General features: G+C 43.6%; 3 protein-coding genes and 1 pseudogene across 3 annotated transcripts; 2 read left to right on the top strand and 2 right to left on the bottom strand.

Moving 5' to 3' along the window:
• Positions 1-39,258: 39,258 nt before the first annotated feature.
• On the top strand, positions 39,259-44,762 carry LOC115134409 (interleukin-1 receptor-associated kinase 4). The gene is made up of 12 exons (XM_029668342.2): positions 39,259-39,366; positions 39,463-39,624; positions 39,781-39,926; positions 40,074-40,259; positions 40,592-40,752; positions 40,886-40,950; positions 41,299-41,413; positions 41,546-41,655; positions 41,791-41,977; positions 43,780-43,842; positions 44,218-44,376; positions 44,565-44,762. Exons 2-12 carry the CDS (start codon positions 39,464-39,466, stop codon positions 44,634-44,636), a joined length of 1,425 nt encoding a protein of 474 aa, XP_029524202.1. The 5' UTR covers positions 39,259-39,366; position 39,463; the 3' UTR covers positions 44,637-44,762.
• An 83-nt stretch (positions 44,763-44,845) lies between these two features.
• Positions 44,846-56,659, bottom strand: LOC115134410 (twinfilin-1-like). Its single transcript, XM_029668343.2, has 9 exons — positions 56,550-56,659; positions 55,105-55,185; positions 54,712-54,890; positions 49,987-50,082; positions 49,565-49,669; positions 47,144-47,269; positions 46,602-46,752; positions 46,279-46,400; positions 44,846-45,972 (listed from the first exon to the last, which is right to left on the bottom strand). The coding sequence occupies exons 1-9, from the start codon at positions 56,572-56,574 to the stop codon at positions 45,808-45,810; spliced, it is 1,050 nt and encodes a 349-aa protein (XP_029524203.1). The 5' UTR covers positions 56,575-56,659; the 3' UTR covers positions 44,846-45,807.
• An 847-nt stretch (positions 56,660-57,506) lies between these two features.
• On the top strand, positions 57,507-120,427 carry LOC115134408 (transmembrane protein 117-like). Its single transcript, XM_029668340.2, has 8 exons — positions 57,507-57,898; positions 59,354-59,660; positions 85,102-85,234; positions 97,233-97,332; positions 98,491-98,588; positions 102,247-102,406; positions 112,251-112,380; positions 116,873-120,427. Exons 2-8 carry the CDS (start codon positions 59,381-59,383, stop codon positions 117,547-117,549), a joined length of 1,578 nt encoding a protein of 525 aa, XP_029524200.1. The 5' UTR covers positions 57,507-57,898; positions 59,354-59,380; the 3' UTR covers positions 117,550-120,427.
• Positions 75,560-76,596, bottom strand: LOC135573434 (P2Y purinoceptor 1-like; annotated as a pseudogene).
• Positions 120,428-128,913: the final 8,486 nt, after the last annotated feature.

The following is a 128,913-nucleotide window of genomic DNA, read 5'->3' on the forward strand; positions in this document are numbered from 1 at the left end:
GGAGACAGGTTAAAGAAGGATTTTTAAGCCTTGAAACAATTGAGACATTGATTGTGTATGTGTGCCATTCAGAAAGTGAATGGGTAAGACAAAAGATTAAAGTGCCTTTGAACGGGGTATGGTAGTAGGTGCCAGGCTCACCGGTTTGTGTCAAGAATTGCAATGCTGCTGGGTTTTTCACACTCAACAGTTTCCTGTGTGTATCAAGAATGGTCCACCACCCAAGGGATATCCAGTCAACTTGACAACTGTGGGAAGTATTAGAGTCAACGTGGGCCAGCATCCCCTGTGGTACTCTAAGAAAACCAATGGTCCAGACTTCATGTCCCTATCATAATCTGTTGAAATGTTATTGGAGTTTGTACCCTTGTAGGATAGCCAATATTAGGGTGACTAAATCAATGGAGGCAAGAGAAAAAAAGGAAAATTGCACAGCATTGCTTCAGCTAGGCTGGATGCTGTGTGAGAGTGAAGGACGCCTGACAGGCTCACTTTCCCGTTGAACTCATTATCTTTCTTCTCGAATCATTAAACAATATATTAAAATCAGATCCAATAACAACATTAGAGGATTAGAAATCCAAGGCTTAAAAACAAAGGTGTCCATGTATGCCGATGACTGAAGTTTTATGTTAAGTCTGCAAGATTGATCCCTGCAATGTCTCATTGAAGATCTAGATAACTTTTCTGTACTCTCTGGACTGAAACCTAATTATGAAAAGTGTACAATATTACGTATTGGATCCTTAAAAAATACAACTTTTACATTACCCTGCAGTTTACCTATAAAATGGTCTGATGGTGAAGTAGACGTACTCGGTATTCATATCACAAAAGATATAAATAAGCTCTCCACAATGAATTTCAATAGAAAACTTGTAAAAATAGACTGCAACCATGGAGAGGTAAATACCTGTCTATTTATGGAAAAATTGCCCTGATTAACTCCTTAGTCATATCTCAGTTTACTCACTTACTTATGGCGCTGCTACTCCTGATGATTCATTTTTTCAAATCATATGAGCCAAAAAAGATGTAGCTTTATCTGGGACGCTAAACCACACAAAATAAAACGTGCTTATCTATATAATGAGTATGAATTGGGTGGGTTGAGATGATTAAATATAAAAGCACTAAACCTCTAAAAGCTTCACTCATTCAAAAGTTTTATTTGAACCCTAAATGGTTCTCAAGTAGATTACTAAGAAAAGCTCATCCATTGTTTAAAAATGGCCTTTTTGCCTTTGTGCAGATTGCCATGTCTCATTTTCGATTAATTGAAAATGATACTTTTTTCAAAGTGTCTGTCTTTTTCAAACAAGCATTGCAGAGCTGGCTACAATTTCAATTTCATCCCCCAGAAAAGATAGAACAAATATTACAACAAATATTATGGCTGAACTCAAATGTGCTGGTTGATAAAATACCTGTATTTATGGGAAAGATGTTTGAAAAGGGTATTTTGTTCTTAAAAATTGTAATGGTAGAGTTATGTCCTTCATGGAGTTCAGAATTGTACGGTAAAGTCTGCTCAATCCAAGAGTACAACCAATTGATTACAGCTTTGCCCCAAAAATGGAGGAGGCGGGTGGCAGCAGGAGGAGGTCGGGAACTGGTCTGTCTGCCCAATATAAAGGATCAAAACTAGTGGAGGGATAAAAATAGCATAAATAGGAAAGTATACCAGTTTCATTTGAGGACCAGGATGTTGACAATTGTGCCATACAGATTGCAAAATAGTTGGGAAGAGATTTCTGATGTACCGATTCCATGGTACAGGGTGTACGAGTTGATATATAAAACAAAGCAAGATTCAAGACTTTGTGCTATTCAGCTAAAATTATATAGAATTCTTGCCACCAACAAAATGTTGAATATTTGGGGCATAAAATCATAAAAGCTCTGCAGATTTTGTTGTGAGGATACAGAATCAATAGACCATTTATTTTGGTATTGCCCTCAGGTAGCCTGTTTCTGGTCTCAGGTTCAGGAATGATCTAAAATAGACCCTAGAAATAGTACTGTTAGGAGATCTGGAGAGACCGGGTTAGTCAATTACTAATATACTAATACTCTTAGTAAAAGTATTTATCTTCAACACGCAATCTGTAGATTCTATTCGATTAGATTGATTGAAATTGTACGTTAAACATCATAGCATAGTTGACAGATACAGTACGTGTTGCGTAGAAACACAAAGTGGGTGGCCAGCAGAGATGGATGGGATGGGCTGAGGGAAGCTGAGGGTTGGGATGGGCTGAGGGAAGCTGAGGGTTGGTATGGGATGGGCTGAGGGTTGGTATGGGATGGGCTGAGGGAAGCTGAGGGTTGGTATGGGATGGGCTGAGGGTTGGTATGGGATGGGCTGAGGGAAGCTGAGGGTTGGGATGGGATGGGCTGAGGGAAGCTGAGGGTTGGGATGGGATGGGCTGAGGGTTGGTATGGGATGGGCTGAGGGAAGCTGAGGGAAGCTGAGGGTTGGTATGGGATGGGCTGAGGGTTGGTATGGGATGGGCTGGGCTGAGGGAAGCTGAGGGTTGGGATGGGATGGGCTGAGGGAAGCTGAGGGTTGGGATGGGATGGGCTGAGGGTTGGTATGGGATGGGCTGAGGGAAGCTGAGGGGGAAGCTGAGGGAAGTTGGGGTTGGGATGGGATGGGCTGAGGGTTGGTATGGGATGGGCTTTGGGAAGTTGAGGGTTGGGATGGGATGGGCTGAGGGTTGGGATGGGCTGAGGGTTGGGATGGGATGGGCTGAGGGAAGTTGAGGGTTGGGATGGGATGGGATGGGCTGAGGGTTGGGATGGGCTGAGGGTTGGGATGGGCTGAGGGTTGGGATGGGCTGAGGGATGGGATGGGCTGAGGGAAGCTGAGGGTTGGGATGGGATGGGCTGAGGGAAGCTGAGGGGGATTGGGCTGAGGGTTGGGATGGGATGGGCTGAGGGAAGCTTGGGATGGGATGGGCTGAGGGAATGCTGAGGGAAGCTGAGGGTTGGTATGGGATGGGCTGAGGGTTGGTATGGGATGGGCTTTGGGAAGTTGAGGGTTGGGATGGGATGGGCTGAGGGTTGGGATGGGCTGAGGGTTGGGATGGGATGGGCTGAGGGAAGTTGAGGGTTGGGATGGGATGGGCTGAGGGTTGGTTGGGATGGGCTGAGGGAAGTTGAGGGTTGGGATGGGCTGAGGGAAGTTGGGATGGGCTGAGGGATGGGATGGGCTGAGGGTTGGGATGGGCTGAGGGTTGGGATGGGATTGGGATGAGAGGATGGGATGGGCTGAGGGCTGAGGGTTGGGATGGGATGGGCTGAGGGTTGGGATGGGATGGGCTGAGGGAAGCTGAGGGTTGGGAAGGATGGGCTGAGGGAAGCTGAGGGTTGGTATGTGGAATTGGAGTCAAGTGGGAGTGGAGTTGCTGTGTGAGAGAGAGAATGATGGTCAAAAGATAAAAGAAAACAAAAGTCAAAATAAAACATAATAAAAGTACATTTGAATGACACTAAGTGGCAGTGTTTTTACAACTAATGCCGGTTTGCCTGAGGCTGATGCCGTGCAGGTGTTTGTACACATGCATATACACACACACTCTCATTCAAATAAACACATACAAGAACACACACATACATGTAATAGTGCCAGACATGAACACAAACATATACAGTTGGCATTGCTGTTATGATTTCAGTTGTCCTTGATGTCCTTTGTTTTAAATGTATTTATTATTATTTATTTTTTGACATTGTTGTTTGCTGTTTTCTTCTGTCTTTTCCTTTTTTTCTCTTTAGTTCATTCTCTTGGTTGTTGCATTGGGGGGTTCTTGGGGGAATGGAATTCATTGTATTTTTCTTTTTTTTCTTCGGGGGGGGGGACTGTGGGAGGGGTCTCGAATGGTTGAGGGACAGCTATTGGGGAACTGTGGGGGGGATCTTGGAGGGTTCGGGATTCACAAGATTGTGATCATGAAAAAGGAAACTATGACATATATTTTATGTCACTATCATGAACACGCACCCTCACACACAAGGATGTCTCTGTTGCGGAAAGACTGATACATGTTTGATAGTGTCTTGATGCTGTATTGTTTGTCCTTCATGTTCTAATACTTGAATGTTACCCCTTGTGTTTTTTGTAATAAATAATGAAACAAGTAATAAAAAAACGATATAAAGGTAAGACATTTTCCTATTTTAGTATCCGCTCTTCATATGAGTTTTTTTTACAATCTCTTCCACACTTAAAGTGGTACTTGAGGCACTCTCAGTCAAACCATTAACTCATGTACCTCATCTTTAGACCAAGTCTGCGAACTGCAAGCATATTATCTGCTTTACACTCAGTTTACAATTGTAAAACACACTTATCGCAAAACAATAAACACAGTTCTCTACATTAGACACATCATTCAAAACTAACAGGTCTTGTGTTTCATTTGGAAAACACTGCCATTCAAAATGCCTCACTCATTTACTGATTACCTAAACCCAGTGCTCACGTGGGAAAACACTTATAGCTCATTTCTTCACTTAGCAATCAGAGCTTGAGCACTATAAATAGGCTTCAGGTTGGCTTTCTGGACAACAATGGAGGCCAATTTTGGAGATAGAGGAAGAGGAGTGAGAGTAAGAGGGGGACGAGGAGGAGGAGGGGGAAGAGGATGAGGACAAGGATGAGGATGAAAAGTGGGACAAGGAAGAGGAGGACGGAGAACAGTCACAGATGAGATCCGGGCCACTTTGATTGACCATTTGGTCAACCTTGATTTGAGTTTCAGGGAGGCTGGGCAGAGGGTCCAGCCTAACTTGAGCCGCTACACTGCAGCAAGTGGCATCCAGACATTTCAAAATGAGATCAGGTAAGTAAACCTACCCTCCATACCATACTACTGTACATACAGCACTACAGCACTACAGTAACATTTCATACTGAAAGAAATCTTGCACCTTAACCATTCACATGTTTTTGCAGAATTGCTAGATGACCCTTCAATAGAGGAAGAAACCAGCTGTTCACAGCAGAGCAGGAACAACACATAGTGAATATGGTCATTTCAAACAACATCATATGTTTACGACAACTGCAACACCACATAATGACTGACAACACAACATTCAGTAACATAAATAGGGTGAGTTTATCCACACTAGGCCGTCTCCTGAAACGCCATCAGATTCGTATGCAGCAGCTCTACAGAGTACCATTTGAGCCAAATTCTGACCGAGTGAAACAACTGCGCTATGAATACATACAAGTAAGCTATACTATTCTGTCATTGGTACTGTATTCCAGTGTATTGTGCTACATATTGAATGCTATATGTCTATTCATACTGTCACGCAATAATGTTTTGTCTTGCAGAGCATCATGATTTTGTCTATGTTGATGAGGTCGGCTTTAACCTAGCCAAAACAAGACGCAGGGGGAAGAAACCTCATAGGACACCGCGCCATTGTCAATGTCCCTGGACAGCATGGTGGCAACATCACAATGTGTGCAGCCATTAGTCAGAACGGTGTCCTTCATCATGCCACTCTTGGTTCTTACAATACTGCCCACATTATCACCTTCCTTGACACCCTGCCTAATATCCTTATTCCCAATGACCAGAGGAATGGGCCAGAGCAGTCCAGGTTTGTTGTCATCTGGGACAACGTAAGTTTCCAGCGGGCTGCTCTCGTCTGCAATTGGTTCATTGACCATCCGCAAGTTTTGATGCTCAACCTGCCACCATATTCTCCATTTCTAAACCCAATAGAAGAGTTATTTTCGGCATGGCGTTGGAAGGTATTCGATCAGCAACCCCACCAATGCATACCCCTTCTCCAGACGATGGAGGAGGCCTGTGGTGACATACATGAGGGTGCGTGCCAGAGCTGGATACACCACTCCAGACGCTACTTCCCCCGCTGTTAAACCAGAGAACATCACTTGTCAAGCTTTTCATTTTCAAAGCCTTTCACATTTAATTCAGGTCGTGTTCATGCTAATTTATCTTTGTGATCCGTGGAAACAACTCTGAATATGACCACCATAACATGTAAAATCCTCAAGTTGCAGCGAGAAAGCTGCACCACCCTGTCAACAGAGCTCAGTGCTTATTATCAGATGTATTAGGTTATGAAAAATCCCACTTTTTATATATACTATTACGGTAATGTTAGAGAAAATCCCCACCGAAGATGATTCAGAAATGTCATCACCGAAGACTATTCAGAAATGGCATCACCGAAGACGACTCAGAAATGGCATCACCGAAGACGATTCAGAAATGGCATCACCGAAGACGATTCAGAAATGGCATCACCGAAGACGATTCAGAAATTGGCATCACCGAAGACGATTCAGAAATGGCATCACCGAAGACGACTCAGAAATGGCATCACCGAAGCGTGTTTTCACCCATTCTGGGCAGAGTGGGGAAAACACATATCCCATATATCTTGAGTAATACATCAACCAGTAGATTCTCCCTAGGAGCTGATTCGGTAACTGACTGTACAGCATACATAAACTATGGCCTAACCCAGTTTCATGTGTGCCGTGCGCCCTTTCCCATCAAACCAAAACAATTCCCAGGTCTGTTTCAAATCCCAAACTGTGTAAATCTGATGGCATGAGGTGTCATAGGGGATGGTGTCGGGGGAATTAGCCCTGTTCCAGGTGGTCATCGTTTAGATCCCCTCCCCCCTCCATCTGGAGGAGGGGTGCTTGGCTGCATGCTGCAGCATCACAGCTCCACCTGGCCTGTGCACCCAGTACAACCGTGGCTTCATTTCCCCATTCACTCTCCACCTGCCCTTGAGAGTTAGGAGTACAGTGTGCTGTCTGTGAATTGATGCCTGACTGTACAGTACAGTACTTTAGTTTCATAGCATCCTCTAGTCATTAGGCTACTTCAGGGACTGATACTGGCATGCATATGATGATGCTGAGGATGATTTTGAACTTTTATTTTGTGTCCTGCGTTAACATGTTTAAATTCACTGCAAATAAAATAAGCTTTCCCACATGCAATCCCAATCTCACCCCTCCCTTTGCACACCCCTTTTAGTTGGGGGAATCCAGGTATTGTGGAGTCCAGTTGTGTAAACACCTCTAAATGGCAGAGGAGCTGAAGAAGATCTGAGCCTGAGAGTGATTAAAGCCTGCTTACCTGCAGCCGGTGTCAGGATCTTTGTGTGTGTGTGTGTGTGTGCTCTGCAGTGGGATGATGACAGACAAGGATCTCTGCTCTGTGACACCTCCCAGGGGCCATGGGGCCCCGGGGCCCACTGCATCCTGATTGTTTCCACAACACAAAACCAGGGAGCAGGCAGGGAGACAGGCTCCACCAGAACCAGGCCCTGGCCTGAACACCGCACCCAGGAACACAATTCTTCACGAGGATCTCCATCAGACTCAGGAGACCAGACCACCATGATGGAGGTTGTGATAGAGCCACATAAGCTAACTTAAACAAGATTCCATGACTGGCAAGAACTTTAGGCGTAAGTGCGATATATTTCTCATGTTATTTTACATTTTTGTAATTCAGCAGACACTCTTATCCAGAGCAACTTAAAATGAGTGCATTCATCATCTAACCACATATCACAGTCATAGCGCTGCAGGATTCATTTAAGATACTCTTTGAAGAGGTAGGGTTTCAGATATTTTCGGAAGACGTGTAGGGACTCTTCTGTCCTAGCTTCAGGGGGTGCCAGGTCAGAGAAGAGCTTTGACTGGGCTGAGTGGGAGCTGACCCCCCATAGGGTTGGGAGGGCCAAAAGACCAAAGGTGGCAGAGTGGAGTGCTCAGGTTGGGGTGTAGGGTTTGAGCATAGCCTGAAGGTAGGGAGGGGCAGTTCCCCTTGCTGCTCTGTAGGCTAGAACCATGGTCTTGTTGAGGATGCGTTCTTCGACTGGAAGCCAGTGGAGTGTGCGGAGGAGCGGGGTGACATGGGAGAACTTGGGAAGGTTGAACACCAGGAGGGCTGCAGCGTTTTGGATAGGTTGCAAGGGTTTGATGGCACAAGCATGGAGCCCAGCCAACAGTGAGTTGCAGCCGTCTAGATGGGAGATGATAAGAGCCTGGATTAGGATGCGCGCCGCTTCCTGTGTGAGGAAGGGTCATACTCTACGGATGTTGTAGAGCATGAACCTGCATAAATGAGTCACTGCGTTGATGATTGCAGAGATTGACAGGGTGTTGTCCAGGGTCACGCCAAGGTTTTTGCACAAGGAGGGGGACACTGCAGAGTTGTCAACCGTGATGGAATGGTCTTGGAGTGGACAGGCCTTCCCCGGGAGGAAGAGCAGCTCTGTCTTCTAAAGGCTTTGTGGATATTTGTATCATCAAGACACATTTTTCTTGATAGATCAAACAAACATAGAGAGAGACTCTCTAGGAAAACGTTTCTGCTCAGAGAGAGAGAAAGAGGGGTGGCTTTACAAATCAGACTACAAAGAGCGAAGGCAAAGTGAAAGTGTTTTCAGGAAGTCTAGAACTAAGAAATTTCAACGGATTATTGTCTTGGGTGACATTGCTTGAGAAAGAGAGAGTTCATTTGGCTGTGCTACTGCCATACAGCAGTCCATTCCTGACATCCAGAGACCACCCATTAGTCCTTTCTGACTAGATGCCTATTCAGGCTTCACGCCTATTCACAGACCTGTCTGTCTGTCTCTGCTCTGCTCTGCTCTGGTCGGTAGGGTGGAGGGCTTTGTGTTGTGCTGTGCTGTGGGGGTCTGGGCTGGGGATTGAGGAAAGCTGAGCTGGCTGTCCGCTGCGGGCTGCCTGTTCTCAGGCCAGAGCAGGCTGGAGTCAGGGGGGGACTCCTGCAGAGAGAGAGTAGGCCTTTGGTTCACCACTCCACTCCACGGCCGTGTAACAGAACAATCACTGGAGGAACGGGAGACAGCCTCAGTGAGAAGAGAGGAGAGGAGGGCCTGAGGTGGGCTTGGCCTGGATGGGAACACGCATGAAGGTGATGGTGACATTAACATTGATGTGGGGACAATGGCAGGGGCTGCAGTATCGATGTAGGATGGTAATTTGAGCCAGTTTGCTACAGCAGGTAAGTAATCCTGTAGCAACAAGAAATGTGAATTATTATGTGTTTTATAATTAAGGGACATTTTTAAAGTGTTATATTTTTTTGTTTTTTCAAGTCTGACATTTCAAAGTGCAAATGACCAACTTTAGAAGTCTTTTAAAACCTTGAAGTTACAAGTTTGCATTTCCTGCTGTGCAGGAACATCCTCAGCATAAAAAGTGACACAATTAAGATCCTACACCTGTATGTGGGGTTGTGAGGTGACAGAGGGGTATGTCGGGGAGACGGCACTCATGAGGTTCTCTGGTTCTCTGTGGGGCAAGTCCAAGGGTGACTTGAATCAGGAGGACAAGCCTAATTTGTGTGGTTGAGACTGGAGCGATAATTATTTGTGGGAGGTGGGTGGGGAGACTGGGCTACATTTGTGAGGAGGTGGCAGCAAGTTTGAGTGCAGGGTGAGCATATGAGGATTGCGGGTGACAATGAGTGCCTACGTGTATATTACTGACAATGGGACAAACGCATCTCTCAAAGTGTTTATTTTGAGTGTGGGTGAATACATGATAGGGCTGAGAGAGTTTGTTCTCAACGACAGATGTTGTGCATTCAGATTTGCGACATGAGTGCATTGTATGATTGACCGTTATGTGTGGGAGTGGGGAGCCTAGCCTGGGCCCTCGTGGCCCTTCCAGATGGGAGCAGGGCCCACCTGAGAGGAGCTTCACGTGTCTGCTTCAAATCACTGCTCAAAATGGCTGCCAATGTGGCTCACATTACATGAAACGTGCTGCAGCTAGATTGGACATTGATTCAGATAGTGTGCATCGAGGAGGATGACCTAATTACATGGACATCCGCCTGTGACAGCACCCTCCACCACCACCCTAACCCCCCCCCCCCCCCCCCCCCCCCGATCTAAAAAGTATTTGCAAATACACCCTTAATTATTTCATTACATTTTATGGGGTGATCCCTCAAAACAAATTCATTTCCTCCCTCGGATTAAAGGCCTTTGTGATGTTTCCTGCAGTACCTGACATCAAGCCAGGGAGTTACAGAGAGTCCTGTATGACGGGTTCATGTTTCAGTGCAACTTCAACTCAAGGTGAAGCAGACGAAGCAGAACAGACCATCAAATCAGTCAGTCATAGAAGCTAACTCTAATGTCTAATGCTCCTCCAGAAACAGCCCTTCAGTTACTACAGTTACTGTAGAAGTAGTCTTCAGTTTAAGATGACATTAGCAGAGTCCAGATGCAACAATGACAATCATGTTCAGGAAGGAAGGGTAAACTTGAAAACGGTCAGCATGTATTGCTTGGAACCATTTCAACATCCTGTAACAGTCTTGCAGGAAGATTTTGCTGGCCGTTCTTCCTCGCTCTCCATTCCATTGCATGCATCCATACTAGAAAGACAGTGATGCGTCTTGTTGTGAACGACCTGTATGGACTGTCTGTAGAAGGCAATAAACAGGTTCATGTTCACTCAGTAGTCATTGTTTCTGTAGTTTATGTTGATCCTTTTCATGTAACACTTTGAATCACAACAGTGATGGATATTTGGTGTGTCATTGTGCCGTGAGAAAGACTGAATGAAGAAGAGGCTGTCCTTTCCTTCTGTGGACAGACCAAGGGTAAGAAGAGTGACCCAGATCTTATCTGGAATAACCGGAAGGCGGAACGAACAAAGCATTGCCTACAGTAATAACATTTACTATTGGCCCCGAATACACAGACACAAACCTAGACACACAGGAAGGAAGGAAGAACGCATTCATGCAATCTCACACACACACACACACACATACAGTGCATTCAGAAAGTATTCAGACCCCTTGACTTTTTCCACATTTTGTTACGTTACAGCCTTACTCTAAAATGGATTAAATTGTTTGCCCCTCATCAATCTACACACAATACCCCAATCATGAAAGTAAAAACAAGATTTTAGAAATTTTTGCAAATGTATTAAAAATACTAAACTTAAATATCATATTTACATAAGTATTCAGACCCTTTACTCAGTACTTTGTTGAAGCACCTTTGGTAGCGATTACAGCCTCGTGTTCTTGGGTATGACGTTACAAGCTTGGCACATCTGTATTTGGGGAGTTTCTCCTATTCTTCTCTGCAGATCCTCTAAAGCTCTGTTAGGTTGGAAGGGAGTGTCACTGCACAGCTATTTTCATGTCTCGCCTGAGATGTTAGATCGGGTTCAAGTCCGGGCTCTGGCTGGGCCACTCAAGGACATTCAGAGACTTGTCCCGAAGCCACTCATGCATTGTCTTGGCTGTGTGCTTAGTGTTGTTGTCCTGTTGAAAGGTGAACCTTCACCCCAGTCTGAGGTCTTGAGCGTTCTGGAGTTGGTTTTCATTAAGTATCTCTCTGTACTTTGCTCTGTTCATCTTTCCCTCGATCTTGACTAGTCTGCCAGTTCCTAACGCTGAAAAACATCCCCACAGCATGATACTGCCACCACCTTGCTTCACTGTAGGGATGGTGCCAGGTTTCCTCCAGATGTGACACTTGGCATTCAGGCCAAAGAGTTCAATCTTGGTTTCATCAGACCAGAGAATCTTATTTCCCATTTTTATTTTTATTTTTTTATTTCACCTTTATTTAACCAGGTAGGCTAGTTGAGAACAAGTTCTCATTTGCAACTGCGACCTGGCCAAGATAAAGCATAGCAGTGTGAACAGACAACACAGAGTTACACATGGAATAAACAATTAACAAGTCAATAACACAGTAGAAAAAAATGGGCAGTCTATATACAATGTGTGCAAAAGGCATGAGGAGGTAGGCGAATAATACAATTTTGCAGATTAACACTGGGGTGATAAATGATCAGATGGTCATGTACAGGTAGAGATATTGGTGTGCAAAAGAGCAGAAAAGTAAATAAATAAATAAAAAAAACAGTATAAAAACAGTATGGGAATGAGGTAGGTGAAAATGGGTGGACTATTTACCAATAGACTATGTACAGCTGCAGCGATCGGTTAGCTGCTCGGATAGCTGATGTTTGAAGTTGGTGAGGGAGATAAAAGTCTCCAACTTCAGCGATTTTGCAGTTCGTTCCAGTCACAGGCAGCAGAGTACTGGAACGAAAGGCGGCCAAATGAGGTGTTGGCTTTAGGGATGATCAGTGAGATACACCTGCTGGAGCGTGTGCTACGGATGGGTGTTGCCATCGTGACCAGTGAACTGAGATAAGGCGGAGCTTTACCTAGCATGGACTTGTAGATGACCTGGAGCCAATGGGTCTGGCGACGAATATGTAGCGAGGGCCAGCCGACTAGAGCATACAAGTCGCAGTGGTGGGTGGTATAAGGTGCTTTGGTGACAAAACGGATGGCACTATGATAGACTGCATCCAGTTTGCTGAGTAGAGTGTTGGAAGCCATTTTGTAGATGACATCGCCGAAATCGAGGATCGGTAGGATAGTCAGTTTTACTAGGGTAAGCTTGGCGGCGTGAGTGAAGGAGGCTTTGTTGCGGAATAGAAAGCCGACTCTTGATTTGATTTTCGATTGGAGATGTTTGATGTGAGTCTGGAAGGAGAGTTTGCAGTCTAGCCAGACACCTAGGTACTTATAGATGTCCACATATTCAAGGTCGGAACCATCCAGGCCATGACTCCCATGACCTTAAGAGTCTTTTAGGTGCCTTCTGGCAAACTCCAAGTGGGCATTCATGTGCCTTTTACTGAGGAGTGGCTTCCATCTGGCCACTACCATAAATGCCTGATTGGTGGACTGCTGCAGAGATGGTTGTCCTTCTGGAAGGTTCTCCCATCTCCACAGAGGAACTTTGGAGCTCTGTCAAAGTGACTATCTGGTTCTTGGTCACCTCCCTGACCAAGGCCCTTCTCCCCCGATTGCTCATTTTGGCCGGGCGGCCAGCTCTAGAAAGAGTCTTGGTGTTTCCAAACTTCATCCATTTAAGAGTGATGGAGGCCACTCTGTTCTTGGGGACCTTCAATGCTACAGAAATTCACTGTCAACTGTGGGACCTTATAAAGACAGGTGTGTGCCTTTCCAAATCATGTCCAATCAATTGAATTTACCACAGGTGGACTCCAATCAAGTTGTAGAAGCATCTCAAGGATGATCAATGGAAACAGGATGCACCTGATCACACTGACTGGACCAGGCAAGTAAGTGATTCCTTCCAAGGTGCACCACAGAGCAAAGACATGCTAAGTCAGTGGAGGAGGAGAGAGAGTGTCTGCTGGTTATGGGCAGGAAACGTTTATGTAGTTAGCTTTAGCTAACCAGCTTGATAGGTTCCCAATCTTCCAACCTCATATAACCAAGCCATTTGAGGATGTCAATCAAGTTAGAGTATCTTGTCTAACTGTCTTAGCTGGCACGCCTCTTGGCAAAAGTGCTATACTTTTCTAAATACTAAAATGCTTTCATTCTTAGGTTATAATATACCAGTGTGGCAGTCGTGCTAAACTCCTATGGCATAAAAGTCTTTAAAGAATCAATGTGCTTCATTAATTAAAGAGGTATGCTTAGACAACCTATGCATAGACATAGAATTAGGAATAATGACTATGGCTCCAGATTCAGGGGTTTGAAAAATGGTCACACAAAAATGCAAGCCCCCCTGCAGACCACCCTCCATCCTCACGTCCTTCGTGCCCCCTCTAAAATAATGGGTGCATGATGCCCCTGAAGGAGTGCATGTGAATTTTGTCCAGTGTGGCGTGTCTAAGCCATACTTAGGCAGGGACACTATACACATTTGCACCAGAAATACAATCTTTAAAAAAGCCTGTCGCTCAGTCCCACCCCAGGAGAGAGAGACCCCCCAAAACAGCTAGCTACCCTCTCTCTCCCTGAGCCTCTTTTAATGGGCCTGGCTCAGTCCGGGAGAAACTACCCGCAGAATGCTGATAAGTCCACCATTCAACCCGGTTGGTTCATATTTATGTGGAGGGTCCATTGACTTTCTCCTAGTCAGGTTCACTTTAATCCGTGTGTCTGTGTCCGCGGTGGCTCTCCACAGAAGACCTATTATTCAGGGACTTATTACTGCGCCCCTCGCGGCTTATCTCCTTCCTGGTGACAGTCTTTTCAAGCCCTTTTCCTAATGACCTGGGGAAGTTCACATGCTCAACTTCCCAGGGCTGCGGGGCCCTGGTGATGTCAGAGGGGGCGGCCCCTGCGCCGGGGCTCCTGGGGTAAGAAAGGAAAGAGGCACGGAGGGGTCCCGCAGCGTCACACGTTCACACATTCCACCCTTCTCTCTCTCTCTCTCTCTCTCCCTCTCTCTCTCTCTCTCTCTCCCCCTCTCCCTCTCCCTCTCCCTTGCTCTTCATAAAGGCAAGGACCGGGAATGGTGCTGCCGAGTCGACCAAGGCTCAGGGGAACAGGTCACATTATGATTCAAATGAGCCCAGAGATTCAACTCCTCCAAGGTGGCTGGGTTGTCACGTGACGTGGGTAAATGTATTTCCATGGTTTGGTGTTCACTCATGGAATGGAAAGGAGTCCAGTGTGTTAGTTACCACTATAATATTTGAACTGTTATTCAACATTGCTCATACTGTCCTCGTTTAACTCCCTGATAAATTAAATAAGGTAATTCCTTAAAGGTTACATTGAAATTCTGGAGCTTTCCGTGATGCACGTAGTATCTTTATGTGTCGATCAAGTCTCTCAGCAATCCATCTATCTTAGTTTGTATGAGTGAACGCTTTTCATTTTAATTACATGGAATTCTGTGTTCCAGTAAATGAAAAGAACAGTAGATTACTCCCTTGAACAACTCAGTACACGACACTCCATTACTAATAGCCTCTACTTCAAATGCTTTGACGTTACCAGTGAATAACTGGCAACTGTCTTTACCCATTTGATATTATTGGTTGTATATTCAATTACATGATCAAAGATGAATCAGTGAACGGGAACAAAAGGTGATTCAATGTTGATTGTGAGTTTTTAACACGAGCTCCAACGGGTGCTTGTTGTGCTCTTACTCATTATCATCACAATCTCCCAGTCAGCTACCTCGCTGCCAGGGGCCATACAGGGTTTGGGTTGAGCAGAGCTCCTCTATTATCCACTCACTCTGGGCTGGGCCCCTGGAGAACATACTTACAGACCTGTGTTCAGACCTGTGTTTAGGACATACTGACAGACCTGTGTTTAGACAATCATGGCCTGGGCAAGCCACCGCTAGCAGCTTCTCCACAGGAACCTAATGTGGTGTCTGTCTCTGTCTCTCTCTTTCTCTCTCTCTCTCTCTCTCTCTCTCTCTGCAGGTGTCTGTCTCTGTCTCTCTCTCTCTCTTTCTCTCTCTCTCTCTCTCTCTCTCTCTGTCTCTCTCTCTCTCTCTCTCTCTCTCTCGCTCTCTCTCTCTCTCTTTCTCTCCTCTCTTCTACACTCGTAGAAAAAAACTATGTAGAACTTAAAAGGGTTCTTCGGTTGTCGTTTGAAGAACCCTTTTGGTTCCAGGTAGAACCCTTTTGGGTTCCATGTAGAACCCATTCCACAGAGGGAACTACCAGGAACCAAAAATGGTTCTCCTATGGGGACAGCCAAAGAACCCTTTGGAACCCTTTTATCTAAGAGTGTATCTCTCTCTCTCTCTCTCTCTCTCTCTCTCTCTCTCTGTCTCTCTCTCTCTGTCTCTCTCTCAGATGGCACACAGACCCAGTACCTCCCTAATGGTGACTAAAACACACTGTACCGTAGTGCTACTCTACTGTACTGTAAAAACATACAGGGGGAGAATAAAGGACGATAGCAAATATAAATTTCTCACTCTTAGCTGACAAAAGCCAAGGTTATTTGATTTTGTTACGTTTGGAAGGTTGCTAGGGAGCTTTTCTATAGCTAGGGGAAAGCAAGTAATATATGTTGCTGGAGAATACTGAGACATGAGCCTGTAAGTAAGTACATTATATATACAAAAGTTAGTGGATTTGGCTATTTCAGCCACACCTGTTGCTGACAGGTGTATAATATGACATTCTTAGACCATTCTGTGTTTTTACCTTTGTGGCAACAGTTTGGGGAAGGCCCTTTCCTGTTTCAGCATGACAATGCCCCCGTGCATAAAGCGAGTCCATACAGAAATGGTTTGTCGAGATTGGTGTGGAAGAACTTGACTGGTTTGCACAGATGAATGGGATGAATTGGAACATCGACTGGGAGCCCGGCCTAATCCCCCAACATCAGTGCCTGACCCCACTAATGCTCGTGTCTGAATGGAAGCAAGTCCCCACAGCAATGTTTCAACATCTAGTGGAAAGCCTTCCCAGGAGAGTGGAGGCTGTTATAGCAGCAAAGGGGGACCAACTCTATATTAATGCCCATGACTTTGGAAGGAGATGTTCGACGAGCTGGTGTTCCACTCTTAATTACCCCCAAACACTGACCTCTCCATCAGCAAGGGTGCCGATGGGACAAAAGAATGCTTCGCTACAAAATGGTAATGTCCACACCAGATCTGAGTGTGACTAGAACTAACCCATCGTTTGAACCCCAATCAATGGTGGCTGAAACCACACACCCAAGACCTCAAGAAAACACCTTGACATTAGCGAAAAGAGAAGGATTATGCTTAAAAAGTACTAATAGGCTATTTGAATTTGGTGACACTCCATTACTGGTGGGAATCATTGGGGCCTTGTACAAACAAGTAACTTCTCTTAGAATTGGTAAGTGCCACATTTACTATTAGTTCAGCCATGTGCATCACTGACTGTACTTAAAAGAGGCACAAGACAGTTAAAGACTTAAATGTTGAATTAGCTCTCTAAAGCCTGAGGGGATTTCCCACCACTTAGAATGACAGTTTGCTTCGCATTTATTACAAAAACAAGGTTCTCATCACAAAAATACAACATAACCCCTCATAAGTTATAGCATGGGCTTAGGTTCGTTTACTTATGTTTGTTTCTTTCACAGTCACTGCGTTGCATATTTTCAAGCTCCTTACAGAGCGCAATCGCTCTACATATCACTCAGTAATTCACAACGGATTTCTTGGCACGTTTAACCAACGTGGCAAATAATCTGCCTCTGAAACACTTGATTATGCATTAATTAAACGTACATACGGTACACAGTTACAGAAATATGACCAAGTAAGCAATCTATCCCGAGATCAGAGACATTTTGGTCTATCCCTTGGGTTGGATTTAACAGCTATGGTTATGAATCAAGTGAGTTTAGCTAACAGAGGCCTCGGGAGTGTGTTCCTGCACTGAGTAATCAAACAAAAGGGGGTGAGAAGAATGGAAACTGTTTCCACATCCAGGTTGTAATTATTGTATTTAGATAAGAGGGGAATTCCATCCGGTGTGAGCTAAAACAAACAAAACAGGGGATTGCATTTGATTCCACAGACAGAAGTCCGTCCCCCCCCCACCCTCTAGCCTCTAGCCAGGGATGTTACATGTTAAGATTACATCATGTACCAACGTGGTCTCAAGGAAATTCGTATTATTCTCTACGTAAATCTGTGACTCTCCATTTAGTGTGATATATTACGTTATGTTAGGTTACATTATGAATGGAAGAGTGGTTGTGCAATGTCATACAAATTATAGGACGTATAATTATAGTATCATGCGTCGTACTCCAGTCGTACAATATCCCATCACACTAAAAAACAATGGAAACTTGCATGTACATCCTTGTAGTCTGTCTGAAAGGTCAGCAATAGAAGACGAGATAAGCTCTCAGATATGTCCTACACGAGTGAAATACATCTCTAATATGCAAGAGTAACTTTTACAACAGTAGGTCTAGTTTGGACCAGCACCTCTGAGATGTTTGTGAGTGAACAAGACGCTGTACTTTTTTTTTTTGCCTGTCTGGCTGTGCCCTTCCCTTCCCTGCAGTACTGTCTTTTTGATACCCAACCAACTCTGACTCATCTTATTCCATATCCTCCACCCATTATGTGTTCTCTAATTAAGAATCTTAGATCGAAAATATTAAACAGCAACGTATCATTATCGACCTGTGAGCCATTTGTCTATTTTCACATAACTTTCAGAGGTGGAGACAAACGTGCCCGCCCCCCGCAGAGAAATAACTACAGAGCTGTGTTTAGTATTGACAGAAACCTCATCTAAATCAGAGCCATGCATTTATCTACAGTTGAAGTCGGAAGTTTACATACACTTAGGTTGGAGTCATTAAAACTCGTTTTTTCAACCACTCCACAAATTTCTTGTTAACAAACTATTGGTTTTGGCAATTCGGTTAGGACATCTACTTTGTGCATGACACAAGTAATTTTTCTAACAATTGTTTACAGACAGATTATTTCACTTATAATTCACTGTATCACAATTCCAGGGGATCAGAAGTTTACATACAATAAGTTGACTGTGCCTTTAAACAGCTTGGAAAATTCCAGAAAATGAGTCAATTGGAGGTGTACCTGTGGGTGTATTTCAAGGCCTACCTTCAAACTCAGTGCCTCTTTGTTTGACATCATGGAAAATCAAAAGAAATCAACCAATTCCTTAGAAAAAAAATGGTAAACCTCCACAATTCTGGTTCATCCTCGGGAGCCAATTCCAAACGAAGGTACCACGTTAATCTGTATAAACAATAGTATGCAAGTATAAACCCCATAGGACCACGCAGCCGTCATATCGCTCAGGAAGGAGACGCTTTCTGTCTCCTAGAGATGAACGTACTTTGGTGCGAAATTGGCAAATCAATCCCAGAACAACAGTAAAGGACATTGTGAAGATGCAGGAGGAAACAGGTACAAAAGTATCTATATACACAGTAAAACGAGTCCTATATCAACATAACCTGAAAGGCCACTCAGCAAGGAAGAAGCCACTGCTCCAAAACCGCCATAAAAAAAGCCAGACTATGGATTGCAACTGCACATGGGGACAAATATCGTACTTTTTGGAGAAATGGTCTGATGAAACAAAAATATAACTGTTTGGCCATAATGACCATTGTTATGTTTGGAGGAAAAAGGGGCTTGCAAGCCAAAGAACACCATCCCAACCGTGAAGCACGGGGGTGGCAGCATCATGTTGTGGGGGTGCTTTGCTGCAGGGGGACTGGTGCACTTCACAAAATAGATGGCTTCATGAGGAAGGAAAATTATGTGGATATATTGAAGCAACATCTCAAGACATCAGTCAGGAAGTTAAAGCTTGGTCGCAAACGGGTCTTCCAAATGGACCCTGGGGCGGCAGGGTAGCCTAGTGGTTAGAGCGTTGGACTAGTAACCGGAAGGTTGCAAGTTCAAGTCCCCGAGCTGACAAGGTACAAATCTGTCTTTCTGCCCCTGAACAGGCAGTTAACCCACTGTTCCTAGGCTGTCATTGAAAATAAGAATTTGTTCTTAACTGACTTGCCTAGTTAAATAACGGTAAAAAAATAAATAATAAATGACCCCAAGCATACTTCCAAAGTTGTGGCAAAATGGCTTAAGGACAGCAAAGTCAAGGTATTGGAGTGGCCATCACAAAACCCTGACCTCAATCCTATAAAATACTTGTGGGCAGAACTTAAAAAGTGTCTGCGAGTAAGGAGGCCTACAAACCTGACTCGGTTACACCAGCTCTGTCAGGAGGAATGGGCCAAATGCCACCCAACTTATTGTGGGAAGCTTGTGGAAGGCTACCCGAAACATTTGACCCAAGTTAAACCATTTAAAGGCAATGCTACCAAATACTAATTGAGTGTACGTAAACTTCTGACTCACTTGGAATGTGATGAAAGAAATTAAAGCTGAAATAAATCATTCTCTCTACTATTATTATGACATTTCACATTCTTAAAATAAAGTGTTGATCCTAACTGACCTAAGACGGGGAATGTTTACTCGGATTAAATGTCAGGAATTGTGAAAAACTGAGTTTAAATGTATTTGGTTAAGGTGTATGTAAACTTACGGCTTCAGCTGTATATGGATCTGATCTATTATGTATAAAGAATAAACAACATCATGATAGTCACAATTAATCACGTGCAATCTTGACACCAGACATGAGATATTGCTCTGTTTGATTCTCCTCAGAGTTCACTGAGGTCTAAATGAGGTCAATAACGTTATAAAGAACAAACAATGTGAAACAATGAGAATAACCAAAGTGGCAAGAAACTTGATAGTCATATTATAGTCATAATCAATAATGTAAAGGACTTTGATGTCTCTGTAGGATATCTAGACTGGCCCATTTGTTTTGCACTCAGAGTTCACTGAGGTCTGCATTGCATTACGATTCAGCTCCAGTGCTGGAATGCTCCCTCAAACAAACAAACAAACAGACAGACAGACAGACAGACAGACAGACAGACAGACAGACAGACAGACAGACAGACAGACAGACAGACAGACAGACAGACAGACAGACAGACAGACAGACAGACAGACAGACAGACAGACAGACAGACAGACAGACAGACAGACAGACAAGGCATATGTGACCCAAACAAAGATCTGAGTCACTTAGTAAACAAACACATGCAGGAAGCAGTCTGCAACAGTTTGTTGCCCGAACGCAACAATCCTTAAAGTCTCTGGTCTGTAAATTTAGTTCAAATGTCTTGAACAAATGACTGCTTTTCCTCAAGAATAAGTGGACAACCATCACTGAGAGGTCTGTGTTTGATGCTCTCTCTGCTCTCTCTCACTGAAACTGGGTGATGTCGTTCTCTGTCTGTACTGTCAGGACTGCCTTGTTCTGGCCTGCTATACCTGCTCTCTGCTCTGCTGCTCTGCTGTCTGGGAGAAAATCTGTCCAACTCCAGCCTGTCTAGCAGAGAGAGACAGCACAAAGTGTATACTATATGCCCTCTGACTGACCTCATTGCCCAGCCTGGTCTTATAGACTAGATGTAACATAGTAAATGTAAATCTGGGACACTCAAATTAGTATGACATGTTACATTTGGTATAACCTTAACCCTTTTAGCTAACCTGTCCCCTAACCCTAATCTTAACCCTTTAACCTTACTGCTAAACTTAACCTTAACCTTAACCCTTAGCCTAGCTAACGTTAGCCACCTAGCTAGAATTCATAATATATCATATGTTTTGCTAATTTGTAACATGTTGTACATTTGCACCAAATTCGTAACGTATTGTACGTTTTGCAAATTCGTAACATGAAATAAGAACAAGTTACGAACATACTGTTTGTAACATCATACGAAATGAGTAATGTACATCCACAAATTAATACATACCATACGAAACGTAACATATCGTACTAAATGGAGTGTCTCAGATTTACATACAGAATAATAGGAAATGCTCTGAGACCAGGTTGCATTGCCAACTGAGAGGACATCAGAGGTAATGGGTTAATGACATATTCCCAGCAGACATCAAGAGAGATCGCTTTGTTACCTGCAGACATTACCCTTCACATACTGAATTACATTACAGACTTAAGTCTCCTCGCTCCAACCCACCTTCAGCAACACACATTTGATCAAACACACTGACCCACTCCATCCCTACACCGTGAGGAAGGCACGCAGCATCATCAAAGACCCCACACACCCCAGGCACGAGCTGTTCTGTCCCTTACCATCAGGCAGACGGTATCGGAGCATGAGGTCTGATACCAACAGACTTAGAGATAGTTTCTATCTACAGTCCATCAGCCTGCTGAACACTTGAACTGGACTGACCACCTGTTTATTCTCTGCACCTTAGCACACATGCACTCATGCACGCACACACAGACGCACACACACACACACACACACACACACACACACACACACACACACACACACACACACACACACACACACACACACACACACACACACACACCTCACAACTGCTGCTACCAGACTCTTATTATACTGCTCAGCACTGCCCCTCCTCTCCAATACACGTGTAAATATTGGACTATAGATGGTGCATTCCTGTATTATACTTATGCAACAAAATAATATATATTCTTAAGCCATTTACTTTATGTCGGTATTCTTATCTTTTCTTATTTCTTATCGTTGTTACGTTGTAGAGAAGGGTCCTGCAAGTAAGCATTTCATTGGACAATGTATACCATGCAGTATTCCGTACGTACGACTAATACAACTTTAGACTAGATATACAGTATGACCCTGTGATGCCCTAGTAAGTATCCATGTTAGTTAAAGCACAACTGATACATTACCTCTCTCCAGTCCACAGCACCTCAATTTGTCTTCCTGATCCCTGAGGACAAGTGTAAACCATGTCTCTATAGAGGGGATATGATGTGTTTACAACAGAGAATTATCTGCTTTGCTAGGACTTTAGGGGTGGCAGGTAGCCTAGTGGTTAGAGCGTTGGGCCCGTAACCAAAAGGTTGCTGGATTGAATTCCTGAGCTGACAATGTAAACAGGCTGTAAACCCACTGTTCCCCGGTAGGCCGTCATTGTAAATAAGAATTTGTTCTTAACTGACTTGCCGAGTTAAATAAAGTTTAAAAAATATATTTTTTAAAATTAAATAAATAAATATGTATTTGTCCCTCACCTCTTCTCTGATCGAGGAAGAACAAAGTTTCCTCTGACTTCTGCTGATGGTCCAGAGGCCTGGTTGTAATGTTCTGACACACTCTGTTATCTGGGGGTCAGATCTGGAGCCCTCCCCTGTCTCTAACAGCCAGAAAAGGAGAGGCGTTGTCACGCCCTGACCTTAGAGAGCCTTTTTATTTCTCTATTTGGTTAGGTCGGGGTGTGATTAGGGTGGGCATTCTAGTTTTTCTATTTCTTTGTTGGCCGGGTATGGTTCCCTATCAGAGGCAGCTGTCTATCGTTGTCTCTGATTGGGGATCACACTTAGGCAGCCTTTTGCCACCTTTAGTTTGTGGGATCTTGTTTTTGCATTGTTGCTGTCTAGCCCTGCAGAACTTTTACATTCGTGTTTTGTATTTTGTTGTTTTGTCGGAGTTCAGTATTAAAAATCATGAACACTTTCCACGCTGCGCTCTGGTCTCATTCATCTAACGACGGACGGAACAGGCGTCCAGTGCAGCGGGGAGCAGACAACAAATAAAACCCCTGTCCTGTCCAGCAGTGTGGCGGCAAGACATCCCTGATACTGATAGGATCTGTATACTCTCACAGCCAGGAACAATAAGAGACAGGGTGTGTCCACAAACTCAGACATATCAGAGGGGCTGAAGGACTAACTGGAGGGTCTACAGTCAGACTAGAACAAGACAGTCCACTCAAGGTGATCCGTCTCCAGTCTACTGCTCTGAGGAAAGTGGCCCACCGACCATAACTTACATTTACATGCACTTTGAAGTGGTTGTGAATGGCACCATTGACATGTTTGTGACCACGTGTGTAAACAACCTCTAAGCTTCTGGGAAATGGTAAAACCCAGACCATGGTAGTTTCACGTGATGACCATAAAATATAATGGAGGTGAATCTCCAGTTGATTGCCTCTTGACCATAATGACAGGAACGGAGACACACAGATGTACAGATAAACTCAGATGTTCTTTTTTTGGGGACGAAATCTTTATTCATATTGGCATTTTCAGTCGTATGTAAAGGGAAAAAACAACAAAAATAATTGAGCCTCCACCTCCCACCCTATTCCCCCAACCTTACCCATCCAACCACCCACCTCCATTAATCATATTCATGAAACTGGAGCTAAGTCCCATGTTTTCCAAAACTGACCAAAGATACAGTAAGACCATACTAGTCTAACAAAAGCTTCTGAGACAGTTTATCTGAGGATAATAGTTTTTAACAAACCCGCGTTGGTCCAGATGTACCAATTTGAGTGTGTATGTTTTCGAGAAGGGACAACATCATTTTCCGAAAATAGTGTAATATCTATTCATCAAACATAGTGAGAACACTGGGTGACGCTTTTGTAGAAATATATACTGTATACAGTGCATTCGGAAAGTGTATTGTTTTTCAAACTACACACAATACCCCCAAAATGAAAAGCAAAAACAGGTTTGTAGAATTTTTGGCTGAAATATCATATTTAGCTAATAAGCATTCAGACCCTTTACTCAGTACTTTGTTGAAGCACCTTTGGCAGCAATTACTGCCTTGAGTCTTCTTGGGTATGACACTGCAAGCTTGGCACACCTGTATTTGGGGAGTTTCTCCCATTCTTCTCTGCAGATCCTCTCAAGCTCTGTCAGGTTGGAAGGGAGCGTCGCTGCACAGCTATTTTCAGGTCTCTCCAGAGATGTTTGATCGGATTCAAGTCCGTGCTCTGGCTGGGCCACTCAAGGACATTCAGAGACTTGTCCAGAAGCCACTCCTGCATTGTCTTGGCTGTGTGCTTAGGGTTGTGGTCCTGTTGGAGGGTGAACCTTCGCCCCAGTCTGAGTTCCTGAGTGCTCTGGAGCTGGTTTTACATCAAGGATCTCTCTGTACATTGCTCCATTTATCTTTCCCTTGATCCTGACTAATCTCTCAGTCCCTGCTGCTGAAAAACATCCACACAACATGATGCTGCCACCACCATGCTTCACCGTAGGGACGGTGCCAGGTTTCCTCCAGATGTGACGCTTAGCATTCAGGACAAAGAGTTCAATCTTGGTTATATCAGACCAGAGAATCTTATTTTTCATGGTCTGAGGGTCCTTTAAGTGCCTTTTGGCAAACTCCAAGCGGGTTGTCATGGAGCTTTTACTGAAGAGTGGCTTCCGTCTGGCCACTCTACCATAAAGGCCTGATTAGTGGAGTGCTGCAGAGATGGTTGTCCTTCTGGAAGGTTCTCCCATTTCCACAGAGGAGCTCTGGAGCTCTGTCAAAGTGACCATCCAGTCTTGGTTACCTCCCTGACCAAGGCCATTATTGCTCAGTTTGGCCGGCTCTAGGAAGAATCTTGGTGTTTCCAAACTTCTTCCATTTAACAATTATGGAGGACATTCAATGCTCCAGAAATGTTTTGGTACCCTTCCCAAGATCTGTGCCTCCACACAATCCTGTCTCGGAGCTCTACGGACAATTTCTTCGACCTCATTGGCTTGGATTTTGCTCCAATCAAGTTGCAGAAAAATCTCCAGGATGATCAATGGAAACAAGATTCACCTGAGCTCAATTTCGAGTCTCATAGCAAAGGGTCTGAATATTCATGTAAATAAGGTATTTCTGTATTTTTTTTTGTTGTTGTTGTAAAAATGTCTAAAAAACATTTTTTTCTTTGTCATTATGAGGTATTGTGTGTAGATTGATGAGGATTTAAAAAAAAATGTTTTTAGAACAAGGCTGTAACGTAACAAAATGTGGAAAAAGGGAGTTAAGTTCCCTTTTGAGTTCATGGAGAGAGATTTGGGCTCCTAGGAAGACGGCTTTCTCAGTTAAAGAGAAGAGGAGGTCTTATATCTTTTAAAAAGGACTCAGTCTGCCCTGGTGTGGATTTACGATCAGAGGTGTACAATTCTTTATAGAAACGGGAGAATCTTTAGCTGATTAATCTGGGTTCTGATAGTAATTCACCGGATTCAGATTCAATAGTTGCAATATACTGTACGCTAATTGATCATTACTGCGAAGCTTATAGTAATGGTTGACTTAACTTAATGGATGGCAAATTCTGCTCTCTGTTTTATCAATAGATTTAGTTCTGTTTTGACTTTGGAGAGTAGTCGCTACCTAGTATGAAAAGAGTGTGTGTTGAATAGGATTTTCTGAAGACATTCACAACATACCTTTAGTCCTCCCAGAGGTTTTCTCCTAACACTTCTACAGATTGGCCCCGGTTAGAGGAGGATTTGATTCCCATTCAGCTACAGTAGCAATGATAATCTGAGGCCTATAATCTCCTGAACACAGGTACGTTCCTCAGCAGTGCTTCCTGTGTACAGGGCTGGCTGACACTTCTGGGACCACTGCTATCTGTGCTTTTGATCTACTCCTCAATCATCTTTCCATGCCAACGATGGTGATTGAAGTTAAAAGGATCCACACGGATAAATTAGCAGCACACTATGCTATTTGAAAACATCTTGCCTGTAAACTCTTGTGTTTTGGTTATTTCTCTGAAGTATAAGAGGAACATTATACTACAGCTTTACAGAATGGATCAAATGGGCAGAAGAAGTGTACAAAGCCGCAGGATAACAGTCCAAAAATAAAGGTACAAAGCGATCAAGTACGTTCCAGTCCAACACCCAGGGTGTGCCTCAAAACATGGGAAGATTCAACCGCAGTCAATACATGTTAGAAGCACATTTGGCAGCGATTACAGCTGTGAGTCTTATTGGGTGAGTCTCTAAGAGTTTTGCACACCTGGATTGTGCAATATTTGCCCATTATTCTTTTCTTCAAGTTCTGTCAAGGTGTTGGTGATCATGCCTAGGCAGCGATGTTCAAGTATTGCCATAGATTTTTAAGTCAAAATTGTAACTAGGCCACTCAGAAACATTCACTGTCTTCTTGGTAAGCAACTTCAATCTGGATTTGGCCTTGTGTTGTAGGTTAGGAAGGGAAGGGAAAGGGGATACCTAGTCAGTTGTGCAACCGATTGCATTCAACTGAAATGTGTCTTCTGCATTTACCCCAGCCCCTCTGAATCAGAGAGGTGCTGGGGGGGGGCTGCCTTAATCGACAACCACGTCTGCGGTGCCCGCTTATTGTCCTGCTGAAAGGTGAATTCCTCTTCCAGTGTCTGGTGTAAAGCAGACTGAAGCAGGTTTTCCTCTAGGATTTTGCCTGTGCTTAGATCCATCCCATTACTTTTTATCCTGAAAAACTATGTCAAGCATAACCACAACACGGCCATCACAGCATCACAGCCATCACCATGCTTGAAAATAAAGAGTTAGTTACTCAGTGCTATGTTGTGTTGGATTTGCCACAACCCTTACAGAAAAAACACCAGTCTCAACGTCAACAGTGAAGAGGCGACAACAGGATGCTGGCCTTCTAGGCAAAGTTGCAGAGAAAAATTCAGGCTGTCCAATAAAAAGTCTTGGGCTGTCCAATAAAAAGAAAACATTAAGATGGGCAAAAGAACATAGACACTGGACAGAGGAACCATGCCTAGAAGGACAGTATCCCGGAGTCGCCTCTTCACTGTTGACGTTGAGACTGGTGTTTTGCGGGTACTGTTTAAGGAAGCTGCCAGTTGAGGATTGTGAGGCGTCTGTTTCTCAAACTAGACACTCTAATGTACTTGTCCTCTTGCTCAGTTGAGCACCGGGGCCTCCCACTCCTCTTTCTATTCTGGTTAGAGTCAGTTTCCACTGTTCTGTGAAGGGAGTAGTACACAGCGTTATACGAGATCTTCAGTTTCTTGGCAATTTCTCGTACATAGAAAGTCATGCCACATGTTGGCCTAGAGTTTCAGGCCTGCATGGCTGTAGTCCTATGACATCTTTTGGATTTGCCAAAAGAAAATCTTGAGAAAATGTAAATCATGTGATTTATGTTGCTCTACATGAGTTTGACATTAGTTCAGTGCGCTTCTCTACATCTGTGTCAAGTATCTTTTAAACATGAACAATACACGAGACAAGAACATTTGACAGAGAAATGCCGAACTCTATAAACTCTATGACGTTTCAACACAATATTTTATGTGAAACAATTTTTCTTCAGGAAACTCAGTTACGGATCATTGGAATTATTGTTTAGAAACAGGATATCCATGGGCAAAACACATTAATAACGTTCAACCAATTCATTCTACCTATATTTTTAAGGTGTTCAAAGAGACCATTAACTAAGCTAAATCCATTTACAGGTTCTGACAAGTTTTCAAGGGAAAGTAAGGATATTACGATACATTGTTTTACAGTTTGTGCCTCTCTTTTGTCTGTAAGCCCGTCATATTCCTAAGACTGGGGGGATTCTTCTGCTTTGAAGTCTCAGTCAGAGCCCTATACGCTAATGGAGGGTAAGCAGTGCAATTCTCCCAGGGATATTTACTCAAGGAAAGAGAAGTAACCATCTCCTTTCAAAATGCTACAACTGAGGTGACAATGAAAAGGATGGTGAACCGCAGGAACAGTTGCTGCAAGGGTAATGTCAACAAAAGAGAAAGATAGCAATTTATGCTTTAGCTAGTTGTTTGGACGAAGCGGAAATGTATTTCAAAACCTGAAAATGTATTTCTACACCACATTATATACTGAACTTCATTTCAACTCTCCTGGCTCATTGTGCAACAGGGAGATGGAGAAACCAACTCAGACATCACAGACTTGACCCCTGACCTCTAACAGGGCATGGGCGCCCAACCAGAGTGTGGTCTAGTCTTCAGGGAACTAGCTAAATGTTTTCTCTGTGTCTCTTCTCTGCTTAACCAAAACAGTCAGCAACATACTAATTGGGTTTTGAAGTTTCCCCCTTGTGCATGCGCAAGTGTGTGTGTGTGTGTGTGTGTGTGTGTGTGTGTGTGTGTGCGTGTGTGTGTGTGCGTGTGCGCGCATGTGTGTGCATGCATAAGCAAGTGTATGTGTGCATGCATGTATACTAGCCTATGTGCATGTGCATATTTGTTTGGGAATCAATGGGAATGTTGTGTTAGGGTAAATGTATTCCGGTTCCCATTGCGACTGTGATCATGATTAGTATTGATGAGCCCCTGAATTACAGGGTCTCTGTTGAGATATCAAAGGGACACGTAGTCCTGAGGCATGGTCCTAGGACCTGAGACCTAGGACCTGAGACCTAGGACCTGAGACCTGAGACCTAGGACCTGAGACCTAGGACCTGAGACCAAGGACCTGAGACCTGAGACCTAGGACCTGAGACCTAGGACCTGAGACCTAGGACCTGAGACCTAGGACCTGAGACCTAGGACCTGAGACCAAGGACCTGAGACCTGAGACCTAGGACCTGAGACCAAGGACCATGCCTCAAGACTACCTGGCCTGATGACTCCTGGCTGTCCCCAGTCCACCTTGTCATAATGCTGCTCCAGTTTCAACTGTTCTGCCTGCGGCTGTGGAACCCTGACCTGTTCACTGGACGTGTTACCTTGTCCCAGACCTGCTTTTTCGACTCTCTCTCTCTACCGCGCCTGCTGTCTCTAACTCTGAATGATCGGCTATGAAAAGCCAACTGACATTTACTTCTGAGGTGCTGACCTGTTGCACCCTCTACAACCACTGTGATTATTATTATTTGACCCTGCTGGTCATCTATGAACGTTTGTACTGTTATAATCTCCACCCAGCACAGCCAGAAGTAGTCATTCTCTCTTTCTCCCCTTACCCATCTGTTTATCGCCTCCTTTGAATTCCATGCTGTCACAGTTACCAGCCCTTTCAAGCTTAACATCCTTATCATTTATCGCCCTCCAGGTTCCCTCAGAGAGTTCATCAATGAGCTTGATGCCTTGATAAGCTCCTTTCCTGAGGACGGCTCACCTCTCACAGTTCTGGGCGACTTTAACCTCCCCACGTCTACCTTTGACTCATTCCTCTCTGCCTCCTTCTTTCCACTCCTCTCCTCTTTTGACCTCACCCTCTCACCTCCCCCCCCTACTCACAAGGCAGGAAATACGCTCGACCTCATCTTTACTAGATGCTGTTCTTCCACTAACCTCATTGCAACTCCCCTCCAAGTCTCCGACCACTACCTTGTATCCTTTTCCCTCTCGCTCTCATCCAACACTTCCCACACTGCCCCTACTCGGATGGTATCGCGCCGTCCCAACCTTCGCTCTCTCTCCCCCGCTACTCTCTCCTCTTCCATCCTATCATCTCTTCCCTCTGCTCAAACCTTCTCCAACCTATCTCCTGATTCTGCCTCCTCAACCCTCCTCTCCTCCCTTTCTGCATCCTTTGACTCTCTATGTCCCCTATCCTCCAGGCCGGCTCGGTCCTCCCCTCCCGCTCCGTGGCTCGACGACTCATTGCGAGCTCACAGAACAGGGCTCCGGGCAGCCGAGCGGAAATGGAGGAAAACTCGCCTCCCTGCGGACCTGACATCCTTTCACTCCCTCCTCTCTACATTTTCCTCTTCTCTCTCTGCTGCTAAAGCCACTTTCTACCACTCTAAATTCCAAGCATCTGCCTCTAACCCTAGGAAGCTCTTTGCAACCTTCTCCTCCCTCCTGAATCCTCCCCCCTCCTCCCCCTCTCTGCAGATGACTTCGTCAACCATTTTGAAAAGAAGGTCGACGACATCCGATCCTCGTTTGCTAAGTCAAACGACACCGCTGGTTCTGCTCACACTGCCCTACCCTGTGCTCTGACCTCTTTCTCCCCTCTCTCTCCAGATGAAATCTCGCGTCTTGTGACGGCCGGCCGCCCAACAACCTGTCCGCTTGACCCTATCCCCTCCTCTCTTCTCCAGACCATTTCCGGAGACCTTCTCCCTTACCTCACCTCGCTCATCAACTCATCCCTGACCGCTGGCTACGTCCCTTCCGTCTTCAAGAGAGCGAGAGTTGCACCCCTTCTGAAAAAACCTACACTCGATCCCTCCGATGTCAACAACTACAGACCAGTATCCCTTCTTTCTTTTCTCTCCAAAACTCTTGAACGTGCCGTCCTTGGCCAGCTCTCCCGCTATCTCTCTCAGAATGACCTTCTTGATCCAAATCAGTCAGGTTTCAAGACTAGTCATTCAACTGAGACTGCTCTTCTCTGTATCACGGAGGTGCTCCGCACTGCTAAAGCTAACTCTCTCTCCTCTGCTCTCATCCTTCTAGACCTATCGGCTGCCTTCGATACTGTGAACCATCAGATCCTCCTCTCCACCCTCTCCGAGTTGGGCATCTCCGGCGCGGCCCACGCTTGGATTGCGTCCTACCTGACAGGTCGCTCCTACCAGGTGGCGTGGCGAGAATCCGTCTCCTCACCACGTGCTCTCACCACTGGTATCCCCCAGGGCTCTGTTCTAGGCCCTCTCCTATTCTCGCTATACACCAAGTCACTTGGCTCTGTCATAACCTCACATGGTCTCTCCTATCATTGCTATGCAGACGACACACAATTAATCTTCTCCTTTCCCCCTTCTGATGACCAGGTGGCGAATCGCATCTCTGCATGTCTGGCAGACATGTCAGTGTGGATGACGGATCACCACCTCAAGCTGAACCTCGGCAAGACGGAGCTGCTCTTCCTCCCGGGGAAGGACTGCCCGTTCCATGATCTCGCCATCACGGTTGACAACTCCATTGTGTCCTCCTCCCAGAGCGCTAAGAACCTTGGCGTGATCCTGGACAACACCCTGTCGTTCTCAACTAACATCAAGGCGGTGGCCCGTTCCTGTAGGTTCATGCTCTACAACATCCGCAGAGTACGACCCTGCCTCACACAGGAAGCGGCGCAGGTCCTAATCCAGGCACTTGTCATCTCCCGTCTGGATTACTGCAACTCGCTGTTGGCTGGGCTCCCTGCCTGTGCCATTAAACCCCTACAACTCATCCAGAAAGCCGCAGCCCGTCTGGTGTTCAACCTTCCTAAGTTCTCTCACGTCACCCCGCTCCTCCGCTCTCTCCACTGGCTTCCAGTTGAAGCTCGCATCCGCTACAAGACCATGGTGCTTGCCTACGGAGCTGTGAGGGGAATGGCACCTCAGTACCTCCAGGCTCTGATCAGGCCCTACACCCAAACAAGGGCACTGCGTTCATCCACCTCTGGCCTGCTCGCCTCCCTACCACTGAGGAAGTACAGTTCCCGCTCAGCCCAGTCAAAACTGTTCGCTGCTCTGGCCCCCCAATGGTGGAACAAACTCCCTCACGACGCCAGGACAGCGGAGTCAATCACCACCTTCCGGAGACACCTGAAACACCACCTCTTTAAGGAATACCTAGGATAGGATAAAGTAATCCCTCTCACCCCCCTTAAAAGATTTAGATGCACTACTGTTCCACTGGATGTCATAAGGTGAATGCACCAATTTGTAAGTCGCTCTGGATAAGAGCGTCTGCTAAATGACTTAAATGTAAATGTAAGACTGACCACCCCTCAGAGCTTGGTTCCTCTCTAGGTTTCTTCCTAGGTTCCTGCCTTTCTAGGGAGTTGTTCCTAGCCACCGTGCTTCTACACCTGCATTGCTTGGGGTTTTAGGTTTGGGGTTTTAGGCTGGGTTTCTGTATAGCACTTTGTGACATCGGCTGATGTTAAAAGGGCTTTATAAAATTGATTCATTGATTAACGTAGGCTCCTTTCCCCTCCGCCCTCTGGGGAGGAAAGCTCCACTGCCAGGGGTTACGTACGTTATCACCCTTAAAACAAAGATTGCAGTCAGAGTGCAGTATAACTGCAGTTAGAGTGCAATATAATTTCTGTCAGGTCTATTTCCTGTCAGGTCCTCCTAACTACTAATCAGGAGCCCCACAAAAGGACCCCAAACAAATCTGTCCCTCACAATGGCGGTTATAAACTCAACCCCGAAGACCACAATGCACTTCTATGGAGCTGACCGTCAGGAAGTGGGATATTGTGGTGGAACAAAGGGAACTGGCAACTTTCATTGTAAAGTATTTGCAGGAGTATAACTGAAGCCATTGTTCTATCACTTCTTATCTGTAGCTGTTTATGTTGTTGCTCTTGGCCTTTTGACTGATTGACATGAGATAAATACTAAAAGGCCTTGTGTGTCAGTTTCAATTTTTTTCAACCGATTTGCCTAGCCTTCTCTATGGCTAGTTTGTGCCCTCAGAGTAGTGAGGGTGTCAGCCAGGGAGTGTGTTCTTTTTTTCATGGTGACTCGCTTCAATGGACAGCTAATTTGGGATCTGAGCCAGAGGTTTTGGGGGAAATATGAGAGGCCAACCTCCCGCAATCATGCAGTGTCGGTGACCGCTCGACCGCAAGACACCAGCGAGCTGCCATTCAAGACCCGGCTGGCTCAGAGCCATATATTTAGAGAGTTAGGTCAACTTTTTGAATTTTAAATATTGTTTTAATTCAGTTTGTTTAAATATTCCCCATGTAATGTTAATGGGGATCTAACATGGCTGCCATAGAATGTTGTAGTGTCATGTACTATAAATTCATCATAATGCAGAAACTGCATTGGCATTGCATGGGTTTGGGCCGGGTAGATCATTCCTGGGATCATGCTGATGAGGTGTGTGTGTGTGTTTGTGCTTATATTTATCCTATTTCACACATGCACAGGTATGTACTAATATGCATATATGAATTGGAAATGTGTTTTTTGCATATCCCATCTTGTCCTGAGACAAGCCCGGAGAGTGGGGTCACGGCCAATGTCTGCCATTATCAACGGCAACCATGGAGAAATGAGGGTTAAGTGCCTTGCCTTGCACATCAACAGATGTTTTACCTTGTTGGTTCAACCTAGCGACCTTTCGGTTACGTTTTAACCCCTAAGCTACCTGCTCTTTGTCTGTGTGCGTGCGTGCGTGCGTGCGTGCGTGTGTGTTTTACTGTCCTTGTGGGGACCAGAAGTCCTCACAAGGATAGTAAAACATGGACAATTCTGACAAGTGGGTACATTTTGCAGGTCCCCACAAGGAAAAAGGCTATTTTAGGTATAGGGGTTAGGTTTACAATTAGGGTTAGGTTAAGGGTTAAGGGGAAATAGGGTTTTGAATGGGAATCAAACGTTTGGTCCATGCAAGGATAGTAAATCGTATGTATGTATGTATGTATGTATGTATGTGTGTGTGTGTGTGTGTGTGTGTGTGTGTGTGTGTGTGTGTAGCGTAGGGGAGGAGGCACATTCACCGAAACAGCTGTTCCAGATGTTGCCCTGGACATGTCACAATCCAGGGCAGAGGAATGGGCCTGGGCTAGTGAGTTAACTTGTCCCTGCTACCTTCCCAGGTAGTGTTGTGTTTCACAAAAACAGACTAGATGGTCCTTTGGGGTCATGTCAGACCGTGTGCTCAGCCAGTCACAGCCATACAGAAAGGGCTGAGGAACTACACGAGCTGTCAGAACGCTTTGGCTGCTTTGAGCTGGTCAACTATTCCGATGTCATTCTCTGTTCTCTGTCTGCGGATCTAAATATGTGAAGGCCTTGTTCTTTTTGGTCAGCCAATGTTGCAGTACGGGTAGCATTTATGCAGGCCACTACTGCCCTCTATGTTTCCCCTTACTACTACAACAAGTAACACACTGAAGCTCTGCTAATAGGAACACGGCCTGTGTACAGTGTAATAGAATTACCAGTATACAAAATTGACAACAAACTTTGATGGCGCACTAATAAAGCACGTTTTAAAAGCACGGACAGATAAAACAACATTTCAGTACTTAAGACAAGGAAATGTAAAGTTTTCCTAACGGGCTTCCGTGTCCCTTTGCATTAAGAGAGTAGTAAAAGCCACGATCAAAACAAGACAACTGAATGGTCTTCAGGTCATATATGGCAAATCATGTGTGTTACAGTATGTTGGTGCTTGTAGTTGAGACACAGAGAGAGGGAGAGAGAGAGAGCGAAAGAAAGGAGGGAGAGAGAGACACAGAGAAAAGGAGAGCGAGACCAAGAGAGAGCCTGAGAAGCCCCCCTTTACGGAGGACGTGAAATGTCTGTCAGTGGTCTGCCAAGCCGTTCATATAGCCAGACAGTCTTCATACAGACACACTGAGGCTCCTCTGTGGTTCTGACACTGTGCCCTATCCCCTGTTGCTCCCCTGTCCCTCCCCTGTCGCTCCTCTGTTGCTCCCCTGTCCCTCTGTTGCTCCTCTCTCTGAACAAGTGAGTCATCCCATTGAGTTGGCTCGTTTACATTCTAAGATAAAGGACTTCTGATCCAGCCTATTAAACTGTTACATCGCCTGACAAGACTGCTGATTTCCCTACATAAGTAGGCAGCCTATGCAGTATATGAAAGCCGTTCGATTTCTCGTAAATGTATCTTTAAATCCCATGTTCTTAAAGGGATAGTTAGGGATTTTGACAATAAAGCCCTTTATCCAGTTCCCCATAGTCAGTTGATCTCATGTACACCATTTTTTATGTCTCTGCGTCCAGTGTGAAGAAAGTTAGAAGTAGTTTCGCGAGCCAATGCTAACTAGCGCTAGTAGCTATACGACAGAGTAGAGTATTATGGCTCTTCATTATTTTGTTCTATGCACTCTGCATGCTCTGTTCAAAGGGAGTGAGGTACCAGAAAAGGACTGATATCACAAGGTCTGTGTATGTGACAACATGTGTTCTCTAACCGTAACCTAGCAACCCTGGCAATGTGGTCCTGCACTGCCCCGGCACCGCAACAACCCACTTGTTTTCACTCACGGAGGTCCTTCCATCACATGACTTATTATGACCACTTCCTACACCCACTGGGGTTCTCCCTGCTGATTTAACCTGCTCTGGCACTTCTCTCCTCTGCCCTTGTTCCTAATCAGCAGGGGGTTCCCCCAGTCTCTCTCCTCTCTCCCTAGAGTTCCCCTGTCTCCTCCTCAGGCTTTTGGGCACTGTGCATTAGAACCCAGCTCTGGACCGATACTGAGTCCTCCTTCTCCCTCTCTGTTTCTTCCTCTCTCTCGCTCTCTCTCACTCTTGTTTTTCTATTCTTCTCTTTCTCTTTCCCTCTTTCTCCCTCCTTACCTTCCCTGTCTCCCTCTCCCTCTCTCATTCTGCACAAAGGAGAAACCAGAGCTGGCCTTGCTCCCTGCATCTGTGACTCTGCGTGTGAACCGTGTGTGCGGTGGTGAGATCGTCCCAGTGAGTTTGGGGAGGAACGCAGGAGACAATTAGGGACTTCAAAGGAGCCCTGTGTGCAGGTGTGAGGGCCGTCTGACACAGTGCTCTAATCTGAGGGCTGCTTGTCAGTTGCACGCCCCTGTCAAACATGGAACTCCTTTGAAGGTCTCTCAGGCACAATGCAGTATCTTTACGTTACAAACATTGCATATACATGCTTGCAACCCCGGGCATGTGCACACGCAAGCAGGGCATGCAACCAGGCACCCATCTCTGTGCCATAAGAAAACACACATAACTACACAGCAACAAGTGTTTCTTTTTTTCAGGATAGTAAAAAGGGTATTTTTACTGGGGTAAACAAACACAGAACAATGAGCTGATAAACATATATTTTGTCAATGCCTCTATGAAAGAGACCCATATTTTTGTCCGTCGCTGATTAGTTAATGATTCTAGTTATGTTCTTCTTTCTTTTTTTTTTTATAGAAAAGCACATCAGTCTCCACATCGGTCTCCATTGTTAATTCAGTCATCATGTGTGTTATAGTCGGTGGACATAATAAGTGCATTAGTCGTCTCTCTGAGTTGTCATAGAGATACTTATGGCCCCTATGGGAACAGAGACAAATATACAGTGTTTATAACTGAGTGTAAATTGGTCCCTTACGCAGGCTTAGTAAACAGAGCCGAGCTTGCTGGTATTCCTCTGTCCTGGCAGAATGGGTGCATCTCGGTAGCCTAGTGGTTAGAGCGTTTTGCCAGTTCAGTTGAAGGCATCCCCCTTTCCCCTTCCCTTACATATACAGGGTGGACCCTGGGCCTCTCCTTCCCTCTCAACCACACACCCAAACCAACCCACCCACAATCCCAGCCAGCCAGGCCACCAGCAGCATGTGGAACTGATCATAGATCCTCATCAAACACCCAGAGCAAATAGCAACTAGCAGGTCATAAACAGATCAGGTACTGCTTATATATATATATACAGTGGGGAGAACAAGTATTTGATACACTGCCGACTTTGCATGTAGAGGTCTGTAATTCTTATCATAGGTACACTTCAACTGTGGGAGATGGAATCTAAAACAAAAATCCAGAAAATCACATTGTATGATTTTTAAGTAATTAATTTGCATTTTATTGCATGACATACAGTGCCTTGCGAAAGTATTCGGCCCCCTTGAACTTTGCGACCTTTTGCCACATTTCAGGCTTCAAACATAAAGATATAAAACTGTATTTTTGTGTGAAGAATAAACAACAAGTGGGACACAATCATGAAGTGGAACGACATTTATTGGATATTTCAAACTTTTTTCACAAATCAAAAACTGAAAAATTGGGCGTGCAAAATTATTCAGCCCCTTTACTTTCAGTGCAGCAAACTCTCTCCAGAAGTTCAGTGAGGATCTCTGAATGATCCAATGTTGACCTAAATGACTTGATTCTTCACAAAAAAATACAGTTTTATATCTTTATGTTTGAAGCCTGAAATGTGGCAAAAGGTCGCAAAGTTCAAGGGGGCTGAATACTTTCGCAAGGCACTGTAAGTATTTGATCACCTACCAACCAGTAAGAATTCTGGCTCTCACAGACCTGTTAGTTTTTCTTTAAGAAGCCCTCCTGTTCTCCACTCATTACCTGTATTAACTGCACCTGTTTGAACTCGTTACCTGTATAAAAGACACCTGTCCACACACTCAATCAAACAGACTCCAACCTCTCCACAATGGCCAAGACCAGAGAGCCACTTTAAACAATGCTACCTTATATAATGTTACTTACCCTACATTATTCATCTCATATGCATACATATATACTGTACTCTACATCATCGACTGCATCCTTATGTAATACATGTATCACTAGCCACTTTAACTATGCCACTTTGTTTACTTTGTCTACATACTCATCTCATATGTATATACTGTACTCGATACCATCTACTGTATGCTGCTCTGTACCATCACTCATTCATATATCCTTATGTACATATTCTTTATCCCCTTACACTGTGTATAAGACAGTAGTTTTAGAATTGTTAGTTAGATTACTTGTTGGTTATCACTGCATTGTCGGAACTAGAAGCACAAGCATTTCGCTACACTCGCATTAACATCTGCTAACCATGTGTATGTGACAAATAAAATTTGATTTGATTTGATTTGACATCAGGGATAACATTGTAGACCTGCACAAGGCTGGGATGGGCTACAGGACAATAGGCAAGCAGCTTGGTGAGAAGGCAACAACTGTTGGCGCAATTATTAGAAAATGGAAGAGGTTCAAGATGACGGTCAATCACCCTCGGTCTGGGGCTCCATGCAAGATCTCACCTCGTGGGGCATCAATGATCATGAGGAAGGTGAGGGATCAGCCCAGAACTACACGGCAGGACCTGGTCAATGACCTGAAGAGAGCTGGGACCACAGTCTCAAAGAAAACCATCAGTAACACACTACGTCATCATGGATTAAAATCCTACAGTGCACGCAATGTCCCCCTGCTCAAGCCAGCGCATGTCCAGGCCCGTCTGAAGTTTACCAATGACCATCTGGATGAACCAGAAGTGGAATGGGAGAAGGTCATGTGGTCTGACGAGACAAAAATAGAGCCTTTTGGTCTAAACTCCACTCGCCGTGTTTGGAGGAAGAAGAAGGATGAGTACAACCCCAAGAACACCATCCCAACCGTGAAGCATGGAGGTGGAAACATCATTCTTTGGGGATGCTTTTCTGCAAAGGGGACAGGACGACTGCACCATATTAAGGGGAGGATGGATGGGGCCATGTATCGCGAGATCTTGGCCAACAACCTCCTTCCCACAGTAAGAGCATTGAAGATGGGTCGTGGCTGGGTCTTCCAGCATGACAACGACCCGAAACACAGAGCCAGGGCAACTAAGGAGTGGCTCCGTAAGAAGCATCTCCAGACCTGAACCCAATAGAAAATCTTTGGAGGGAGCTGAAAGTCCTTATTGTCCAGCGACAGCCCCGAAACCAGAAGGATCTGGAGAAGGTCTGTATGGAGGAGTGCGCCAAAATCCCCGCTACAGTGTGTGCAAACCTGGTCAAGAACTACAGGGAACGTATGATCTCTGTAATTGCAAACATAGGTTTCTGTTCCAAATATTAAGTTCTGCTTTTCTGATGTATCAAATACTTATGTCATGCAATAAAATGCAAATTAATTACTTAAAAATCATACAATGTGATTTTCTGGATTTTTGTTTTAGATTCCGTCTCTCACAGTTGAAGTGTACCTATGATAAAAATGACAGACCTCTACATGCTTTGTAAGTAGGAAAACCTGCAAAATCGGCAGTGTATCAAATACTTGTTCTCCCCACTGTATATATATATATATATATACACTGACTCCGGAAGAGCAATTAAATCTCTGGCTGCCAAAGCGTGCACAGCATTCTGTCCTGGTTATTTCATTATAACTGTTGATGTATATGCGCCAGACCTCTAGACTTAATCACAACAGCATCTCGACTTGCATGCTTCCAAGGGTATTCTCGGATATAGGAATGGGGAAGACTACTATTTGGTGGAGAAGAATAACAGCTTTTAAACTCATTGGCAGATATAATTGTGTCTCCAACATTTCCCACAAGAGGGCACTGTTGTTAATCTACAATACATGCTACAGCGATGACAAAAGTGGAACCATGTCACGTGGTACATTTTTTACACTAGGGAAGTTGCTCAATCTCGGGAACAAAAAAAAACATTTTTTTAGGGTACTTCAATGAACAAGGAAATAGATATATATAAAAACGATATCTAGATACGTTACCGAGGTAAGCGCCATGGATGACAATTGTAACGCTTGCCTTTTAAGTGTTTCCTCATGATGGAAAAACACGACTGTAGAACATGTGATCGTTCTTTTTCAGGATGAGCAACACAATAACATCGGCTACATTTATTCGAAACCTCAACTATGGGGTTCGACGAAAACTGTCTGACTTATTGGACCCTCAAGACAGCTGGAAAGACGTTATTGTTTCAATACATAAACCCACAGGGGAGCCGAGGTACTCTCAGCAACATCTAAGGTAATGTGCCAATCAGCTACTTCTCTGACGGCAGTGACACCATCGTCATCATAACAAGTTGTTACCTTCTGTCAAGCCTGCATGATATTTTGTAACATGTTTTGGGTTGTTTCCCTTTTCTACTGCTCCATTCTTGAACTAACCTTCATATAACAGGCGATTTGAAGCAGTGGTTTTACAGGGAAGAAGTCCTACCATGGAGCTACTGAATGACTGGGGGACATCTAACAGCACCGTGGGAGAGTTAGTGGACATTCTGATGAGCCACAGGTTAATGGCTGCAGCCAGTATTATTCTACCAGGTTGGGCGCTACAGTAGGCAATATGCATTAGATCAAGGACTTTCTAGTATTTTGACTGCCTGTTCATCTCTGGTCTGGCCTTCATGTGTGTATTTATTTCAACAGTGCCCCGTCATTATTTGTATCTAAATTCTATGTTTTACCCAGATGCAATCAACAACCCCCGTCCAGCAGTCCCCCAGCCACCTGATTCTCCCAGAGACAAAGAGATGGTAGGCAACAGCGATGCTGCAACAAGACCCCTGGGGAGGACAGAGGCACAGACAAAGGAACAGCCACCACCAGACAGCACCTCGGAGCCACAGGAGGACCCGGAACCCAATGGCACTGCAGGTGGCCTGCATATAAATGTGTTATAATCACTGGAGGTGTACTGAGTGTCCCGAAAGTAGTGATACATGTGGTTATAGATTCTATATAGATTAGCTTTATAGGTTATTTTACATGCGGTTTAATGAGACACATATGGTGACAGGATACTGTTATAGATTGTGTTTAGTGAGATGAAATGTGTAAACTAGGCCTATTAGATTGAACCTGTTCAGTCGTGTGTGTCACAGTGCACACAACACCCAGTAGGTGGCAGCATATGTGCAGTGCTCAATAAACTATGATAACTGCACTAAGAATGATCCTCATGAACAGGTTTGTCCGTTGATCCTTAGGTTTTCTCAGGCTTTCTTTCCACGAGCTGAAGAAGATAACTGGTCATTTTGACGAGAGGCCAGTGAGAGACGGTGGGAGCAGACTTGGTGAGGGCGGCTTTGGGACGGTCTACAAAGGCCTCATCAATGGCAAACCTGTGGCAGTGAAGAAACTACACTCAGTAGGTGTTCATTGTTCTCTCTGGCACTTAACACCTTATTGTTTGTTCCGTGTGCGAGTCGAGTTGTTGTCCATATTTGATTATCCAGCACATTCTCAATGGTGACTAAAACTTCTGTCACCTTCTTTTTTAGATGGAAGACATCTCACTTGAAGAGCTGAGCGTTCAGTTCATTCAAGAGGTCCAAACTCTTATGGTGTAGGTGTTTCTTTCCTGCTCGTCCGTTGTTGTTTTGTGAGGAGTCCTTGTACGCTAGCTGACCTGCTGTCGGACCACGTCATTACACCTCTATTCCATTAATGGAATCAATAGCTTGCGTGTGCTCAATATCTCACAATCAGACAACACATCTACCTCTTATGTCTCCGCTAACAAAAAATCAACAGAGAAATGTCCCGAGCGACCTATATCTTAGAGCGGGACTTTACTTAGGAACTCTCCAGAGATTGGTTTTTAGATTGAGTAGATTTGATTTACCTTCGACTCTCTTTAACGTTGAAAGAACAGGCCACTGTTTGTCTGATAAGAGCCCTCTTATTTTCACAGGTTGAAACACGAAAACCTAGTGGACATGGTTGGCTTTTCCCGTGATGGCCATCACCCCTGTTTGGTGTATGCTTACATGTCCAATGGTTCATTGCTAGATCGTCTGGCTTGCTTGGTAAGCATACATATCCGCCTGGCATCTCCCTTCACTTTATTTATACAGAACCGTTGAGATAAAAATAGATTTTTAGCAAGAGAGACCTTTTACATGTACTTTGTCTTTGTGACTATATTTATTTCATTGTAGGATGGTAGCCCTCCTCTTTCCTGGCACAGGAGATGTTTGATCGCTGTGGGAACGGCCAGAGGCTTAGATTATCTGCACAGCAACCACCATGTCCACAGAGATGTCAAGAGGTAACTGTGGACATTTTCTATAATGCATTTCCCATGGCACTTTATCATATTTTAGACATTTTAATCATGGACGGACAACCTTGTCATATCAGTCTCAATGTTATTAATGAGTGCTAAATCATTTCTATCTGGCAGTGGTAATATTTTGCTGGATGAATTGCTTGTGCCGAAGATCTCCGATTTTGGGCTGACCCGAGCCTCAGCCACGCGATCGTCGGCGACCGTGATGACAGAGAGGATTGTGGGTACAACAGCATACATGGCAAATGAGGCACTCAGGGGTGAGATCACTCCTAAATCTGACATCTACAGTTTTGGAGTGGTGAGTTGTTCTTTACAGCTACACAAATGTATGGAACTAACACAATGCACAGACGTTATACAATACAATGTGAAATCTACACCGCATTGATTTGATGATTAGCAACACCACATGACAAGTGGAATTGACCCTTTGCTAAGCCCCGCCCCAGAATATTGGGCAACCAATGGATAGCAACTGTCACCAAGTCCGACACCTCGCATGAAAGCCAGTGAGGGCTATGGAAAAATAGTTTTCAAAAAAAAAATGTATGTTTAAATGGAGTGTTTTTCAAATCCGAAATTATACTTTGGTTACATTGTTTGCTAGCTCAGCTGGTTAGCTAGCTCTGTCTCAAAGAATCCTCCATGTGCAGCTATTACAGCCTTGCAGACCTTTGGCATTCTAGTTGTATTTTTTTTAGGTAATCTGAAGACATTTCAGCCCATGCTTCCTGAAGCAACTCCCATAAACTGGATTGACTTGATGGGCACTTCTTACGGTCAAGCTGTTCCCACAACAGCTCAATAGGGTTGAGATCCGGTGACTGTGCTGGCCACTCCATTATAGACAGAATACCAGCTGACTGCTTCTTCCCTAAATACTTCTTGCATAGTTGGGAGCTGTGCTTTGGGTCATTGTCCTGATGTAGGAAATTGGCTCCAATTAAGCGCCGTCCACAGGATATGGCATGGCGTTGCAAAATGGAGTGATTTCCTTCCTTCTGCAAAATCCCTTTTACCCTGTACAAATCTCCCACTTTACGACCACCAAAGCATCCCCAGACCATCACATTGCCTCCAACATGCTTGACAGATGGCGTCAATCACTCCTCCAGCGTCTTTTCATTTTATCTACATCTCACAAATGTTCTTTGTGATCCGAACACCTCAAACTTAGATTTGTCTGTCCATAACACTTTTTTCCAATCTTCCTCTGTCCAGTGTCTGTGTTCTTTTGCCCCTCTTTTCTGTTTATTGGCCAGTTTATTGGCCAATTATAATGACAGTCCACCATAACATACCCAAGAGTTTCCTGATTAGCAAGGGGTAGGTGTTTAATTTCATTGTGTATTAGAAACACAGTTTGAGATCATTGTTAGGGGATTTCGCGAGTGTTTGAATGGGGAATTGGGCTGCCCAGGAAAATGTTGTCCGAGGTTGTAACAGTAACCAAGAGGGGTTTAGCGAAGGGTCAATTTTGGCAGCACCTCTTGTGGCTACACCACACCATTATGACAAACAGGTAAAGTGTTAGTTTCTTTTCTCACCATCACTTTAAAGACCTAAATAGAGCCTAGAAGATACAGCGACAAGAATATTGAATTTATTGAGAAACTGCAACGTAAGTAAAACTCATGAAATGGAATTGTCAGTTCAGCAGTTTACCTCAGTGCCAGACTCCAAAAACTACTGACACACACATAATTATCGGACCCGTAAGTCAGAATCATGCACCTTTGCCAGTCTACCAACCAATCAATTTCACAATGAAATATCATTAAAGGTTGCACCACAATGATACATTAAAAAAACATGTAGGCAAATGTTTATTTAGGCTAATAATGGAAAGTGTGGGAACAGTACTGTATGACATAAATGACCTTCTCTAATGTCAGCAGTCTAATATGAGGTCAGGTCATCTGTGTGTTGAACCTGGTCATAAACCAACAGCTACTGTCTTGTGTTCAGCCTGACAGCCCTGGGAACAGTATCTTCGATATAGCATACTTTATTATTAGTGGAGAGTTATATATATAATATATAGAGGCCTGTTGTTAGCTGGAGCCAAGTGGTTCATCTTAAGGTTTCTGTCATCTACAGGTGTTGCTAGAAATATTGTCTGGACTCCCGCCAGTCGATGAAAACCGTGATCCCAAGTTCCTGGTGAGCAAAGCAGCACAATGGAATCTTTCTCTATACTCTTCAGACTTCACCATCCCCCAATACAGTACACATGAATGCATGTTATCTAAAGAAAAGGATTTACTATACAGTATCAATCAAAAAGGCAGTTATTTGTGCAGCAAATACTTACTAACCTTCTACTCTTTGCTCCCGGTGGAACATAAGGCCACATTTGTAGATTATAGATGGCAGTGCTCTACTTCTCTTGTCTGCCAGTGTAGTTACCACTGCAGGCAGTGGCTGATGGCTGTGTGTGATTCAGCGGTTTGTTACGGCTGTTTGTTACGACTGCTATGATTTGTTACGACTGTTATGATTTGTTATGGCTGTTATCATTTGTTATGGCTGTTATAGATGGAGATGAAAGATGAGATTGATGAGGAGGAGATGGCCCTGGAGGACTTTGTGGACAAGAAGATGACAGACTGGGACCTGCCATTGGTGGAGAGGACCTACTTTTTAGCGAGCGACTGTCTCAGTGACAAGAAGAACAAACGGCCACTGATGGAAGAGGTGTGTGATGCCATTACAGTTGGTAGCTCTTTGGTTTACGGTACCGTTTCCACTGGTATGCAGTAGCAATGGGTCCTTTGTGGTGCTTAGCTGTTAGTGATCAACACAATCGCTTACTAGCTGGGAGCCAATGCTTACTACTAGCTGCTTATGGTCTATATCACACTGAAATGTCAATATTTCAATAGGTCCTGACAGAGCTTGAAGATGTTGTCAAAAGCATTTCACTGGAACAGCTGGGACCCCAGAGTGAAGCATAGACAACAGGAAGAACGACTATCCCTCACTCATTTTCCTTAAGTTTACTTTGCTGAAGAAAAGGACCAAACATGTTACACCAGTCTTTTGTATTTTTTGCCAAAATAATAAATATATTTTCCATCTTTGTTGAATTGCTTGATATGTACTGTAAGTATATCATTGGACAAGTATATGTAATTTCAAAAATAAATATAGGCCATTCAGTATGTGTGATTTAAATATTTTTATTTTCCTTTTAAAAACTTAAACAACTTAAGACCAAACATGACACTTCTCATGAGAAGGTATTCCCTTGTCCAAATATGAGGTGTTAAACTAGTGGTTTGCCTTACAATAATCAGTAGACAAGTGACTGGCAGAAACAAATTCCATTTGATATCCCCTTCCCAGTCTCTGGGACTCTCACCTTGCATGCACACAATATGCAACTTAGCTTCCTCTGAAGGAGTAATCTGAGATGCATCAATAATGTGAAATACTGGAAGCCCCTGTTGTCTCTGTCACTTGACCCTCGTTGACACTAGATAGATGATCAGTACAGACAAGACCTTTAAATCACATGTATGTACAGCACTTGCATAGAAAAGTACATTTCACAGCAGATGTGTTTTATGTAAACCACAATTATATCAAAAACAATTTCCAATATAAAAAATAAACTGCACTATTAAAATGAAGAATGATGTGAGCAAATATGATATTTTTGTGGGGGGGTTAGACCTCTTCATAGCTGTGCACACATAGCGATGGAGACGTCTCAACTTTGGGGACAGGAAACGCATAACAAATTGACCTACTGTAAGAGGAATGCAAGCATGTGAACAACTCATGGAGGGTTCGTCACATTGGCACAAATTCACATTAGTTGCACTAGCATATTTTTGTCTCAGCAACAACAGTGTAAAAACCTTTCCTAGTCAACTTGTTCTAACCTCTGAATAGTTCAGTAAAATACTTTGCGAATAAATGCAGTTACGCCCTCATAGAACTTTACATTTGACAGGCTACAAACGGATATTCTCAAGTGTGTGTCTCAGCTAAGTTGGCCTTTGGAGTGCATAGTTCAGTCTCTGGATGGGCTTTAAGGTTGCGTCAAATAAGCTTTCCCTCCATGATCACTTGGAATGTTCCATTATGGAGCATGTGTGTGTGTGGGGCGGTGATGTTCGTTTAGTTCTCTTCTCCATCTCCAGGTGGTCTGGTGATGCGGTGTCCGCCCCTCTTCCCGGCAGGTCCCTTGGGCTTGGCGAAGGCCTGCTTGTGTGCATGCTGCTTGGGATGGACCTCCTCATACAGGAAGTCACCAGTCAGCTCATCCCCATTGTCTATCTCCAGCTGTGGACAGTCAAACACATGAATAGTGCGGAGTTGGACTGTTAACAAAACCAGGGTTGAAGTCAATTCAGGAAGTAAACTGAAATTCCAATTCCAAATTGAAACACTGAGGAAAATTAGAATAGGAGTGTCAATATACTTCATGAATTTAAATGTAATTATCCCAAAAAACCTGAACCTACTGATACTTTCCTGAACCCTAAGAAAGACCCTCTCCAAATAAACAGAGAACACTTAAATGTTACTAACACTTTGTATTGGTTGTGTTACAATTCTAATAAAATAGCTTGGCCTTTTGGTCCTTACCTTCTTCAAAATGTCAATTTGCATGTTATTTTCAACCAAGTCCACCAGGGGATTTTTACAGCTAGAATAGAGCATCCTCTCTTTGATGCTACACTTGTACCCCGGCATGGAATAAATGAACACTGCAGAAGAGAAAACAACAATGGAAGATGTCCCATCACAATCAAGAGATATAGAACTTTGTGAAATATAAAAATAAGATTAACTTCAGTGAAATATGAAAGATTTAAGTCATGACCGCTTGGGTGTGTTAAGTTGCTTACAATTCTGTTGTGTTTCTCTGTGAAAATAAATGACGTAACATTTTTTATATATTTTTTTACCAGCGGACTCCAGGTAGTCTCCCTCGTGGGAATGTTTGTAGCGGAAGACGTGATAGCGTGCCGACTCAGTGGGGATCCTCTTGGGCAGATCTTTCACCTCGGTCGGTTCAGTGTTAGACAACCTAATGAGCTCGTTGGGAAAGTCGATTTCCTATTGAAATGAAACCATTATGAATTAACCAGATATGACAGTTGGAAAATTACCCTCTAATGAAGTGTGATTTATCGAATAGCTCTTTTGATAACCTGCTCATTATGACTTTAGAGAAAGAGGAGCGAGAACCAGGCAGTGCCAGCTCAAAGTGTCACAATTATGCCTTTGTCCCCAAATCTGATCTTGTGACACCAGCCCTTGAATTTTAACGAGGAGAGTTGACAATGACGCTTTGGTCAAAAAGAGAACCACATTGTACCGTTCAATAAAACTCCCGACTCCAAAATTCCTTGGTCATTCTGAAGGGAATCCTGAGTCTAAAGAAGAAACCGAACTTGTTCTCAACGGACTCACCTGGAAAAGCGACAGAGGGGGAAGAAGGACTTACAAGTTGTACGTAGTTGACTCGTTTGTCCTTGAATCTTTCCAGCGCCTCGACAGCGTCTCCATGTATGGGGAAGGCCACTCCCTGCAGTGTCTGCTGCTTGGTGTCCACACTGATGTCAGTCTGCACCTGAACACACAGCACAGAGAAAACTGTACAGTTCTGTTCAATTGCTTTGGTGCAATTTTCACAACTCTTAGTACAAAACTCTAAACAAGACGATCAAAAAAAAGTAGTTTCAAAACTCTACGCACATTTTCAATTGACACAAAATCAGTCACTTTTTCACACAACTTAAAATCAGTGTTATCTATAAACATGTTTCACATCGCAAAGCTTGTTCATATAAAGTAATTGCCTTTCACAATGCAATGCTCACTATTGACATGATTCTCTTCGCATTTGTTAAAATACGTTTTACTATTACTTAATCAGACTACTATAGATTTTAAACTGGTCTACTACAGATTTTGAGAACTACATCATGAAAATGTCTGTAAAGTAGAAACAAAGTATGATATATACTGAACTACTATAATGATGACTAGACAGATTTGACTTCAAAGCAAGTTTTAAAAATCTGAGATGGTCACTGTCCAATGAATTATGGTGCTCACTGGATCTTGCTTCTTTTGCTATTGGATTAACTGGTTGAAAACAACACAAACACATTCAGAAGATGTTGTGTTTTGGTGATTAAATCAATGTTCATGGTATTTCCCGGTAAACTTATCTTTTGGATCAATGGTTATGTGGTGAAAGACGTCTTCAAACACTGTACTAAGAGTTTAGAAAATTCACCACACTTGTGAAGACAGCACGAAATTGACTGAAAAAACTAAAACAACTTTACCTTTACCATAGTCAACACGCAGCCCACTAGTGGTAGCGCAAGTGGTTCAATCAATATTATCATTTAACCAGGAAGTCCCTTAGAGATCATAATAACTCTTTCCTAAGGAAGACAAGGCCACCTTAAAATTAATATCAAGCAAATACCAGGCAAAAAGAATATAGAACATTCATCCCCTCTCAAATTCTCCACATCGGGGATAATGACTCATGTGGCTGATATTTCTATATCTTGGTGGGAGAGACTGGAGGGATGAGGCACTTCCTCTAAATCACCTGAAAGACTGGAAATGGATTATACTGATGGATGGCCTCTATTTTTAGTGCTCTGTTTGTTCTCTTTGAATGAACAGCTGTCAGTTGTATACACATGATTGAGCAGCACATGCGGTGCACCCACCTCATGTACCAAAAGGATTGTGGGTTTTATCCAACTACTTAGTCAAGGCAGTCTCTCTCTCCAGGCACATTTCAAAGCCACTTTCCTCCCACACAGATTAATGTTGGTATTATCTTCCTTCAACAACTGGGAGAAATACTACCCTTACTTCCTGTTTTCTCCCTTCTAGCTTTTTACTGGCTGTATTTAGGAGCGTGACGGACTGCTTCTCAGACTAATTCCTTTTATGGAGTTGGAGACAAGTCTTGTGACAGACAGGGTGAACTCTGCACAGCAATAATGTTGTTTCCTCTTTAAAGAACACTCGCCGTGGTTTGAGTTGAGGCCGAGCTTTTCAAAATAGACGCACAGGTTACTATATGTTACTTATTTTTGGTTAATCACATTTTATAATCGAAACACCAGACAAAAGCGCACTTAACTAGCATCGTCATCATTAGTGGCAAGTAAAGCATCGGGCTATCACATAGCAGTGTAACCCCCAATCTTATCAGTGGGGCCAAGCACAGGCACAGTGGTGTGACCTTGACCAAGTGCTCTCCCATGCAGAATCAATGCAAAGTATTGAATGATCAGTCATCATCAACATTCAAGGGTGGCCCCTCATATAGGCTGACGAATGACATTTTAGTGCAAGACCTGTGCTTCAGTGAGACAACATCTATGCTTACAATGCATCATGACATTTCTGTCAAAAACAACCCATTTATAAACCTGAGTCTCGACCCATACGGGACTAATAGTCATATCTGCCAACATCCTGCAGTTCCAACGCATCAGCACCTTTCCAGTGACTCTTCGCGCCAGGTCGGCATTATGCACCGCTGTATTGCTGACATTGTGGTCTACGGGAAGGGAGGGGTATCACCAACCGTCATTAATATTCAACACGGTGTCTTTTGGATTGAACACAATGAAAAGCAGATGCTATGGGTTTATTGTGCAGGTGCTCTGAATTGTCCTGAGTGGTCAGAACCACTCATTTCATCAGCTTTAACTTCCTTCCATATTAAGGCAGGTTTGCCTACAATACATGTCTTAGTTGAAAGAAAAGGTTTGAATCCACACCCATTTAACACTTTAAACCAACAAAACAACTTTTACACAGAATGACTTTTAAACATCACAGGAAGTGTGAATACCGTTCTCTCTGCGTGAGTGTGTGCGCGTACCTCACTGATTTTGATCCGCCTCAGTTCCTCCTCTGCAGCAGTGAGTGGTAGCGGTGCTGCCTCGGCCACCAGGTACTTCTTGTAGCCCCTCAAAGACATATCCTCCTGGGGGAGCGGGGAGAGTGGACCACATACCAGTTAGCCATCTACATACACAACTACTATTCATGTACAATACATATTTAACAATAGTCGACCCTCCATCTTATATATGTGTGATAATGTGAATGCCAAATTACTGACGAGCTTTTTAAAGCAATCTCACACTGGAACGTTCTTCAATGTTTATGCCCCCGCTTGAGCAGGGAAGAAAAAGGACACCTCCGATTACAATAACCGTTGAATGGCAAAGCAGACGGCAAACCAGCTCCTCGGAGTAAGAGGATTTCACAAGCCAATCTCACACAGATAATCTAACCAACCTTTGTGGTGCCGAAGAGCTCATCTTTGATTAGTCCTCCGCCAAATTCTTTCTTCACTGTGGCCCTGGTAGCAGCGTATAACATCTTATGTCGCACCTGTTTGAAATAGAATGTGTTAGCGAACACACCAAGGGGTACTGGAAAAGCAGCCTCTTAACATGCATCTATTCCATCCCCTTTCTATTTCATCAATGAATTGCAGTGATTTTACTCTTGTTGTTCAAACACAATTCTTTATTCTTTTCTTGCTAACTCAACACATGCTTCCATTCTTTTTCCAGGGGATAGCTAACTGTGCCTGGATCAGCACCAGATGAACACAGCCCATTTGGGATGTTCCAGTCTTAGAACATGTGCTTTGTGTGTTTTGAAACCTCTGCAGATTTCCAGACACGCCTGGACCCGTGGCACGCCGCCTCCGGATAGTGGGTAGGAATGTCGAGCCCTGCCCAGTCTGTTAGAATAGGATGCTATGCTAGTCTATACACTCTATCTACCACAGCATTTATCCTCCTGTCCCTGCAACATTCCTCAGTCTTAATTGAACCACTTCATTCAATCAGGTAGGGCTCAATTTCTTTCATTCTCTGTAGTTGGGTTCTGAGAATATGAAATATACTTATTCATGTCACTGAGGGAGTGCTGAGGTTTAGAGGGTTTACACCAGAAGTGAATGGTTATAGGAGGAAGGTATATAGTGTGTGCAAATAATTGAATGCAGCTGTATTGACCGTCTAGGAAGACGCTTTCAAAGTGTCCGTTGAGTTTATTACTCTGAGAATGAGAACCAAGTCATTACATCAATTTGCAACAGTTGTGATGTTACCTGCATAAAGAGCAGGCCAAAAGCTAAAATGTCCCATTTGCACTACACTACAGCTAAACTACACATAGGCTAACAAATAGTTGAGCACTAATGGCTGGAATGACCAATTATGCTATTTTGTGTGTTATAGCTGATTTTAACCACCATTTCCTATGACCAAAAATAACTTCTGGACATCAGAACAGCGATCACTAACCTCAATTTGATTGAAGTTTTCTACTCACAACGAGTCAGCGACACAGGACATACTGCTCACTCCGGTCCAGACCCTAATCCCCGAGACTCGGAAGAGAAGGAGACGGCACCGTGACAAAACTATGTTGGCGAGAAGATAAACCGCCTCTACCCTCGGTTCTATTGGCAAACGTACAATCACTGGAGAACAAACTGGACGAGCTCCGTTCGAGACTATCCTATCGATGGGACCTACTGTAATATCCTATGTTTCTCTGAGTCGTGGCTGAACAGTGACACGGATAACATACGTCTAGCTGGTTTTACTATGCATCGGCAGGATAAAACGGCAGTGGCGGGTAAGCTCAAAGGGGACGTGCGTGTCTCTTTCATGACAACAGCTGTAATATTAAGGAAGTCTCAAGGTTCTGCTCGCCTGAGTTAGAACACCTCATGATAAACTGTAGACCATACTTTTTACTAAGAGTTTAATCTATATTTTTCGTAGCTGTCCATTTACCGCCACAAACCGAGGCCGCGAAACTAATACCGCACTCAACAAGCTGTATAGGGCCATAAGCAAACAAGAAAATGCTCATCCAGAGGCGGCTCTCCTAGTGGCCAGAGATTTTAATGCAGGAAACTGAAATCCAGCATGTCACCTGTGCAACTAGAGGTGAAAAAAACTCTAAATCATATTTAATCCACACACAGAAACGCATCAAAGCTCTCCCTCGCCGTCCATTTGGAAAATCTAACCATAACTATATCCTAACTCCTGACAGGAAATACCGGTGACACGACCAATAAGGAAGTGGTCAAATGAAGCATATGCTAAGCTACTGTTTCGCTAGCGGACTCAAATATGTTCCTGATTCATCCGATGCACTGAGTTCACCACGTCAGTCACCGGCTTCATTAATAAGTGCATTAAGGAGGTGCCAGAAGGATTACAGGGACGTGTAGTCCGAGCATGCATGCATGCTGGCACCAACTGGCAAGCATCTTTACTGACATTTTCAACCTGTCCCTGACCAAGTCTGTAATACCTACATGTTTGAAGCAGACCAAGGACACTAAGATAACCTGCCTAAATGATTACCGACCCGTAAATTTCACATCTGTAGTCATGAAGTTCTTTGAAAGGCTGGTCATGGCTCACAACACCTTTATCCCAGAAACCCTAGACCCACTCCATTTTGCATACCGCCCCAACAGATCCACAGATGACGCAATCTCCAATGCACTCCACACTGCCCTTTCCCACCTGGACAAAAGGAACACCTACATGAGAACGCTATTCATTAACTACAGCTCAGCATTCAACACCATAGTGCCCACAAATCTCATCACTAAGCTAAGGAACCTGGGACTAAACACCTCCCTCTGCAACTGGATCCTGGACTTCCTGACGGGCCGCCCCCAGGTGGTAAGGGTAGGCAAAAACAAATCTGCCATGCTGATCCTTAAGACGGGGGCCCCTCAGGGGTGCGTGCTCAGTTCCCTCCTGTACTCCTCGTTCACCCATGACTGCATGGCCAAGCATGACTCCAACACCATCATTAGGTTTGTTAAGGATATAACAGTGGTAGGACTGATAACCGACAACGAGATAGCCTATAGGGAGGTCAGAGACATGGACGTGTGGTGCCAGGATAACAACCTCTCCCTCAATGTGATCAAGACAAAGGAGATGATCGTGGACTACAGGTAAGGGAGGGCCAAGCACACCCCCATTCTCATCGACGGGTTTGTAGTTGAGCAGGTTGAGAGTTTCAAGTTCCTTGATGTCACCAACGAACTGTCATGGTCCTAAACACACCAAGACAGTCGTGAAGAAGGCACGACAATGCCTATTCCCCCACAAGAATAGGTCCTCAGAAAATGTTACACAGCTGCACCATCGAGAGTATCCTGACTGGTTGCATCCGCAAGGCACTACAGAGAGTAGTGCGTACATCCCAGTACATTACTGGGGCCAAGCTTCCTGCCATCTAGGACCTCTATACCAGGCGGTGTCAGAGGGAGGCCCTAAAAATGGCCAAACACTCCAGCCACCCTAGTCGTAACAGAGTGCCAAGTCTAGGACCAAAAGGCTTCTTAACAGCTTCTACCCCTAAGTCATAAGACTCCTGAACAGCTAACCAAATGGCTACCCGGACTATTTCCATTGACCCCCCCCTTTTTTTTTTACACTGTTGCTACACTGTTTATTATCAAAGCATAGTCACTTTACCTCTACCTACATGTACATATTACCTCAACTACCCGGTGCCCCCGCACATTTACTCTGTACCGGTACAGCCTCATTACTGTTATTTTATTGTTGCTCATTAATAATTTTCTCTTTTTCTTGTTTACTTCAGATAATTTAGTAAATACTTTCTTTTTTTTACCCCCTTTTTCTCCCCAATTTCGTGGGATCCAATTGTTAGTAATTACTATCTTGTCTCATCGCTACAACTCCCGTATGGGCTCGGGAGAGACGAATGTTGAAAGTCATGCGTCCTCCGATACACAACCTAACCAAGCCGCACTACTTCTTAACACAGCACGCATCCAACCCGGAAGCCAGCTGCACCAATGTGTCGGAGGAAACACCGTGCACCTGGCAACCTTGGTTAGCGTGCACTGCGCCCGGCCCGCCACAGGAGTCACTGGTGCGCGATGAGACAAGGATATCCCTACCGGCCAAACCCTCCCTAACCCGGACGACGCTATGCCAATTGTGCGTCGCCCCACAGACCTCCCGGTCGTGGCCTGGTTATGACAGAGCCTGGGCGCGAACCCAGAGTCTCTGGTGGCACAGCTGGCGCTGCAGTACTGCATCAGCCGGGAGGCCCTAGTAAATACTTTCTTAACACTTATTTTTTCTTAAAACTGCATTGTTGGATAAGGGCTTGTAAGTAAGAATTTCACTGTAAGGTCTACTACACTTGCTGTATTCGGCGCATGTGACAAATACAATTTGATTTGGTCTTGGAATGGCAACTGCTTGGCATCTGACCGCAAGGTGCTACAGAGGGTAGTGTGTAAGGCCCAATACATTACTGGGGCCAAGCTCTCTGCCATCTAGGACCTCTATACCAGGCGGTGTCAGAGGAAGGCCCTACAAATTGTCAAAGACTCCAGCCACCCAAGTTATAGACGGTTCCGCACGCCAAGCAGTACCAATACACCAAGACTGCAACTAACAAGACACTGAACATCTCCTACACCCAAGCAATGACTGCTAAATAGTTAGTAAAATAGTTCAAATAGCTAACCGGGCTATCCGTATTAACCCTTTTTATTAATCACATACGCTGCTGCTAATGTTTATTATCCGTCCTGTTGCCTAGTCATTTTATTCCTAGTTATATGCACATATCTACCTCAATTACCTCGACTCTGTACTGGTACCCCGTGTATACAGCCAAGTTATTGTTAATTATTACATTATTACTTTAAAAAAATTATTTTCTATCTCTTTGCATTGTTGGGAAGGGCCCATAAATAACTATTCACTGTTAGTCTACACCTGTTGTTTATGAAGCATGTGACAAATAATATATTTTTTTACAAGTAAGCTATTCTACACAAAATAAATCTGCTGAGAGGCTGCGTTGTCACTGTGAGCATGTAAAGGGAGACCTGTGTCATTGACACAACTGTGCCACATAATTTGCAGAGGGAACTTATGTTAACAGGGAAGTTGACGACTCTGTGTCAGGTGAGTTGCTTACAGGAGAATGGTCAGGTGACCAGGCCAGGAAGATCCACTCGTAGCCCTGGTTGTTGGAGGAGTCCAGTCGGTACAGGATATAAGATGGCATGTGGTCCTCTAGTAGAGGCAGGACTAATGAGTCGTACTCTTGGTCCCATGTCTTTGATGCTTGCCTGGTCACGCCCAAAGCAAGTTGCTCTGCAACACAAATTCAGTAGTTGCGCATTCATTTCAAAGTGAAAGCGTAATATTGGTGTATTAAATCGGTTGGGCTTTCCTAAATCATGGTAACTGTTTTTTCTTCTAAAAATGATCTGAAATATAGGCCTACCCTTGAAAGAAACAACCTTCGGGGCAAACTTTAGATCTGTTTATTTATGATCAAATTGGTGGAAAAATAAACACTTCTTACCATCCTCAATCACAATCTTTAGGAGTCGATATTGGTTTCCACTCCTTGCACTGGCAAAGACATCCTTCACATCGTTACCAGCTGGAAAAATAGATGTTAAGTGGGTTTGTTTCTTGCATTATGGGAAGAAGCCTCTACTGAAATCTAGGACACCATCCTAGTACTGGCCTATCCCTCACATAAGAACATACAGAGAACATAGGATGCAACATAGGATGAATGCATACGACCTTAAGCAATCTCCTTCCCCAAAGGGTTAAGCCGATCACAGACTGGATCACACCACTAATATTTAGATGGACGTTGTCAAGGTTACCATATAAACCTGTTTTGTGAATAGGATCCTCAGGCACCCATGTTGTGAAAACTACATTAATGTCACACACAACACCATCTAACGTTACCTGTTTAAGTAGCCTAATACCTGTGCAAATGAAAATGAACATGTGTACAAAAGTATGTGGACACCCCTTCAAATGAGTGGATTGGGCTGTTTCAGCCACACCCGTTGATGAGAGATGTATAAAATCGAGAACCCTGCCATGCAATCTCCATAGACAAACAGTTGCAGTAGAAAGGCTTTACTGAAGAGCTCAGTGAATTTCAACGTGGCACCGTCATAGGATGTTCGTCAAATGTCTGCTGTTATTGTGAAGTGGAAACATCTAGGAGCAACAACGGCTCAGCCGTGAATAGGTAGGCCACACAAGCTCACAGAAAAGGTCCTCTGAGTGCTGAAGTGGTAAAAATCGTCACCTTTGGGATGAAATGGAATGCCGACTGCGAGCCAGGCCGAATTGCCCAACATCAGTATTACTTGTGGCTGAATGGAAGCAAGTTCCAGCAGCAATGTTCCAACATCTAGTGGAAAGCATTCCCAGAAGAGTGGAGGCTGTTATAGCAGCAAAGGGGAGAACAACTCCATATTAATGCCCATGATTTTGGAATCAGATGTGTGATGAGCAGGTGTCCACATGCGCTACATGGCCAAAAGCATCTTTCATTGGGTTGAAAGCATTCAGATAATTTGGTGTAGGCTGTGAGTGAGCTCATTTTCTATGTGAAAGTGCGTCTGAAAGGTTCAGGTTGCGGCTGTCTGGACCATTTTACATTTGAACGCCAACTGTTTCAATGAAGGCGTTGCCCGAGCCAAAATGACCAGCTTGAAAAACATGTTTATTTTTCGCTTGAGCAGAGGCTGGAGCAGATATGGCTGGCCATTGTTTTTGGACATATTGCTACTGCTGCTACTTCTTAGCAGAAAATCAAATCAATAATCACAGATAGCTCGCTTACGTTAACTGGCTAGCTACAGTCGCTACTTACAGGAATCCGCACTTCAAATGAGCTTGCTCTAACATCGATTAAAAACAGATTTTCAATTGAGATATATACAGTTCAAACATGCCAAGAAAGCAACAACAGAATGTAACTGAAATAGGTACCCTGTATGCCCGTTTGGTGGGACATTTTGTCTTTTTATCGTAAGAAAGGAAGATGAAGGAGAGAACCAAGCCAGGGTAAGGAAGTAGGAAGCTGACTAAAGTAACTTCATATGTCGTCATCATCAGCATGGTCACGTGGTTCAATATGTCACGATAAGACTTAAAACACACGAATTTATTTATTACGTTCCTGCATTATTCAAATGACAACAAAAAAACATATATATATATATATATACATACGATACTTTTACCTCATGATTCAGGAAGTCGGATCGTTTTCTATACAATCTGGAACGGAGGAGCTAGTTATTTTATAGGCTATATGCTACAGTCTAGTTTGAGGGGCATGTCACATTTGTTACATTGTATCCTAGTAGCTGTAGATACGAGTCTACACATTTGGCCTATAATCAGTATCAGTAGGCTATTTCTTGGCAGTGGACAATAACTTTAACTATAAGCGACATTCAATTAAATTAGATGTATCACACATTGCAATGACTAAGAACTTTGTTACAGGCCCACATCTGTGATTTCCATATTTTTTTTGTAGGCTCAGTTATCTCATCCTAAAGCCTTGGCAGGGGACTGTAATATGTAGATGGATTCAATTGTTTAGCCTAAAGTTGCCTTTGGAATTAAAAAGCATCATGCAATATTCAATATAATTGTGTTTTACTCCAATAGGCTATTGCAAATATTTGCCTTTTGTTGTGCAAATGATGTTTGGATTAATTCAAGTTGCGTCCTAGTGTAAACCTATGAAATATTTGTCCTCTTTCGGTGATGTGAGGACATAGCTGTGAAAGCCTGCTTAACACAACATCTGGAATGGTACAGTACCACGATACTTTTTTTCAAATGCTTCCTCTGCTGATTTCATCCCCTCCTGATATAAATACAGATTTCATAAGGAAATAAATAAATATCGCATTAGGGAAATCACCCTGCCACCAGTGGAAGCTCAATGTGTTTGTTACATTGCAACGCACTGATGGTTTGCGTCGTTCGGATAGAAGCATATATCCACAGCGCGCCTCTCCAGCGTCATCACCACAGACAGAGACCAGTGCTGACAAAGCAGCGCCTCGCTGCCCTGCCCCGCCGCTGCATGGACAGCCAGCACAATGGCAGAGGATTTGGAGGGTGCCTCTGTTTTAGCAACAACAGGTCGCATAGATAATCCCGCCACAGCCGAGCCAGCCGTGTTTACCCCTCTCGTAGTTACGACGATTAGAGCGCCGCTGTCGGCTCGCAGGGTTTGATGAGGCAGGAGAGAGAGCCGAGCGGGGCTTCTCGTCCTTACAATACCGATTGAGAGGGAAACGCAAAGCAGCGTGGAACGGGTAAGTGCGTGGCGTACGTGTGCGTGGCGTGCATGTAGACTACCCATATCAAAGTACATTGGATGCTTTCTCATGAAATCTATATGTAGATGGCTTGCGCACACCATTATTGTGAAAGGGTTAGGTTTCAGTTGTGTAATCAGATAATTCCATTCGGGGTTGCTAAAGCATAGGGATCTAGTGTTATCTGAGATGGACTAGATCTGCCGTGACATTAGCAGACACACCACAGCATCGTTGTTGTTGTGACGATGTGGAGATGCATGTGTTCATCGACTTAATGATTGAGCTCACATGAGAACCAGAAATAGCTAGAACGAGGGAGAGAAGGGGACACTTCAGTTATGGATCTCGTGTACTGGATTTCCTGTAGTTTTTTTATGTACGTCCTTCTTATTGGTCAGTACAGCAGCAAGCATATTTCTTAAGGTGGTCCAGAAGAAAAACATGCTGCGTGGAAGGGGTGTGGATTTATTTGATTTATTCAGTGAGCAATCTACATCATCACATAGATGAGGAATCATATCTCAGTCCTAATGATTGATAGAGGGATGCTTCACTCTGCCTCTTCTGATTAAAAGACCATCCACTGTGAGCTGAGCCATATAACACCAACAGCACCTAAGGTAGCACATTACAGCAAGACAAACATGATGCTGGTGAAATGTAATATCCACATAGCCCAGTTTGACACTGCTCTTAATCTGGGGCCTTACATGATCATACACATTCCCAGTGTGGATATTTGAGGAAACCGGGTCGGAGGCAGAAGAGGACAGATTTGGGAGCGCCCAGAAAAGGCAAGGCAGTCAATGGGTGGGTTAGTGGGTGAGTAAGTGATGAGGTGGAGTCCTGGAATGAATAATAGGCGACAGATTTATAAATACAGAGGGTTTACTGTCCTGCTGGGAACTGACCCAAGCACTGCCCGGCAGTGGAACCAAAATATCAGCATGATGGTGCTAAATCTGAGGGATGTGCAACTAAGCACTTAATGTGAGCTCCAAGAGACTTCCTTGTGTGACACTGTATTTTTACATGATCTAATTGATTGAGGGAAGGGTCTCTAGAGAACCTCTGAAATCAAAGGGCATCCCTGGCAAATGAATGGATTAGGAAATTAGAAAATAAATTAGAAAATAAATGGAAATGGACACCATTTTGAGGAGTAGACGACCATGACGAAGCTCTGAGACTGCACTGTTGAGCAGACTGATAGATGGGAGTTAGGACCTCTCCCTGACGTTTTTCTCAGATAATCTCAGTCTGGATGACGGACTGCTTGTCTGTCCTGCTCTTGGTATGATGATCACAGTACAGAATATTCTGAGTAGTCTGAATTTAGAATAATACCAATCTGGACAGATTTATCTGTTATTTCCTCTATAATCTCAGAAATGTTTCCATTGTAATCCACTGTGGATTTCACTCAGGCAATGATCTTCTCTCCCTCAGGTGGACTGTGGCTTGGGGTCCTTCAAGATGGATATAGATCCCTGCTTCCGCTATTATTTCCAGCACCCATGGTCCCGTCTGTTCGTGGCCTACCTCGTCACCTTCTGCAACTTCCTCATCTTCGCCGAGGACCCTGTCTCCCACAGCCAGACGGAGGCTCACATGATCGTGGTGGGAAACTGCTTCTCCTTCATAGTGAACAAGTACCCTGGCGGAGGATGGAGCGTCCTGAAAGTCATGTCGTGGCTGATGGCCATTGTCACCGGAATGTTTGCCGGGAAGTTCATATTCCACCGCAGGCTCTTTGGTAAGTCATGCGCGCCTTAATGAAGAATGCAGCCCTACAAACTAGGGCTGTCCCAGACTAAAAACAAATCTTGGTCGACCGAGAGTTGTCTGTTCTTTCGACCAATAGATTGGTTGAAATTTGAAAACGTGTATTTTTCCATATATAGACACACCCTATGTTTGATTCTGCCATTAAGCTCCTGAAGTTGCCGGTAATAGGCTACACCAGCGGTCGGCAACCTTTTCCATTTGGAGTGCCACGTTATCCTACTATTTCTACTGATCTGGTTCATCTACTGATGATTGCACATTTTGTAATATGCACATTTTTTGTGGAACAGTTTCATTTGATTTATAATAAAGTCTTCATATCTTGAAATCAATGTCATGTGGTTAATCAAAATTATATCTAAAGGAAAATTATATAAATCTAAAAGTCACTTCTATTGCCTTTGCCAATATGTAAAAATAGCTAAAATAAAAACATTTGCAGCCCGCAGGTAAAAAAAAATATCCTTTACATCACATTGGCTACAGCTAACTTGCAACATTGTATAAAATATTCTGGGCCCTCAGAGTTTCCGTAAACTATTTGCGCAAGAGATAAGAAGTAATCAGGTAGACCTTTTTTTTTATGACATTTCCACCGGATCAGAGCATGACATTTCCCCCCTTTTCCTGCTGAGTTGTTATCTAAAGAGAGAGGGCTGGAAATATTTTTCAAATAGGCTGCTTTGAGGAACTATTGTCATTCTCAATGGATGCAAAACAGACTTTGTTTACTTGCTGTTTGAGGCGAAGAAAAAATGACTTTGAGAAGCTCCACAGTGGTGGTGAGTAATGACAATCAGAAATGCTATCAGATCCCCAAATGGGTACATTTTATAGGTCTACATTTGCGTGCAGGCCAGGTAGACTAGGCCCCCTTCTATGCGTGTCCTTACTAAACATTGACAGGAGCACTCCAACCAAAAGACAATGAATAAATTGACAAATGTTTTCTCACAAGTGTAGCCTAGGTTGTGGGCTTTGCAAACAACGTGTCCACACCTACAATGACAACGGTAAGACTGTAATAATATATTGAATGCATTAACAGAAATGACCGTAACCAAACAAACATTGTAGATGAGAAATGATGGTATTTAACAGTAAATGTACTACTGGTGATACTGGTGTGCCATCCCTGCGGCCTCCGCAATGGATTAGTCCACTGAGACAGGAGTGAATCATGTGTCATAACATTTAAAAAATATATATTTGCCACCGATCGACTAAAATAATCTTGGTCGACCAACAGCCTATAGATCAAACAATCGTCCAGTCAACTAAATGGGTTCAGCCCTACTACAAACACAACTGAAAAGTCCATCCATTCTCATGAGATGTTTTTGTGATGTGGGAAACACCTGCTATCCTAAACACTGACACACATTATACCACCACTTTTCTACCTTCTACTGCATTTGATCAGCCTCAACTCCTCTATCCTCCTGTCCTCTTCTACTGCATTTGATCCGCCTCAACTCCTCCATCCTCCTGTCCTCTTCTACTGCATTTGATCAGCCTCAACTCCTCCATCCTCCTGTCCTCTTCTACTGCATTTGATCAGCCTCAACTCCTCCATCCTCCTGTCCTCTTCTACTGCATTTGATCAGCCTCAACTCCTCCATCCTCCTGTCCTCTTCTACTGCATTTGATCAGCCTCAACTCCTCCATCCTCCTGTCCTCTTCTACTGCATTTGATCAGCCTCAACTCCTCCATCCTCCTGTCCTCTTCTACTGCATTTGATCAGCCTCAACTCCTCCATTCTTCTGTCACCTCACACATTCTGTCTCACTCCCACACCACCCCCTATCTCCTCACTCCCATGCCACCTATACCTCCACCCCTTCCACATGTTTTTTACACTTTACATTTTTGTCATTTAGCCAATGCTCTTATCCAGTGCAACTTACAGTTGTGAATGCATACATTTTTGTACTGCTCCCCCATGGGGATTGAACCCACAACCCTGGCATTGCACGTGCCATGCTTTGCCAACTGAGCCACACAGTACAGCAGCACTCTGTTACCTTTCTCCTTCCTTTTCAGACTACATACACCTCCCCCTCCACTTCTCCCTTCTCACCTCCCTGCCACCCCCTCTGTCTTCCCTTCTCACCCACCCACCCACCCACCCACCCACCCACCCACCTCCCTCCTTTGCATATCACAGACCTGCCACTGACTGTGACCCTTCCTTGGCACTTCCTCTGTTTACCCTGTGAAAGGGCTCAGATGACTTCCTGTAACTCACTCCTTCCATTTCCCGCTCACTTAACCCGGGATATTGGCCGGGCCTTCTTCCTCAGATGAGATGTTAATGCCTATAATTAGTGGGGTCACAGCGTGGATGATCTTTCTACAGTCTCTCCGGTCTCTGACTGTCTCCACAGAGCATAAATAGAATCCGAGGGGACCATGACTATTCCATGTGCTGCTGCTCGGTAAATATAGAATTGTAGTCTTCACTTAAGTCGGGAAAGGGAAAATTCCCATTATGCTTCCTCTATGCTAATGAATGGGTATATTTCTGATAGCTGCTCTGTCCTTCCACATCTTCCAAGCCTTAATCTATTGAATTATCCTCTGAATTACTTATTTTTTTTATACCTGGATGCCTCCACTGTTAATTTTCATATGAACTAAATGTGAGAGTTTGAATCCACTTAGCTTTTTTACTCCTACACAAAAGCAGGCATCTTTTAATGCTTTTACAGCCCTACAGTTCTGTTGATCTTTCATAATTGCTAGGAATCTTGTCACGTGGTCTTCAATCGGTACTCAGTGTGGCTTTCCTCTGAGGGCAGTGTATTCAGGTCAGCGCTCTACACTTAAAGCCCAGGGCTTCAGGGTATACAGAAAGAACAGAAAGCAAAGTAGACTGTCTGCTCCTTTCCCAGCTAGCACATAACGTTCTGAGAACCATATGTCCAATCAAAAACTAATATTTTGACCAATGGGTAAGATAATATGTTAATTGTTAATTGATAATCCTCTGAGAAAGCCAATGGTCCAAACCACAGGAGTTTGCTGAGGAGAGGACGGCTCATAATAATGGCTAGAATGGAGTGAATGGAATGGGTTCGATTTCATTCCATTGATTCTGTTTCAACCATTACAATGAGCCCGTCCTCCACAATTAAGGTGCCTCCAATCTCCTGTGGTCCAAACCTCATGTCTCTATTATAATCCTTTCAAACCCAGCTAGCACATAATGTTCTGAGAACCATATATTTTTTAGAGCTTGGTGAGAGCGTGGTTGTCCTATAGTTATTTTGCATACAACCTTACCACAATGTTCTAGGAATGGCATTCTGAGAACATGTTGCAATAAGACTTTTAATAATACTGCTAGCTAGGGGCCTCTCAAGTGGCGCAGCGATCTAAGGCACTGCAGTGTGTGAGGCATCACTACAGATCTGGGTTCAATCCTGGGCTGTGTCAAAGCTGGCTGTGACCGGGAGACCCATGAGGCGACTCACAATTGGCCCAGTGTCGTCCGGATTAGGGGAGGGCTTGGCCGGCTGGCCGGGATGTCCTTGTCACATTGCGCACGCGGGCCAGCGTATGTACGTTGACACAGTTGTATGGTGTTTCCTCTGACACATTGGTGTGGCTGACTTCCAAGTTAAGCAAGCAGTGTGGCTTGGCAGGGTTGTGTTTCAGAGGATGCATGGCTCTTGACCTCTCCCGAGTCCATACGGGAGTTGCAGTGATGGGACAAGACAAACTACTGATTAGGGGGAGAAAAAAAATAAGGTCAACAGTTTTGAACTCCAAGCACCGATAGGACACATGGAAATTAATTTGATTAGGCATTAATCATGCAAACACATTTCTGTTTTTGTTGTGGCACGGGGTCAGTGTGATTTAACCCTATGATCTTCTGCTCTCTATCCATGGGATTAGTCCAGTGCACTACCAGGATGGAGCTAGTATGCCTTGTTTTTTTAATTCATACAAAGCTGTTCATTTTAGTCTATTCAAACAGACCCTATTTCAAAGGAACAAGCACTCATTAAGATCAGGTGTGGCCAATTAGTGGGTGTCACCACACCTGAACACACTTAACAAGATATAGATAGTTTTGTTGATGCTGAGAACGGAACGCATATTTTTATAAATAACATTCTTCGATTTTTGGGGGGACTGTTACTAATGATTTCTTGTGGTTGTTGTGGAACGTTGTCTTAATGTACTGAGAACATAACTTTACATTGAACCATGCAGAAAAGTATAGAAATTCTCACAGAAGAACGTTATTTCTTAACATTCTCTGAATGTTCTGATAACATGGCTTTAAATAGAACCATGAGGAAAACATTGTACTGAAATTCCCACAGAAGAACGTTGTTTCTTAAAGTTCTCTGAACAATTTGAGAACATTAATTGAAATAAAACCACAAGAAAACCTGTAGGAAATGTTATGGGAAGGTTGTATACAAAATAACCATAGGACAACCACACTCTCACCAACCTCTAAGAAACATATGGTTCTCAGAATGTTGTGTGTTAGCTGGGTATGGCTCTCTTTTTTTAAATTTAGTTCTGGGAATGTTCTAAAAATTTGAAATCTTCACAATAACATAAATTAGCTCTTAAATTCCGTTGTTAGAACATGAAGAAAACGTTCCATAAAAACCACAAGAAAACTTTAGTAACCTTCAGAGAACGTTCTCAGAATATTATTTAAAAACATAAACATTCTGTATCTTGGAAAGTGTGTTCATGTGTGATGACCACGACCACTAATTGGCCACACCTATTCTTAATGGTGCTTGTTTCCTTTGAAATGGGGTCTGTTTGATTAGACAAAAAGGAACAGCTTTGTAACCCAAACTTAGCTAGCAGTGTTATTAAAGGTCTTATTGAAACATTCAGTGAACGTTTTAAGGAAGATATCCAAAAACCTCCAAATAGCCTTAAAATGTTGTTTTTAGTGTTAAGTAATTGTTCAATAATAACCATAACAAAACTTTCACAACATTTAGAGAATGTTCTCAGAATGTTGTTTAACTACCTTCAAATAACTTATCATTTTAATTATCAGACCGTTAATTAAACTCCCAGGAAAACTTGTTCTGAGAAACCCCCTGCAACCTAAAAACAAACGTTCCCAGAACAGGTGAAATGTTCACTCCTGTTATCAGAATGTTTTACTGGTCAGGAAACACATGGCTTCGTTCCCACAACCAATGTGAAACCAAAAACATACGCTCCCACAACTTCCAAGGAACCAAATGTGCTCGCTGGGCTCTCTCTTTTTAGAGCTGGAGACAGGTAGGACTAATGCACTTCACAGGCCACAGAGCAGAGCAGCACAGAGCACAGAGTGCAGAGGGAACAGATGGTGTATGTGTGGGATTGAGTGAGTGTGCGATAGAGAGAAGCAGGGAGAGATAGAAATTGAAAATGAAGAGCAATGGCGAGGGACAAAGGGGCGTTCAGCACAACAAATTTGCAACGCGGTTATGTAATCCTAAAAATCAGTGACAAGCAGAGCACAGAGAAGAGCCACTGATGCCCACGGTGACTTTGTGTGAAGAGATATCATCCATGATATCATCCATGATGTATCATTAACACAGGCACATGATGTGTAGCCATGCACACCTACTTCACTACATGTACAGTAATATCTTATTTATAAAGAATAAATAGGACAAAAGTATTATATAGTAATGAGAGTCTTTGTACAGTAAATGCCAAGCTCTTTATCTGAGCACTGGTATTTCCTTTTTCCAAATGAAGCTCCTTGTCTTTCTTGCATAATAGATGGCGTTACTCATGCTGATATTAGTATCAATTTGTAACTAAATGGAAAACAGATTGTTTTGCTTGCTGACACATTCCGCTGCATCATTTATCATTATGATGACCTAGAAAAATCAGGATATCACAACCACTCATTTTACGGTGAATTACACCACCTCCCACTGGCGATATGGCTTCTTCACAGAGGACTATACGCAACTTAACCGGAACACACTCATACATGAATCCATTTGTGACACAATACTTTGTTCCCATTCCAAATATTCGCGGCTTTTGTTGTGTTAGCAATAACGTCGGCTGCTATCAAGGGGAATGAGAGGAGGTGGTGAGAGCAGAGGGGGTTTGGGTTTTAATTCTCCGATAGCACAGCCAGCCACGCTGCACACAGCGCAAGGTGATGGATGGTTCGTGACAGACTATGCGGGTTAAGACTACCTCCCAGACACATGGACAACCTATGCTCTTTCACCCAGCCACTCAAGGCTATGTGCTCTCCCATTGAGTGGCATGTCTTCTGGCCATTCAGTGAGATCTTGGCTGCCTCTGTACCTTTTAAAAAATTCAAACGAGGACATGGGGAATTGGTTTTATCTGCCCATGTGAGGTTGTATTAGATTTGGTATTCTGCATCGTCTGTGTTGTTAACCAGTAGGTAATAAAAAGCATGAGCTGGCGCACACCCAGATAAAATGATTTAGTGTATAGGTGCTGACTAAGGGATAATAAACTGTAAACTATAAAATCAAAGAGAGTCACACACTCCATATGTATATCCTCCCAGTCATTTATAGGGTAAAAAAAACACCAACATTTTGGTATCACGGTGCTTCTTCAGGTTGACCAGTAGTTGTACAGTACATCCAGCATACTTGTTCCCCGTCTTCCCTGATCCAGCACTCAGTATTTAATGCTTCCAGCTTTCATCGTAAAACAAGGCACCTTTTCATCAAGATAATGCAAATAGAAGCCGCTTCTCATTCTTTGTTGTGCCGCACCAGTTTCAGATGAACATAATGTCTGCCACTTTGTTTCCTGTGCGATTTCCAAGGCTTGCGTTCCCAGGGAATGTTTAGCATTGTAAATTGAGCAGAGTAATGGTCCTGGTTTAGGATTAGTCCAGTCATCCTATCAGGAGTAAGCCTATCCCACTGACCATGGAAGTACCTTTTACTGTGTCAAACCAAGATCATTCATCTTTCATTCAGTACTATGGGAACAGGGCTTCTTTGATATGAGTCATCGTGGTGGATTTTCCAGCTCACACCGCCAATCAGAACAGTATAAACCGCTTGAGAAAAGACTGAAATGGGAGACCCAGTTTCTTGTTGTTGTTAGACTTTGACAATTTAGGATTAAAAAAAATTCCAAGTTAACGTCAATGACCTGGTGTGAATGGTGCCTGTGGTTGTTCTGTTGTTAAAGCAAAGCGCCCTCGCCTTTTAAACACTGCTCCTCCTGCCTGATCCTGATCCTTGGCTGTAGCTGTAGTCTCAGGGATGCCACCTGGTTCCTGTCACATGTTGTTACAGTGGTGCATTATGGGTAAGATTGTTCTGTGTGTGGTGCTACTGGTGGCCAAGTGTCAGAGTTTGCTTGAGCGTGTGGGTTTAAGTGTGTGTATGTGTGCGCGCCTCTGTGAAATATAATGTATATAACCCTATGCCTCCTCATTGTATCCTCTATTTAATATACAGAAACAGTTCAGTTCAGACCTCCCTCTATTAGTTGCCCTCAGATGCTGGCCTTTCACACTAAATACCAGAGGATTGTACCAGTGCCAGGACTGAACAATGCCCTTATGATTTTAATGTGGTTTACAGCAGTGCATTTAAGACATGGACCAGCAGACTGCAGCTGTGTTGAGACTGATGGGTTGTAAATGTAATATTGATGTGTGTAGCAGAGCATTGAGCCAGAGGGGAATGTGCCACTATCTTTCTACATAGGCATGTTGTTGTTTTAGAGCAAATCGTTTTTTTGATGCATTTTGCGCGGACATTCTCTACCACATTATCTTTCTCAGAATATTTAATGTCCAAGATCAATTGTAAATAGTGAAGATGTTCATCCACACTGCAACATGAATAGGTAACCCCCGCTTTCACCAAATGTTGATCTTTACGTAACAACATTAGTACTGTATTCTGACAATGAAAAGCAAAAAAATGAATGAAAGATTAAAACGGTCCAGGTGTTTGTGTGTGTGTGTGAGAGAGAGAGCGAGCGAGAGAGAGAGGAGGCAAACAAATGAAATGGGCAAAGGAAATTGCTTGGTTACTTAGGATGATTGAAGTCTCTTATCCTTGCCATAAATGACTGGGGAAATGATTTAACAAGCCTCTCTGACAGTAGCTTAGCTCGGCCAGTCAGCCGTCTCTGAAGCAGCCTCCGCCAGGCGCTGGAAGTGCTGCCTTCCATCTCTCAGTGGAGGGAGGGATAGAGAGATGGAAGGGGGGAGAACGGGAAGGTGAGAGAGAGAGAGGAGGGCGAGTTGCCACATCTGTCCGCCTGTGTCTGATTTATTGGGAAGACTTGTAGTTACCGTGGGCTGTAGCTCTGGGGACCCTGGCGCTGTTGTCATGGTAATTCCCGTGGCGAGTGTAACACAGCTGGCGGTGTGATGGATGACGGGGCTGCAGTGTGAACTCAGATATCCAGGCGGAGTGAAGCAGGGCTCTCTCTCTCCTATCCAGCCCATGTGGGATTGTGTTAAAGGGAAGTTATCTGTTTTATGGTCTCTAAGGAGGGCAGTAATGGTTGTTCTGGATGTGTTTGAGTGGACAAACAACCACTTGATGGTGCAATACCACAAAACAGGACACACAGTTATAGACCCAACAGTAAGTAAATGAATTGGGTTGTTTATATCGTATGTGGGATGGAAAAGGAGAAGCTGTGGTAGGTCGGCTATCTGAAGGCTGTATGTCGGCTATAGATTGATTAAATTAAGTCCTGATATCTTTATTAATCTAAGGTTGTTTTTTTCAAAGCTCAATATTTGATCTCATGCCTGGATTGATTCCATGTCCAGCTCGGTGCCCTGTCACTGGCAGCTAAATATTTGATCAGTTGGTGTTTTTATTCCTCTGGAACACTGTGACAATAACAGTCTGTGACTGCAGTAGCCTACAGTGCTTTCAGAAAGTATTCACACCCCTTGGCTTTTTCCATATTTTGTTGTGTTACAGCCTTAATTTAAAATGGATTAAATATAGATTTCTGTCACTGGCCTACCCACAATACCCCATAATGTCATATGAGTTGGGCTCCCGAGTAGCGCAGCGGTCTATAAGGCACTGCATCTCAGTATTAGGGCGTCACTACAGACCCTGGTTCGATTCCAGGCTGTATCATAACCGGCTGGGATTGGGAGTCCCGGGTTAGGGCGGTGCACAATCGGCCCAGGGTCATCTGGGTTAGGGGATGGTTTGGCTGGGGTAGGCCGTCATTGTATACAAGAATTTGTTCTTATCTGACTTGCCTAGTTAAAGGTTAAATAAAAATATTCAACCCCTTTGTTATGGCAAGCCACAATAAGTTCAGGAGTAACAAGTCCCATAATAAGTTGCATGGACTCACTGTGTGCAATAATAGTGTTTACTGTGATTTTTGAATGACCACATCTTGTACCCTACACATACAGTGGAAAGAAAAAGTATGTGAACTCTTGGATTTAATAACTGGTTGACCCTCCTTTGGCAGCAATAACCTCAACCAAATGTTTTCTGTAGTTGGGCATCAGACCTGCACAACGGTCAGGAGGAATTTTGGACCATTCCTCTATACAAAACTGTTTCAGTTCAGCAAAATTCTTGGGATGTCTGGTGTGAACTGTTCTCTTGAGCTCATGCCACAGCATCTCAAACGGTTGAGGTCAGGACGTATTTTCTTCAGTTGAAGCCATTCTGTTGTTGATTTAGTTCTGTGTTTTGGGTGGTTGTCCTGTTGCATCACCCAACTTCTGTTGAGCTTCAATTGGGGGACAGATAGCCTAACATTCTCCTGCAAAATGTCTTGATAAACTTGGGAATTTATTTTTCCGTCGCTGATAGCAAGCTGTCCAGGCCCTGAGGCAGTAAAGCAGCCCCAAACCATGATGCTCCCTCCACCATACTGGTTTTGATGTTGGTGTGCTGTGCCTTTTTTACTCCACACATAGTGTTGTTTGTTCCTTCCAAACAACTCAACTGTAATTTAATCTGTCTACAGAATATTTTGCCAGTAGCGCTGTGGAAAATCCAGGTGCACTTTTGCCATCTTTAGACGAGCGGCAATGTTTTTTTGGGGACAATGTTTTTTTGGGGACAGCAGTGGCTTCTTCCGTGGTGTCCTTCCATGAACACCAATCTTGTTTAGTGTTTTACGTATCGTAGGTTCTTCAACAGAGATGTTAGCATGTTCCAGAGATTTCTGTAAGTCTTTAGCTGACACTCTAGGATTCTTCTTAACATTGAGCATTCTGCGCTGTGCTTTTGCAGTCATCTTTGCAGGAGAGTAGCAAAAGTGCTGAACTTTCTCCGTTTATAGACAATTTGCCTTACCGTGGACTGATGAACATCAAGGCTTTCAGAGATACTTTTGTAACCCTTTCCAGCTTTATGCAAGTCAACAATTCTTAATCTTAGGTCTTCTGAGATCTCTTTTGTTTGAGGCATGGTTCACATCATGCAATGCTTCTTGTGAATAGCAAACTCATAATTTTGTGAGTGTTTTTGCTGCAAGGCAGCTCTAACCAATCTCTCCAATCTCATCTCATTGATTGAACTCCAGGTTAGCCGACTCCTGACTCCAATTAGCTTAGTCATTAGCCTAGGGGTTCACATACTTTTTCCAACCTACACTGTGAATGTTTAAATGATGAATTCAATATAGACAAGAAAAATACAATAATTTATGTGTTATTGGTTTAATCACACTATGTTTGTCTATTGTTGTGACTTAGATGGAGATCAGATCAAATTTGATGACCAATTTATGCAGAAATCCAGGTAATTCCACAGGGTTCACATACTTTCTCTTGACACTGTACAACTATCTGTAAGGTCCCTCAGTCGAGCAGTGCATTTCAATTACAGATTCAACCACAAAGATCAGGGAGGTTTTCCAATGCCTCGCAAAGAAGGGCACCTATTGGTAGATGGGTAAAAAAACAAACAGACATTGGAATATACCTTTTTAAGCATGGTGAATACACCCAATCACTACAAAGATACAGGCGTCCTTCCTAACTCGGTTGTCGGAGAGGACAGAACCAGCTTAGGGATTTCACCATGAGGCCAATGACTTTTAACAGTTACCGAGTTGAAGGGCTGTGATAGGAGAAAACTGAGGATGGATCAACAACATTGTAGTTACTCCACAATATTAACCTAATTGACAGATTATAAATAAGGAAGCCTGTACAGATTACAAATATTCCAAAACATGCATCCTATTTGCAACAAAGCATTGAAGTAATATTGGAAGAAATGTGGCAAAGTAATGCATTTTTTTGTCCTCGGTACAAAGTGTTATTTTTGGGGAAAATCCATTACAACACATACAGTGCATTTGGAAAGTATTCAGACCCCTTAACTTTTTCCACATTTTGTTACGTTACAGCCTTATTCTAAAATGGATTACATTGTGTTTATTCCCCTCATCAATGTAAACACAATAACCCACAATGACAAAGCAAAAACAGGTTTTTATAAAAAAATGAAATCACATTTACATAAGTATTCAGAACCTTTACTCAGAACTTTGTTGAAGCACCTTTGGCAGCGATTGCATCCTTCAGTGTTTTTGGGTATGATGCTACAAGCTTGGCACACCTGTATTTGGGAAGTTTCTCCCATTCTTCTCTGCAGATCCTCTCAAGCTCTGTCAGGTTGGATGGAGAGCGTCGCTGCACAGCTATTTTCAGGACACTCCAGAGATGTTAGATCGGGTTCAAGTCCAGGCTCTGTTGGGCCACTCATGGACATTCAGAGACTTGTCCCAAAGCCACTCATGCTTTGTCTAGGCTGTGCTTAGGGTTGTCGTCCTGTTGGAAACTGAACCTTCATCACAGTCTGAGTTCCTGAGCGCTCTGACACAGGTTTTCATCAATGAGCTCTCTGTACATTGCTCTGTTTATCTTTCCCTCGATCCTGACTAGTTTCCCAGTCCCTGCCACTGAAAAACATCCACACAGAAGATGCTGCCACCCCCATGATTCACCGTAGTGATGGTGGCAGGTTTCATCCAGGCGTGACACATGGTGTTCAGGCCAAAGAGTTCAATCTTGGTTTCATCAGACCAGAGAGTCATTTAGGTGCCTTTTGGCAAACTCCAAGTGGGCTGTCATGTGTATTTTACTGAGGATTGGCTTCCATCTGGTCATTCTACCATAAAGGCCCGATTGATGAAGTCCTGCAGAGATAGTTGTCCTTCTGGAAGGTTCTCTCATCTCCACAGAGGAACTCTGGAGCTCTGTCAGAGTGACCATCAGGTTCTTGGTCACCTTCCTGACCAAGGCCCTTCTCACCTGATTTCTCAGTTTGGCCAGGCTGCCAGCTCTAGGAAGTCTTGGTGTTTCCAAACTTCTTCCATTTAAGAATGATGGAGGCCACTGTGTTCTTGGGGACCTTCAATGCTGCAGAAATGTTTGGTACCCTTCCCCAGATCTGTGCCTCGACATAATCCTGTCTCAGAGCGCTACGGAAAATTCCTTCAACCTCATGGCTTGGTTTTTGCTCTGACGTGCACTGTCAACTGTGGGACCTTATATAGACAGGTGTGTGTCTTTCCAAGTCATGTCCAATCAATTAAATTTACCACAGGTGGACTCCAATCAAGTTGTAGAAACATTTCAAGGATGATCAATGGAAACAGGATGCACCTGAGCTCAATTTTGAGTCTCATAGCAAAGGGTCTGAATACTTATGTAAATAAAGTATTTCAGTTTTTTATATTTAATACATGTGCAAAAATGTCTAAACTTGTTTTCACTTCGTCATTATGGGGTATTGTGTGTGTATATTGAGTCAAAAATAATATTTAATCATTTTTAGAATGAGGCTGTAATGTAAGAAAATGTGGAAAATTGAAAGGATCTGAACACTTTCCGAATGTACTGTAACCACTCTCCATATTTCCAAACATAATGGTGGGTGCATCATGTTACGGGAATGCTTGTAATCGTTAAGGACTGGAGTGTTTCAGGATAAAAAAGAAAAGGAATGGAGCGAAGTACTGACAAAATCCTAGTGAAAAACCTGGGTTAGTCTGCTTTCCATCAGACTGTGAGATTAATTCACCTTTCATCAGGACAATAACCTGAACACAAGACCAAATCTACATAAGAGCTGCTTACCAAGAAGACAGTGAATGTTCCTGAGTGGCCAAGTTACAGTTTTGACGTAAATCTGCTTGAAAATCTATGGCAAGACCTGAAAATGGTTGTCTAGCAATAATCAACAACCAATTTGACAGAGCTTGAAGAATTTTGAAAAGATTCATGGGCAAATGTTACACAATCCAGGTGTGGAAAGCTCTTAGAGACTTACCCAGAAAGACTCACGCTGCCAAAGGTGAATCTAACATGGATTGACTCAGGGGATTGAACACTTATCTAATCAAGATATATTCGTTTTATTTTTCCATTTTTGTTCCACTTTGATATTACAGAGTATCTTGCGTAGATTAGAGGTCGACCAATTATGATTTTTCAACGCCAATACCGATACCGATTATTGGAGGACCAAAAAAGCTGATACCGATTAATCTGCCGATTTTTATTTATTTGTTTGTAATAATGACAATTACAACAACACTGAATGAACACTTATTTTAACTTAATATAATACATCAATAAAATCAATTTAGCCTCAAATAAATAATGAAACATGTTCAATTTGGTTTAAATAATGCAAAAACAAAGTGTTGGAGAAGAAAGTAAAAGTGCAATATGTGCCATGTAAGAAAACTAATGTCTATGTTCCTTGCTCCGAACATGAGAACATATGAAAGCTGGTGGTTCCTTTTAACATGAGACTTCAATATTCCACGGTAAGAGGTTTTAGGTTGTAGTTAATATAGTATTTATAGGACTATTTCCCTCTATACCATTTGTATTTCATATGCCTTTGACTATTGGATGTTCTTATAGGAACTTTAGTATTGCCAGTGTAACATTATAGCTTCCGTCCCTCTCCTCGCTCCTCCCTGGGCTCAACCAGGAACCCACCCTCGAAGCAGTGTTACCCATCGCTCCACAAAAGCCTTGCAGAGTAAGGGGAACAACTACTTCAAGTCTCAGAGTGAGTGATGTTTGAAACGCTATTAGCACGCACCCCGCTAACTAGCTAGCCATTTCACATTGGTTACACCAGCCTAATCTCAGGAGTTGATAGGCTTGAAGTCATAAACAGCTCAATGCTTGAAGCATTGCGAAGAGCTGCTGGCAAAAGTTTGAATGAATGCTTACGAGCCTGCTGGTGTCTACCATCGCTCAGTCAGACTGCTCTATCAAATCATAGACTTAATTATAACATAACACACAGAAATACGAGCCTTAGGTCATTAATATGGTCGAATCTGGAAACTATCATTTCGAAAACAAACGTTTATTATTTCAGTGAAATACGGAACCGTTCCGTATTTTATCTAACGTGTGGCATCCATAAGTCTAAATATTCCTGTTACATTGCACAACCTTCAATGTTATGTTCTAATTACGTACAATTCTGGCAAATTAGTTCGCAAAGAGCTAGGCGGCCCAAACTGTTGCATATAACCTGACTCTGCGTGCAATGAACGCAAGAGAAGTGACACAATTTCACCTGGTTAATATTGCCTGCTAACCTGGATTTCTTTTAGCTAAATATGCAGGTTTAAAAATATATACTTTTGTGTATTGATTTTAAGAAAGGCATTGGTGTTTATGGTTAGGTACAGTCGTGCAACGATTGTGCTTTTTTCGCAAATGCACTTTTGTTAAATCATCCCCGTTTGGCAAAGTTGGCTGTCTTTGTTAGGAAGAAATAGTCTTCACACAGTTCGCAACAAGCCAGGCGGCCCAAACTGCTGCATATACCCTGACTCTGTTGCAAGAGAAGTGACACAACTTACCTAGTTAAAATAAATTCATGTTAGCAGGCAATATTAACTAAATATGCAGGTTTAAAAATATATACTTGTGTATTGATTTTAAGAAAGACATTGATGTTTATGGTTAGGTTCGCGAATGCTCACCGCATCTATTATATGCAACACAGGACACGCTAGATAAACTAGTAATATCATCATGTGTAGTTAACTAGTGATTATGATTGATTGATTGTTTTTTATAAGGTAAGTTTAATGCTAGCTAGCAACTTACCTTGGCTTCTTACTGCATTCGCGTAACAGGCAGGCTCCTCATGGAGTGCAATGTGAGGCAGGTGGTTAGAGCGTTGGACTAGTTAACTGTAAGGTTGCAAGATTGAATCCCCGAGCTGACAAGGTCAAAATCTCTCGTTCTGCCCCTGAACAAGGCAGTTAACCCACCGTTCCTAGGCCGTCATTGAAAATAAGAATGTGTTCTTAACTGACTTGCCTAGTTAAATAAAAGTGTAAAAAAAAAGAAAATGGACAAATCGGTGTCCAAAAATACAGATTTACAATTGTTATGAACACTTGAAATCGGCCCTAATTAATCGGCCATTCTGATAAATCGGTCGACCTCTAGTGTAGATCGTTGAAGAAAGATGGCAATTAAATCCATTTTAATCACACTTTGTAAAACAATGTGAAAAAAGTCAAGGGATGTGAATGCTTTCTGAAGGCACTGTGTTCTGTGTCAGTGCATCTCTGATGTCAGAGGATATTGAGTTCCCCAACCGCAACATTTCCTCTCATTACCGTTTCTGTTTTATCTTGAACATGTTCAATTCTGGCAAAGGCCCCATTTTTTTCAGCCCTTTTTTCAGGCTCTTTAGATGAACACAGACACTTGGATGGCATATCTGTTGTGAGAGGCAATCTCTCAGAGACATGTCAATATGTCTATTTTTAGATCATCATTTTTTATTTATTTAATGAATTCATTTAATTGAATAAGGATAACTAACTATGGTAGGAGACTCTATCCTTCGTCAGCCCTCCACCGCTACCCTCCTGCTACGCCTACAGCACAGTCCCCTATATTGGCCCCTCCTGAGGGCCTGCAGTCTCTTCTGGAACCTGTCACTGGCCAGGATGTACAGTACTGGGTCCAGGCAGCTGCTCACACTACACATGGCCTCAAAGAACTCATAGGAGGCATAGAGAACGTGCACGTTGGCCGGAGTCACCTGGTCATTGATCCTCATAAACACCAGGGTCATCATCATGACGTGGTAGGGCACGAAGGACACCACAAACACCAGCAGAGCTGCGGTGATGAGCATCAGGGGCTTCCCCACCCACTGACCCCCACCACCTCTCCTCTTCCCCCGAGGGAGGCCCCGTAAAACCTGCACCGTCATCCCGTAGAAGACCAGCATGACACTGAACGGCAAGGCGAAGCCCACCAGAGTCTTGATGATGGACATGGTTTTGAATAAGACGAATGGACCCTGGATGTGGTCCATGCACACGGTCATGTTCCCGGTCTCTGCAAGACGAAGGTCACAAAGAGCTCGGGGATGCAGCCCAGGAAGAGGAAGATCCAGACGCAGGCGCAGCAGAGCTTGGCTTTACAAGCGTCCCACCACCTGAGGGAGCTGATGGGGTGCACGGTGCCGGCGTAACGGTCGAAGCTGATCAGAGTGAGGAAGAAGATACTCCCGTAGATGTTGATGTTGAAGAAGATCTTCTTGAGCTGGCAGAAGATCTGGATGTCCCTGTGGAAGGACCTCTGGAGGCTGAAGTAGATGGTGAAGGGCAGGGTGAGGGTCCAGGCTGAGTCACACAGGGCCAGGTTGAGTAGGAACACGTTGCTGGTGGACAGACTGCTGGTCCTCCTGAAGCAGGTATAGTTTAGCACTGCTGCCACGTTACCCAGGATGCCCAGGGGCAGGGCAAAGGTGAAGAGGACCAAGATGATGTAGCAGTACCACTGGCCATTCTCAAACCGACTGCAGAACGCCTCCGACTGGTTCAGGGGCAGGAATGGCACTGTGTGGGCTGAGGAAAGACAATAGATGGCCATTTTAAAAAACATGTTATGGGATGGGGCATTTTACAAGATCACTTAATACAGTATAAAAACAAAATATGTTAAGTAGTATCAAGGGTGGTCTTTCATGCCATATATAATTACTTTGCATTTCAATTTATCCACATCAAGGTTATTCTAGCCAAGAGTCAGCGAGGATATACCATTATCATAAATAGATTAATGTAGAGTCGCCTGCCTGTCTGTCTCTAAACACTCTCAGCCCCGTCCACCCCCTCAGTCCTGTGCCCAGTCACCAGGAAGTGACAGCCTGGCTGTTGTACTGCATGTGCTGGGAATAATTAACCCTGGATTCCACTCCAATATGGAAACACATTGTTTGCCTTCAATCAGAGACTGGCTATTGAAGGGTAGTGTCACCAATTCGGTGCCTTTTGAGAAGTTTAACTTGGTCCCAAAAACATTTGATTTCACCTAATTTTAACATTATTTTGTAAAGAGCCACATGTTCAACTTCATAAACACGTTTTTCCCATCTCGAGAGGTTAAATAAAAAAATGACTGTAGTAATTACCTATTAAGTGCCAAATAAAGTAACGGTTGACCCTAACAGGGTTGACGACTTAATGTTGAATCAGCCATGAAACCCCCTTTGACAGGGGAATTGAAGCTTGTTGTGTGGGAGTATCAATTGAATGTAAGCTTCACAAAAAAAGTGCAATTGTGAAAACATTTCTAGCCTGACTATCTGTTGGTAACAGAGTTGACATGTTATGCTCGACCCACTCAGTTTTCTACTCCAAAACACCCGAAAATGGCCGAACAGAGTAGAACCAGCTCACCTGCTTTTACACTATGATTTGACTATTAGATGTTCAATGTTTCTTTTGATAGAAAAAAGTAATAGTTTCACCATCTTAAAAAGAGAGTTCAGTTCATGTAACAGGGATGACTTTAAAATGAGGAACAGACAGTAAATGAACCATTAACCACATAAATCACACAAAGAAATAATAATCTTCTTGAATGACTTTGTCAAAGCAACCAAATAACTTTGGCTTTACAATGATAGTGAAAAACTTAATTAAGTGGATTCAATTCCTCCTTAAAGTCACAGAGGGAATCTTTGCACTTTAGAAGGTTTATTTCATACAATTGTTTGATTTATTGAGTTTCCCATGTGGTGTATAATAAAGGGCACTTCATTTGATATATTAATGTAACGCTTTTAAAATTAAATAGTGGTGCACAACTTCTACTTAAAATATCAGGAGGCACTATTTTTGTGGAATGACCCTTGTGTTGACCACACAAGCAGAAGGTGACAATTACTTTGATCACATTTCAACAGACTGCCAGAAGAGTTTTCTATTTTCAGAGTTGCAAAGACAAGTTCTGATCTTCATGTGGCATACCCTAAAGGTTTTCACTATTGTGAGGTTTTTAAGTCATTTTTTTTGTTATGTGGACATTTAACATTTTTATGGGGTCTTTCACACAAACTAAAAACTTTCCAAACATACTGAAAAACATATGATAGAAAATGAAGATTATACCCATTCAAAAGAACACATTAAACCATAAATACTGTTTTGGTGGCCACAAACTACAGTCATATTGGGGGAAAAAATACAACGTGTATGTATCCTTACATGTATTCATCATTATGTATCTGAATCATAAAGTGAGTGTGAAATAATGAGAGTTCTTACCCTGTTTAATAAGCAGAGAGTTATTGATGATTGGTATCATGATGACAGGAGAGACCGTGCTTGGGTCTCAGGCCTCCTTCAGTCAGTCAGTCAGAACACCTCCACCAGCTGTGTCCTTTTCATCAGTCTGGGGCTGTGACTCCCACTGTGTGTCTGTGTGTGTTTGATTGATTGCCTGCTCCAGTTTGTCACGGTGTGTTTGTATTTTAGCTGTCTGGCACCAACGTGCCTGCTTGTTAACCAACCGGATTGGAGTGGTTTTTTCTTCTCTCGCGTCTTTTCAAATCCTGTTTTGGTGCCATGACCTTTGTTTAATGTCAAATTATAATTCATTATTCCACTGGTCTGCTAGATTTAAACAGTGGAAACCACCGTGGTCATGCGCGTATCACATTTAACGATTTCCACATCACATTTAGATGGTGGTCAGTATGAATCCTGTGTAATTGAAGGAGACCTTTTTTTTCTCCAATTCAGCATCAGTTCTGTCAGTTCTGTGGTACTATCACTATATCACCACTAGATGGAGACAACCACACATATTTGAATTTTGATAGGCGACCAACATCTGGAGAAATGGAAGTGTGTGTGTGCCAGTGTGCATGCCTGTGTGCATGTTTGTGTGTCCAGCCTAGCTGAACAGTGTAGAAGTGGCTCATGAATCACTCGTTATCGGGCCTCTCTAAGGAGGGGAGGTGTGGTGACTCAAGGCAGTCCGCTGAATAATCTTGAATCACCCCTAGTTAAATCCTACACTGATTGGCTCCGAGAAGGGAGCTCGCCACCGTGCTAGCTGGCTGCGCTGGCGACTTTAAGAGTCAGATCTGCTGGTACACACGCTGCAGAGCTGGGGCTCATTGGCACTACAGGCAATTAAGTTCATCCGTGCAAACCAATTCAATTATGGAGCTGTGATGAACCTCGAAATACCACAAACCACACTAGCTAGGCACCTGCACATCGATGCATCTACCACTTCACAACTGTTTGAATGGGGTTAAACACAATTTGGTGACAGGGAATGTAGCCAATTTAATCTCTTTGTTCTGTATGTAAATGGTATTCCACCTCTTCTTTGCACTATCTTATACAGTACATGGTGCTTTATGTAGTGGAGACCTTAATTTGTCTGCTGTATCAACGGCTGTATAAGAATGCATTGCAGTATGAAAACCCAGGGCAATGCCTGGAGAGACAGAAGTGTCATTCATTATGGTCGTAAAACAGCATTCGGGGACTCCACCTCTCTGAGGCAGTCGCAGCGGCTTTGGTTTTATGGGGAGAATGAGGTGAGCGAGCTGAGATCGAACAGCATGTAAGGCGTTCAGAGAGAGGGAGCATGGCCTTGTGGTAATGTGGAAATAAATGGAGCAGTGGTGTCCTGTCTCGAACGTCTGAGTATTGACACAACAAAACACTACCCCCAGGGGCTGTATCTCTAAAATAGCCTGACTGACTGGGGGAGACCAAAACAAGGAGTTGTGCCTGAGAGCATGGTGCTGCTATGCTGGTATCGGCACTGGCTGAGCTTTCTGAGGGGAAATCAGAAGGAGCGAAAGCCTGCTGCTTGTGTTAGCAACAGTACAGCCTCCCTGTGGGGAAAGAGGACTTGGGGTCAGGGCCAATGACACGGGACAGACTGGCATTGTACTGTATGAGCACCGAGCAGCAGGAGGGAGATAGAACATTCTGTTATACACACTAGCTACAGTTTGATTATACATATCCAATGAATTATCATTTTCTGTTTTGCAGTGACATTGGTTTAAGCCACTACTTGCAACATGTGTATGATTAGTGTTGTGTTGTCGTATGGATTAAGTTGCTTGGTTGACATCTATTCCTATTATTGCCACAAATAACATTTCGTCTGATGTAGATGGCTGTCAAAATGATACGAACTGTGCACTTAGTTGATCATTTTGTGAGCAACGCAGTCCATCCTTGCATTAGCTAAACCGATCGATTCATTCAAATCCAGAAGAACAGTGGTGTAATGGAATTTCATCAACTGTATAGAGGATCTCTGGCACCAGAGGCCTGCTGTGATTATGTATTCAGGGCATAAGGTGGACTATCTGAATCAATCTCATGCTCTAGCAGAGAGATCTTTCCTAGTAATTTGATTCCCAACCAGAAGAATGGAAAAACACCACAGGTCATAAATGTCTGCATAATCAATCTAATCATGCTGAACTGTCCTCGTGGAACACAAGCCAGCCAGCCAGCCAGAACACAACAGGGTCTCATTCAGATTGCTGAAAAGAGTTTGTGGAAAACATGATGTGGTCTGTGATATACCAAAGAGCACCGACCAGTGATATTCTCTGACTTTATGTACTAAACAGGTACCATTTTAGAACACTCAAGTTCATTTGGCAAGGCTTAGTTCATCACCAAAATAAATTGCAGTGAAAATCTGTTTCAAAGGAGGAAATGGTGCTTCATAATGTTCTTTAATCAACTGTTGAATTTGAAACAGGGGAATTACTATCAGAATCCAAATGAATCAATCAAAGATAAAAAAATGTCAATCCCTCAGCCATAGTCATAACAGGCAGTATCTGCACTGCTCTGTTTAGAATCACTGGAAGCAGCAGATAAGGAGATTCAATTGTATTATCCATGGAACCTCTGGCCCAGGAAATGCATAAATCGAAGGAAATAACACCAATTTCTCTCAAGTCTACTGACAATTTCATTTCATTATACACAGACAATATTTTACTCTATCTAGACAATGTATCTCAATCGCTCCCAAACGCATTGAAGATCGTATATACATTTAGATTAATCTCAAATTCTAAAATGAATCTAACCAAGTTAGCCCTACTGCCTCTCAAGACCCCGATGGAGGACGGACTCCATCTCTACTCATGGAACCCCAATCGTTTCCCATTTTAAATATTTGGGAGTATATATATTTCCTTAATTAAATAAAACCATTGGCAGAAACTTTAACAGAACGCTCAAGTCAGACGGGCACATCGCGCACCGCTCCCGAGCATACTACTCGCCAATGTCCAGTCTCTTGACAACAAGGTAGACGAAATCCGAGCAAGGGTTGCCTTCCAGAGAGACATCAGAGACTGTAACGTTCTTTGTTTTCACGGAAACATGGCTCACTCAAGACAGGCTATCTGAGTCGCTACAGCCACCTAGTTTCTTCACACATCGCGCCGACAGAAACAAGCATCTCTCTGGTAAACGAGACATGGTGTGATCATAACAACATACAGGAACTCAAGTCCTTTTGTTCACCTGACTTAGAATTCCTCACAATCAAATGCCGACCCTGAAAGAACTTCATTGGACTGGAAACCACATATCCTGAGGCTGCATTTATTGTAGCCGGGGATTTTAACAAGGCTAATCTGAAAACAAGTCTCCCCAAATTCTATCAGCATATCGATTGTGCTACCAGGGCTGGCAAAACCCTAGACCACTGTTATTCTAACTTCCGCGACGCATGTAAGGCCCTCCACCGCCCTCCCTTCGGAAAAGCTGACCACGACTCCATTTTGTTGCTCGAGACCCTGGGTCTCGACCCCGCCCTGTGCAACTGGGTCCTGGACTTCCTGATGGGCCGCCCCAGGTGATTAGGGTAGGTAACAGCATCTCCACCCTGCTGATCCTCAACACTGGGGCCCCACAAGGGTGCATTCTCAGCCCTCTCCTGTACTCCCTGTTCACCCACGACTGCGTGGCCATGCACGCCTCCAACTTAATCAATTTCGCAGACGACACGACAGTGGTAGGCTTGATTACCAACAACGACGAGACGGCCTACAGGGAGGAGGTGAGGGCCCTCGGAGTGTGGTGTCAGGAAAATAACCTCGCACTCAATGTCAACAAAACAAAGGAGATGATCATGGACTTCAGGAAACAGCAGAGGGAGCAGCCCCCAATCTACATTGACAGGACAGTAGTGGAGAGGGTGGAGAGTTTTAAGTTCCTCGGCGTACACATCACGAACAAACTTAAATGGTCCACCCACACAGACAGCGTGGTGAAGAAGTCACAGCAGCGCCTCTTCAACCTCAGGAGGCTGAAGAAATTTGGCTTGTCACCAAAACACTCACAAACTTTTACAGATGCACTTTCGAGAGCATCCCGTCGGGCTGTATCACCGCCTGGTACGGCAGCTGCTCCCATAATCGGAAGGCTATCCAGAGGGTAGTGAGGTCTGCACAACGCATCACCGGGTGCAAACTACCTGCCCTGCAGGACACCTACACCACCCGATGTCACAGGAAGGCCATAAAGATTATCAAGGACAACAACCACCCGAGCCACTGCCTGTTGACCCCGCTATCATCCAGAAGGCGAGGTCAGTACAGGTGCATCAAAGTGGGGACAAAGAGACTGAAAAACAGCTTCTATCTCAAGGCCATCAGACTGTTAAACAGCCATCGCTAACATTGAGTGGCTGCTGCCAACATACTGAATCAACTCCAGCCACTTTAATAATGGAAACATTTATGTAATCAATTTATCACTAGCCACTTTATATTATATAATGTTTACTTACCCTACATTACTCATCTCATATGTATATACTGTATGCTATACCATCTACTGCATCTTGCCATCTTGATGTAATGTAATGTATCTTGATGTAACACTTGCATTAACACCTGCTAACCATGTGTATGTGACAAATACATTTGATTTGATTTTGATTTGATTTCAATCTGAACTCAATAGATGGAAAAATATCCCAGTTACTTTAACCTGAAGTATATCTATTGTCAAAATGAATATTGCCACGGCTGAATTTCTGTAGGTCAATACTTCCAATGGCTCCCCCTTCTGGCTATTGAGATAAAATTCATCGTGCAAAATTCATAGTGCAATTTTAAAATGTACAGTTAAAGTCGGAAGTTTACATACAATTATGTTGGAGTCATTAAAACTCGTTTTTCAACCACTCCACAAATGTCTTGTTAACAAACTATAGTTTTGGCAAGTCAGTTAGGACATCTACTTTGTGCATGACACCAAGTAATTTTTCCAACAATTGTTTACAGACAGATTATTTCACTTGTAATTCACTGTATCACAATTGTGTTACACCAGCTCTTGTCAGGAGGAATGGGCCAAAATTCACCCAAATTATTGTGGGAAGCTTGTGGAAGACTACCTGAAATGTTTGACCCAAGTTAAACAATTTAAAGGCAATGCTACCAAATACTAATTGAGTATATGTAAACTTCTGACCCACTGGGAATGTGATAAAAGAAATAAAAGCTGAAATAAATCATTCTCTCTACTACTATTCTGACATTTCACATGGTGATCCTAACTGACCTAAGACAGGGAATTCTTGCTAGGATTCAATGTCAGGAATTGTGAAAAACTGAGTTTAAATCTATTTGGCTAAGGTGTATGTGAACTTCCGACTTCAACTGTATATGGGAAGGCAAACGATCCCAGAAAAAAATTAATAAGTATACAAAGAGGGAAAGACTAAAGAGGACTATCTGTACAACACTTTAAAGTGTATATTCAGGCTTTAGCGTTTCACGCCTTCCTGAATTGGTTTAGACATGACTCTTCTGGCTGAGTATTGAGCAAAATATTGTGTGTCCTATGACCCTGGAAGAGGTGGTCTTCACTGATATATCCCGTAAACGACTCTTTAATCCTATTATTGCTCACACTATTTCTGTTAGAAAAACAATGTAACTGGGAATCAAAATGGCATCCATGCCCCGACATTTCACAATAATGCCTTGAGGCCTTTTGTATCCCTCTAATGGTCCAAATGCGGAATCCGTACCCTTATCAATAACATGGACAGTCATGGTTTTAGAACATTCCAAGATTTGAAAGATACATGCACATTACCAGGCAACAAATTTGTTATATTTACAATTTAGGTCAGCTATGCTGGCCTATGGAGTTCCTTGGGAAACCCAAATACAGAAACATCCAATGATGGGATGTATAAATAAATAAATAAATATAATATATAAACAACTTTAGAAAGCTCACATTCTGAGCTAACCATTAAAAAAGTATGGCCCACAGATGAAATGTAACAATATGACCTTGGTATCCTATAATCCAGACTATCAATTGTTCACAGACAATAGTTCACAGACTTTATTTAACACCAGAAGAAAGTTTTAAGATCAAATTGGCCCCAACTGTTCACTGTGTCCCCTAAATCAGGTAGGCACAGGGGGTTCAGGTAGTCACAGGGAGTTCAGGTAGGCACAGGGAGTACCTTGTAGTTAAATGCTTCTGGGGAAAAGTTACAAAATTAATTTGGAAGTGCATGAATTGAAATATTCAATGCTTTCCATCTATTATGTTACTTAACGTTGATAGTCCCTTGAATCTCAGAGAAGATTACTGCTGACAGGCAGCACTCCTGCAAAAAATATGTTGACTCTAAGATGGCTATCTTTAAATGGATTTATTATATTTTTGGTGGAACCTGTAACTATGATTTTTTTTCTATAAAACTAAATAAAAAGTTGGTCACAGAAAAGAATGATCTTTAATCATCATTACAATACTTAAAGGGTGAGTTTCTAACAGATTGAATGGTTATTGATGTGTATGAACATAGCCCATACTTTCATCATATGTCCTGGTTCAGTGTTGCATCTAAAACAGTACCCTATTCCCAATTCCCTATATAGTGCACTTCTTTTGACCAGGGGCCCTGGTAAAAAGTACTCTGGTCAAAAGTAGTGCACTATATAGGGAACATGGTGCCATTTGGGACACAGCCACTAACTGACTGAGGGAATAGACTGCCCTGTGAATGGAGCCTGCCACTGAACAGGTGTCTTCTCCTCATGCCCTCATATAGGTCGTTATCTGCGTCTGAAAATGTTCCGTGAGGATCACGGCTCCTGGATGACCATGTTCTTCAGCACCATCCTCTTCCTCTTCATCTTCTCACACATCTACAACCTGATCCTCCTGATGGCAGGAAGCATGGGGTAAGCCACTCAATGTCTCATCCTTCTCTCTCATTCTCTCACTGCTTCAATTTGTTAGAACCTCTCTCTCTCTCTTCGAGTTAACCGCGTGATAGATCCAAACGTCTCACCTGAGCGGAGGCTCAGTCTCAGTCTGATCAATCACGTCGAGACTTTGAGTCGTGGTTGGAGGAGATGGAGTGAAGGGAGGGCACCTGAAAGCTCAACTTCAGCACCACCATAACACTTCAATGATGATCAAGTCGGCCATCTTGGTTTATTGATTACATCAGTCAAGATGGCTTCCCCTTTACCTTCTACTCCACTGGTTTACCTACACTTAGTGGGTAACCAGCTGCAGAGATATGTCAGTTACACACATCAAGCCAGTGACAGGAATCCATTTGAGCATTGTGATGTGGCAGTCAGTCTGAGATAGAAAATGTATCCTTTTATCCAGCCAGCTGCGAGGTCGAGGGCTTATGATTTACCATGTGTTTGTTTTGGTTGTATAACATTTGCATGGCACAAGCTGTTGCTAACACAAGCTGTTGCTAACACAAGCTGTTGCTAAAACAAGCTGTTGCTAAAACAAGCTATTGCTAACACAAGCTATTGCTAACACAAGCTGTGATTTGAAGTAGCCTGGCCATAATAAGATCAGTCATATAACACATTTCAATAAGCAACAAAAGCACTCCGCCATCCATAAGGTTGGACAAGCCGGTTAATATTGCCAGCGGTAAGGTGTTGTTGTTCTATACAGGGGAGGGGGATATGCTTGTATAATCAGGCTATCAGTCACACTGGCCAGAGCTGGGACAGTGACATCCATCATGTCTGCTCTTTCTGGTTGATTGAGGAAGGGAAACGCAAAGACTCCGCGGAGCAGGAAGTCCGATGATACGATAAATTTTGCCCGCTCAGGAAAAAGTTACATTTACAGTCTCTCTGAGTGTGTCTGTCACAAAGATTATTTCTCTTTACCACTCTCCTATTTCATGCTTTCACATGTCTGATATAGTGCCTGTACTGCTTTGAGCAGTGACAGAAGTGTGTGTCTGTGCATGTCTATGGGAGGGCTGGGCGATATTCCCATTTTTTTTTAATAGTATGCTGGTATTGGTTTGTTTTATGTTTCTGATTAATACAAGTTCTAAATATGTTTTATGAGTAGTGCATGAGCCTTGAATGGCAACAAATGAATGAATTCTATGTGATTTTAATGGGCTTTCTCCATTCTGATGGTTTTAAAACAGTGAACTAGTGCAATTTGTACTTTTAATTTAATTTAGCACTGTATCTTAATATTGTTATAGACTGTATTGTAAAAACCCAGTATACACTGAGTGTACAAAACATTAAGAACATAATATTGAGTTGCATGACCCTGGTCAGTCCATGTCATGGAAAGAGCAGGTGTTCATAATCATTTGTACACTCAGTGTATATCACCCAGCCTTAGTCTATTGGATGTGTGTTCTAATAGCTGCTGTCTTGAGACCTTTATCGTATTTTGGTGGCCATCTTTCTGTTGGAGTCTGAGAGCATGTCATCCTACTACACCATGGGAATAATCACTTAGTCCTCACTGTGAGTGATGGAGCCTAAGCACTGAAAGAACAGGGATACGGTGCAGACATAACGAGCTAGGCACTTTCAATTGGTCATGTCAACTAGACATAACAATGAATAGTCCTTCAGACATTTCAAAGTGCCTCTGAAATGAGAGTTCCAATGACATTACCTAGCCATTTCAGGCTGTAAGCGTCTAATTAGAAAGATAGATGGTGCTGTTGTAAAGCAAGTGAACGCATCCAGCCAGCAGCCCGCCAAGAGGTAGTAGGAGCCATCAGCCCGCCAAGAGGCAGTAGGAGCCATCAGCCCGCCAAGAGGCAGTAGGAGCCATCAGCCCGCCAAGAGGCAGTAGGAGCCATCAGCCCGCCAAGAGGCAGTAGGAGCCATCAGCCCGCCAAGAGGCAGTAGGAGCCATCAGCCCGCCAAGAGGCAGTAGGAGCCATCAGCCCGCCAAGAGGCAGTAGGAGCCATCAGCCCGCCAAGAGGCAGTAGGAGCCAGCAGCCCGCCAAGAGGTAGTAGGAGCCATCAGCCCGCCAAGAGGTAGTAGGAGCCATCAGCCCGCCAAGAGGTAGTAGGAGCCATCAGCCCGCCAAGAGGTAGTAGGAGCCATCAGCCCGCCAAGAGGTAGTAGGAGCCATCAGCCCGCCAAGAGGCAGTAGGAGCCAGCAGCCCGCCAAGAGGTAGTAGGAGCCATCAGCCCGCCAAGAGGCAGTAGAAGCCATCAGCCCGCCAAGAGGCAGTAGGAGCAATCAGCCCGCAAAGAGGCAGTAGGAGCCATCAGCCCGCCAAGAGGCAGTAGGAGCCATCAGCTCGCCAAGAGGCAGTAGGGGCCATCAGCCCGCCAAGAGGCAGTAGGGGCCATCAGCCCGCCAAGAGGCAGTAGGAGCCATCAGCCCGCCAAGAGGCAGTAGGAGCCATCAGCTCGCCAAGAGGCAGTAGGAGCCATCAGCACGCCAAGAGGCAGTAGGAGCCATCAGCCCGCCAAGAGGCAGTAGGAGCAATCAGCCCGCAAAGAGGCAGTAGGAGCCGTCAGCTCGCCAAGAGGCAGTAGGAGCCATCAGCTCGCCAAGAGTCAGTAGGAGCCATCAGCTCGCCAAGAGGCAGTAGGAGCCATCAGCTCGCCAAGAGGCAGTAGGAGCCATCAGCCCGCCAAGAGGCAGTAAGAGCCATCAGCCCGCCAAGAGGCAGTAGGAGCCATCAGCTCGCCAAGAGGCAGTAGGAGCCATCAGCTCGCCAAGAGGCAGTAGGAGCCATCAGCTCGCCAAGAGGCAGTAGGAGCCATCAGCTCGCCAAGAGGCAGTAGGAGCCATCAGCTCGCCAAGAGGCAGTAGGAGCCAGCCCGCCCTTTCTCTGCTCTACTCCTCTACTTTTTCTCCTGACTGTTCTGTTCCCTGCTCCTCCTCTGTGTCTTCTGAAGGCCAGGGCTCTGCCAGAGACGATTAGTGTTTACATCTCTGTTGAAGACGGACCTGTAAGAGCAGTGTTTTCACACTCTGCCAGGCAGGACCGGGATGCACCTCAGATGAGATGGGCTCGAGGCTCTGAATGGAGCCAATGCAGCAATTATCCGAGAGGGGAGGGAAGGAGGGAAGGAGGAGGAAGGATGGTGCAGTAAAACTTAAGTCTTTTGATCCATGTCCAAATCTTTTCTGCATCCATCTTTCCCGTTCCTTCATTCAATATGAGGTCGTTGTAATTTTACTGAGGCAAAGCATAAAAGAGAAGTACTATAACATCCCTCTGTGGTGTTTAGGATAGGACGCCTCTGGGTGGGAATGAATGCTATTTTCCCTTTTCTTTTTTGTTCAGAGAGGACAAGGCACAGTTATTGCCAAGACTGTGTTAAGTCTATCTGCTGGCATTGGTCTACCTCAGAATAATTATGTCTTTGAGAAAACACACCACGATGCCTTGCGCTCTGCAGCCAACCGCGATGGAGCGCTGTGGGAGACGTTGCTCGGCTGGTCTGCCCCCACATACCACATATTGTTCCCATCTCACACCCATCTGAAGAAGTCTGTGTGTGTGGCTGTGGGGGAGGTGTGTCTGTCTCCTGCTATCTCTCTGACCTGTCACTGTGTGCTGTCCCTGACCCCAAGCTCATTGAGATGCTTTCATTTCTTGGACCTTTCCGACTGCACTGAGTTTGATTCAACGGCAGGAATATATTCACTCGAAATGACCTATTGTTACTTATTCAAATCGAGTAATAAAAAAGATGCTAAATGATGAGAGCGACATGTCTTTACCTCGATGTTAAATGTGTCCATCAGGATTTAGAGCTGTCCAGACTAGGGATTAACATGGGTAACCAGGATCAGGATTTAGAGCTGTCCAGACTAGGGATTAACATGGGTAACCAGGATCAGGATTTAGAGCTGTCCAGACTAGGGATTAACATGGGTAACCAGGATCAGGATTTATAGCTCTCCAGACTAGAGATTAACATGGGTAACCAGGATCAGGATTTAGAGCTGTCCAGACTAGGGATTAACATGGGTAACCAGGATCAGGATTTAGAGCTCTCCAGACTAGGGATTAACATGGGTAACCAGGATCAGGATTTAGAGCTCTCCAGACTAGGGATTAACATGGGTAACCAGGATCAGGATTTAGAGCTCTCCAGACTAGGGATTAGCATGGGTAACCAGGATCAGGATTTAGAGCTCTCCAGACTAGGGATTAGCATGGGTAACCAGGATCAGGATTTAGAGCTCTCCAGACTAGGGATTAACATGGGTAACCAGGATCCCGGAACTGTCGCGGGAACACTTCACATTTCCCGAAAAAATGTAATAACAAGAGCCGGGAAATTACAACATCTTGTTCCAATGTCGGCACTAATGCAGACCCTACACAACATGTGCACCATAAGATTAGCAGAAAATTCAATAGCACATTATCCAAACAGGTGGTCGAATGGAAGCGTAGCGTATTTAGATCACACAAAGTCGCCATAAATTCAAGCTCACGCATAATTGACACTGCCGGACTGCACACATGACTCAATTGCTAAAACACAATTTCTGAAACTTTGCTCCATTTCCTGAAAACATTAAACACAAAACCTCATCTTCAAGCACTATGTACATAACCTTTGACTCCTCTTGCAAAATGAAACATTTGCCTCAAAACAGTTTTACCTGTGTTCAAAATCAAACACTGCTCTCAAATCATAAACAAAGTGATCAAAATGATATACACTCTCAAGCAGTCAGTAAACAATACACCGAAAAATAGAAAACACATTGTTCAAAACATACAATTCTCAGGGAGAAGTACATTTTTAATCGAAATTGTTTAAGGTATTGACAACAGACTGCATAATTAGCTAAATGAGTCAAGGCAACTGAGAACTTTGTACAGCCAATGGGTTTGAGTGTTTTAGCAATTGAGAAAAACTGTAATAAATACCCTACAGGACACCCTACAGTAGGCCTATAGCTTATAAAATAATGTGTGCCTCTGAGCTGTCATTGTGACTCTTCAGACAGTCACAAATTTGATAGGCCTATGCACAATTCACAGACATTAAAGAGAGGCATGAGGGTCAATTATATCTTCTCCTGTCTTAGAGCCTAGGCTATTTTCCTATCAAGACCCAATCGTATTGAAACCCACAACCGTGACTCCTGTCACGCATGAGAATTCCTAACTAGGTTGTAATCTTTAATATTTGCATCATGTTTTTGAGAGAGAGGAGAGAAAGCCTGAGAATTTAAAAAACAAAAAAAACATAGACCTACAAAACATTAGAACACAGACTGAACACAGACTGACCAGGTGAAAGCTATGATCCCTTTTGATGTCACTTAAATCCACTTCAATCAGTGTAGATGAAGGGGAGGAGATTTTTAAACCATGAGACAATTGAGACATGGATTGTGTATGTGTGCCATTCAGAGGGTGAATGGGCAAGTCATAAGATTTAAGTGCTTTTGAGCAGGGTATGTTAGAAGGTTTGTGTCACCAGTTTGTGGCAAGAACTGCAAAGCGGTTGAGTTTTTCACACTCAACAGTTTCCCGTGTGTATCAAGAATGGTCAAGCACCCAAAGGACATCCAGCCAACTTGACACAACTGTGGGAAAGATTGAAGTCAACATGGGCCAGCACCCCTGTGGAACTCTTTCGACACCTTGTTAGAGGCCATGCCACACAACGTTTGAGGCTGTGCAACTCAATATTAGGAAGGTTCCTAATGTTTTGTACACTCAGTGTATATTAGGCCTCTGCAAATCAACAAATGCCTTCATGGTCCTCTTCCTCAACATCCTGATCTGCTATGAGCCTGACCTTATCAGAGCTGTCAGCGGCCTCCTCTGTAGGGACTCCAGTAAGCGTACCTGCTTTTGTCTCCATCCAACTTTACCTATACAACATATATAATGTTATATCGTAATTAGTTGCCTTGTTTCATAAATCCATAACGAGTACTATTAAAAAAAACACACGTTTTGAGTCGCTAAAGGGCTGTAGACTAACCAGAATGACCTTATTTGACTTGCACCAAACACCTTCACAATTTGCTCGTGTCTAGATAGGCTCATCCATCACATGGGATGTGTTTCTGCAGAGTCATGTCAATGAGGTGGTTGGTTTTCAATTGGCTAAAACCGATCACGTGGTTTGTGCAGGCTGAAATATGGTGCGTTGGGATGCTGTCGGAGACTTTTGAACTTTTGTAGCAAGCAGTCGTTGTTACACCCCTATAATTACGGACTGCAGTTACCACCAGTTACATGTTGTTACAGTGTAACTATGAATGATTACAATTAAACACAATACAGTTGTAATGAATAATTAACATATGTAATTGCACTGTAATAACGACCCCTTGAAATGAAGCGTTACCTTTTTTAATGTAACTTTCAGATTAGGGAGCTGTTTGCATGAAAGCAGAGGAGTGTGACCGCCTAGGGAGTTTGATGCCCTTCACCGGCGCTCGGTCACGCCGCCCAATCCCATTCTGACATCTTACGCCACCATTACCGGTAGAGAGCAGGCCCTAATTAGGCAGTGTTATTGGATTAAGACAGCCCAGTGTGTGGCTCCTCTCACATTAATCATGCCTAATGTGGATGAGCGGGGACCCTGCTGGAGCCAGGCGACACCACTGCATGGGACGGAAGGGGGGGGGGGGGGGGGCTGCGTGGCTCTTTTTCTCCTCACCCTTTAGAGGGAGGGGGAGGGGGATGAAGGGACTAGAGGCAGATGACTGCAGCCACCCACTTGACTGAGCAGGGTTATAGCGACACATAAGAGCCTTGTCTCTGTTCACCACCATCATTCTGTGTTCCTCTGTGCAAGGCCCTGTCTGTCTGTCTGTCTAGCTGAGTGGGCGTAATGCCAGAGTCTTATTTAAAAGGCAGAATAAATGGCATGTAATGGTATTTATGTTCCCTCCTGTTGATCGCACTGAGAGAGATGGGAGAGATTCCCGGAGTACTGGCGGCGTGACTGTGCAAACATGACCATGACCAGGGGGTGGCGAGACCTCGATGCTAAGTGTGCACCATGAACTGCTGCTCATGTTGTTGTGGTAAATAAAACACACAAACTCTCACTATTACTCTCTTTCTCTCTTTCTCACATACACCTATAAAACAGATTTGTTTGTAGTAGCACAAGTGTTTATTATTTTAGCTGAGGGTATATTTGCATTGACCCCCTCCCCCCTTACCTATGCTACTGCTACTCGCTGTTTATTATCTATGCATAGTCACTTTAAAAAATAATTATATATATATTTAACTAGGCAAGTCAGTTAAGAGCAAATTCTTATTTACAATGACGGCCTAGGAACAGTGGGTTAACTGCCTTGTACAGAACGACAGATTTTTACCTGGTCAGCTCGGGGATTTGACCTTTCGGTTACTGGCCCAACGCTCTAACCGCTACCTACTTTACCTCTGCCTACATGTACATATTGCCTCAATTACCTGGACTAACCTGTGCCCCCGCACATTGACTCTGTACCGGCACCTCCTGTATAAAGCCTCACTACTGTTATTTTATTGTTGCTCTTTTCTTTGTTTTTTACTTTAGTTTATTTAGTAAAACATTTTCTTAACTCCTATTTGTCTTAAAACTGCATTGTTGTTTAAGGGCTTGTAAATAAGCATTTCACGGTAAAGGTCTACACCTGGTGTATTCGGCGCGTGTGACAAATACAATTTGATTTGATTTGAAAGAGGTTACAGATTCTACCACAGAGACAGACAGTTCTGGCATTACCTCAGCATTATCAGCTCAGCTTCGCCTGCTGTTATCTGGGACAGAGGGATGGGCCTCACTGGGAGTTGGCTTCTAACAGGTCATCCTCATTCAGAGACATACAGACAGCTACTGTCAACAGAACAACGCAGTAACCTTGACAACTGTGTCAGGACGTCCATTGGGAATTGCAAATGGGAAAAGCCTAACACAGTGTCAGTTTGTGTCTGTGCAGTTTTGCAAGGACTGTGCCATAAATTCTTTGACAATTTTCCATAAAATATATATTTTTTTAAACTTTCACTAAAATGTCTAAATTCCACACACAGAACCAATATTCCCTTGAGGGACATCAAACAACTTGAAACTTTTTTATCAACATTTGAAACATTTTAATGCATCGACAAGCAATAATTTTTCATCAAATCTTTCACAGTTGATTTTGTGTGTATGTGTGTGCGTGTGTACGTGTGTGTTTGTTTGCGTATGCATGCATGTGTGTATGTGTGTGTGTGTGTGTGTGTGTTTTATCACTTCTAACCATGTAAAGGCCAAGTCAAGTGGATGCATTGCTTCTGGGACTAGCAGACTTGATTTAGGACTAGTGTAATGGAAAACTGATACAGTGGACAGATACTGGTGGTGGCCTGCAAAGTGCCTGCTGGTAATTCACTCCCACTGTATGAGCCAGTGCAGGGATAAGAGACTAGATAACTCTATCTGGAGGAAGTTTAATATGTGGGCTCATGTCGCTCTGACTAAAAAAAGAGGGTGATGGATTCTTTTGATTTAGTGATAGTAGAGGCCCTACATGACAGCTTTATGTTCTTCTGTTAACGATTAGGTTTACCATTCTCCAGTCCCCAACGATGTGTACTGTGTGCTCTTATGTACTGTACACCCAGAGGACACAAGAAAACATCTCAATGTGGATGACATGGGATTCAATGCCATATCTGTGTACTGGAGAAGGCTAGACACCCCCAAGGCTTTCAGAGGCTACACACCTGCCAGCTTCCTAAAGGGTCACTAGCCATGAGATTTAGAACACAAGCAGAAGAAACAAGCTGGGAAACTGGTGGATAGAAGGAGCGGGGAAGAGAAAGGAAAGGCCAGGCGATATTTGCTGACTCAGTGGGGTACAAGCTATCACAGTGATGTCTTAGAAACCCAATTGCATTCGATAGAGAGGGTAGATTGAGACGTAACTGGTGCACTGCTTTGAGCCATAGAAGCCATTTTGGATCAGATTATTCACGGAACTACTGTGCTGATGTTTCACGTGGAGCCATTTTGGATCTGATTATTCATGGTAGCTACAGTACTGATGCTCTACCAGGAGGGAGCCATTTCGGATCTGATTAGTCAAGTCTAGTCAATTCAAGTTTACGGCGTACACAGTACAATGAAATGCTTACTTGCAGGTTCCCCCTCGAATGTGACAACAATAGTAATAAGAAAAAATTCAGCTTAATAGAATAGAATAATTACAGGCACTCAACAAATGTATAGTACAATATTTACATGTGTGTCAGGGAAGGGGGGGGGGGGGTACGGCAGCTAGTGTACTGATATTCTACCTCTGCCTTCAACCCTCTCATTAGGTAATCTGTCTTGCAGGCCATCACATTTTCAGCGAGCATGAATAAGTCAGAAAGTGCTGCCTTTAATCACGCTGAGAGAAGATTCCCAAAACTCTTCCTGCGTGCTCTTCTGCTTACCAAAGAAATAAAGCATTGCTGCCTGGCAGAAGAGGTGCAAGGTCTGACCGATTAGATAACGGAGGAGGAGGTGGAGAGAGGTACAGTGTTTTCTCTAAAAATGTTTATCTAAATTTAATCCATTTTAAATTCAGGATGGGACACAACAAAATTTGGAAAAAGTCAATGGGTGTGAATACTTTGAATACTGAATATATATATATTTCCACACTATGAGGTTGGAATAATACTGTGAAAATGCTGACAATGGAATTTTTAGTGTAAGAGCAGTTTGAAAAGACTGCCTGAAATTTCAGCCTGTTTTGGTGGGATGGAGTTTTAGCCTGCCTGGTGACATCACCATGTGGTAAACTAGTTATTAGACCAATAAGAAAGAGAGTTACAAACCTCTCTGCCAATAGTCTAACAGCCAATGTTCGGTTTTCCCCTCCCCACTTGGAGCCCTCCCAGACAGTCCTAAAATTCTTGCTTGAGAAATTGCTTCTTTTTGGCATAATTGAAAACATAGTAAGGTAGTTAATTGTTTCCGGGAAATGATTTGATATTGAGATAAAAACGTCTGCAATGGCCCTTTAAGGCTAAGCTGGGGCTAGACAGCGTTTCCAGGTCAATCGATTATAATTTTGCGGCAGGTAAACAACTCCCTGTGGGATCTCCTAGGCAACTGGACCGGGGACAAGCTGCTGAGCATCTAACTAACTTAATCCAGGTATAAATTCCCATTCTTCCCCAGGCAAAGCAAGGTGATAAGTCACCCATTCCCCTCACATTTCCATTAATGAAGCCCTGTCACAGAGGCCTAATGAATAGATTATTGATGCCATATGATTTATTTTATACCCTTAATACATCTGCTTAATTGTATTTTTTTTTAACAAACTGCCTGTGCTCATGACTACAGAGACAGAGATGATCTATACAGGGCCAAGAAAACAGGTGCTATTTGGGGTCAGTGGTTTGTAATAGATTTACAGGAGACACTTGAAACAGGACAGTAGCATTTTCACTCTTTTCATCTCATTAAACTTCGGAAGACACCCGCCCAAGCTACACAGAGCATACGCAGTATGAAAAGTGTGACAAAGTCATGGCTAGGAAGACATGACACCACAACCTATCATTTATACCGCTGCCTAACAGTATTTTTCAAAACCAGCTCGTTTTCATGACTGCAGAAGAAAACAGCAGAAGAAAACAAGTGCCATTTGGGTTTAGTGGTTTTTCCATAGCTAATAATGGCAGTTCAGCCCCAGGTCCATTTTCTGGTCTTTATTATTCTTTGTTAATAAGGGGAATTGTGAGTGAATGGGTGAGAAAAGGGAGGAGCAATTATGATTACTTGGAAATTAATGCCTATTAGCTTTCATTTAAACCTGCCTAAGCTCTGCCTAATAGGATATAATGGGATAATCCTATACCGGTTTGAGAGTTGGTTAAGTGTGGCCCGTTGTATTTTCATTCACAAAACCAATGTCTATGTACAGTCACTGTAAACACTGATAACATGTGAAATAAATGCACAGGAAAATAAAACAGGTGTGGTTGTCATTTTCCAGATGCTTCTGTCCACATAGCCTAAGAAATATTTAGTGGGTACTACGTGGCAGGTTGGAAAACAGCCACAGAGCCAAACAAGGGTGATTGGAGCTATTGACTACGACCCGTTGGAAAACCTACAGAGCCATATTCATGCCAGCCCATCTATTCTATTCATGAGGCAGTGACCTGTGGGGGGGAGGAGAGGGAGGAGGCTCATCTGATCCACCGCCTCTAAGACGCTGCCAGGAGATCAAACACCCTCCCTCCCTCCCTCATCCCCCTTTTCTTCTCCTCTTTCAGGAGCAGCGGGTAGATGGTTGCATAGACAAGGTTTGTGACCCAGTTTCTCCCAGTGGAAGATGACTGAAGTCCCTGAACAAAAGCCTCCCATCCCGTCTTTACCTACAAGAGGAGATATAGGATGGATAACTAGGACTCTAGCGAATGCATGCCATCATTTTCCCTGCTCCAAAGACTAACCGTATACCTTAAATGGCTTCCTCCGCGCCCTGTGTATCAGGGATGGTGCCGGTCGCCAAGTAAGGGTGTCCGTCTCATGCTTTTGGATAATGCTGATTTAAATTCACATAGACACTGGTACGAATTTACTAAATGGAAAGAAAATTCATAAAAATTAGGGAGGTAGATTAGGGCCAAATGAATGGTATTGCTGAATAAATTTCACAGCAGTTCAGTGTAAATTGTTTACAACCCTGAGGGCCCCTTGAAGGTAGAGCTGCCTGCCACACTGTTTTCACAGGGCCAGCTTGATATGGATGGGATCTGACAGTTAGCATCATGACACTTAGCAGCCACAGTGCCCATTTTCTGTTTCTCCTATTTTCTGTTGACTCTCCTCCATTTCCTCTCTCCCTCCTCTACCGCTCTCTTTTCTTCTCCTTTACCTTTCTGCCCCTGTCTCTATCTCTCCCCCCCCCCCCTCTATATATATCTCTCTCTTCCTAGGCCTCACATGGTGACAGAGTACATGGGTATCAGGAACGAGAGCTTCATGAAGATTGCAGCAGTGGGGACGTGGATGGGGGACTTTGTGACTGCGTGGATGGTGAGAGAACAATCTGTAGTAGCCCAAAACTGATTAGCAGCAAGTAGAATATAAGTACAAAGATAGTGGAATGTGTCTTTTACACCCTTAGCACCAGGAACAGAACAGAGAGAGTGCGAGGTCACAGGAAACACAGAGAGACATAGCGGGCACAGCGAGGAGTAGAGTCGAGCAGAGGAGAGACAGTGAGGGGTGTCTCAACACCAGCCCATCCCTGTTCATTTGTCAACATAAAGAGGGGATGGAGCTCCGCTGGGATCTGGGATAGGACTGCCTGTGGAGGAAGAGAAAGGAGTTTGACACAACACCCACGGGGAGAAAACTTGACAAGCTTCCTCAGAGTTTCCATTAGTATTCCACTGTACACACTGCGGAGAGAGGGAGGAGATATGGAGGAGAGGGGTAGAGGGAGAGAGAGGGGGGGGGAGCGGGGGGGATATAGAAGGGGAAGAGGGAGTTAGAGCAAGGACGGGCAAGGCAAACTGCTGAATCTAGACATTACTCTCTGGGTTTTTACATTCGATTAATTCAACGAGGCACTTTCAAGACGACCTCTGTGTCTCCTTCTCCTCGACAGAACAGATATTTCAGAATGTGTCATCGCTAGATGAGTGAGCAGGAAATGGCTGTTTTTGCAACACTGCTCATGCCAGAAAGATTTACCTGATTTTTCTCAACCAAATCCTTCTCCACTTTATCTGATAGAAGGAGATGTGGCCTATTCAAAATGTACCCTCGCCTCAATGAAGTACCTTCTCCGAAAGTCTGGATTTGCGTAGTTGTGCATACAATCCTCTAAAATGTAAATTGTCTTTGATCCAAGAAAATAACTTATATTACTTTTAATGATTGACTGTATGGAATAGGAATATAAACAATGCAATGCCATTTGAATTGATTATGCCATTCCATTGCAGAGTTCCATATGCAGAAGGGCAAATTCTAACCATCTATTTTGACACTGTATTCAGAACGAAATAACACAATCTCATTCCATTCCTTGTCTACGAGTGTCAGAATTCTGTGATTTTAATATTTGAGCTTCATTCAGAGATCAATCCAACAATTCAGGATTACTGAAAATGCCATCTCAGTTTGAGTTTAGTCTTAATGCTGTACTGGCAACCCACAGCATGTTCGTTTATGGGTCTTTCCCAGGTCACTGACATGATGCTCCAGGACCAGCACTACCCAGACTGGGGCAAAGCTGCCAGAAGGTTCTGGAAACAAGGCAATCACAGGATAATCCTCTTCTGGTAGGCTCTGTCTCCAGTCTAATGCATACAATATGCTGCCTCTGAGCACAATCAGTGTGTGTGTGTGTGTGTGTGTGTGTGTGTGTGTGTGTGTGTGTGTGTGTGTGTGTGTGTGTGTGTGTGCTAGGGTTTGTGTGTGTGTGTGGGTGTGGGTGCTAGGGTTTGTGTGTGTGTGTGGGTGCTAGGGTTCATGTGGGTGCTAGGGTTCATGTGTGTGTGGGTGCTAGGGTTTGTGTGTGTGGGTGCTAGGGTTCATGTGGGTGCTAGGGTTCATGTGTGTGTGGGTGCTAGGGTTCATGTGGGTGCTAGGGTTCATGTGTGGGTGCTAGGGTTCATGTGTGTGTGGGTGCTAGGGTTCATGTGTGTGTGGGTGTTAGGGTTCATGTGTGTGTGGGTGCTAGGGTTCATGTGTGTGTGGGTGCTCTTAACCTCTAGGGTTTACACACAGTCAATAGGGCTGTTTATCTTCCTCCGCTCAGTGTCAGCACCTTTAATTAGAAAAACAGGCAGAGGAAATCAATGGACATAACAAGGTCACAGGGCTAGCTATACCTCTGCCTTTACACACACACACACACACACACACACACACACACACACACACACACACACACACCTCACTGAGCCAGAGCAAGGGATATGACCCGATCAAGCTGTTACACTGTGTCCAATAATGCTCATCACAAGGGAGCGATCAATGGCCTAGATACAGTGGAAGTTGAAGTCGGAAGTTTACATACACTTAGGTTGGAATCATTAAAACTTGTTTTTCAACCACTCCAAAAATGTATTGATAACAAACTATAGTTTTGGCAAGTCTACTTTGTGCATAACACAAAAAATGTTTCCAACAATTATTTACAGACAGATTGTTTCACTTATAACTCACTGTATCACGTTAATCTGTACAAACAATAGTACGCAAGTCTAAACACCATGGGACCACGTAGCCATCATATCGCTCAGGAAGGAGACGCGTTCTGTCCCCTAGAGATGAACGTACTTTGGTGTGAAAAGTGCAAATCAATCCCAGAACAACAAGGACCTTATGAAGATGCTGGAGGAAACAGGTACAAAAGTCTCTATATCCACAGTAAAACGAGTCCCATATCGACATAACCTGAAAGGCCGCTCAGCAAGGAAGAAGCCACTGCTCCAAAACCACCATAAAAAAGATTACGGTTTGCAACTGCACATGGGGACAAAGATCGTACTTTTTGGAGAAATGTCCTCTGGTCTGATGAAACAAAAATAGAACTGTTTGGCCATAATGACCATCGTTATGTTTGGAGGAAAAAGGGGGAGGCTTGCAAGCCAAAGAACACCATCCCAACCGTGAAGCACGGGGGTGGCAGCATCATGTTGTGGGGGTGCTTTGCTGCAGGAGGTACTGGTGCTCTTCACAAAATAGATGGCATCATGAGGAGGGAACATTATGTGGATATATTGAAGCAACATCTCAAGACATCAGTCAGGAAGTTAAAGCTTGGTTGCAAATGGGTCTTCCAAATGGACAATGACCCCAAACACACTTCCACAGTTGTGGCAAAATGGCTTAAGGACAACAAAGTCAAGGTATTGGATTGGCCATCACAAAGCCCTGATTTCAATCCTATAGAAAAGCTTGTGCAAGCAAGGAGGCCTACAAACCTGACTCAGTTACACCAGCTCTGTCAGGAAGAATGGGCCAAATTCACCCAACTGATTGTGGGAAGCTCGTGGAAGGCTACCCGAAACGTTTGACCCAAGTTAAACAATTTAAAGGCAATATTACCAAATACCAATTGAGTGTATGTAAACTTCTGACCCACTGGGAATGTGATAAAATAAATAAAAGCTGAAATAAATCATTCTATTATTCTGACATTTCACATTCTTAAAATAAAGTGGTGATGCTAACTGACCTAAGACAGGGAATGTTTACTAGGATTCAATGACATGAATTGTGAAAAACTGAGTTTAAATGTATTTGGCTAAGGTGTATGTAAACTTCCGACTTCAACTGTATATCACACGGTCACTCCACCTGGTCAACATGAATGTTGTTCGTTACTGCCAGTCAAACATTACAGCTTGATGCCCTTTTCTATGCCCCAAATGCTCTAGTGGTTATTGAACAGGCTAGAGGACACTAGGGTCATTTCAGGGACAGGGATATTTGAGCTAATGTTATGTAAAAACATCAACACTGTTGAAACAGTGTGGTATTGTCGGAGTGATTTTTAATTAATAGATTTTAGATGTGTAACATCTCTCGTCAGAATGAGGATCGGACCAAAGCGCAGCGCGGTAAGTGTTCATGATTTTTATTTATCAAAACACTCAAACAAAATAGCAAAGTGAAAAAACGAACAGTTCTGTAAGGCAAATAAATGATACAGATGGGGGGGGGGGGTACTGTCACGTTCTGACCTTAATTCCTTTATGTCTTTGTTTTAGTTTGGTCAGTGTGTGAGTTGGGGTGGGTAGTCTATGTTCTTTTTTCTATGTTGTGGTTTTGTGTTTGGCCTGGTATGGTTCTCAATCAGGGGCAGGTGTCATTCGTTGTCTCTGATTGAGAATCATACTTAGGTAGCCTTTTCCCACCTGTGTTTTGTGGGTGATTATTTCCTGTTTAGTGATTTTTTTCTTCCACCACAGAAGTTACATTTATACACAATTTAGTTATTTTTTACATTTGACTGCAGTTCTACTTATTTCTCTGAGATGTAGGCGGATCGTTTTGCAAAAAAAACCATGATAATTTGTCTCTCTGAAATCGAACTGTCAAGTGATAGATTTGAAACAAATACTGTACATGTCTGTCATTGAACAACCCCATGTCATGATTAGATAGTGAAAAACTCACCAATATCTTTCATCATTTCTTTAAACAATAAAAGCTCATTTACCAACATTTCTGAAAATGTATATATTGAGTTTTGGAATTAAACTCTTCATACGTATGAATGACTAATACGTTGAAGTTAAAAACCACACGCTTCAAGTGATTGTTCCTGTATTAGGATGCAAGGGAGATACCTGTAGTCTCAGTGGCTACTCTGGAAGCCTTTGTCTTGTTGATGGATGCCTCCAGTCTGACAGTCACAATCAATTTGTACTCTGACGAGCCATCATCTCAAATACTGAGGAGAAAGTATGATTGATGAATATGTTAAGGAATGTATCTTGAAATTGTTCAACAATTAATCTTGGTAAATCACAATAACAGTGCCAAAAATAATTCACTTTAGAATTGTAAAAAAAAACAATATTTGAAACATGATATGGCTTGGCGCTAGCTATCTGCAATGCAGCCAGTTACCATGGGGATGGAACAACCCACACAACACCAACGTAATAATTACTGAATGACATTGAAACAAGTACAAAGAAGAGCAAAATATAGAGTTTTGCTCAATCCAAAGTCAATAACACACAGATAAACATAAAATGATACCTAAGAGAATTAGTAACCAATGTCAATATTTACATATACCTATGATGAGCTCCTCTTATTATAGTGTTGATGTTGTGTACTTTAGAGAAATGAGCAGAAGACATATGTATCGTTGTCCACTGTAACAAATGGACTAATAAAGTGGTAATTAGCAAATCTGTGGAGTGACCCACGTGACTAACAGGAAACTAATGCAATTCTACTTCTTCACTCCTCCAGGACGGTCCTGATCACTCTGACGTCGGTGGTGTTGCTGGTCATCAGTACTGACTGGATCAGCTGGGACAACCTGAACCGCGGCTTTCTGCCTAGCGACGAGGTCTCCAGGGCCTTCCTGGCTTCCTTCATCCTGGTCTTTGACCTGCTCATTGTCATGCAGGTAGGGGCTCCCCCATGGCCAATTAAAAACTAGCTGGGCTCCATTACTCTCCCCCTCTTTTTTTCCCTTTATCTCTCCCGATCCTCACCCCTCCCTCAGTCACAGGGGCACTGCGGCACTGGGTTGAGAGAGCGAGAGAGGGAGACGTTTGATCAGTCAGAGCCTGCATGACTACACACCCACAGCTGCTTCTGATTTATATCTCTACCCCTCATCCACCCAGCCATCCCCCTATCTAGCCATCCCCCTATCTAGCCATCCCCCTAACCAGCCATCCCCCTATCTAGCCATCCCCCTATCCAGCCATCCCCCTATCTAGCCATCCCCCTAACCAGCCATCCCCTAACCAGCAATCCCCGAACCAGCCATCCCCCTATCTAGCCATCCCCCTATCTAGCCATCCCCCTATCCAGCCATCCCCCTATCTAGCCATCCCCCTATCTAGCCATCCCCCTATCTAGCCATCCCCTATCTAGCCATCCCCTATCTAGCCATCCCCCTAACCAGCCATCCCCCTATCTAGCCATCCCCCTAACCAGCCATCCCCCTAACCAGTCATCCCCCTATCCAGTCATCCCCGTAACCAGCCATCCCCCTATCTAGCCATCCCCCTATCTAGCCATCCCCTAACCAGCCATCCCCCTATCTAGCCATCCCCTATCTAGCCATCCCCCTAACCAGCCATCCCCCTAACCAGCCATCCCCCTAACCAGCCATCCCCTAACCAGCCATCCCCCTATCCAGTCATCCCCGTAACCAGCCATCCCCCTATCTAGGCATCCCCTAACCAGCCATCCCCCTAACCAGCCATCCCCCTAACCAGCCATCCCCGTAACCAGCCACCCCCTATCCAGTCATCCCCCTATCCAGTCATCCCCCTATCCAGTCATCCCCCTATCCAGCCATCCCCCCTATCCAGCCATGCCTCTATCCAGCCATCCCCCTATCCAGCCATCCCCCTATCCGGCCATCCCTCTATCCGGCCATCCCTCTATCCGGCCATCCCTCCATTCGGCCATCCCTCCATCCGGCCAGGCTTCAGCTAAGGACTTACCCGTGCTCTCCTCTTATGTGAACCCAGGACTTTTCTAATGATGACTCATAACATTTCATGTTTTCTTTCCTTTTTTCCACTCAATGTCCTCCATCCCTCCATCCCACAGGAGCCTATACATCAATAAAGTGTTTGTCAGTGGCATACTCATGAATATGCAAATGCATTTGTCTGGGTAGAAAATGCATAGCGGTGTTTCAAGGAGAGAAGGCTTTCAACACAGTAGCCTCAAGCCAAATACAGACTGGGTGGTTTGGAACTCAAGCCTAATTCAGCCAGGCTTCTACTTATGTTTAATAGACATATTTTATCCACTTTCTTATTGCTTAAAGGATTACATAGTCTAATATCTAGTAGCCCTTAATTGTCTGTTTCCATATGTTTTATGTAATAAATAAATAGTAGCTTCTCATGGATGACTGTACACATTATTGTCTAATAAATCCAGGCTGTGTCACATCCGGCCGTGATGGGGAGTCCCATTGGGCAGCGCACAATTGGCCCAGCGTCGTCGGGCTTGGCCGGGGTAGGCCGTGATGGGGAGTCCCGTAGGGCGACGCACAATTGGCCAGCATCGTCGGGCTTGGCCGGGGTAGGCCGTGATGGGGAGTCCCATTGGGCAGCGCACAATTGGCCCAGCATCGTCGGGCTTGGCCGGGGTAGGCCGTGATGGGGAGTCCCATTGGGCAGCGCACAATTGGCCCAGCATCGTCGGGCTTGGCCGGGGTAGGCCGTGATGGGGAGTCCCATAGGGCAGCGCTCAATTGGCCCAGCATCGTCGGGCTTGGCCGGGGTAGGCCGTGATGGGGAGTCCCATAGGGCAGCGCACAATTGGCCCAGCATCGTCGGGCTTGGCCGGGGTAGGCCGTGATGGGGAGTCCCATAGGGCAGCGCACAATTGGCCCAGCATCGTCGGGCTTGGCCGGGGTAGGCCGTGATGGGGAGTCCCATTGGGCAGCGCACAATTGGCCCAGCATCGTCGGGCTTGGCCGGGGTAGGCCGTGATGGGGAGTCCCATTGGGCAGCGCACAATTGGCCCAGCATCGTCGGGCTTGGCCGGGGTAGGCCGTCATTGTAAATAAGAATTTGTTCTTAACTGACTTGCCTAGTTAAATAGATACAAATTAAATACCTCAGTTTCCCTTACTCTTCAGAGTCGATACCTGTGGTTATGGCACAATTCTTGTTTTTACAGGGCTATGATGATTAGTAAACAATGATTTATATGTAGCATACAATAACTTACTAAATCGTTATTTCCTGTTATTGCTCACCTCAGTCATTCAGTTGATATATTTAAATAACGTATTACATAGTCAACTGTTGAATGACTTATTTCTGATTAACATGGCCGTTTCTCTCGTTGTTTCAAGTTTTATTCGTTGTATCATGTTTAGTCTTTGAATAGGCTTCACTTTTCACTGGTGTCTCCTCTGTTCTCAGAAACGGGCTAATGCGTAGTGACCAGTTTGTTCCGCCAGCTGTCAGTTGGAGATCCCATCTCCTGCCTCAGACATCATCCCATATGACTACTGCAGTCTCCATCATGTGACTTCCTCATTTGACTCTCTAGTCCCAGCCAGTACCCAACTACTCACCAATCACACTCCTGTTTTCCACCGCTGGGCTGTATTTCACTCTCATTCAGATGCCTTTGTTTATGATTGCTAGCCCTCTCTCATTTTCTGCGCTGTGTACAGCACGCACGTTTACTAGGGTTATTTTATGGTTTCAATAAATAACCGTTAGCGCTCACAAGGACCTGAGGCCTGCTGTCATTGCACTCTATTGTGGCATAGTCAATAAAAACCTCTCTACTCCTCCTTCCGCCATTCCGACCCACATCATTCCAAATGGCTTCATTCACCTTCATGTAGGCGTGTTGTGGCTGGTAGTTAATCTCGCACCTCCATGAGAAATTAACAGACACAATTAACGGACTGGGCTGGATTTACCTCCCAGCTGATGGAGATTTGCAAGGCTTTTATTTGGGTATTTGATAGTCTAGTATATTTTTCCGTGTTTTTCCCAGGTGTGTGTGTGTAACTTTGCAGACTTAAAGACTTGTGTGTGAGTGTGTGGTGTGTGCGTGCACGTCTATGTGTGTGTTGCGTGCATGCTCACTGTTTATGTCCTAGAGACTTATTATTTCATGTGAGGGGGCACATTGCTTACATGTCATCCTTATTAGTGGGACTGTATCAGGAAACAAGTATACATGAGTAAGTGGAAGGCCTAATTAATATCTAGGGGGGATATCTATATTCATATACTCACATATGAAAAGGTCATCCATTTGTAAGTATTGAAAATGGCTGCTGTTTAGTTAAATAACTATCAATAAAAAAGAACACCCACAAATCTAGTTGTTTCAAAAAAATATTATTAAGTAAGCGAACTGCTTCCACAGCCCTTTTTTTTTTGTTTACTCACTTTTTGGTCCAAGTGTTACCTGAACAAACAAATAATGTGTTGCCCAAACTTAGCTAAACTTAGCTACATCTTGAGAAAACTTTTGCAAAAATTCAGTCAATTTTAATATGATGTGTTTGCTTAAGTTGTCTCATATGTTCATTCAACTGGAAATGATTATTTGTACATCTTAACTGAAAAGTCTGTGGAACTGGTTAAACACACACAAACAGTGCTTTTAACATACAATGTTTTCAATATTTGACATACATGATTACATTGTGCACATTCATTTATACAGTCATTATTATCCTCACCTGGGATTTGAACTCACTACCTCTTGATTCATGGCATTCCAATCTTCCTGCTACACCACCATGTCTGTGCAATTATCAGTTAACGGGTTTGGGGAGTAATCCGTTACATTACAAAAAAGGGTAACTGTAATCGTTACCAACGAAAGTATTGTAATCAGATTACAGATACTTTTGAAAAACTAGATTACTTTGAGTATTACTTTTAAATTCAGAAAGGATGTTTGCGAAAATAATTCTTTGACACTTCTCTGTTTTCTCAATGACATTCAAATCAGCATTGAAAAAAGGTGCATGTTTAAGTTTGTTCCACCTTTTCGAGTCTGACCAGAGCCCACTATGATGACACACCAAATGGTTTGATGGATCGCAGGAAAAGAGCAGGAATAGGCTGTTGTAGGCTACAGTCAAACATTTCTTCCAATGGTGCGACTGCTGTCGGCATCCAACGATTATTCAATTAGAATAAACGCTAGGAAGTAAGGACGACAGCAGTGGTGTAGTCTACGGCGATACGGATATCACTTACTACATAGCACATTGATGTAAATCATACGTCTACTCTCTGATTTAGCTATTTTCGATTTATGGATTTTTTGGTTTTGTGGACGGCTGTTTACAAATCTAAATGTGTATTTGAACCCCATAATGGTTGAATTCAAGAAACTTAAGCTGCCTATCAATCATTGGTTTTGAATCCAGTGGACAGCCAGTGAAAAATGTGATCTTGCAACAGCTGCATAGTGCGGATCCCAGCCTATGGAATAAATGTAGGGCTTTTATTGCTCAATCTAATCCATGCTGATAAAAAAGAAGTCCTATTCTTGAAGATCAAGGTGTATGACATTTATTGGAATGACTAGAATTCTGATCGACTTTTAAATGATATCTTCACATTAAAAATCGAACCAACACATAAAGTAAAATTTTACATCCATATATGGCCAGCTGTTTCAACTTTAACATTGATTTATCCTGCAATAGATGAATTATTCATTTGGTAACATATATACGTAATCTAAAAGTAACTGAATGTAATCAGATTATGTTACTGAGTTTGGGTAATCCAAAAGTTACATTACTGATTACAATTTTGGACAGGTAACTAGTAACTGTAACGGATTACATTTAGAAAGTATCCTACCCAACCCTGTCAATTAATCTGACTATTCTCTATTCATTGATTCAATTGACTTATTTAAGCAATTTTAGTTTTTTTTATGTTACTCCTTAATCACTATGATAAAGAAAATAATTATTCTTGGGTGTACTTTTAACAGAGCTGAGATTTTATTTGAAGTGCAAAGTGTAGCAATACAGGTCAAGTCAGATATGGACACATATGTGGTGGAGTAGGAGAAAGATTGGAATGCTGTGAACCACAATGTTTTGAGTTCAAATCCCAGGTGAGGACAACTTGAATATTAATTTCTATATGTATATGAACATACACAATGTAATCATGTGTGTCAAATATGTAAGTTGAAAAGTCGTATGATAAAAGCACTGTGTGTGTGTGTAACTAATTCCACAGCATTTTTTTGGTAAGATGCCCAAATAATAATTTATAATTGAATGAACATATGAGACAATTTGAGCAAACGCATAATTTTAAGTAGACAGAACTTTGGGCCAACAAAAAATTATAAGTTCAGATAACACTTTGACCTAAAAGTTGAGTAAACAAAAAAAAGTCTATGGAAGCAGTTAATTAAGAATATTTAGTTTAAACAACTCCATTAAGTTTATGCTATACTGTCATGATCGAAGAAAAGGCCGTTATGCATAAAAAGAAAGATCTGTGTGTGTCTTCGGGTTATCTAAGACGTACAGCATGTTTCTCTGTCTGTTCAACACACATATTCTTCCCAGACATTATCTTCGGCATATTTCATTGATCTTACATTGTAGAGTCTTTATTGACTTTTCCCAATCAGGGACTTAGGAGGCACAGAGTGGTTCGTGATGTCTGTATTGAGTGGTTTGTGATGTGTTTTGACATGAGGAACCCCCAATGCACAAAGGCACAGTACAGGGCCCTGTAAACACACTGTGCACTGCAGCTCTCAGTTAGGCTTTTGACCTCTGTGGTACCTTGCCCATCAATAGACAACTCTCCTGAATCCCTAGCAAGTACCATGAAAAGAAATCCCTATTGTTCACTTTGGAACATAATGTATTGTTGTCTCTGATTTTATGCTTGGTCTTACATGATGTGTGTTGTTTTACTTCAGTAAAAGCTGTCACTATGAAAGACTTCTGATCAGATGGCCTCCTGGGATGGTTGTTGAAAATGAGCGGGAGCTAGACACAGTAGGGTGCAAAGCTTTGGATGATTGTGTATCAAATCAAATCAAACGTGATTCGTCACATGCGCCGAATACAACCTTACAGTGAAATGCTTACTTACAAGCCCCTAACCAACAATGCAGTTTAAAAAAATATGAATAAGAATAAGAAATAAAAGGATAAAGTAATTAAAGAGCAGCAGTAACATAACAGTAGCGAGGCTTATATACAGGGGGTACTGGTACAGAGTCAATGTGTGGGGGCACCGGTTAGTCGAGGTAATATGTACAGTTGAAGTCGGAAGTTTACATACACTTAAATCTCGTTTTTCAACCACTCCACACATTTTTTGTTAATAAACTATAGTTTTGGCAAGTCGGTTAGGACATCTACTTTGTGCATGACACAAGTCATTTTCCCAACAATTGTTTACAGACAGATTATTTCACTTATAATTCACTGTATCACAATTCCAGTGGGTCAGAAGTTTACATACACTAAGTTGACTGTGCCTTTAAACAGCTTGGAAAATTCCAGAAAATGATGTCATGGCTTTAGAAGCTTCTGATAGGCTAATTGACATCATTTGAGTCATTTGGAGGTGTACCTGTGGATGTATTTCAAGGCCTACCTTCAAACTCAGTGCCTCTTTGCTTGACATCATGGGAAAATCTAAAGAAATCAGCCAACACCTCAGAAAAAAAATTGTAGACCTCCACAAGTCTGGTTCATCCTTGGGAGCAATTTCCATACGCCTGAAGGTACCACGTTCATCTGTACAAATAATAGTACGCAAGTATAAACACCATGGGACCACGCAGCCGTCATACCGCTCAGGAAGGAGACGCGTTCTGTCGCCTAGAGATGAACGTACTTTGGCGCGAAAAGTGCAAGTCAATCCCAGAACAACAACAAAGGACCTTGTGAAGATGCTGGAGGAAACCGGTACAAAAGTATCTATATCCACAGTAAAATGAGTCCTATATCGACATAACCTGAAAGGCCACTCAGCAAGGAAGAAGCCACTGCTCCAAAACCACCATAAAAAAGCCAGACTACGGTTTGCAACTGCACATAGGGACAAAGATCGTACTTTTGGGAGAAATGTCCTCTGTTCTGATGAAACAAAAATATAACTGTTTGGCCATAATGGCCATCATTATGTTTGGAGGAAAAAGGGGGAGGCTTGCAAGCCAATGAACACCATCCCAACCGTGAAGCATGGGTGTGGCAGCTTCATGTTGTGGGGGTGCTTTGCTGCAGAGATACTGGTGCACTTCACAAAATAGATGGCATCATGAGGCAGGAAAATTATGTGGATTTATTGAAGCAACATCAGCAAGACATCAGTCAGGAAGTTAAAGCTTGGTCGCAAAATGGTCTTCCAAATGGAAGCATACTTCCAAAGTTGTGGCAAAATGGCTTAAGGATAACAAAGTCAAGGGATTGGAGTGGCCATAACAAAGCCCATAACAAATTGTTGGAGAAGAAAGTAAAAGCGCAATATGTGCCATGTAAGAAAGCTAGCGTTTAAGTTTGCTCAGAACATGAGAACATATGAAAGCTGGTGGTTCCTTTTAACATGAGTCTGCAATATTCCCAGGTAAGAAATTTTAGGTTGAAGTTATTGTAGGAATTATAGGACTATTTCCTCTATATGATTTGTATTTCATTAACCTTTGACTATTGGATGTTCTTATAGGCACTTTTGTATTGCCAGTGTAACATTATAGCTTCCGTCCCTCTCCTCGCTCCTACCTGGGCTCGAACCAGGAACACATCGACAACAACCACCTTCGAAGCAGCGTTACCCATGCAGAGCAAGGGGAACAACTACTCCAAGTCTCAAAGCGAGTGACGTTTGAAACGCTATTAGCGGTCACCCCGCTAACTAGCTAGCCATTTCACATCGGTTACAGCCTAATCTCGGGAGTTGATAGGCTTGAGGTCATAAACAGCGCAATGCTTAAAGCATTGCGAAGAGCTGCTGGCAATATGCACGAAAGTGCTATCTGAATGAATGCTAATGAGCCTGCTTTGCCTACCATCGCTCAGTCAGACTGCTCTATCAAATCATAGCCTTAATTATAACATAACACACAGAAATACGAACCTTCGGTCATTAATATGGCCAAATCCGGAAACTATCATCTCGAAAACAAAACGTTTATTATTTCAGTGAAATACGGAACCGTTCTGTATTTTATCTAACGGGTGCCATCCATAAGTCTAAATATTGCTGTTACATTGTACAACCTTCAATGTTATGTCATAATTACGTAACATCCTGGCAAATTATTTCGCAATGAGCCAGGCGGCCCAAACTGTTGCATATACCCTGACACATTTTCCCTAGTTAAAATAAATTCATGTTAGCAGGCAATATTAACTAAATATGCAGGTTTAAAAATATATACTTGTGTATTGATTTTAAGAAAGGCATTGATGTTTATGGTTAGGTACACATTGGAACAATGACAGTCCTTTTTCACGAATGCGCACCGCATCTATTATATGCAACACAGGACACGCTAGATAAACTAGTAATATCATCAACCATGTGTCAACTAGTGATTATGATTGATTGATTGTTTTTTATAAGATAAGTTTAATGCTAGCTAGCAACTTACCTTGGCTTCTTACTGCATTCGCGTAACAGGCAGGCTACTCGTGGAGTGCAATGTAAAGCAGGTGGTTAGAGCGTTGGACTAGTTAACCGTAAGGTTGGAAGATTGAATCGCCGAGCTGACGAGGTAAAACTCTGTCGTTCTGCCCCTGAACAAGGCAGTTAACCCACCGTTCCTAGGCCATCATTGAAAATAAGAATGTGTTTGTAACTGACTTGCCTAGTTAAATAAAGGTGAAAAAAAACATATCGGCCATTCCGATTAATCGGTCGACCTCTAATGTAAACCTCTGACCCACTACGAATGTGATGAAGGAAATAAATCATTCTCTCTACTGTTATTCTGACATTTCACATTCTTAAAATAAAGTGGTGATCCTAACTGACCTAAAACAGGGAATTTGTACTAGGATTAAATGTCAGGAATTGTGAAAAACTGAGTTTAAAAGTAGTTGGCTAAGGTATATGTAAACTTCTGACTTCAACTGTACATGTAGGTAGAATTATTTAAGTGACTATGTATAGATAATGACAGAGAGTTGCAGCGGAGTAAAAGAGGGGGTGGGGGGGCAGTGCAAATAGTCTAGGTATCCATTTGATTAGATGTTCAGGAGTCTTATGGCTTGGCAGAGAGACCTGTCTATGACTAGGGTGGCTGGAGTCTTTGACAATTTTTATGGCCTTCCTCTGACACCGCCTGGTATAGAGGTCCTGGATTGCAGGAAGCTTGGCCCCAGTGATGTACTGGGCCGTACGCACTACCCTCTGTAGCACCTTGCGGTCGGAGGCCGAGCAGTTGCCATACCAGGCAGTGATGCAACCAGTCGGGATGCTCTCAATGGTGCAGCTGTAGAACCTTTTGAGGATCTGAGGACCCATGCCAAATCTTTTCAGTCTCCTGAGGGGGAATAGGTTTTGTCATGCCCTCTTCACAACTGTCTTGGTGTTCTTGGACAATGTTAGTTAGTTGGTGATGTGGACACCAAGGAACTTGAAGCTCTCAACCTGCTCCACTACAACCCCATCAATGAGAATGGGGGTGTGCTCGGTACTCCTTTTCCTGTCGTATGCAATGTGTTCATGTGTTTGTACCTGTCCCTATTCAAATAAACCATAAATAAAATATAGTCTATTGGGATGTGTTTTCAGGACTGGGAGTTCCCTCAGTTCATGGGCGACCTTGATATGAACCTGCCTGGCATGTCCACCACACAGCTCAAGTTCAAACTTCCTGTGTGCAAGAGCATCTTCAAAGAGGAGTACCACATTCATATCACAGGTACGGACATTACCAAGCAACATGTATTACATACAAAACATACTATACTTTTTCCACATTTTGTTACGTTACAGCCTTATTCTAAAATGTATTAAATAAAATACAATTCTCGTCAATCTATACACAATATCCCATAATGACAAAGTGAAAATAGGTTTTTGGAAAATGTTGCTAATTTCTTAAATGCAAAAAAACTGAAAATTGACATTTATATAAGTATTCAGACCCTTTAGTCAGTACTTTGTTTTTTATTTATTTTTATTTAAACTTTATTTAACTAGGCAAGTCAGTTAAGAACCAACTCTTATTTACAATGACAGCCTACCCCGGCCAAACCCAGACGACGCTGGTCCAATTGTGCGCTGCCCTATGGGACTCCCAATCATGGCCGGTTGTGATACAGCCTGGGATCAAACCAGGGTTTGTAGTGGTGCCTCTAGGACTGAGATGCAGTGCCTTGGACGGCTGCACGACTCAGGAGTACCTTTGGCAGCGATTACCCCATAATGACAAAGCGAAAACAGGTTTTTAGACATTTTTGCAAATGTATTAAAAATAAAAACAGAAATAGTTTATTAAGTATTCAGACCCTTTGCTATGAGACTCAAAATTGAGCTCAGGTGCATCCTGTTTCCATTGATCATCCTTGAGATGTTTCTACAACTTGATTGGAGTCCACCTGTGGTAAATTCAATTGATTGGACATGATTTGGAAAGGCACACACCTGTCTATATAAGGTCCCACAGCTGACAGTGCATGTCAGAGCAAAAACCAAGAAATGAGGTCGAAGGAATTGTCCGTAGAGCTCCGAGACAGGATTATGTGGAGGCACAGATCTGGGGAAGAGTACCAAAACATTTCTGCAGCATTGAAGGTCCCCAAGAACACAGTGGCCTCAAATCATTCTTAAATTGAAGAAGTTTGGAACCACCAAGACTCTTCCTAGATCTGTCCACCCGGCCAAACTGAGCAATCGGGGGAGAAGGGACTTGATCAGGGAGGTGACCAAGAACCCGATGGTCACTCTTGAGGAAGCTCCAGAGTTTCTATGTGGAGAAGGACAACCATCTCTGCAGCACTCCACCAATCAGGCATTTATGGTAAAGTGGCCAGACGGAAGGTACTCCTCAGTAACAGGCATATGACAGCCCACTTGGAGTTTGCCAAAAGGCACCTAAAGGACTCTCAGACCATGACAAACAAGATTCTCTGGTCTGATGAAACCAAGATCGAACTCTTTGGCCTGAATGCCAAGCGTCACGTCCGGAGGAAACCAGTGCATCAAGCTGTGGGCCGTCTGGCCACTTTCAGCGGCAGGGACTGGGAGACTAGTCAGGATCGAGGGAAAGATGTACGGAGCAAAGTACAGAGAGATCCTTGATGAAAACCTGCTCCAGAGCACTCAGGACATCAGACTGGTGCGAACATATCTGGAGAGACCTGAAAATAGCTGTGCAGAGGATCTGCCGAGAAGAATGAGAAAAACAAATACCTGTATACAGGTGTGCCAAGCTTGTAGCGTCATACCCAATAAGACTCGAGGCTGTAATTGCTGACAAAGGTGCTTCAACAAAATCCTGAGGAAAGGGTCTGAATACTTATGTAAATGTGAATTTTCAGTTTATTGTATTTAAGAAATTTGCTAAATTTACAACAACAGCAAAAATTGCTTTTCATTATGGGGTATTGTGTATAGATTGATGAGGGGAAAAAAACTATTTAATGCATTTTAGAATAAGGCTGTACTGTTACAAAATGTGGAAAACGTCAAAGGGTCTGAATACTTTCCCGAATGCACTATATCTGCCCAATTGATTTAGATGGTATAGAGGTATACCACTATTATTGAAATGTTTTCACTCTCCATCTGGCCAGCTGGTTGCACCATGACACTAAGATGAAAAGAGATCAGATACACCTGTTGTAACATGTCTTTTTCATCCCACCAGCAGTCCTTGTTTCTGACATCCTCTTCCCCCTTGCTGAGGTGTAATGTGCCTCAATCAAATCAAATGTGATTTTTTTGTATGCTTCGTAAACAACAGTGAAAGGCTTACTTATGGGCCCTTCCCAACAATGCAGAGAGAAGAAAAATAGAGAAATAATAGAAAAGTAAAACAGGTAATAATAAAAATACTAATAGTTGGATAATAGATCCAATGAGTAACAATAACTTGGCTATCCATATTACAAGGGGTACCAGTACCGAGTCCATGTACAGGGTTTGTAATTGAGTTAGATATGTGATGAGTCAAAAAAGGTAGTGCAAAAGAGTCAATGCAGATAGTCTATTTGTTGAACTATTTAACTAACTATTTAGCAGTCTTATGGCTAGAAGCTGTTCAGGGTCCTACTGTTGCTTCCAGACTTGGTGCATTGCCATGCGGTAGCAGAGAGAACAGTCTATGACTTGGGTGGCTGGAGGCTTTGACAATATTTAGGGCCTTCCTCTGACACCGCCTGGTATAGAGGTCTTGGATGGCAGGGAGCTTGGCCCCAGTGATGTACGGGGCCGTCCGCACTACCCTCTCTAGCGCCTTGCGGATGTTGAGCAGCTGCCATACCAAGTGGTGATGCAGCCAGTCTAGATGCTCTCAATGATGCAGCTATTTTCCTTTTTGAGGATCTGAGTGCCCACGCCAGTCCTGTAGTCCACGAATTAGCTCCTTTGTCTTGCTGACGTTGAGGGAGAGGTTGTTGTCCTGGCAGTCTCTGACGTCTTTCCTATAGCCTGTCTCATCATCATCAGTGATCAGGCCTACCACCGTTGTGTCGCCGGCACTTAACGGCACAAACCCCACTTAACGGTGGGGTTTGAGTCAGGCGGTGCCACTCAGTCATGGGTGAGCAGGGAGTACAGGAGCACTCATAAAAAATTGTTGAAGGCTGAGCTGTAGTCAATAAACAGCATTCTCACATAGCTGTTCCTCTTGTCCAGATGGGAAAGAGCAGTGTGGAGTGCAATAGAGATTGCGCTCCACACTGTTTATCTATTGGGGTGAATTGGAGTGGGTCCAGAGTTTCTGGTATGATGGTGTTGTGAGCCATGATCAGCCTTTCAAAGCATTTCATGGCTACAGATGTGAGTGCTACGGGGCAGTAGTCATTTAGACAGGTTACATTGGTGTTCTTGGGCACAGGGACTAAGGTAGTCTGCTTGAAACATGCTGGTATTACAGACTGAGTCAGGGAGAGGTTAAAAATGTCAGTGAAGACACTTGCCAGCTGGTCAGCGCATGCTTTGAGTACGTGTCCTGGTAATCCGTCTAGCTCAGAGGCCTAGTGAATGTTAACCTGTTTACAGGTCTTACTCACACCGGTTACGTGATCACACAGTCAAACATATTCTCAGAGAGTACACTCTTCCATTTAAACCATCACCCATGTTTCATTACGTTCCACCGCAGGCTTCCAGGGACAACCATCAAAGTGGAGAGAAACGAATGTTCCGGTGCTAAATGTTAAACTGTTCAAACGCTCCCTGATTTACACTAGGTTGTTAACCCTAATGCATCGCACACTCATTTAGCATTATGTTAAATGGTCTAACACTATGTGACTGCTTTGACTAAAAGCTTATCAACGGTGTTGCGTCTCAGGAAAGGGAGGGAATGGTGTCACATGTACCCAGGGAATCATCTGCCTTTAGATAAGTAAACCTGGAGAGATTGCTACCATTACTGTAATGACCTCATTTCATTAAGAGTCCATGTTGGACCTATGTTAGAGGAATTGACTTCCTATATGTTCATTAACCAATTCAATTGTGACAAAGCAAAATACTTTGTCCACTTATAAGAATTTGTTAGGTTCTTATTCGCATAAAATTGACAAAGATCAGTCTCAAAATTAATCTGTAGCGTTTATTCCCGAGAGCGCTGCCCATAATCACATGTACATTAGTTTACATATCACACATAACGTCATGTCTTACGAAAATGTCCCTCCTCCTCCTCCTGGATCATGACAAAGCTGCTTTTCAATTAAATTCCAACACATACACATTGCTTATCTTCTGCTACCATATGTTACATTATCTACTGCAGCCCAACGGGTTTTCCCCTCCCTGGTTGGGGACCAGACATCCTTCCTGTTGTTAGTTTCACTGTGGTCATGAGTTGTCTGTTGACCCTTCCTCTTTGCCTATGTACCAACATATTCTTTAACAGACAACAGACCACTCTGTGAATTATAACTCTATGCCAAATGTATACATTATTTAGTCATTATTGATTAAAAAAAATCCTTCAACAACCTAGTACCTACAAGTGCCTTAACACACATACTGTCTGTCTTTCTGTGTTTTGTGAGTTGATTACCTTGAATGAATTAGATTCATAAAAGCTTTCTAATTTGTCCCAACAGTACAGCAATCAGTGAATGAAAGGACATGTCAAAGTCAGCTTGGGCACAAAACAATATACAATTCATCTTGATTTTTTTTCATAAAGAAGTTACTGTAACTGCCACACCGTTTCTTTCTCCCTGCAGGTAAGTGGTTCAACTACGGCATCATCTTCCTGGTGTTGATCCTGGACCTGAACATGTGGAAGAACCAGATCTTCTACAAGCCCTACGAGTACGGCCAGTACGTTGGTCCAGGGGAGAAGATCTTCACCGTGGAAGAGCCCCACACGCTGGGTGACTTCAACCGCAGCACGCTCACCTACAAGTGGCGCTCCAGCAATGTAGATCCGCTGACCAACCGTTCGTATGTCCATCGGGACATGTTCCTGCACAGCCGCTACGTGGGCGCCAGCCTGGACATCAAGTGCCTGGCCTTCATCCCCAGCCTGGCTGCCTTTGTTCTCTTTGGCTTCTTCATCTGGCTGCTGGGACGTTTCCAGGACAGCGAGACCTTCCCGGAGAGCCAGGTGGACAAGACGTACGAGAGGATTAAGAGGAAGTCTCCATCGGAGTATAGTAAGGACATGGGGGTCACGCCAGAGGAGGTGCACATCTCTATGAGCGAGACGCTCAAACGTTCCGGAACCCCCATGCTGCTGTCAGTGGACGGGCACTTGGCTCCGCACACCGCCAGCTCCACCAACTCCATCTCGCCTGTTTCCACGGAGACCCAGGAGACGCACCCCAGCATAGTCATTGACAGCGCGGAGACGGGAGAACCAGCGGTTTCCTTTGAAGTCAGTAAACTGTCACCACCCTGACCTTACTGCCCTTAGGGGAAATACTGCCACTGTCTGCTGCTGACAGACACATAGCCTGAAGGGAGGGCACGAGACCAGAGAATAGAGACTAAGACCAAACTGAAAGACAATTTCAGTCCAGATCATTTCAGTCTGGGTGGATATTGAACACAACACTGATTGAGTGTTCCTACAGCAGAGGATGTAGCTACACTGGCCTCTTGGCTTCTTCTGGACTATTTGGTTTTGCGACCAGTCTTTTTGTAAGACCGTGTTTTTAAGATCTCTAAGGTGACACCAACACAATGACAAACAGGTTATTTTGAACCTCCCTCACTGCAAAGTCATATTGTCAACATGGTGCTATCGCTTGATTTGACGTTTTTCTAATAGCACTGTGTATTTTCTTAACGTGACGCATTTTGGTGCCTATGTGGGAGAACTACTTCTACAGTCGATCGTGACCTCGGGACTATAAGGCTCTATCGGCGCAAAGAATAGTTCTGAGATATTGAGCATGAAAGTTTTCACATTCCAGATCTCAGAACTGTTTTGTAGTGAATTCTTCATTCATAACCTATTAAGGTCCTCACCTTAAAGGTACCTAAATTGCAGAGTACCAAAATCCTAAGATATTTGTAAATCTGTTTTTTTTTTAGGGGGGTGCAAACGCAGATAGAACCTTATGGTTCTGAGATGTCAATCTGGCTTCAGCCATAAGAATCTATCTGCCACAGAATGTTGCGATTATTTCAATTTCAAAAGAAAAGTACAATCATGTAAGGATTAAATAAAGAGAATACCCTTCTTTCCAATCACATCATCAAATATATGAATTAATGTTCATCACACATCTGATAAACTGATAGTTCACTAAAATGACAAATACAATATATCCTAATAGCATCATTGGCCTGGATGAGTAAACGGACATATTTTTCTGGTCTCTCACACCCAAAGTCAGTAAACTACTTCCTAGTTATCAATCAAATGTGTTACTGTACGTTAGTAATTTTGGTAAAATACTCCTTCCATGGAGGTTTTTCGTATTGATATAGAACAAGATATAAACAGCAATGCCTCTCCAATGGGCCTTAAACATGGTCTAAGGCTCCTGTGTTTATTTTTTATTTTTTTTTACCATAAAGGGCTTAAGTGATGGCCATTCTTCTGTAAAAGTGATGAAAAAAATCTGTCATTGCAAAAGAGGACCAGAACCTATGATATCAATAATCGAGGACTTTGGGCTATAAGGTTCTATCTGCAAAATGTATGGTTTTGAGATAAGTATTTTTCAAGTCCCAGATTTCAAGACTGTTTTGTGATGTCTTCCTCTTTCATGACTCAAAAAGTATATTACCTTACTAACAATAGTTTTTGATTGACAACCCAGTCTTGTGTGTTTGAATTGCAGATAGTACCTTACAGCGCCAAGTTCAAAGGTGCGCAGATAAAACCTTCAGATATTCTTTCCATGGCGAATGGACTTTTTCACAATTCAGACATATTTTACATGTGAAGGACCTAAAGTGCAACTCTTTTGTGAATAATTAGTTTAAAACCTTATAGTCCCAAGGTCTCGCGATGCATGACACCCAATTGTCATGGCTAGTTTATTGTAACACTGCAGTTTTACAGCTGAAGAGGTGGCCTTGATAAACCCACATCCACTAAAGGACCCACGTCCAACATACAGTATTATAGCTTACAGTCTATAGCTGCAGCAAAACAAATGATGTCTGATAGTATGTGTCTGTCTTGTTCATTTTCAGTGTTTCACTTGATTACGTTTACCTTTTCCGACTTCATGACTGATTTATCAATTCATTTGTCATCCTTGATAATTCTCACATATCCCGTCTTCATGCGTTTATTTTCTTGTAGTCATAGAAATGATTGGATTGCTAAGCCTCATGATGATGATGATGATAATAATGCTATCATGATGACCTATTTATTTTCTGGATGTAAGATAGCTCCTAGGCATCATCTATTTTCAAATAACAAACAAAAGTCACCTCATGGTCGCTTATCTATCTGGTAATTATACTCAAACAAATGCAAATTAATGAAAGGTCATTTGCCCTTGGCCTGGTAAATGTGCTTTTGTTATACAAGGGGGGAGAAGTTCACCAAATCTAACTGCTGCACCTAATTGCTGCACCCATATCATATACCCTAGCAGTATACTGTATGTACCACAATTAGGACCCTGGTCAAAGCCAGTATTGGGGTCATGGTTTGGTTTGAGAAGGACACATGGACACCTATTTACTTACAGCTGACAAGCAAAAGATAGTGGGAGATTTTCTGAGTTGTGAAAGTTGTTATATCACATACGTTAGGTGTGTGACTACTGTATACCAATGCTCTGTTATTGAAGTGTTTTCTAACAATGCCTTTGTGTGTGTGTGTGTGTGTGTGTGTGTGTGTGTGTGTGTGTGTGTGTGTGTGTGTGTGTCAGAGAGGGTGAGGATGGCCAATTCTGTGAAGAGGTCAATGTAGTCAACATAAGTGGTGTATGACCCTTGGTTCAGTGATCCCCCTCTACACTTTACAGATCAAAGTCCTCCATTACAGCTCAACTTATTTCATTTTGGAGATATGGCTGTGCAACAGGCAACACATTGCTAAGTGTATGGGGCAATGGCTAAATGAGTGTGTTTATCTCACTTTAAGTCATCTAGTGATATATTTGTAATGTATTGTGCTTCGGGTGAAACTGAATGTTCCCCCTGCTGTTATACATGGTATTGTATTGCATAACTGACAGATAGTTTGCATCCTTGTGTGTGTGGTTGTGTGTTTTTTAATAAACAAATGATATCTCTTTTTAACATGTTGGCTACAATAAATGTCCGTTGAATAATGCTATCAATAAAATGAATACATTTTGCTACAGGCTAGTGTGACGTGCCCTTAATTATACTTTGTGGGGTTGACAAAGAATATCCATGTGAGATATACTACATGACCAAAAGTGCTTGTCGAACATTTCATTCCAAAATCATGGGCATTAATATGGAGTTGGTCCCCCCTTTGCTGCTATAACAACCTCCAGTCTTCTGGGAAGGCTTTCCACTAGATGTTGGAACATTTTTGTGGGGACTTGCTTCCATTCAGCCACAAGAGCATTAGTGAGGTCGGGCACTGATGTTGGGCGATAAGGCCTGGATCGCAGTCGGCGTTCCAATTCATCCCAAAGGTGTTAGATGGGGTTGAAGTCAAGTTCTTCCACACTGATCTCGACAAAGAGCTCTAGAGTTCCTCTGTAGAGATGGGAGAACCTTCCAGAAGGACAACCGTCTCTGCAGCACTCCACCAATTAGGCATTTATGGTAAAGTGGCCAGACGGAAGCCACTCCTCAGTAAAAGGTGCATGAAGGCCCACTTGGAGTTTGCCAAAAGTCACCTAAAGTCTCTCAGACCATGAGAAACTAGATTCTCTGGTCTGATGAAGCCAAGATTGAACTCTTTGGCCTGAATGCCAAGTGACACGTCTGGAGGAAACCTGGCACCATCCCTACAGTGAACCGTGGTGGCAGCGTCCAGAGCTTGAGAAGATCTGCAGAGAAGAATGGGAGAAACTCCCCAAATACAGGTGTGCCAAGCTTGTAGCGTCATACCCAAGAAGACTCAATACTGTAATTGCTGCCAAAGGTGCTTCAACAAAGTACTGAGTAAAGGGTCTGAATACTTGTGTAAATATCATATTAAAACAATTTAAACAATTTTAGAATAAGGCTGTAAAGGAACAAAATGTGGAAAAGGTCAAGGGGTCTGAATACTTTCCAAAGGCATTGTATAGTGTAGAATGAGGTTGTGTATCTGTTACAATGCTGAAACTAGTTTACATTTCACATACAGTAGTGTAGATATAATGCATAGTGACACTGCTGCCATGCAACTCCTCAGGTCAACTCCATGCAGGTGCTGACCCAATTACATGTAATATGTAAGATATGAGTTAATATATTAGTATTAGTACTGCATCTACACAAGGTATGATGAGAGATACTGTAATGGTAGTATCTACACAGACATACATTTAACACAGCCCTGTGCATGATGTTAGGTCTAGATGTGCCTTTTTCTCGCTAAGGACCGCTTTAATTCTACATGAGTACATGTATTCTTGTATAGTTTCCAAAGATACAGACAATGTCAAACCTTGGGGGTGACTGAGGTGTATGATAATGCATCTAAAAGGCAAACTGGGCAGTCAAACCATCAACGAGGCACTCTACAGTGTAGGTCGTTGGATAAGGGAAACTGCTAGAGGGCTAGGTCTTACGCTGAAGCCTTTCCCAGTCTGCCACTGCGGTGAGAAATGAGACATTGATTTTTCAGTATATGCAGTAAGTGAAGGAACACAGTAATGTTTGGGGTAAGAAAAGTGGGACGTCTGTGCCCAAGTTGTGTACTCCCAAAATGAGATTGTTACTGCAATGGGTAAAGTAGGCCCTTCTGTAAAGGATGAATAGTCACCAACTTTGCACGGAATTGCTGCTAACACATTTGTGTTCAACTTTAGGTGTGTTAACAGTGAGTCTCCTGTGAATCTATCAGTGGGAACCAGGGACAGTTTCTCCTGAGATTGACTGGCCTAAAGACAGTTTCAGTCTGTCAGCTGTCTGCCGCTGTGGGTGATGTTATCCCTGCCTGATTCCTACTGTGCCTCAGATGCTTAACAGTGGGACGGGAGGCTCAGACTAGTCCCTGAGTAGCCAACATCCAGTCACTTGTTCGGAAAAGAGATTTACAGACAAAAAAGTATTACACCGATTTATTTCTTCTTGCTTCCTTTTCTTTGAAACGGAGAGGTGGCAAGAGTTCATTTTTATCAGCTAGGCCTGAGGGATTTGTGTTAAGCAATGGTGGTGGCATACCGTGGAACGAATACCTTATACTTATGTAGCAGAGGTAGTTTCCCAGCTAGTATAGCTTTGAGCAATATTGGCACTACTGTAACTACTTAGTGACAACACCTGCTGGGAAAATCCAAAATGAGTGATTTCAGCTTTAGTGTACTCAACCATCTGCCAAATAGTCCCATCCTTACAGTACATACTGTATATCATATCTAGTTAATGGAGGCTGGAGCCGGACATGTTAGTGCTAATTGGTGGATTTGCTACACATAGCAGAGTCAGCACTGTGTTGGATTTACATAAGAACAAATTTGCCAATGAATAATTAAAGAGTTGAGGTTGAGCCTCTGCCGCTCCTTCTGACACACAGAGAATATTAACCAGGTCCCCTACAGAGAGGAGTCAAGCTACTGTAGCATTCTGCACTGTATGTCCTAGACCTATGAAATGGTTCAATAATGTCGGATGACTGACCTGCAATACATTACCCTTCGGATGCACTGAGAGTTGTCAATGTCAACTAACACGCGTGTCGTAAACGAATGGTTTATGAAGGCTACAGTGTTTACAGATCTCCGTGTACAACTATTGCGCCTCTCCACTGCCTTAGTCCTCCTGCCTTTACCAAACCCAATGACATGAGTGTCCATTAATAATGAACACAGGACAGGCAGTAATGTGGCCACCCTGTGGGTGGAGACATCTGTTGCGGTGGGTTTAACCCCGCCATGGAAAATGGGACATTTAGGAACCAGCTGGACAACCACTCTGCCCCGCTGTGCCACTACCCCTGTGCCCCTGGCAAGGAGCCACCACCGGCTAGGAGTCACTGGACCAAAGCCTGCCAGATGGTGCCCTTGCCAATGTGCTACCAGCCCCTCCAGACAACCCATGCACACACACGTACACGCACATATAGTGGCAAGAAAATGTATATGAACCCTTTGGAAATACCTGGATTTCTACATAAATTGGTCATCAAATTTGATCTGATCTTCATCTAGGTCACAACAATAGACAAACATAGTGTGGTTAAACTAATAACACACAGATTATTGTATTTGTCTTTTCTATATTGAATATATAATTTAAACATTCACAGTGTAGGTTGGAAAAAGTATGTGAACCCCTAGGCTACTGACTAAGCTAATTGGAGTCAGGAGTCAGCTAACCTGGAGTTCAATCAATGAGATGAGATTGGAGAGATTGGTTAGAGCGGCCTTGCCCTATAAAAAACACTCACATTCTGTCACGCCCTGATCTGCTTCACATTTGTGGTTGTCCCCACAACCCTCCAGGTGTCGCCCATCTTCCCCATAATCCCCTGTGTATTTATTTATACCTGTGTTTTTTGTCTGTCGGGGACCAGTTTGTCTTGTCCTGGTTTTCCCCAGTCGCTATTTTCCCCCTCGTCCTCCTGGTTTTGACCCTTGCCTGTCCTGACTCTGATCCCACCTGCCTGACCACTCTGCCTGAGCCTGCCTGACATCCTGTACCTTTGCCGCCACTCTGGATTATCGACCGCTGCTGGCTTTGACCTGTCGTTTGCCTGCCCCTGTTGCTGCAATAAACATTGTTACTTCAACACAGTCTGCATGGGGCGGCAGGGTAGCCTAGTGGTTAGAGCGTTGGACTAGTAGCTGGAAGTTGGCAAGTTTAAACCCCTGAGCTGACAAGGTACAAATCTGCCGTACTGCCCCTGAACAGGCAGTTAACCCACTGTTCCTAGGCCATCATTGAAAATAAGAACGTGTTCTTAACTTACTTGCCTAGTTAAATAAAGATTAAAAAATAAAACGTTGGTTTTACCTGAAACCTGATAAGTTCACATACGTTTTCTTTCCACTGTATATGGGTGCTACACACACAAGTATACGGAAGGCTGTATTCATCTTTTGACATGTCAAAAGGGGAGAGAGAGAGAGGTGTTAATGTAAGTAGCTGCGGCTTGAGAAACTCAGGGAATTAGCTGGTTAGACAGAGGCTACTCCCACTGGAGGAATATATAGTCTCTTTAAGCACAACTCATTCCTCCCAGCCAGCCCGTAAATTGATATGCTAATTATATAAGGGGTTTTAAGTGGCATACTCTGAATCATACAAGTGTTACCATTACCTCCGGAGATACAGGAAACACCCGGAACAATACAAATGAGATGTGTATTGAACAAATGAGATGTGAATTGAACAAACGAGAGCTCTCCATCAAATCCAGTACTCCGTGTGTATTAGCAGAGTTAAGAAAGTCGTAAACTTCAAACACCCCTCAAAATCAGACCAATGTTGATGGTCCTTGATCCCGGGGTTGACTACTGAACTGCACTATATATTATCTGTAAGTGTTTTTATTGAGTGTTATTGCATAGTTCTGGTTGTTTTGACCCACAGATTTGCAGATGGACTATTTTAGGCTTGGCTAGCTAGCTGTATAGTTTTTGTTTGAAAGCTGCATCTGAGCTTTTTTGTTTCACCTGGCTGCTAGTTCCTGATCTTTTGAAAACAGTCATTCTTTTTGAACATTTAACCCTTATTTAACTAAGCGAGTCAGTTAAGAACAAATTCTTATTTACAATGACGGCCTACCCCAGCCAAACCCAGACAACGCTGGGCCAATTGTGCACCGCCCTGTGCAACATCCAATCACGGCCTTAGACCGCTGTGCCACTCGGGAGCCGTGGTCAATTGATGAGTCACCTGAAGTTTGAGAGGAATGTGAGATGCAGTAAAGGAATGCAGTGCTGAGGCAGAGGGCTCATAGGGAGGATGACTGGCTATTACACTGAGCTATGTGGGGTGAGCTTTCTGGCCCAGAGTTGCTGAGGCATCACCCAAGTGGGTGCTATACATTGTGAAGGAGAAGTCCAGTAGCTACACGATGAATCTTCCTCAACCATCTCCCTGACCACCTTCTGATCAAGCCATGAACTGCACCTCTCCATCTTTGGAGGATAAACTCAAAGACGGCCTCTATTGGTTGATCTAACTATAGCTAGGCTACGCATGATGGTGTATTGCTTATTAGTTTGATGCTTTGAAATTCTTATGAAAAGCGCAATAGAAATGTAATACATTATTCTTATTATTACTAATCTTGAATCCAAGATGGCGTAGCAGTCAGACGTCTTTTGTCCTCGTCTTGTTGCGTCCCGTGTATATATCTTTTTTCTATGTATATATATATTTTTTTATTTTTTATTTTTTATTTATTATTATGATTATTTAAAAAAAAAATGTATTAACCTCTTCAACATACTCTCCTGTAATCCGCCTCACCCAATGTGGTATAGATCTGCTATTTTTTTAAACTTTTGAACCGGGAACCCCAACAGCAGCTAGCCAGCTAACTAGCTACTAGCTAGTAGTCAGCTAGCCACTGCTAGCGGTCATCAGGTACCTTTAGCCCGGACAACTCTCGCCGGTCTGCACAGCACGACTCAAACCAGAGCAAATCTGACTTATTTTTCTCCACATCTCTGGATTCCTACCGCAAGCTCTGAACCTTTTCACCTGGATCATCGCAGCTAGTTGCTATCCGAGTGGCCACTCCTGGCTAACGTCTCTGTCCCGAAGCAAGAACCAATTAGCCTGTAGCTAGCCTTTTCTAGGCCCATCTCCCGGCTAGCCGAAGAGGTCCGTCAGCCACTCCTTGGGCTGACGGACCTATTTTGCCAATTGGCCTGGACCCCTTTTACTGCCGACACGGACCCATCACGACTGGACTACCGATTTAATTAGCTCGAAAGGGTTTTTCAACTGGCTCCTCCATCGCGACGTCCCCTGAATGCCCATCTGCTAGCCTGCTAGCCGCAGCCTGTTAGCTGAAGAGGCCCATCAGCCAAATTCTTTGGCCACTATACCTATTTTGCCAATTGGCCTGGACCCTTTTACTACACGGAGCCATGCTGATCCATGACGACTGGTCTGCTGACGTAACAGCACGAGGGGGCTACAACAGACTTCTTCCATCGCGACGTCCCTCTAAGGCCCTTCTGCTAGCTTGCTAGCCCCGGCCCGCTAGCTGTCTCCGGCCCGCCGAGCTACTCACTGGACCCCTATGATCACTCGGCTACGCATGCCTCTCCCTAATGTTAATATACCTTGTCCATTGCTGTTTTGGTTAGTAATTATTGTCTTATTTCACTGTAGAGCCTCTAACCCTGCTCAATATGCCTTAGTTAACCTTTTAGTTCCACCTCCCACACATGCAGTGACCTCACCTGGTTTAAACAATGTTTCTAGAGACAATATCTCTCTCATCGTCCCTCAATGCATAGGTTTACCCCCACTGTATTCACATCCTATCATCTGTACATTATGCCTTGAATATATTCTACCGTGCCCAAAAACCTGCTGCTTTTACTCTCTGTTCCAAACATACTAAACGAACAGTTCCTATAGCCGTACCCTTATCCTACTCCTCTGTTCCTTTGGTGATGTAGAGGTTAATCCAGGCCCTACAGTGCCTAGCTCCACTACCATTCCACAGGCGCTCTCATTTGTTGACTTCTGTAACCGTAAAAGCCTTGGTTTCATGCATGTTAACATTACGTTTTATTCACTGCTTTAGCACACTCTGCCAACCAGGATGTCCTAGTCGAGTCTGAATCCTGGTTTAGGAAGACCACCAAAAACCCTGAAATTTCCATCCCTAACTATAACAATTATAACAATTTCTAACATGATAGAACTGCCAAAGGGGGCGGAGTTGCAATCTACTGCAGAGATAGCATGCAGAGTTCTGTCTTACTATCCAGGTCTGTGCCCAAACAATTTGAGCTTCTACTTTTAAAAATACACCTTTGCAGAAACAAGTATCTCACTGTTGCTGCTTGCTATAGACTACCTTCTGCCCCCAGCTATGCCCTGGACACCATATGTGAATTGATTGCCCCCATCTATCTTCAGAGCTCGTGCTGTTAGGTGACCTAAACTGGGACATGCTTAGCACCCCGGCCATCCTACAATCTAAGATTGATGCCCTCAATCTCATACAAATTATCAATGAACCTACCAGATACAACCCCAAATCCGTAAACACGGGCACCCTCATAGATATCATCCTAACCAACCTGCCCTCCAAATACACCTCGACTGTCTTCAACCAGGATGTCAGCAATCGTAATGGGTCTGCGGTCAAACAACCACCACTCATCTCTGTCAAACGCTCCCTAAAACACTTCAGCGAGCAGGCCTTTCTAATCGACCTGGCCCGGGTATCCTGGAAGGATATTGACCTCATTCCATCAGTAGAGGATGCCTGTTTATTCTTTAAAGGGGCTTTCCTCACCAACTTAAATAAGCATGCCCCTTTCAAAAAATGTAGAACAAGGAACAGATATAGCCCGTGGTTCACTCCAGACCTGACTTTACATTTACATTTACATTTAAGTCATTTAGCAGACGCTCTTATCCAGAGCGACTTACAAATTGGTGCTTTCACCTTATGACATCCAGTGGAACAGCCACTTTACAATAGTGCATCTAGGTCTTTTAAGGGGGGGGGGGGGAGAAGGATTACTTTATCCTATCCTAGGTATTCCTTAAAGAGGTGGGGTTTCAGGTGTCTCCGGAAGGTGGTGATTGACTCCGCTGTCCTGGCGTCGTGAGGGAGTTTGTTCCACCATTGGGGGGCCAGAGCAGCGAACAGTTTTGACTGGGCTGAGCGGGAACTGTACTTCCTCAGTGGTAGGGAGGCGAGCAGGCCAGAGGTGGATGAACGCAGTGCCCTTGTTTGGGTGTAGGGCCTGATCAGAGCCTGGAGGTAGTGAGGTGCCGTTCCCCTCACAGCTCCGTAGGCAAGCACCATGGTCTTGTAGCGGATGCGAGCTTCAACTGGAAGCCAGTGGAGAGAGCGGAGGAGCGGGGTGACGTGAGAGAACTTGGGAAGGTTGAACACCAGACGGGCTGCGGCGTTCTGGATGAGTTGTAGGGGTTTAATGGCACAGGCAGGGAGCCCAGCCAACAGCGAGTTGCAGTAATCCAGACGGGAGATGACAAGTGCCTGGATTAGGACCTGCGCCGCTTCCTGTGTGAGGCAGGGTCGTACTCTGCGGATGTTGTAGAGCATGAACCTACAGGAACGGGCCACCGCATTGATGTTATTTGAGAACGACAGGGTGTTGTCCAGGATCACGCCAAGGTTCTTAGCGCTCTGGGACGAGGACACAATGGAGTTGTCAACCGTGATGGCGAGATCATGGAACGGGCAGTCCTTCCCCGGGAGGAAGAGCAGCTCCGTCTTGCCGAGGTTCAGCTTGAGGTGATGATCCGTCATCCACACTGATATGTCTGCCAGACATGCAGAGATGCGATTCGCCACCTGGTCGTCAGAAGGGGGAAAGGAGAAGATTAATTGTGTGTCGTCTGCATAGCAATGATAGCAGAGACCGTGTGAGGTTATGACAGAGCCAAGTGACTTGGTGTATAGCGAGAATAGGAGAGGGCCTAGAACAGAGCCCTGGGGGACACCAGTGGTGAGAGCACGTGGTGAGGAGACGGATTCTCGCCACGCCAC

Source organism: Oncorhynchus nerka, linkage group LG9a (genome assembly GCF_034236695.1).
Source record: "Oncorhynchus nerka isolate Pitt River linkage group LG9a, Oner_Uvic_2.0, whole genome shotgun sequence".
In the NCBI taxonomy this organism is placed as follows: Eukaryota; Metazoa; Chordata; class Actinopteri; order Salmoniformes; family Salmonidae; genus Oncorhynchus; species Oncorhynchus nerka.

Coding starts and splice junctions, on each gene's coding strand:
- LOC115134408 (XM_029668340.2), top strand. CDS start 59,381: ATGGATATAGATCCCTGCTTCCGCTATTATTTCCAGCACCCATGGTCC. Junction 97,333..98,490: donor ACTTTGTGACTGCGTGGATG/GTGAGAGAACAA, acceptor GGTCTTTCCCAG/GTCACTGACATGATGCTCCA. Junction 112,381..116,872: donor GTACCACATTCATATCACAG/GTACGGACATTA, acceptor TTCTCCCTGCAG/GTAAGTGGTTCAACTACGGC.
- LOC115134409 (XM_029668342.2), top strand. CDS start 39,464: ATGAGCAACACAATAACATCGGCTACATTTATTCGAAACCTCAACTAT. Junction 39,625..39,780: donor TACTCTCAGCAACATCTAAG/GTAATGTGCCAA, acceptor TTCATATAACAG/GCGATTTGAAGCAGTGGTTT. Junction 39,927..40,073: donor AGCCAGTATTATTCTACCAG/GTTGGGCGCTAC, acceptor TGTTTTACCCAG/ATGCAATCAACAACCCCCGT.
- LOC115134410 (XM_029668343.2), bottom strand. CDS start 56,574: ATGTCCCACCAAACGGGCATACAGG. Junction 55,186..56,549: donor CCACCAAACGGGCATACAGG/GTACCTATTTCA, acceptor CTATTTTTCCAG/CTGGTAACGATGTGAAGGAT. Junction 46,753..47,143: donor GAGTCAACTACGTACAACTT/GTAAGTCCTTCT, acceptor TCATTTCAATAG/GAAATCGACTTTCCCAACGA.